The sequence below is a fragment of the Phalacrocorax aristotelis genome, chromosome 8 (assembly GCF_949628215.1).
Source record: "Phalacrocorax aristotelis chromosome 8, bGulAri2.1, whole genome shotgun sequence".
NCBI classification, from domain to species: Eukaryota; Metazoa; Chordata; class Aves; order Suliformes; family Phalacrocoracidae; genus Phalacrocorax; species Phalacrocorax aristotelis.
Genome location: NC_134283.1, coordinates 25404439 through 25524412, shown reverse-complemented (window position 1 = coordinate 25524412; position 119974 = coordinate 25404439). Strand labels below are relative to the sequence as shown.

General features: G+C 43.6%; 3 protein-coding genes and 1 long non-coding RNA gene across 7 annotated transcripts; 2 read left to right on the top strand and 2 right to left on the bottom strand.

The window, feature by feature from the left end:
- Positions 1-30378: 30378 nt before the first annotated feature.
- On the bottom strand, positions 30379-60738 carry LOC142061267 (uncharacterized). 4 transcript variants are annotated; one of them, XR_012662087.1, is made up of 7 exons: positions 60543-60738; positions 60128-60264; positions 56876-56943; positions 46935-50864; positions 32440-38140; positions 31838-31903; positions 30379-30762 (listed from the first exon to the last, which is right to left on the bottom strand). It is a non-coding gene; the product is annotated as an uncharacterized LOC142061267 (long non-coding RNA). The 4 variants fall into 4 exon arrangements; XR_012662088.1 differs by lacking the exon at positions 60543-60738 and having other exon boundaries at positions 32440-36082; positions 37889-38140; positions 60128-60436; XR_012662089.1 differs by lacking the exon at positions 60543-60738 and having other exon boundaries at positions 46935-48110; positions 49097-50864; positions 60128-60436.
- A 16924-nt stretch (positions 60739-77662) lies between these two features.
- PTTG1 (PTTG1 regulator of sister chromatid separation, securin) lies at positions 77663-81693 on the bottom strand. The gene is made up of 6 exons (XM_075102099.1): positions 81541-81693; positions 80652-80763; positions 80160-80338; positions 79193-79286; positions 78207-78356; positions 77663-77818 (listed from the first exon to the last, which is right to left on the bottom strand). Exons 1-6 carry the CDS (start codon positions 81670-81672, stop codon positions 77739-77741), a joined length of 747 nt encoding a protein of 248 aa, XP_074958200.1. The 5' UTR covers positions 81673-81693; the 3' UTR covers positions 77663-77738.
- A 64-nt stretch (positions 81694-81757) lies between these two features.
- On the top strand, positions 81758-94423 carry SLU7 (spliceosome associated SLU7). The gene is made up of 16 exons (XM_075102098.1): positions 81758-81894; positions 82497-82673; positions 83306-83459; positions 83737-83817; positions 84382-84546; positions 86064-86129; positions 87709-87756; positions 88211-88342; positions 88610-88707; positions 90130-90197; positions 90395-90534; positions 91228-91389; positions 91921-92025; positions 92201-92275; positions 92534-92638; positions 93629-94423. Exons 1-16 carry the CDS (start codon positions 81773-81775, stop codon positions 93806-93808), a joined length of 1878 nt encoding a protein of 625 aa, XP_074958199.1. The 5' UTR covers positions 81758-81772; the 3' UTR covers positions 93809-94423.
- A 7936-nt stretch (positions 94424-102359) lies between these two features.
- Positions 102360-112855, top strand: C1QTNF2 (C1q and TNF related 2). The gene is made up of 3 exons (XM_075102096.1): positions 102360-102799; positions 109120-109368; positions 110678-112855. Exons 2-3 carry the CDS (start codon positions 109128-109130, stop codon positions 111289-111291), a joined length of 855 nt encoding a protein of 284 aa, XP_074958197.1. The 5' UTR covers positions 102360-102799; positions 109120-109127; the 3' UTR covers positions 111292-112855.
- Positions 112856-119974: the final 7119 nt, after the last annotated feature.

Genomic DNA, 119974 nt, shown 5'->3' with positions numbered 1-119974 from the left:
TACATCAGGGGATGAAAGAAGTGGAAGACAGTCCATCTTTAAGTAGCTTCTAGGCTGTAACCAAAAATAGTTACATCAGTTAAAAGAAAGAAAGAATCCAAATTTGCATGGCTGCCTTAAATAATTCTAAAGCTAGACCTACAACCTGTTAATTCTGTTGTGTGGTAGATCATAACAAAATGGTCCAATAGATTCTTTTACCTGGAGAGTTTGCAAAATAGAGGAAAAGCATCCCTGATCCTTGAGGAGAGAGATTAAACAACCAGAAACACAAAGCAGCATCAGGCAGGACCTGGCCTCTGCATCCCAGCTGGGTCTGCACCTTTATAAAGCTCTCCCCTGATCGCCCTCCTCCTGGGTGACAATGCTACCATCCCTTCTCCAGAGCAGGTGCTGCCATAGTTCAGGACCTATATCCACTGCTAAACAGTGTGATCTTTTCTGTGCTCCTGGGTAAGCAGTGATCATGAACCATCTCATGTTAAAAAGATGGTGAACAGGAATTTCCCTTTGATCATGAGGTAAATTAGCTAAGATTATCAATCCCTTTGGGAAGTAGGATCTAGAGTTTAAAAACATTATTTGTTTCCAGTGAAAGTAAGCTTACAGTAAGAAAGCAAGCCCACCAATGAATTTATTTACAAGAGGGGAAGTGTGTTTACTAAATGGGTAATTCAGAACTAACTGGATTTTCAAGATAGCTTTCTTTTTAATTTCAAGACATATGGTCATTTCAAGAATATGGTCAAGATACATGTTCCATTAGTTCCAATGTGAATGCTTTACAACAGAACAGGGGTCTCACTTTTTAATGTATCTTCTGGTGATATTCAATATTTCATACATTTGGACTATAAAACACTGAAATTAATGTTTTTTGTGAAATTACTGGAATCTTTTTATTTTGATCTATGATATTATTATAATAATGGTACTGCATATGCATATGCTATACAGAGCTATACCTACATAGCAAACGGAAGGTGGCATCTCATACAGAGGTGAACAGGAGCTGACTTACCAGGTCTGTTGGCTGAGTAACAGATGCAATCCTGGGCTGCTTGCACTGGTCAGAGAAGAGCAATCCTTCATGTTCTCAATAGGAACAAATTGATTGGGATTTTTTTAAAATACAAGGTGCGGGAAATGCATACACACATCTACATTTTGTTCGTGTCTGTCTTCACACAGCACAGTGGAGATGTGGTCTTTGGGAGTTATAGCTGTCTATCTGTTATCTGTTATAGATCTGTTATATCTGCTTGATATCAGCAATAACTGTTCAGTCTAAACTCCAGAATTATTCAGTTGGGATAAAGGGAGGAATTCAGTTTGTTCTCTTTTCTTATATATCTCAGAAATACAAAACTAGGTTTTAAACTATGTAGATAGGTGCGCATCATGCTCCAACACAGAAACCACTTTTCCCAAGGATGAATTGCATATATGTTGCCACTTCGTTGGCTGATGCTGCGATGTTTAATTCATTTGTTTGATTGCATTTTGAGGTGGTGTGCGAGTACAGAGCTATTTGCTTTAGGGGTAAGGTGACTGCAGGCAGGATGTAGCATGATTAGGTACTTGTAAGCAGAACTGATGAGTAAAAATATAAACGTGGAGACAAGAGACTCTTGAAGATAATCATCACAGAAGGTGGGATTTAGAGAGCTGACCAAATAACACTGAAGATCTATAAAGTACTTTTGACATTGCCAGTGATTGGAACTTGCTGCAATTGTCAGTACACGAGACAACTGTGAACAGAACTTGCTGCCTAGGTTTTTAACACCTGATTATTCTCAGATACATAAACAAGACTGAGATTGAATGGAGTCTGAATCATTATTTTTCCAAAAATATCACAGCAGCAGCCATCCACCATCCCCACTGCAGCTACTGAAGTACACTCCCACCTCTAGACATACTTTGCAGGTTTCTTTCCATATTAGTGCCCAAAGAACTTGTGTGGCTGTTGTGTTTTTCAGCAGGAGAACAGGCTCTATAAATGACCATCACTATAACTGAAAGGTCAAGTCTTGACTTCACAGAAACCAGGTCATTAGCTGCTGCTTTGTTATTGCCATGGGTTCAAAGCTGAATCGAAATCTTTATAGGACTGGGGAGGGGGAGCAGTTTAACACATCATTGAGGCCAACCATGGGGGCTATTTCTCTGCACAGTTTATTGCCCTCATCATGCACGTGGCACAACAGCCACAGATAATCTCTTCATCTGCTTCAGACAACCCCAACAAGAAACTTGTCAGAGCTCTTGGTTATGCTTTCAGTTGTTCCAATCTTGTTCTCCATTTCACCTGCAGTCCCTGTAAGAGTTTGAAGCCAGCCAGAATGCAAAGCTGGGCTCTGAAGTTGAATGGAGGGCTTTAATAGCTGCTATGCTTGTGGTACCATGGGCTATTCCCATGGGTCAGCAGATACTTTAGTCTTCCTGGGCATCATACTTTGCATGAGATAGTGGACATCCAAAGAACCTCAAATGGAAAGAAAGTATTATTCCCAAACACTGAAAAATATTTAAAATAAGTAGCAAATATATTAGAAGATTACTCCAAACACAGCTGGGGCCTTCCTTTTTTATGCTGGTATTCCTCCCTGTTTTGCTAACATTATTCCGTTTAACCCCAAACAGATCCTCTAGGGAACTCCTATACATTTATTGGGTTTATTCAAATAAGGACAAACATAAATCAGTAGGCTGCAGGCAGGTCAGTAGAGCTTATTATAAATCAGCTGGATTCAGCTGAAATTTTATTAGAGCCTATCTGTTCTGTTAATACTTTAATTCTAAAGATTTTTGCTAGGAAGAAAAAACATCTATATATGCTCAATCTGAATGGTTCCTCTTTCACAATGGTTAGGCAGGTTGTGGCCAGCAATGTCATGGTCTAAATCAAGATTTGAAGAGGCGAGCAGGTTCTTCATTCTGTTACTGTGTATACAGGATAGAGCAGGAGGTGGCCTAGTAAGTACCAAGACCGGGAGTGCACTGTAATCATGAAGGAAGAACATGAACATGTCCAAGACCTTCTGAAGATTTCCAAACAAAATTCTTAAACTACTTTCAAGCAGTGTTCAGATGTCACTCAGGGCTTCAAATGTCTATCTAGCATGTTTTGAGTAAAATGAGTAAAGTATGCATCCATGTATGTTCTCAGTTAAGTGTGGAGGACTGTGAAGAATGGCTCCACACTTGTAGTAGGCTAAAACGATTTTGCTTTTAATCTTGTTTTGAGAGGAAGTAATGCTGTAAAGATTCAAATACAATTTCTCAAAAATTTTGAATGTATATAAATTATGGGAATCTGTTCTTAAGATCCTTTGCTCCTTTTCATAATCTTCAATTTCACAGTAAGCAGGGAATATAGTCCAGAGACATCAAAGAGCCAGAACTGTGCTTGCAGCTATTAGTTCTCAGATAAAAAAAAAAAAAGAATTTACAGCCCAAAGAAATCTAACTCTCCAGCACCTTTCAATAAAGGAGTCCAAGCACACACCAAATAAATATTTTAAATCCCAATACTGATTTGGAAGGCCTCTTATTTAAAAGAAATATTCTGGCACCACATGTGCATTTGACTTGCATTCATTTAAAATTTATACTGAACTGCAGTTTCTTGAGATTACTCCACATAACTGGTTATTTGTGATATATCATAGTTTCACAGAAATGTAAGACGGTAGAGCATCTCAAGAGACAATATGGTCCCTTTGCAGTAAGAAGTTACAGACAATCTACATCAACTATAAAAGAAAAAAAAAAACAAACCTGCAAGAAATGAGATTAGCACTACAGTGGGGCTTGCTTGAAAAGACCCTGCTTACTGGACTTTTGAAGATTCATCTACTATCCATCACTGAAATAAAACTTTTCTTCTACTGTATAGAAATGTATCACAATAATGGTATGGATCTAGAGCAAGCTCATATGCTGTGATAAATGACAAGACTTCCATGGTGTTCAAAGCATTATCAGAATCCATTTCATACCTCATCTGTTATTATAAGCATAAAATGTGCAAATGTTCTCCACTGCTGTAAATGTCAGCATGCTGGGGGCAAATGCTTTGATTTTCTATCAGCAAATAATCTTAAATTATATAGTGTTTAATCACGCTTAGTGAGAGTGATGAACTTTAAAGAACAAGTTTCTTTCAAACCACTCCATCTTCAGTTCTCCTGGAAATGGACATCATCATTTATAAAACCCTGAAGATAACACCCCAGCCTCGCAGCTTCATGGTGATTCAAGGCTGATGGTAGAGCACTAAAATACAAAACCATTTAGACATCAACATTATTTTGATTGAGGCAATCAGGTATTTAAGCATAGAATTTGAAAGTTAACTTTGAAAATCAGAACCCTCATATAAAATAATTCCAACATCTTTTGGGACAGTGAAGTTATTTGCATTTATAGCAGAGTCTACGTTACCTGGTATGACACAACCTCAAAACTGTTAATTCCTAAATAAAGTAGTTGCATTTACCAGGCCAGATTGTACGTGGTTGGAAGGTAGGAGTGCTCCGCTGGAGTAACTGGAGGTCTGTGGCTTTGTATGTGTGGAGCATCTCACCTACACTCGCCTCCTGCTCTTTCGGAAAGGAAAGGTGCAGTTAAAGGTGTGGGTGTAATACATAGAGGGCACTTTTACAGGGGGTAAGAGAATATAAATCTTCAAATCCCAAAGACATAGTGAAAGGTAATAGCGCTAGTATCTTAGCAACCAGAGAAATTAAAAGACAAGCTGTAAAGGGAAATCAGCTACAGCCCATCTTTAGGATGAGAGCTGTAGGATCTCTCTCTGTTTTATATTTATTGTGTGTTTCTGAAACTGGGTTTTTAATCACAGTGCCTGGAAATAGATTATTGTTTTGTTGGAGGGCTTCGTCATTTTTGGTTTCTGCTGAGGGGAGATACATTTTTTACATTTGGATCAGTAATCACTAATTTATTAAAGCAATTTCATTAGCACATACTAGACTTGAAGGGCAGGCTGGAAGCAGCAGTAGAATTCTCTTGTGAAAGAAGGGGTGGAGGGAGCGCCCCGCCACCTGCTGGGGCCAATGGCAAAGCCGCCGCTGTGTTCAATGGCACGGAGAGGTCCTGTGTATACTAAGAAACAGGAAAGTCTTTGATATTTTCACTTTTTTCTAATTAAATTGGCTCCAGTCACTACCCTGCAGTCTACATTTTCTGGATTTCTGTGTCACCCCCAGTATATGGAAATTAATAATTTTCTTCTAAATCAACTGAAATAGAAACATATATTTCATAGCAGTCATGTGGTTTATGGCAAAAGTGTTATCACTATGCAGAATTAATATGAGATCTGTCCACTTTCAAAACATCACCTTTCCATACAATGCTTTTGGTATAAAAATGCAGAAATCTTGAAGCAAAATAGAATTTGCAGAGTTAGTCAAATACTAAGATAATAGCTATATATAAATGTCAGTACATTAAAGCTTCGTATTCACTTTGTTGCTCTTTTATTGTAAGAGTTTCAGCACCTATTGCTTGCTATATTTCCTATCATCATTAACCTTCATGATAATAGCCACAAACATCAAAAGTTTAAAAACTATTTTGTTGAAAGTATGTCCTTAGATATGCTGTATTTGTCACATATACTAATGTTTTATTCTCATACTGGGAAATTACAATCACCTTAAAAAAAGCAGAAAATAGGTTAAGGTGCAAATTAGTTGTGTTGATAAAAAGCAGATAGAGTAAACGGTTTATGGGAATCTGTTTTGCAATTTATTTAGATATGCTGTTCAATAATAAATGAAAATACTTTTAAAGGTTGATAAGGGATAGGAGATTATTCAGAATCCCCTATATGCTCACATTCAAGAAATATTTTGTCTGCTTAATACTGTTCATCTAGCTCTAATCAATTGTTTGTCGGCGTTGAAAAGACTGTTTCAGCTCACAAAAGGCAACCAGAATTTATTACGAAAGTACTGTTATTAGTTTGTGTATAGTTCTTTCTTTGTTAAGCCACTAATAGTTCAACTCTGCTAAATAATCAGATATTTGGGAAGTGGAAAGTGAACAATTTGCCTGTATTTCTGAAAATGAAACTATACATAAGTGGTTTTAAACAACTTTCAGTAAGACTTAAGTTCTATGTATTGAAACTCTACCTGTCACCAATAGAAAGATCTTATAGGTCTTGTTACTTACTGAACATCCATCCCTCTCCAGGCCTTTTGGGGCCTTTTGTTTTGTTACCTGACTTGGAGCTTACTCAAGGGCATTTTTTAATTAGTATCTTGAGGTTAAGAAGTCACTTGCTGGCTACTCAGGCTTTCCTGAACCAGGCCCTAGGGGTGGTCTTCCCTCAGTGCAGAGGTCCCAGGGTCAGAAAGATCAGGTGCCAGTAACAAAATGGCTAATGCTAAAACAGAGAGAAACTAGACTTTGGGAAGTGTGTGGTTTTCCAGACCTAACTGTGCAACAGATCGTTTAATAGTTTCTCCCTCTGCAACAGCATTCTTAAACAAGAACAAAATACCTAATACCCTAACGCAACCAGGGTTGCCAGCTGACATCCCCAAAGTGGGGTCTGGCTGTGGGCAGCTCTCGTATAGGAAAATAAACTGCTGCTTCAGGGTTCATCAGTTGCTGGTGCCACTCCGTAAAGCTGACAGAGGTAAATACCTTCCAGAAACTGGGGAGCAGTCTCTCTGTGGTTGCTCTCCTAGTCCGTAAGTGGAAATAATAATCTTTTGCCCTATCTGGTACAAGTGTTACGAGAATAAGCATGCTTTAGGTCATCAGTGGCTGGGATGCTGTCAGAAGTGGGGGAGTTGGAAGAGAGGAGGAAATGTTGGTGCCATATGTAGAGAGAACCCAGATCAGATTCATCAGGAGAAATCCCTGCTATTGTACAGTGGTTCCTTGCAACCTTACAGGAACTAACAGCAATTATTTCAAAGAGATATCTGAACAGATTCATGAAGTGCAAGTTTTAAGCTTTATTAATTTCAATAGTTAACACCTCAGAAAATAAATCGCAATTAGCCTCTTGTGCAAGTACAAATATTTATCATTACTACTTTGTGTCCTGCCAGTCTACCAGCTGATATCCATGGCATTCAAATTCCTTTAAGTCTTGCCAGTCAATATTAATGCGACACTAAATACTCAGATTACACCTGTCCACTAGAGTAAATTGACTAGTTTATTGTCTTCACAGTCTTTTGAAGAGTGATAAGCACCAGCTTTGAACAAATTCCTGGAGAAGTTTTCTTGATTATAGCCTTTGAATCTTTTCTGGGAGGTGGCTGACAGCTGTCCTTTCTGGTTTGGAAACAATCAAATTAGACTGCTAACAGATGATGCTAGCCAGAGAAAAAGCTATGCGATGCAATAGCTGGTGATGTCTCGATCCCTTTATTTGAAATGTAAGGCAAAGATTGGCAGGAGAAATTAGTAGGAGAGATAATGCTGTGATAATACCTGGAGACCCCTTAAAAGCAGAGGGTTTGCTGCTCAGTATTACGTGAGATGTTCCTAATATAGAAGACAAAATTTTCATTTGAAATAATTCTCCTGAGTTTCCACTTAAGGCAACAGCAAGTAAGCAAGGGGCATAATTCAAACTAGTGTGATCTGGCACTCCTGCAGATGCTTCTCTCTCTTCCAGGGAATCTGTGAAGAGTCCTATTTTTCAGGTATGAAGTAATGAGCATTTGGGGTGGCAACCTCAGCCCTGTCATGAAAGGTACTAAAGGTCTTTTTCTTCTGGAATCGGCTGTGAAAGGAGATGTCCATTAATTGAGGGTTTGAATTGTAAAATAATGAGAAATATTTCCTGTCCTTTTTAGTACTGTCCAGGTGCCTTATTTTTTTCCCCAGCAAGAATGACTTCCTGAAGGTTTCTGCTGCGCCCACAAACACAGATTTTTTTTTCCGTGCTCGTCTATGCTGGGAACAATCCCACGCTTTCCAGAAAGGGAATTCTCATCAGGCAGCTGGATGGGCAGCAGCAGTGTTACAAAGGGTTTCGCCTTGGCCAGAAGCTAGGTGCTTTTATTTTTGTGTGTGTGTATATATATATATGTAACATCTATATATTTATATAATGAATGGATAGAAGAAAAAAGGCTGCATAAGGAGGTTTGATAACCCCAAATAAATGTCAGATAAGCCATGCTGAGCCCACAGCACAGTTTCTCTGGACTCACACTCAGCTACAACCTTCTCCATGAGCACTGAGAGAGCCCTGCTGCTTCCCAAGCCAGGGCCTGCCAGAGGGGAGGGAAAACAAGGTAGGAACTTCAAAGGTGACCTTGCAGTGGCCATAAACAAGGGATCCTTGTTTGTGAATGTAGGTGTTCTCAGAGGGAAAGATGCTACCAAGTTTTGCACCTTGCTCTAAATTTTTACAGATTTCTCTTTCTGGGTCACTGTTGCTTGCACCGATGCAGTCCAACTTTATATAAGCTTTGTGAAATGAGCTCTCTCCTCATGAATTTTTCACTTGCAACCCCCATCCATTTCTTTTCCTTTGCCTTCTGTTTCTTCTGCTTGGATGTTTTCCTTCTGCTTCTTATTTCTGAAGGAGATATCTAGACATGAAAAGCAAGAATAGAACAGAGATGAGCTAATTAGCAGCTGCTTTAAACTATAGTTTACCCTGCACAGGAACACATCTTGAATCAACACCAATTTGGATCACAAAAAATGTTGGTAGAGAGAACAAGGCCAAAGCCTTGAAAGCCCATTGACAGCCCCTTTTCAAACTCACAATTTTGCTGCACAGGAGCCCCACTGAGAGACATTTCCCAGCTCCATAGGTTCCTGCTTGCAGGAAAATTGTTAGAAAAACATTTCTCACCAATTCCATGTAAGTGGAAATACCCTGTGAACACTCTAAGTCAATGTAGCATCGTTACTATTTCAAAACAGGGAGGAAAGAAATCAGGAAATGTTTTAAGAAAAAAAAGAAGAGAAGGAAGACAATTATGTAAAAAAAATAAAAGGGTGTTTGCTGTTTTTATCCTCTTTGTCTGCCATAAAGCTCTAATATTAGCTTATTATGTTTCCAGCTACTGGGAAGGAGCCAGAAAAAAAAAATGCTTGTTCTGATTAAGGATCTGTATTGTCAGAACTGACTCCTGTGTCCTGGGTTCACAAGCACATCCGTACACACGTATGTCCCTGGTTTGGATGCAGGACTTTGGCTCCACTGTACGCGTGGGTTTTCAACTAGGCTTCATGAGTGTGAAGGAGTGGTACACAGACAACGCATTCTTCAGATCAGTTGTACTCCGTTTCAGAGCAGGCAGGAAAACAAGAAATAAGCTACATCTTTGATAAATGCAATTACAGGTTAGAAGTTGTGAAAATGTTTTTTTTTCTGGATCAGTCTATGAATATTGTTGCTTATGCAAATACATGGCTTTGCTCTGATTTCCATGAAAGCAACATGGAAAGATTTGCATTGACTTTATGAACTAGTTTAGTTATGAGCTAAATCATAACTGATGAAAAGTGTAATTTGAGCATGTTTGCAGCTCATAACAAGCCTACAACGATATGCAAAAAAAAAAAAAGAAAGCCTTTATCAAAATGAAAGCAGGATGTTTGGTTGAAGTCAGTGCATCAACATTAGGAGCTCTCATTTGTTCATCAGACTGAGGTATGACAGTGTCACCTAGCAACTTTTGAAAGGCATTCATATTTGACTGTGCTGAACTCTATAGAAAAACCTATAAATAAATTAATTTACAAATTAGTACTTTTTGTGAGTGTCAAAGGCATCACATTTACATTAAAAAATTAACACTATACATGTGGAAAGGAACCAAAATATCATTTCCATCCTGGCAGTTAAGCAGTGGGAGGTTTTAAACTGAGTAATCATGAAATATTGTAACCCTGGGAAGCAAGGTTGTGCATTTCCAATATCCCTGCTTTGAAATATATATACATGCATACCCATAAGATTTTTAGATATATATATATATATGTATGCAGGTATCTATGTATGTTATTTTAGATAAATTCCATGGTTTTCCAGATACTTAGGTTAACAAAGGAGAAAGATTAATCCATTAAGTTTTGCCCATACTCTTTAATACCTCCTAATACATACAATTCCTTATTCTTCAGTAAGTTCGTAGCCTCCCCTGCCCTGTCAGCCCACCTGAAGATTGAGGCAGGGAGCACCATGGTGGTCTGTAGTGTTAAAATTCAATAACATCCTCTTGACTGACTGCTGCCAGAGCTGCCTGGATGGAGCAGATAATTCTCTGTATATGGAAGAGCTTAGCCAAAATTAACAGGTGTGAAGATCAGCAAAACTTAGGCTGATTTTGGCTGCTGGATCAGCTGTGGTGGGGATCATGTCAACCAGCCAGTCTCTTTGGTCTCTGAATTAAAATTAGGAAAAGACAGAATTAATAAACGGTAAATTAGGCCTAATAATTTGTAAGGGGGAGTCTTGAGTAGTCCAACATCAGAGGGGCAGGGTCTAGGCTCTCCGCTGCACAGCTGACAAGATGAAGTGTCCTTTGCGGTGATTTTCTAGGTTGGGTTTGAATTATTAAAATCTTTCACAGAAATAAAAAAATTTAGACAGGGAACTTTCCTAAGAATTATCAGACATGTAATGCCTGAGTGCATTTGCTAAAAGTAATGGAAAGAGAAGTTGCAAATACTCTAGAAAAAGAGACAAGGAGGCACATATTGCATTGAATTGTCTGGCTATTTGTGATATTTTCTCTTTACCTACATGGCCTCTGTGGGTGAATTAGTTGGTCCCTGCATGTGCACTCACCATTGCAGTTACTGGTTGTCTCAGTTTACGCTTCCACCCACTCATTGCCCTCCAGGTCACGCAAAGGGACTTCAACAAGGTGGGGGAAAGAGCAGGTGCTAATGGGATCCGCCTGCAGGCTTGTCTGAACAGGCTAATCCAAAATAAGTCTAAGCAGCCTAACAGTGCTTTAAATGAAATCTGACCCTGGAAAAGAGGAATCAGTTTGTGTTTGAAAAAATAAAAAGTTTAATAGCAGCAAGACTGGAAAAAAACATTTTACAGGGATTCATTAATGGCTGTGTTACAAAACCTGCCCTTTCTGCTTTCCTCCTGTGACCCTTGGGCTTAACCTGTGTTGAAACTGAGAATCGGCAGCCAGGCTGGATACCTGGCTGTTTGAATGCAAAACAGCTCCTCTGGGCTCAGCAGGACCTGTCATTTCTGCCCTTTGTAGGCACAAGCGAGACTTTTGCTGCTTTTTTTTTTTTTTTTTTTTTTTTTGCCATAAATGCATCCCCAGGTTGATAGAGGGGCAAACGACTCCCATGTGCTCCCTTCCTTGGCGTGGTGCTGGTTAGCCAATGGACAGGGGGAAGGTTAGCCAGGCAGGGCAGCCCAATGCCTACCTACATACCAAAAGCCAGACAAGCACCAGCTTTATTTCTGTTAGATTAATTCCTTGATCCTTAAGGATACCTTATTTGTGCATCTAAGGGTCAGGCAGGTATCACTGGCTATTTGGGCACCAACCAACTTCTTTTCTGTGCATGGATAAACACAGTTCCCAGTCACACATGGTTTTTCCTTCCTGCCCAAGTATAAGAGGAAAAGGCTCCCAATTTCCTGGACAAAGCTGCCAGTGGTGACAGCCAGAAAATCTGGCCCTGAAGGACACAGGACAAATCATATTAAAATAACATAGTGAGACTTTCTTCTGCTTCTGGGAGGACTCTGGTTTCTTCAGCCTCCAAAAGAACCGATGGCAGCTGGATGACCTAAAAGCCTGGCTGGCAGTCAGGCAGCCTTTGGTGCTTACTGACCCAGGACAAACAGATGTTTTGTAAAACATCATTGGCACAGCCAGTCCTCTTTCAGCAACCTGAAATAAATGTCAAATTTTGTGATTTCTGCTCCAGCCTTTGGAGGTTGATGGCACTGGGCTCATACTGCTCATGCAGGGAGGAGACCATCTCGCCCATGCCCCACTCTGCACGGCCCCAGGGAGCCTCAGGATCAGAAGAGAAAGGAGCAAGAAAAAGAAAGGACAGACTGAAGAGCCGATTCCTCAGCAGGAGAACAACATGCTGTGTTTTACGGCGTAGTCGTGGGATGTGGTACTCTGATGTGCCCCAGTAGGTAAGCATGGGCTGTGTTGAATGCAGCTGGGAGAGCAAGCTCAAGCTCGCAGCAGGACTTCTTCAGAGCAAGCTGCCTCTGACAGCAGCTTGAGGAATCACAAAAGAAGTCACTGGCTGCTCATGCCCAGGCTCACTGTGCAGGAGTAACGTGGCTTTACACACACATGTAAACCCCCCAGGCTGCTCCGCGGTTCCTCCCTTCCGCAGGAAGGGCTGGCAGGATCAGGCTTGTAGGGCAGCAGATTTTACTCCCAGATTCACTCAACAAACTTAATTGAGGATACGGACTATTCCATGAGTGTTATATCAGTTTCATTTCTGTCTTCGTCAGTCTTTCTTACCTCAGCTGAGTGTTGAGCAGAGCTGAGACACCAAGTTCAGCACAGAGCTGCAGGTTTGCAGGGCATGCTGGCGTGCGGGCGCTCCTGCGTGCCAGGCCTGCAAAGGGGGGTAAAGGTGGCAGTGTCTATGGCTGTCTCATACAAGAAAAAAGCACTGTTGCTAACACAGTGGTTAAATATGATTTTTTTTTTCACCTAAGGAAAATATATTATGTGCCACAAGGACTGACACCGACGTATACACACCTATTTATGCTGCAAAGTTCCCATAGCTTCACAAAACAAAAATTTTATTGAGCAGTTTTTCTCTTCATTGCCTATATAACAAACATATATAAAGATTGATGGTAATTAAAAACTATCTAATTCTGGCATTGCTACTCCACAGGCTAGGATGAAACCAAACCAGATCAGAGAGGCAGTTCATGCTCACCATGATGCTTTCTCTCTCCCTGTTCTGTCCTCAGCTCCCTTCCAGACGCAGGATATTCTTCATTAGAGAGAATGAGCAACTCATTTTGTCCTAAAGTCAGCGAGCAATGCAGATTGCAGTGCAAAGAACTGAACAGCAAAAGCCTTGCTGCCTCAAAACAGAGTGCAATAAAGGGTGAAGTTCCCCAGAGGTGTTGAGGTTTTTCTGTTATCTTTTTGTGCTCTCTGTAGGCTGGAGCAGCCTGGGACGGAGCAGAGGGCACCAGAACAAAGTGGTTTGCGGCAGCCAGTAACAGAGAGCTCCCCTTGGGATGGCCAAGAGCACAACATGGGATCCAACAAAAGAAACAGTGAAAAGCACTGTTTGTTTGATTTTTTTTTTCTGACTAATTAATCACTGGGGGAATCTATCTGTATGGCATTTGATCTGGCTTTCCAGAGTTTTCTGTGCCACCTCCTATCTGTAATAGAGAGTATCTCTTCCCTGCGGTTTTTCTTAAGTAAGCTTTCCCTTTCTCTTCACCCCTCCTTTCACTGACAAAATAAAATAGTCTTCTACTTTTTTTATCACTACATTTCTCCACAGCTACTGGAGAAAAGTGACGTTGAAGCAAAGCTGTAACTCCAATGGAAGTTTTGATTTCTTCATCAAAGGGAGGCTCCGATTCAGGAAACAAATGGCTTCATTTTGGAGGAAAAGAGTTTGATTTGTTTTATAAATACTTCACAACCCATAGGCTGATGAGGTGATGACTTTCAGTTTAATATTTTCTCTCAAGGTTGTGTCATAGCACCAGGTGATTTCATCTCATCAACAGAAGAGGCAAGCGTGCAGAGACATTACAGAATTGATAAAATCATCGCTGGTGGGTGGGAAATCAGGGGGAACACCCTGAAATACACCTACCTGACTGCACAGTGAGGTACCTCTGTGAGCTGACGTGCACCAGCTGTGTGGTGGGAATGGAGGTGGCTGGAAGGCAAAGAAAGCCTGACCTGCCTTTGTCACCAGGCGTTGTGTGCACAACAGCAACAGAAAATCAGTTTCTGTTCTAAATGCCTACAAACTCTTTCTATTAATCAAATCAATGCAAATTATGTAATTCAGATGACTGGCAGCTGTAATGGGCTGTATGAAGATACTCTGCCAGCTTAAGCAGAATTGGGAACACAATGAACTCTCAGAGCTGGAGAAACATCTCACAGCTGAGGTTAAAAGCACAGGGAGCTGACAAATCCCCATTGAGTACCTCTGGACTAACAGTGGTGGGGTGGTTAACGGGTCTTTACAAAGAAGCCTTGCTATTGATGCGTCTCCATTTCTGCTCCCTCAAAGCAGGGCTGTACTTGTAGCCATCTAGTGGCTCACATCAATTCATGATCCCTGATAAAGTTGGCTGCAGTGGTGAAAAAGGCTACTCCCTTGCACGCCAGATAAATCCATCACCTGAAATTAAGCATATGTGGTCTGGAGGGTCCTGCCTGCAAGCTTACTCACAGTGTGTCTGCTAACATGCTGACATTGCATTTCCATCCAGAGTTACAGATAGAATCATCATAGAATCATTAAGGTTGGAAAAGGCCTCTACGATCATCAAGTCCAACCGTCAACCCAACACCACAGTGTCTCCTAAACCATGACCTGAATCAGGCATCAGATTGCGCGCTGGAGTTGCAGTCAGGTAACACAGCGGTGGAGGAGAGTCCCCGGTGAAAATCCCCAGAGAAGGAGTTTCTCCTCGCAGCTATTCCTGCTCTTACATACACTCCTGTCTGATTCCTCTCTGGGCAAAGGCACACACGCTGATTTAAGCTGCCAATGACGACAATCAAGGTCATCCTTTGACTTTTATTTGAAATGGGCTATGTGCGCTTTAGGCTATTTATAACCCACACAGAGGTATTCCTCTGCTTAATCAGTCTCCTGAGGGTGAGTCACACTGCGGATGGGTCAAGCTTCTACCAGGCACCGAGGAAGAGCAGCTACTCTGGCTCCCATGTCTCTCCACCTCGCTGCCCATGCACCTTGAGGCATAGGCGTAAAGGTCTTCTGGAAGCACTGCACCTCCCAGGCAGGAGCAACCACCACCAGGGTTTAATACCAGGACAGATGGAGGTGGAGATGGCTGTTTAAGGCATTGGCTGAGGTGGGAGATGAGGCAGGCAGGACTGAATGCAACACCAGCTCAAAAGAAAGGTGAATACAGCTGTATGCTGTAAGCAATCCTTTTGTCCTTGCAGAGAGGACTCCCACTGTGTTCTGCATTTGGTAACTTCTGGGGATGGAAAACTGTGGGAAAACAGTATTTTATGCCAGAGAGTAATTGCTTCTTTAGCCACTGTCCTCACCATGTACCATGAAGTGCAGAGATGAAGTCTGTTCCCTGGGCCACTCAGGGCAGTGACTGTGATCCCCTGAAGTCTTGTTTTACTCAAATCTTTTTGACTCAAGGACCATCCAAGGGGTGCGTCTTCAATTCTAGCATCCCAATATTGAGTTCAAGTGAAATGTCAGCCTGTATTTTACAGACCTCATACACGATGCAAGGACACACAGCACAGTTTCCCAGGGGCTGTGTAACGGAATAAGAGAAACACTTTAAAGGCAATAAATTATATTGAGTTCTCGTACTCCAAATTAGATTAGCATTTTCATGTTGTTTAATTAGTTAGTTGCAGGGGGGTTTGTACACCAGTTTATAATGTTGAGAAAGTGTATTTTATGGCACTGCACATACTACAAACAACAAATAGTGAAATGTAGATGTTGCCACTAATTGCAATATTTTAATTGAAGAGGAAAACACTCTGCTTAGCTTTTCATTAGGTTTATTACAAGCAGACAGAAAAATAAAAATGTACTTTTAAGTAAATCCCATCTGCAATATATTTCTATACCATGCCCAAAATATAGATATATTTCTACATCTAGTGCAGAATACTTCTGCAGGCCGCTATGCTCCTGCATTACTTTCTTTACGGTGGAAATCCTCTCGGTACAGTGAAGGTAACTGTACCTTCACTGGCAATGGTTGTATTGCAGAGTGGTTCTGACATGAAGCTGCCCCCAGCCTGTTTCAATCGACCTCTCAGGCCTGTTTCGGGCTAGAGGTGCTCTTGGCCTGACAGCGGGAGTGCTCAGCAAATGTCTGCCTGTATGCCCCGTCTGTATGTCACTCGGCACTCTTGGACAAGCAGTGAGACTGGCACACTGTGGGCTGCAGACAGAACTATATAATGACTTGCTGAACCATGCACATGCAAGTTCTATCATTATCTGAGTGGCGTGAAAGCAGTAAACACTGCAGGAAGCAAGCCAAAAACACCCATTGCCTCTTTACAGCTAGCGTCTCAACATGCTGCACAACCAGGGATTTTCTTCCTTTTGTGAAAAAAAAAAAGATAAGTCCAAGTGAAATAACCCCTATGACTAGCTAATATACTTTTTCTGTCCCCATTTGGTGTTTCCAAAGTACAAAAGATGCCACTGTAAATGCCTAACGCCTGAGGAATTAGGCCACATTTGTCACTGTTTACTGATGTATAATTTGCATATACAAGTTTACTTCCAGCAGCAGGGTTACAACAAATGTAAAGTAAGAGGCTTAGTTTGGTGTCAGACCGTTGTGAGAGTTATTTATGCCCTGGGACCAGCGGCTGGCAGACGGGCATCACTGTTGGGAGGAGGACGAGCCAGCTCCCAGGCACTCCTGGCATCATGTCTTCTCATTAACAGAAGCCTTTAAGCTCAGCCCAAGGGCAGAAAATCAGGACATGCTGCATTCGTGACAGCTGAACCACCCCTCACTCGAAGAGGGTGGCACCTTCCCCCTTTCACTGAGGCAGTTTAAGCCTCTCAGAAACATCTAGTCAAAAAGATGTTGCTGCAGTACAACCCGCAGCAGCTTTTCTGCTCTAATGAGATTCCCCACCTCGCCCTCACCAACTAGTCAAGCAGGCACTGACACCTTCCTCTCCGGTTTAATGTGAGTGGTACTTATCAAAAGGAAAAGTGCTGCAAAGGAGCCTCCTCAACTCCACACCCCACCCCCACCCCCCCATTTGCAACGCAACAGGAAATCAAAAATTAATAAAATTACCCATCACTGCTTTTTTTAGTGGGGAATTTTAAATCTTAACTCTCGTATCCACTATTCCTTCCAGACCGAGTTTAAAACACGCCCAAAGGCTAAAGCCATGCCTGAAGCCACCTTCAGGTGGTGACAGACTGATGGGCTCCATGTTCCTGCACATGAACGTCAGGCACTATGGGGAAGGGAGGCGTGTGGCTGTCATCATCTCCTCTTATTGCAGTTGTACTATTGGTTCATTTCTAAATCAAGCAGAATCAAAACCTGGAAATTTAGGAAAAAAAAAGTTTATTTCGTCTTTTGCTTTCTTTTCTCCTTAGTTTTTGTTCTTAGGGAAGGAGATGGGGAATGGGAGGAAATTAGTTTGTTGTACTTGCACATAGAGTAAACCATTTTAATTTGCTTTAACCAGCTGCCTCTGAAATCTTGGGGGTGGTTGCAATGCTTGGGAGCACTGAGCTTTCACTCAGCACGGCAGAGGCACATGTGGACATTTCTCCTCCCCTGGTTCCCCCACCTCCAAGACATGGGCAGCCACATGCCAAGCCCAAGCACCCCAACTAGTCCCAGTGCCAGCACGAGGTCCCGCGTGTGGAGCCACGAGCTCCGCTGGCGAGCTCTGGTGTGGGCACGCGGGGACCCAGCCTTCAGCGCCACTCACCCAGTACCAGCTTCTCCTGGAGGTCAGCCCTCCCAAATTGCCACGCAGCAACCTGCACACAAAATAATTAGCTTACGGATACTTTCTTTTTTCTTTTTAAGAAATCTCATAGTATTCTAGGTAGCCCTACTTGTCTCGAATTATTAATTTTGCTCCAGTTAAACGAAAGCTGATAAAACAGAAACTGCTGTAAGACCCAGAAAAAAATTAGGTTATGTAACCTCTTTTTTATTTATTTAGCAGAATATCAAAGTTGTTTCTTATCATTCTTCAGGTACATTGTGCTCAGGAATAAATTAAACTGTCTATTCAACAAAAAGGAGACCTGCTTTTTCTACTGCTAATTTTCTCTCTCTTTCTCAATTCTCAGTCTATTATTAGGGAAAAAAATAACAAGCTTAGCTGAAGCCAGAGGAGCCCTTCCAGCTTTGCGCAGTCACACCATGCCATTACTTCACGTAATCCAAGTGGTCCATCTATTGGTCTGTGACCGATATGACAAGCACCAAAGTCAAAAGTACAATGATGTTTTTCTTTACATAATTACTTGCTGATGTTGACAAACGGAGTGACAGCTGTGCCCTTTTTAGGGCAAGATTTGTGCAGAAATCAAAGTCATGTAAATAATTTCCCTGGGTGTGGTTTTTTTTCCCCTCTCCTGCTCCTTGCTGCTCTGCACCCAGAGCCCCGGCTGTGTGCCGAGCTCCTGGGGAGCAGCCGCGCTGGCGGGAGCTGCAGATGGGCCCCGCTCTCCTGGGTGCCAGATCCTGCTCCCGACGGTTTCTGCCATGCCTTGAATTGCTTCCACTGCGAAGATGATTGGGTTGAGGTTTTTTTTAATAAATTGTGATGGGAAGAGCAGACAGAGACCTCTACACCCCAAAACTGAGAGGGGGCAAGGAAGGAGGACAAGGGGGAGGGTAGCTGGAGCGAGAGAGATACCTCTTGCAAAATACAGTGGGGCTTTAGGTTTTATGGGTTACGGCCCCTTCCAGATTTACCTTCTCCAGCACCGAGCTTGGCCGGCACAGCAAGGTGAGCAGCATCCAGCAACCTCTGGCTGTCATTTGCAGGCAAATCTTGGTGCTCCCATGGGGCTGGGTCTCTGCTGGAAGCATCTGGCAAGGCAAAACAGATACTGTCGGGGAGTGGGGTTTGGGGTTCAGGCAAGAGGTCACCTGGGGCCACAGGCTGAGCAGTCTGCCCTCCCTTCTCCGCTTCCCCTGGTCCCACCACACCCCTGAGCCACTGGTGGCTGGTGCATAAGAACACTGTCAGTTCCCCACCACACGTGACAAGCATAAAAGTACAAAAAAACCCTAAGAAAAAAGACCTCTGCTCCTTAAAGAGTTCATGGGAAGCAGGGCAGGGGTTCCAGAAACCATGCTGCTATTCTGGGGGTGGCAGTGGCATGGGCAAAGGTGACTTGCTCAAGATCACCAACCCAACAGTCACTGGTGGTTGCAGCCACTACAAATTTAATGTAATGTCTACCTCTTCTGGAGTCATTTTACTGCTCCATTTTACCCAGAGGGCGACAGTGTCTTGAGCCACCTACACAGGCATGAGGAGGAGCCAGGCGCTCCTTAGGGGCAGGTTGCTGGGTCATACGGTTTCCTAAGCACACAAGGATGGTGATGCCCACGGTTTTGGCTAACACCAAAGAGCACAGCAAAGCAAGTCAATCAGAGAAGGAAAGGGCAGCAGGGTGTATGGGCACGTGTGGGTGTATGGGCACGTGTGCGTGCATGTACACATATGGGAGGGTTGTGAATCATCTCCCTGTGCGTGCTGTGAAGGGCAGGTCTATCCCATGATCAATATCAATCCTTTCTTTTTTTTTTTTTTTTTTACAAATGGCAACAAAACTGTGAACACAGGTAAGTAGGTCTATCCCATGACATTGCACTGCACTGCAAATATGCAAGTGCTAAAATAACTAAGAAGAACCTGACCCAGCAAATAGATGAGCAATTCCTGAAAGGCACCAAGGTTCAGCTCCTGTGCTAATGCATTAATTGTCTATGTTAATCTCAATTAGGCACAAAAATCTATACTTATTAAAATTGTCAGCTTTCTATTTTATGTGTGTAAGGACAAGAAAGCAGCCAAGTAAATGTGTGAGAGACACTGCTGAGGGAAAGCACAAAGTACACGGGGACAAAAGACTTTTTGTCTCTTTTTTTTTATTATTTTAAAAAGGCTAGCGTGGCATCAGGGCTCCTGAGTATGACAAGAACCTTTCTGCCATTGCGTGCCATCATGCTAGTCAAGAAACACCAGAGATAAGGTGCCATGCAGGTCTCACCAACCTGCCACCTCCAGGTCATCGTTCCAACAGTAAGCTGGAGGAAAGGTGATGTCTAATGGTGAGAGCAGGGGAATGAAGAGAAACTGAAGCAGGGAGGGGGGACCTGGAGCACAAGGCAGGTGGCAAAAATAAGGCCAAATTGCTAAGGAAGGAAAGGAGGCATGGGAGAAGCCTGTTGTTCCTCAGCCCGAGCTAAATGATACCAGGAAATTTTACCCAGTGTATAGCAATGAAATGTTAGAGGTCAGAAACATTTTATCTATGTGTCTGTAGGTGTTTACGTGTGCTTTGGTGCATCAATGCAGCTGGAACTGGCGCTAACAGGTAGTGATTTGTTTCATCTTATTTTCACTATGACTTTCTTGTCCTACTTCTTCTGCTTCACACCTGCTGGTCTGAAAATGGCAGTTCACCAGTGCAGATTTCACCATCAGCTTTGGTAGTTATCACGTTTGTGCTTATATAAAGGCTATAAAAGACTTCAGTTCTGTTTAAATCAAAAATAAGATCAATCCTTTCTTTTCTTTTCTTTTTTTTTTTACAAATGGCAACAAAGCTGTGAACACAGGTAGGAAAATAATTGATGCATTCTAAGAAACTGTCAGGTGTGAAAAATGTTGACAGCTCAACAACCCTATTAATGCTAGGAGAAGGTGTTAGACAGCAGATTTATGTAGCAGCACCAACACAGCATAAGATATATATGACTGAAATTAAGACAACAAAATTCTGTGCAACTACTCCACAGTTTTTCCTTCTAGAAGCAGCGCTGCAACACATGATCTGAAACCCAGCAGCTGATGGGGGATATGCAGGAGGTCCACCTAGACAGAGACCCTCATCAGTAATAAGTACCCCCTGGGCATTCCCACAGTGCTATCGGGACCACAGCTGCAGGAGGCAATAAAAAGGCAGAGCTATCTTTTTGCCCTTCCTCCACATCTCTGTTGCTAGCTCATTTGCCCAGGAAGTAGATGAGATAGAGGTTTAAATTTTTTCCGCAATTCAGGAGCTTCCCATCTCCTGCTTTAGGCACTCTGTCCTGCCCAGAGGCTAGTCTAGGTGCCCACAACACTGAAGGGAGAGTCAGTGCCTTTCTCCCCTGTTACCAGCCATGCATATGGTTGGCCAGGTCCATACCCTCCCTTTGCATCATCCCAAAGACAGGTGGGTCCCTGTAGCCATGCTCTTTTGTGAAGCTGACCGGGAATACTCCCAAAAAATCTGGTCCTATTTGTTTTCCAGTATTTGTAACCAGTCTTGAAGAGCTGAGGGCACTTTTCAAAGACTAGCTATGCTATTTTGGTGCCCCCACAGGAGTTGGTTTCAGTGATTTCCTCTTTCCCTCTCACCACCCCTCAACACTGTGCAGTGTCCTGCCCTGAGCAGGTCCAGGAAAAAGACCCCCTTTTTCCATTCAGCTGTGGGTAAGTCCACTGAAGGGTATCTGCCGTGTTTGTCTTTGAAAAGACCACAACAGACCATTGTTCAAAGCACCTTGACAAAAAACCAAATGTTTCTATAATAGCCTGAGTTTTTTTGTCTTAATCAAAACCAAAACAAAACCCCTGAAATGCATCAATTTCCCATTAGAACTGGAAATGCTCTGACATCCTACAATATTGCCTTTGCATTTCACTGTTCTGCTGGCATTTCAGAAGTTTCAAATGAAAAATTAGCTTTCAAAAAGTAGGATCTTCTTGATTAGAAAAACTTGTTGAAACTGTAATGGAAAGATCAGAACAACTTCATTAGTCTTCATTAAATAAAATAAATGTTTTTTCTATTCCCTTCACATACAATCATATATTACAACTATTAATATTGCAGAGATGTTTCTTTTGTCCCAGAATTTAATGTATAAAGCTGCAAACTTCCTTGCATGAAAAACAACTTACGAACACTAGAATGATGTGCAGTTCATCTTTTTTACATTCATTAATTTTCTGTAAATAGAACACAGTCACTTTGCATTGTTTGCGCTAATGGAAAGCTCAGAGCAGTTTACCCTGTTACTACTTATCATTTATTTGGGTGATAATTTTAAAAAGCTTTTAAATTAAAATGATAAAGATGGTTGGGGGAAAGATATAGCCTTTCAGAATGATTCAAGTATGATAGATTATCCCAGCAAAAAATATAGTTCTCATTTAAGAGACATGCCAGGGCTGGCTGCACATCTCAAGCAATTTTTCAAGCCCCCCACCTCGTGTTAGGCATCTTGCCCAAAGCCATTTTGGAGCATAATTGCACCAGCCTCCTACTCATTCCCCCCGCCAGGGGCTCAGCCTCATCCAACCAGTCCCTGGGCACCTGCCAACACGCCAGGGTGGCTTTACCCTGGTGCCTGGGCTGTGACAAGCGACCCACCGCGACTCTGCTCCGCGGCTTGGGGTGACCGGCAGCCGCCACCAGTGAGGGGCTGGTGACACTTATGACTGAACCCACCATAGCCTTCGGCCTCACCAGGTCCCCGGCCACTGCTCAGAGCAGGAATCAGGGCAGTAGGAGTTGCAAAAGGTATAGCTCCTGGCATATTTGTTCCCGTATTTGCACCCCCTGTGCACACTGTCCAATACGCATGTTCTCATCGTGAAAAATATACCCATATTTGTGATGGGGACACTCTAACCAACATACTTGAGGGAAGGAGGGACCCCTGGTCCCTTGGCTGGCACCATTCTGTAGCACTCAACCAGACAGACACCTTCCAACCCTAGATTTAATACCTTTCCCCCCCTAGATTTTATAATTATGAAACAACAAATAATACTTTTGAAATTCAAGATCTAGTTCCATTCCCATTGGTCCTTGGAGCCCTCCACCCCCTGAACCAACGCAGCAGAGCAAGCCAGGCAGGGTGCCCACACTGCCCTGAGCCAGGGAGAGGACACTGCCAGTGGGGGCTGTAGTGCTGGGTGTCACCCAGCAATCTTGGGGTTTGCGCCAGGCTGTTAAAAGGAGACAATCAGCTTCACAGTGAGCTGTGCCCTTGAGTAAAGTCAGCCTGGAGAAAGTAAGTGACTGCCTCTGGTAGCTGAATAATGATGGTCCATTATAAGGCAGAAGGTGTGGTCAGCATTCCTGACCCCAGCAGCTTTCCAGGTACTCTCTCCTGGTGTTGTGGAGCTAACATGTAGCTGAGGGAGCTCACTGATTATACCCAAAATACCTCTGTTCCCACTATCAGCCTTATGAGCTCACCAAGTCTCCCAGCTCTGCACCCTGTTTGCATCAGGTGTCCGTGGGAGATTTTCAGCCATGCAGTGCTGGCAACATAAAAGCAATTGTAACACAGGCTGTGTGAGTGCCCTTCTGGGGAATTGCTCCTCAGCTGAGGTTTACAGAAATTAAAAAAACAAAAGAGACGTATCAGCCCAGGCACTTTTTGAAGAGGGAAGGTTGCTTAAACTACTGGAAGTAGTGATGGAATGAGTCAGTTCAGCACACGGCAAGGCAGGGGAGCATGTTTTGCCATGGGCAGGAGCAAAGCTGTACAGGTTGGTCTAACCTAGATTAGAAATACTTTTGTTTGTTTGTTTGTTTGGAGATGAGTGTGACAGACAGTAGCAGGTTTGGCATGTTGACTCCTACTAGCATCTCCCTCTGTTCCTACAAGGGCTTCAGTTGCCCGCCAGAGCAATTTGGGGTGGGTAGGAAAACCTGGCCAGCTCTGGGGAATGATTTAATTTCCCCTCACTAATCTGGTTAGGGGCCCTGAGACAAGGAGGATGAGCAAAAGCAGGAACAACTAGAATAGTTGCCCATCGAGGCAGCTTACCTGTTTCTGCTGACTTTGGAAGGAGCCTAAAAGCCTGGTTGTTTAACTTAGACACAGAATATGGGGGTCTAAAAAATATAAATAAAAAGCAGCCAATATTCCTATTCTCCAAGACCTCCCCATGTATATACATCAGAAACCAAGCTGCCTGTGTTAGCACATCCTTGCTACTAGAGTCAAATCAGGTGCCTTCACTCAAGATGCAGAAGTGAGGACCCCTGCCAGCCCTCTTCAGACTTGCAGCCTCCTCACCTGAGGCTGATGGAGCAGAACTGCAGTGTACGGATGGCCACACACAGAGGAAAGTAAGTCCAAAACATCATTGCATTTAATTTGGATCTTATGCCTCTCTCAGTATACTTTACTTATTCATTTTTCCAAGCATTTCCTGCCCATTAACAGGGACACCTTGCTCTGATAAAGCCAGCCAGATCACTCATCTAAATTTATGTCAGCTATCCATCAGCATTTGTTATCTTATTTCCATGCTTATATTATTGTTGCAGCTTAGCCTGGCAATTACTTACTAACCAAAAAAAAAAACCAATTCCAGCAGACAACCCAAACAAGTCTCATTTAACAAAATATCTTCTGTTTTCCTTTTTTGCCCACTAATACATGCAAGACTGCTGTAATTTCCTCTGGGTAATAGGATTGTTCTGACTAAGCTTCTCAGGCCTGTATTTCCCTGCTTGCATTTTTGCAAAATTTAATAATAAACATTTTTTTAAAATATTAATCCAGACAGTAGCGTGTTCCCTTTTCATCTCTAGATGCTGGAAGAAGAGGTAGGCCTTTGCTAATCTGAAACAAGTAACACCAAACAGCGCACAGGCAGCTGAGGAAGATTCTTTATACTTACATTAGCTTCCAAAGACATGGGTCATTGCAGCATCTGGATGCTGAGAATGCCTCCATGCATCGTGTAACCAGGGAGGCACCACTGTAAACTGTAAAAACCTACAGTAAATTTACCATACAGCCATTTTGCAAACCATTATTCTGTGAGCTGGGCAGAGAGAGAGAAATGGGTTGCTATGCCTCTTTTTTTTCAGAAAACACCACACTGCCCTCAGAGTAAGGACAAGTCAGAGTTCAGTATCCAATATTTCTAAATCCAACCCCTTTTACTCCTCATTTCAGCAGATTTAATAGTGTACTTCCTTAGAAAAAAATGAAGAAGATACTTCCCAGGTGAGATAGTTAAGAAAGAATCAAATATTATTTGGTATTGGTTGTAAATTGAGCACTTAGGAGTGGGTTTTCCTTTCAGTATCAGATTTGGGGAATGCCATATGGCATATAAAGTGATTAAGGCTCTAAAGTGTACACTTAAGGCCCACCCATATGAAGTTCTTGAGAATTTTGCAATGAATGGGAGAATAGGGCCTTTCATAATATAAGTAGACTATATCATGCACCGTGATAAGCTCCACAGCAAAAAAGCTGCCCAGGCATTTGCACCCCTTGGAGCCCTGAAGCCCTCTGAAGCGCAAAGGGCGCCGTCTCCTGCCCGCGCAGGCAGAGTGGGGGGACGATGTGGTGCAGGCAGAGCCGGGGGACGATGCACAGATAGCCAAACACTCTGAGTTAAGCAGTGCGATCTCCCCAGCACCCACCTTCTGCAGCCTGACAGCCTCCCAGCATGACTGTTTGCTTTATACACAGAGCGTTTGTCATTCTGGTTTTATGCTTTTTAAAATTTAGTGCGAACGACTTCATTCCAGGAGCTCCGCTCTCACACAGTCATGTCCTGATTGCTTTCTTTTCATAGGCAGCTTACAAATTCCTGAAAATAAGGAATTTTAATGGGAATGCTGATTCAGCCTGAACTTTGCTGTACCAGGACAGAGCGCATTGAAAAGATAACATAAAAGGACTTTACAAACTCCATCTCTGTATGCCTGATGATTTTCTCTAGGGAACAACCTGGCACGTTATCTGACAATACCCATCCAGAGAAGCTTTTGGTTTGCCTGTGTGCTGTGCATGCTAATGAGGTCTGGAATAAACAATCCATGCAGCAAAGTGATGTATTATTTATGCATCATCACATCCATCTATATAGAAAATTTGCCCTAAATTAAAAAAGCAGGTATCAGTATTGCCTACGTGCTGGCTCCTGGGGAGAAACTTGAGGGAAGAAGGGAAAATTTCAGTAATAAGGGCTCTTTTCCTCCTATCGATGTAAACAAACAGCTTGTGCCACTGGAGCAATGTTTATGTTAGTAAATACCCTGAGGTGTTTCACAAAATCAATCCACAGAAAAAAAAATTGCCGAAGATAATAAAAATTCAGCAACTCTTCAACTCAAGCCCAGGCCTTGCTGCATGTTTGGGGCTGGGGTGAGGACAGCAATGGGTCAACTCTTTTAATTTTTCAGAGCACAGCTCATGAAACCATATCCTCCGAGCCCTGAACACCACACTGGTTACAGCTTGGTTCAATCAAATTCAAGGACAGGAGAAATTGCAGGAGGGAAAGCAAGTGGAATTGGCTGCAAGCTGCAAGAATACGTGTTTAGAGAGAACTTCTGCAGCAGAGTGAACTGGGAGGGGACCACTCATACAGAAACCAAATGACTTGGCAGGTAATTTTCCATCCTCCTCCTGTGGTTGCTTATTCTCATTGCAGCACAGCCAGGCCAGGGCATGGCAGCCTGGGAGGAAATGTCATCCCCGGCTCTGCCACCTCGAGCAGCCTCGTGCCTTGCAGTGGCTGTGTTATAGAGGACAGAATTATGATTTCACTGTAAAACCAAGCAGGGTAAAACCTTGCTTCAGTATAAGACCAGGCAGTGAATAAAGCAAGGGGATGTCTGTGATGATGGTAATTTGTGAGGCTATTATGCACCTCAGCCACCTGGTCTAGTAAAAGCAAGCAAAGGAGTCGGCTACCCTTAATTTTAGCATGCAGAAAAATCCAGGCTTTGCTATAATTTTCACCTAAAGCTCACAGCATTCCTGCAGCAGTGACATACTGTTCTTACTCCACCATCTTTCTTGTCCCCTCCCTTCTGAGCATTCAGGGCTATAGGCACGCTGGTTCCCAAGGGATGGGACTGAGCTCTAATCACTCTGTAGCTCAGTCAAACACAAATCTCTATATTTTCCTCTAGCTGCTCTTTAACTTTCCTGCCTGCTTCAAAAATCACAGTAAAGTCAAACCTCCACAGTGCAGAAAGGTTGGGCAAGTCATCAATGGCTACGAATGACCCTGAGATCACTCTGACCTGAAGCTGCTGCTGGGTGCCCATATTTCATGATGCTCATGGTGCCAGAAAGAGCCATGAAAATCCTAACACTCCATCCCCCAAGTCCAAACAGCTCTGCAATCCCACAGACTCTTTAAACATTGGGCTTACCGCTAGTGATGTCCATGAAACTTCCTGAGCAGGTGGTCTATATATGGTATAAAACTCAGGTTAGATATTCCTGGGGGTCTGATGCAACAAACACCTGTGCCACTGGAAAGAGTTGGAAGAGAGCAGAGTGGTATGAAACAGCACTGAAGAGACTAAGTCTCCTCTGACCAAGAGGTGCCGGTGCCTCTGGAGAGCCAGCTTGGACAACTGCACCCATTTTTGCTTGGTGCACTTCCAACTCTGTAAATCTCTGAAGGTTTCTGATCACATCCATCCTTATGAGGTTTTCAGTTAGGACATGACAAAAGGCAAGGCTGGTGCTGTTTCCAGTGGTGTTCGAAACCCCATGAGAACTCATGCCCACCAGAACTCTCTTCTTACCAAACCTGGTCAGAAAACATATACTGGAGAAGAAGGGGGGTGGGGGTGAAGGTGTTGCGTTAAGGAGAAATGATCAAAACTTTCTTTTCAAACCTCAAACATGTTTTTTGTACCAGTTATGAAGATTGAAGCTGGCTTTTGTTCTATTGATTGAAAAAGGGAATGATGGGTGAAACTCGGTGGAAAGGACAGGAGTTTTTTACAGAGGTGCTCAGGTATGATTGATTCATATCACTGAGATTTAGAAGGCTAAAGAAAACCCATACAAAGGATAGGGAGGGTTTTTCAGATCTCAGACACCATCAAGGCCACAAATGCACTACTGCTTTTTGAACATGAAAAACCCACACATTGTAAGGAGCCTTTGGACTCCAGCATTTTTAGCTGAACTACTTCTACTATAGATTTTAGGTGTCCCCTTGCATTATCTGTCCCTCATTTCATCATCCTTTTCACTATAAGTTAAGAAACATAAGAAGTGGGAGACTCACAGCTTAGTATCCTGCTACTCGCTGCTCTTTGTAACATCTTCTGGGTATATTTATTCATTTAGAAAGAAACATAAAGAGACTTTTGATAGTCAGGAAAATCTAGAAAACATTCCCTGCAGTTACACAGTCCTGATCCTTAGGCCAGGTTTGTGCCAAGGACTGACCAGTTCCTGACATTCTATCAGTGTACTGGTTTGGGCTGGGATAGAGTTAATTTTATCCACAGTAGCTAGTATGGGGCTGTGTTTTGGATTTGTGCTGGAAACAGTGGTGATAACCCAGGGATGTCTTCGTTCCTGATGAGCAGGGCTTACACAGAGCCAAGGCCTTTCCTGCCCCTCACCTCACCCCACCCGCAAGGGGCTGGGGGGCACAAGGGGTTGGGAGGGGACACAGCCAGGACAGCTGATCCCAACTGACCCAAGGGGTGTCCCACACCACATGGCGTCACGCTCAGCATATAGAGCTGGGGAAGAAGGAGGAAGGGATGGACTTTGGGAGTGATGGCGTTTGTCTTCCCAAGTCACTGTAATGCGTGATGGAGCCCTGCTTTCCTGGAGATGGCTGAACACCTGCCTGCCCGTGGGAAGGACTGAATGAATTCCTTGTCTTGCTTTGCTTGCGTACACAGCTTCTGCTTAACCTATTAGGCTGTCTTTGTCTCAGCCCATGAGTTTTCTCACTTTTACTCTTCTGATTCTCTCCCCCATCCCATTGGTGGGGGGAGTGAGTGAGCAGCTGGGTAGGGCTGAGTTGCCCCTGGGGTTAATCCACAACAATCAGCAATCAGATATGAGTCCTAACGAGATCCAGATCCCGATCACCAGATCCAATTTTAAATTCAAATGTCCCGCAGGCTCACACCTTTACTTTTACTTTTCTTATGTGAGTGCCTTTCACTTTTGACCTAGTGTATATATCAATAAACCAGAGTTTTTCTTGGGTAGTCATTTCCCCAGCACCCTGCTAGACTATTGTACCCACCTACATCAGCAACTGGTCCAGCAAAATCCACACTGCAGCACTGCGGCTGAGTGCCAGCAAAAGCAGACTTTGGCCCCCAGTGTTTGTTGATCAGCTATAGCAGGGCTGTGCAAAGGCTGCCTTTTCTTTTGGTAAATTTTTGCAACTAGTCAAGTTTTAGGACCAGTTTGATTTTCTGCAGGTCTGCTATTTGGCTGGTCTTCCTGCCCCTCCCTTTGCCCCCTGAAGTTTTGTGCTAAAACGAGTCATACTGGGAAGCAAAAATGTTTCATAACAAGTTTGCCTAGGACTGGATTCACAAATGACTTACACAGACAGTTCAAAAGCTATTTGTCCCTAAAATCCAGTAATTAAACCCAGTTTACAGTAAGGTGCAATTCTTGGACAAGTGAGATTAGCTGGCCTAGCTATTAGGCTGTAATCTGAAAACTGTGTTCTAGGAAAGCTGAATGATGTTTCCACAGGAGTAATTTCTAGTGGTGACTCTTAAGTTTACCATGGCTGATCATACTGATTTCTCACAGGATTCAATGCCTCCACCACTGAGGATCCCAAAGCATTTCCCTGTTTTTTCTAAGGGGATAATAATAGCAGAACCCACTGGCCAACAAGCAATGCCAAGGTCAGTGGCTTGCTACTTTTGATCCTCTCTCCAAACCAGCTCCCCTCAGATGATTGCTAACTTCCCCATTGCTCACTTTCTTTAAACTACATCCCTCAACATCAATAAAAAATCCTTGACATACGAATGTGATAAAGCTAATGACTCCAGCAAATGCCTGAGAATATGTTGATTTCCTCAGCCTCTAATAATAAAATTAAAACCTACAAGGGTTTCATCCTTTCCAGCACATTTAGACTGTATTTCTTTTCCCATTACCTTGGCTAAGATACAAGGTGGATGATATTTAATTCAGTTAATAAGAAATCAAAAGGGGGTTGTTTTCCTGCTGCTGGCAGTCTGGGAACCACTGCAGCCCCGTGGGGAGAGCTTTCCTCTTTCTGCATCTCTGGAGAAATGCCCATGCCACAGACCCTCTGGCAGCCTCTGCTCTCCCTTTCCCAACCCTGCAGCACTGCAGGAGCTTTTTGGGGGGTACAGCCCCTTTGCAGGTAGGCAGCACACACCTGAAAAGGAATCACAGCATTCCCCAAAATCTTCTGGAGAATCTAGGGAGGGGAAGCACCTGCACAGACCCCAGAGGGATGCTCGCCTCCCTGTTCCCCAAGGATACCCGTCAGCCTGCCCATGTGCTTGCAGCCACTGTCAGCATCCCCCAGGAGCTCAGATCTTTCACTTCAATACTCACTTGCAGTATCTACCAGCTCTGACTATTTAAAGCAATCAGAGATTTACATCAGGAGATTTAAATATAGAAGTAATTTTGTGTAAACTCTTGCCTTTATTGCAGCTCGGAAAGGAGAAGGGAGGGAAAAGCCTTTCTTTTTTTAGACTTGGCAGGAAACAAGCAGTTAAATAAGTGAATACTATAAAATGAAAATATTAAAGTGATTACAAATATGAAAGGAGTGAATACCAAATTGAAACAGCCGTTTAATCAAGATAAAGTACAGAAATCCAGCAATTGGCCTCTTTCCATGATGCTGTAGGGCTGCGCAAAGGAGGCAGCTTACTGTAGCATTACCAATCTCAGTTGCTCGCTGCTGACTGCCGATACCCCAAAGTCTTCCAACCTTTGCAGCTTTTCACATGCAAAATCCCTTCCTTATGGATCACTCTTGATGTAAAGTGGCTTTAATTATTCAAGAACTGAAATAAAGATGAAAAAGTAATTGCATTTTAATTGCTCTAATAATGGCAGGAAGCTGCACTGTGACTTAAAGACTGTAAGGTGAAGATTAAGACTGTTTAAGATGCCTTTCCTTCAAACACTGCTTCTTTGTATTTTGTGCCAGTCCTCCCTCTTTCCCTCACCCCATTACCAGTCACACTGGGTTTATTCTTAAACTCCTGAGATGGTTTGGTCTGTTAGACAGCAGTATCTACAAATTGCAGCTCTTTACCATAAGCATTTTTTAGGTTGAGGGATTTCCTTGCAATGTGCCAATACCAGACTTCTCAGGTTGAGATATTTGCTTACCCCAAGCATCTACAGTCTAGGCAATAACAGCCCTTTGGAGATGGGTGATAGCAGTGGGAGATGGCAGCGATGAAGTTATATGGTGGGGAAATTATTGTTTAAGGGGCAGCTCCTGCTGCCTGACAGACAGCATGCCTCTGGAAGCCCCTGCCAGGAGGAAGCTTGTGTTGTTTTCCCGTTATGCAATCAGCACAAAAAAAGCCCAGGATTTTGGAATGGGAAGGGAGGGCATTAAATACGGTTTGTTTTCTCCTCGCTGTACGTTATGCTAAAGCGTAGGTGGGAACAAATCCCTTCAGCCAGCCACAGCAGTGGGAAGCAACCTCACCAGACAGCTTTTGGCAAGGAAGATTCAAGGCTTGACTGAAGATTAACAGCACTTTGGAAATTAGTGTGAAAGGTATTGCTCAATACCCATGTATCACCTCTGAATGTCTCGGTTATCACAAAGACATTTTCTCCTTCTGCATGAGGAAGCTTTCTGGTTTTGTTGCCATCTCTGTCACAACAGGAGCTTTAATTCCTCACACCAGCTTCCCACCGCAGGCCAGAGGGCTCTCTCCTACACACAGTTCCTCCTGTGACTGCACCACCCAGCACTATCCAGTCAGACAGAATAAGCTCAGGAAAGGAAAAGACGTGGGTGGAATATAGAGTGAGGCTACTGACTTGGCGTGCCAGGCACGGGCTGGAGTCAGCTCCAGATGTGAGCTGAACAATAACGAAAACCTTACACTTTCTCACCTTTTAGAGTACATGGAGAGATGTCCAAACAATTGCTTTCAGTGAATGATTTCAGGCAGTCATTACCTTCACAGAGAGAGAATAACACACATAAATCACCGGCGAGTCCATTGTGAGCAGAAAAAGGTTATCAAAACAATTTTTAAGAAACAATCTAATGTATGGGGGGAAGCGAACTTCATTCTCTGCCCCTCTCCCTCTCCCTCTTGCTATTCCTATTCTTTCTTTCAATGCTTATGATGCTCATTACAAGTTTGGTACTGATGGAGGTTACGCAGCATTTTCATATGCAGTCCAAAGAGAAGCCTTGGGGCTAGAAAGATGTTATTATTGGGGTAGTTTATTTTTGCTGGAAGAATCATTAATTCAAATTGCAAATCAAAATAGAAGCAAATTCCTCTAGTTATTAATTAACTAATTGTTCATTTAAATTGAAGTGAAAATATTGGCTGTGCCTCAGCAGGCCCCTCCTCTGTGAGTATTAGACTGCTGCGGGTTGGACAGACCCAGTTCCCACCAGGAGCAAAGCAAGAAGAGAACAGTAAATCCTTTCCAGTCCCCCCAGGTGTCCAGCAGACTTATGACCCTGGTGGTGCTCTTACCTGCACGGGCTGAGCCAAATCCTCAGTGCAAAACTCAACGTGAGGAACAGCACAACAGGTTGCTGTGGGATGAGATGAAGCTTACTGAGAAAAGATTTTGCTAAGTTAAAAGCAAGAGTAAAGTAAATACTATAGACATTCTTCAGCCCTGTGTAATGGGAATACCACCATAGGAAAGGCTGAACTGCAATTTGCATTCAAAAGTAGGAAGAAATTACTCTAGTTCGCATTTCAGTGAATGAAATTCATCTAATGAATTAGCATATGTTGCTGTGAGACAATTTCCAGTGCCAGAGGAAACCAAATTTTGGGCATATATCTTTAAAAATAAAATATTTTGGGTTTTTTTCAGAAATACTCTCAGGTTTTCCTTCTTTAAAACATTGCCTCTCTTCCTCACACACCATCAGGTAGTCCTGCCCAGGGAAACCCCCAGATTCCTGTTGCAATATGGAAATTTTGTGCAGCCTCTTAACTTCTTTCTGAGCAGGGGTAAGACCGATGAAGCTGTTTGTGGGCATGTCAACAGGAATGTGCAGTTGCCCTGAGGAAAGGGGCTGGTGGGCCAGGCCAGGAGGAGAAGGGGCAGCAGCTATGCAGGGGGAGCTGAAGCCCACCATGAGCAGAGGGGTTGACTGCCACATCCAGAAATGCCACCATGCTTGTCCCCAGGACGCCTGGTGCCCCTGCAAGGCAGTGATGCTTTATGCATAAAGCATTCCGTAATGCTATTTATCTGGTGTACCTCCAAACTCCTCAGTAAGGAGCCAACCAGCACAGCGCCCTGGCAGCATGGGATGCTGTGAGGTGCTCCACACTGTGACGACCCAAAGCTGGTCCCTCTCTCCTACCCTGCTGCAGCTTCATGTTCTGCTCCTTGCAGCATAATTTTGGGACACTTGGCAGGGTTTGAATCCCACTACTAATTGGATACATCAGACCTGAATATAGCACTCAATAGACCAGAGGAAATAGGGGGGATGGTTCCAATGGCCACATGATCTCGAAAGCCCAATCCATGTCAGTGCTTCTATGTCAGATTTAGCACCCCCACAAGAAACACCTCTGCCACTGATTTAAATATGTTTTGATCACAGGCAAGATTTCCCCCTCTGCATACAGCTTAGACCCTACGGCTGACTAGAGCAACTCTGCTGGGCTGCAAAGATAAAGGTAAAACATGGCCATGTGCTGTGAGAGCCCCTGAAGTATTCTTCCTAATGCCCTTAAATGACAAATCACCTCTAGAAATTGCAACATTTTCAGGGTCACCTCAAAAAGGGGTGCTGGCATGATCCGGCACAGCTGCAAAACTGGATTTAGTCTCACAAAAACAAGCTTTCGCCCAAGGTACTTGTGCTTCCTGCTCCTTCTTCAAATACAAATAAAATAAATACCTTATCATTACCATTAAAAATTCAGCACCGGTATAGTTTAGGCCATCAAACCTATTATGAGCAAAGTGCTAACATATTTTAAAGTAATGAACCGAGCACAGTATCTAACAGCGCAGCCATTGCATTGTTCTTGGCAAGTGTGGTAGAAGGATGAAATTATATTTGTGACAAGGGACATCACTCGATTTGAATATCAGCTCTATTAAACAGAAAATAGCGAGTGCATCAGCTCTACAACACCTCTGATAGCATGCTGAGGAAAGTATTTGGTAGGGTCAGTAGGTAAAAACTGAGCAGAATAATCCTCCTCATTGCTGCCTTCACAGGAAGCTCCAGAAGTAATATGCATTTACAGGGAAATTTAACAGAGGCTATGGAGATTTATTCCGTGAGAGTTTTCCTTTCTTCCATGGTAGCTGTTTGGGTTTTCTTTTCAGTTTCAGATTATGAAAATGATTATTCAGAGGGGGAAATAGCATCATGCAGATGCCACTGTGCAAACAGTAACTTTTGGAGGAGTAAAACATTATCATCAGAAAACGTGGCAATTTGATTTACAAGTGAGCAGACGGGAAAATGTGACAGCGAGAATAAAGACTAGCTCTCACGGGGTGAAGCCACCTGTAGCGTTGACATGGGCTGATTGTGCAGCCACTGCAGAGCCTCCTGCTGCACTCAGCGGCCTGTGTGCAGTCTCTGCCATTTGCAGAGGATGCAGTGGTCTGTAGCAGGGTAACCACACCAGATATGAAGTTAGCCCCAGTTTCCCCTTGGCTAAAGCTTCCTGCAGGCTATACAAAGCCTGCTCTGCTAAAGGATAGTTCAAAAGGCTGTATGTACACCAACATGCCCTAAATTCAGCTCGACCATCTTAAGAGACAATTATGTCTCTTTCTAGAGTCTTCTTCACCTCATCAGGTTTCCACTTCTAAGGCAGGGACCCTTTGAAACCCGGTTCCAATCTCAGCCTCTGCTGGCAACCCTACTGTAGAGTTCCCACAATGGCCTAAGGCCATATTATAACCAGTCCACAGACAATTTCAGTGAAGGCATAGGGGGCAATGGTTTTACAGAGAGCATCAACAAACTGCCAGTGGCCTCATTAAGGAGGGGGCACCTCAGTCCCCAGATGCACAGGGAGCAGCACATGGGCCATTATCAAAACCTGGGACACAGCACAGGCTGCTGCTGCGGGGCTTGCAGTTGGATGAGCCTCACTGCCCTGGAAAAGGAAGAGGCAGAGAGCAGGGAGGTTAATTAGTTCATACTTTTAATTATTTTGCATTCCTAATAGATGCTACAGATATAGTCCTGGAGTCTCGCTTATTGACAAGGTAAATTTATTACATGTCAAACGGGCAGGATATGCTTTCCCAGCCAGCTATGCCCACGTGCGCACAGAGTTACCACGAACTGTGTCTAACTAGGAGAAGGTACTTCAGCCTCCAAGGTTCATCCTCTCCTTTTCAGACTGACCATTAATCCAGTCTCAGACAGGCCGCTTTACACTGGACCATGATGTGCTCTATGTGTGCTTCCTTGCCTGTGTGTGTGCACTGTTGGGGTTTCTTTTTATGGCTGGAAGCAGTCATGTCTGGGTCTGACACCTTTTCTTCCTTTCTGCTCCCTCTTTGCAAAGGAGGGAAGGAGTTGTTCACCGACTGTGGTGACTTGGCCTCAGGCAGAAATGCTGGCGGGCAGGAGCTGATCCCGACCTGATTCCAAGTATGCCCCCAGGTCCTGCCAGCATCCCCCTTCCCACACTGCGCTGCCAATGCCAGTGCTGCTCCTGCCACTGTGAGACCGCAGCTCCACAGTTTTGGCCCTGATTGCCATCCTCCCAAAGCACAAGCACTTGCTTAGTTTAGAGCATGAGAGACATTCAACTGAACATAAAGCGATGCACATAAATCTGAAATTAATCCTTTCAACAAATGCCTGCAGGAACAAGCTTCTGCTTGACAGTCAGCAGGGCCTGAGGAGGCAGTCTCTGACACCCCTGACACTGTCACACACCCCCATCAGAGTTGTACCACAAAAGAACAGAGTTTATCCCCAGAAGTTAGCAGTCACCACACCAAAATGTCTCCCACGTTTCCCAGTGGCCAAGGGATCATGGTTTCTTGCAGGTTAGCCAGTGGTGCCCTGGATCTGTATTTTAGCACCAGGCAGCTGCCCCCTTCACATCATTGAGGGAGGTTAGAAATCCAACGTCAAGTGAAGAATGGTATTTCTGTTTCTTCTTGCTGTGTGAGGGGAAAGGGGAAGAGAAAGAAGAGGTGAGAGAATCAGACCTGAATGTTTCCAACAATAATTAATGGCAAATCTCGGCGGCACACACAGAGGGCTCTGTGGCATCCATACAGAGGGCCTTGTTTGAGCCAGAAAGCTGGCCTCCAAGACTGTTGCATCAGCTGGGGATATTGATGTGATTAACAATTATTTGATTTGGAAATCAATGCGAAGGAGATGGTTTGCTTGCTTTGTCCAATTTAGTCCATGAAATACTGGCTTCAATACAGGGAGAATTTCAGCCGAAGAAGGAAGGGAATTTTGAGGATGGGTGGAATGGGGTGTGTTTGTTATTTTGTCAGACATTCGTCTGGATTCTAGCTGGTAAAAACTTGAGCATTCAATCAAATGTTTTATGTGTGTCTATAATAATCCGAACAAAGGAACAGCTGACAGCTCACGATCATTTAAAGATAGAGCAATTTCTATTTAGCAATCTTGTGGCTGCATTTTCTGTATCTACGTGCAAGGCTTCCTAATTGTTATGTGGGTTTTGTTGCAGTTTGGCTGCAAATGAAACACTATGAATTTACAGGAAACCCAACACAAACACTAAGTCTTCAAGAGGAATATTGAGAAGCCATTTTCCTGAGTGGCAGAGCAAAGAGGCTGCATACGCACAGCTATTAAAGGTTGCCAGGTATAAACTGTTGGGCTTATATTCTAACCTTAGAAGGAGTAATAATTCATCACAGATAATTTGTATTAGAAAAGAGAGAAGCATTTTTTAAACTTTTGTCACATTAAATTGTCTCTTCCACTTTAGCTCCAGGGAGCTGCTTCCACCAATAACTCCTGGGAGTGCTGCAAGAATCCCTGGGTGAAATTTTTGTGGTGTGTGCTGGGAAACAAACTAGTAAGTAATTGATAAATGGTCTCTCCTAACATGAATATGTTTTTGAAATATGTGAAAAGTTCAGCGATGAAATCACGGACTCCATCTGAGGGTCTCATTCTGCCACATTAATTTTTCTGAGTAGCCACTTGCTCCACAGCAACTGCTGTAAAATCAACACAAGGAAGAGCAGTAAATGACACACCAGAGCTGAAAGCTTGTCATCTTACTATTGCCCTTGAGAAAACTATCCTCCTTAAAATCAGGAGCTTTGTCAGTTATGGTGTAATTATTTCATCACTCACTGTGGGAAACTGAGGTTTTGTCCCCCCCTGCCATCCCACAGATTACTCAGATTCCCACGAAATGCTTGGTCTCTTCTCCACTTAGTTACTTTGGAGCTGCAAGAGTCTCCCTGGCTTGAGCCAATATTAGATGTCCAACACTCAGTCAGTTTCTGAGCAAGGAAAGGTGATGAAATAAAACAGCCCGACAGCCCTGCCTTCTGCGCTGGTCCTTCCCCAGCCCGCCAGCAGCACAGGCTGGGAGAGCTGAAGGACGTGGGCTGTACCAGGCAACTCTTTTTACAGCAGGCAGAGTTGGCTGCTGATTCCCTTCCTCCCTCACAGCTTCCAAGGCAGTGCCTCTCCTTGGGTACAAATGGTGGTGATGGAGGCTGTTTGCTCTGCCGCTGGAGGCTGTGTGAGTTCTGCTGGGCAGGGCACTGAGAACTGGCTTACTCAGCGGTGCAGAAAGAAGCAGGACTGCCTGTGGGGCTTTACTGGAGTCACCAATACCTTGGATACCCTCTGCTCACAAATATCCTGGGTTTGACCTTATCCCCTTGCCATCCTTAGGACCAGCTTCTCCATAGTAGCTGTTTTCCTTAAAGACTAAAACTTCAGCCTCCTCAGAAAGTCCTCACCTTTCTGATCCAGTCTTGACCCGCTGGGACCAAAGTACAACCCTTTGACACAGGAAATCACGTCTGCAATGTTACCACCACAATTTTGGCATGTCCGTGCAGGCCTGGGCTCCTTTGACAGAGGAGTCCCACCAGCTGAAGATACTTCAGTGCCTTGAAGTAATGAACTTCAGTGCCTTGAAGACCGCCGCAGATCTACTTTCTGTGCCAGGACACGTTTCCCCTTCAAACAGCTCAGGAAAGTTGAAATAGCTACAGACCAAAGGAAGTGCCAAAATAACAGCTTATAGAAGAAGCTCTGCTGCTTAGAACAGATTAACACATTTTACATACAAAAGCACAGAACAGAAACATCAAGTTACTCTATATTTAAATATTGGGCAATACCAACATAATCCAAAGAAACGCAGGAGAACAATCTTGCAGTGGAAAATGCCATCAGCAGTGAGGCTGAGCCCAGACTGCAGTGGTTAGCAAGCTAAAATTATTACAGCAGTTTGGGCTGTGATCACCTCAGACCTTAGAGGTTTCTCACTAACCTTTTTTCTACAACTAAATTCCTCCCACTGTAGACAATTTGAGTAGTGATTCAATTCACTGCAGTCTCCTCTGTGAGTCATTACTGAAGCAACTCTTAAACAAAGGTTAAGCATTTTAAACAAATGGCTCTACCTTTCGAGGTGGGATGCAAACCCCAGTTGGTCCCAACTAGACACTCAGACAAAGGGGACTTCAATTCTCAGCAGTGAGGTCAGTCTACATCCACTGATGCATTTTTATTTCAGCAATTCAGAGCTATCCTTCAGTATCATTGTGCAACTTTTCAGTGAGGGTCCTTATCTCTCTGTCTTATATTTGTAATATTTATTCACACAAAACAGACCTAGCTGATTTGGACAGCGGCCATAGCTTTCCAGATCCAAAACACACCCCTACCATTAATTAATTGGAGTAATTCTGCAGTACTGGCAGCAGAGACAGCTATACTCTCTCTCCTGTGCATGGAGAAGGAACATTTTTGGTGCTTCTGCGCATTGTGGAAAGGCGACTCTACCCACGGGAGGGCAGTGCCGGGTGCATTGTTTCTATTTCTGTAATACGCTCGCCTAGCAAAGCACCTCAAGAGCTGCCTCTTCCTCTTTTATTTCACCAGTGTGGATGGAGAGCGGCAGACGCACAGTCCCAGCCCTCACAGCACTCCATAACTCCATTGTGACAGGGTCTTTCAGCCTCTGCATCCAACCTGAGCCAGCTAAAAGCTTTCTTTTGCCACATTACTGCCCCCAAAAATCTGCACCCCTAAGGATGCTCCGCACTGGGTCTGGGCTCAGATTACAGCCCTGGAGGCAATCAGCTCTGCAGCTCGGTATTAAGCTCAGCAGCTATCTAGGAGTCTACACAGGCCCAGCTGCACTTAATTCCAACACCATTTGAAGATAATACCACCTCTGCCTGTAACGCAATAGCTGAGCGATAACCAAACTTTGTGTGTGTGTGAGATAAACACTATGCAGGCTCTTGGCTTGCCTATTAAGGTGTTTGCCCTGTTGTTCTTACCGACACCAGCACTGCTGACAAAAAGCAAGCAATGCATTTTAATAAATCTGGAGAGCTCTGTTTGGTTTCCCAAGTAGCTCTGCAGACAGCTTGAAGAAAGGAAGCTACACATTCCTGTAAACCAGGCTTCTTCGGGGAAGGGGAAGGAGAAGCAGCAAATGTTTCTGAGATTCACATGAGTGATCGTCTGTGCAAACAGACAATCCCTGAAGCAAAGGCAACCGCAGAGCTATTTTGATTAAACAAGCCTGGGATCACTGAATTTCTTCTCATGCTGAGTCCAGGAAAGGAATGGGACGAATTCCCAGTGCCAGGCAGTGGAAGTAATGGTTTTGAGACCACCCCTTTACTGACTTTACCCCTCATTCCACTACCACCTGTAAATTCTTTGCTAAAACTAATTCTCTTAAAGCAAAACACTTTCTCTTTCGTAATCCCTACCTATAGAATCAAACAGCAAAGGTTCATTCTCTGTTCCCCCCCCAAACCGCCTGGAGAGACACTCAGTGACCTGTTGCCCCAGATGCCCAACCTCCAGTTTGCACCCTTTTCCCTTCCCTTAACCAAGAGCCTTATTTTTCTGAAAACTAGGGCTGCATCGACGGGCATCCCGACCCAGACTACACGGGGTTTGCCATAGCACCCGGGTTTGCCGGTGCAGTGCGGGATGGTGCAGTGCAGCGGGTCGCGGTGTGGCGTGGTGCAGAGGGGTCCGGGGGAAAGCGGGGCCATGCGGAGGGGTGCGGTGCGGAGGGGTGCGGGGTGGAGGGATGCGGCGGCATGCGGGGCAGAGGGGTGCAGAGGGGTTCGGATAGGTGTGGGGCAGAGTGGAGGGGTGCGGGAGGGTGCGAAGGGGTGGGGGGTGATGCGGTATGGAGGGGCGCGGAGGTATGCGGAGCGGCGCGGTGCCCCCGGCCCCGGCCGGGCTCCGGGAGCCGCTGCGCTCTGCGGCCGCCGCACGGCGGGCTTTGCTGCTCCGTCCCTGCCCCGGAGGCGCGGAGCCGCCCCGGCGCCGCCCCGCGGAGCCGCCAGCGGGCGGAACGCCCCGCGGTGCGGGCCCCGGGAGCCCCGCGCCCCGGGAGCCCCGCGCCCCGGGAGCCCCGCGCCCCGGGAGCCCCGGCGGCGGGAAGGCTGCGGGGCCGCCGCTGCTGCCCAGCCAGGCGGCGGGAGGCAGAGCTCGGGAGGCTCCTGTAAACATTTGGTCCGCTCAAACAAATATGCACGTTTTTGCAGTTTCTCAGCCAATTTCGAGGAGTCTGCGTCAGAGGACTAGGCTTTATCGCAAGATTTCTTGTGATAGACCCCCTCAAAAGGCGTCTACGCCACAGGGTTTTATTTAACCACAAGTTCAGAGCACTTCCCCCTGCCCCAAGGGTGCGAGCTGCAAGATTAAGGGGAAGGAGAGAAAACCCTGAAGGAAAGTAAAATCAAAGAGTAGAACGGTGAGGCCAGAGCTTGCCCTGTGTCTAGCCAGGATGAAGTAAAGAAACTTTAAACACTGAGAAAATTACGGAGACTAATTTCAAAGTTACGGACCCACCAGATTTAGCTGGAGAGCTCCTATGAAATGATGGAGACTAGAGGGCCTTAAAACCCTTAATCTATTAAATTAGAGAAGGACTAGATAGGTTGGAAACATCACACTGTATCTGAATAAAGGAAGCCGGATGGGTGACAGGCAAATTTTAAAAGCCTCTTCTAAATCACAGAATGGTAGGGGTTGGAAGGGACCTCTGGAGATCATCTCATCTTGTATGTTTTTTTCAACATAAGATATCCCACAAGAGGTTCTCCTGGCAGCTCCACCAGCCATTGGTGCAACAGGTCGGAGCAATGCCAGCAGCCACGAGCCACTCCAGCAGCAGCGGCACAACCCAGTGAGTGCTGGGGAGGTGCAGTGATTCAGTGTTTCCTTCAGTTTTTGAAAACAGCTTTCAGAAGTGCTAGCTCATGTGTTTAATTGGTTAATTCCTTCAAGTTGTGAGCTGTTGTTAGAATTCGTTTCCATGTTTTGAGGAGCGGGGGAAAAAAGCCTCCTCCTTTTTTGAAGTGGGAAACTACAGAACAAGACAAACATTGTTGGTTCCTTTCCAAATTGCATTTTTCATACCAGTGTAGTTTTGCAGCTAAAAGCACTGAATTGCTGAAAAGAGTTAGATCTATCTACATCTTCTCATCATAAAAAGTGACTGAGAAAATTCCCATTAAAATTAAATCTCAGCAAAGGTGGATTGCCAGATGCAAGTTAACTTACACAGCGTAGATGTCCTACAGAAGCAAATTTTCCCAGCATCGTTCCCTGTCTTTGGCCTTCTAATTGTGTTCACTTTCTCCAACTGCAGAAAGAAGCCAATTTGACTTTAAAACAAACCAACAAAACAGAAGAACATAACAAGGTACTCTGTGGCTTCTAACATAACCTCTTGGCTGCCTCTATGCAAACTGAAGATAATATTTTTTTCTTAAGTCAGAAAGATTTGGCTCACGGTACGACTGCCTCAGTACAACATCCCGAAGTAGACAGTTTTAATGCTGTTTCAGTCCAGTAGTTTGGCGCTGGTCCTGCCGTACGGCTGGCAAGGCAGCGAAGCCCTGTGTGTGCGTGCTGCATGTGGCACTTTCCAAAAAGGTAGAGCAGCTTTAATCCTCGGGCCTGAGCAAGTTATTCTCTGCGTAAGATCCAGTGGAAGAGAGGACGGACATGACTGGATGACATCTCTGCGGCTCTGTACCCCCAGCCTCTTCCATGCTGCGCTGGTTTATAAAAGACCTCGCTGGTACTTTGCAAAGGACAGGCACACCTCAACTCACCTCGTGCCTGCACATTTGCCGCTGTGACAAAGGCATGCAGAGCTGGACGAATCCTGTGATATGTGGTTGTACTGTGATAGGGAATTTTTACAACAAAACTGCTGAAGCCTAGATCCAGCCCTGAACCCAAGCCCTGCATCTCATCGGTGTCTATTAATGCCTCTCAGCACATTGCATGGTCTAGACTAGAGGATTCCTTAAGATCCCACTCAGTCTTATTTTCTTTGATCCTTCTAATTTCTTATTGAACCAGAAAATTCCCATTCTAATAGGGATATGATTCCAGCGCCTTTGTCAGCTTTTCCAATCTCTGTTAGAGCTTCATAACCCTGAATAAGGTGTAGCTGGTTTAGCACAGTCAATGGGCTGCAAAGTTTCATCATTTAATTGAATCTCTTTTGCAGTAGCACAGTTCCCCTTCTACAGCCCTGCCTAATAGTCATGTATTCTGTGTCCTGCCTGGTCTGATCACAGCAACAGATGTGGCATGTGGATTAGGCACTGGATGTCCATTGTGCAGGGAGGAGGGTGGAGACAATGTCAGCGATTCGAAATGCAGAATGGGAGGGCTAGGGGGTGTTGAATGTTTCACATGCTTCGCATGTTTTCTCTTAGATGTATTGTGACAAAGGTGATCAGTTCAACTCTTTTTTTCTACAGATTAGAATAAAGAAACTCAAAAATCCTCTTTGGATACCTTGATAACACCTCCTCAGCTGGCTCATTATAACCTATTGCAAGGTATTTCACTGTATGGGTCAGGAATAACCCTTGGTACAGACAAAAGTTGGCAGTGCCCAGTTTTGTGCTAGCTAAGGAATGTGCCTGTCCACACCTCAGGCATCTTCCAGTGCAAACCAGTAGCTCCAAACCTGCCCAGGAAAAAAAAACAAAAAAAAAAACAAAAAAAAAATAAAACAAAAAAAAAAAAACCAAAAAAAAACAGCTAGAGGCAGCTAGAGGTCAAAAACCCCATCACTAGGAGCAAAGTTCCCCACCTCAGTGCTGGGAGCTTCCTAGCAAAAAGCCCTTGCTGTTACAGCTGTAATTACATAAATCCCTTCGATGTGTTTGTGTCAAAACCATTGACCAAGAGACAGTATTAATTAGACCTAATCCACACTTCGGAGGCACCAGAACATATCATCACGACTCGAGGGGGTTTAGGGCAGCAGAGTGTATGTCTCAGCAAGGCTTCCTTAATTTTATCCTCATGATTTTGAAGGTGTGAATTCATAGAGAGAAAGAAGAGGGAAGCAAACAAAAGAAAAATAGCAGCTTTGCAAATTTAACCCTTCTGAGGTGCAGTGAGCACACAGAGTTGTCTGTGAGGTTAAAACCTACTGTGACTGTACCTAGACAAACTGAGTATTCCCTGAAAGTTGTGCCTTTGAGAAGAAACACTGAGATATCATGGAGGTACTAAATAATCTAACTGCAAACACATCTATTTGCTTGTCTTGGAGCAGGCAGACATCTGGCAACTGCATGGGCAAAGGGCTAGATAAACCACCTGGGTTATTTACTGTAGGAAGGCAAAGGCTGAGATCCCTGGCAATGCTCCAGCCCCGAGAGCCTGATCCCAACACAACTGGATGCCCTGTACCTCCACCGTGCTGCTACAAAACCAGCTGTCTGCTGGAGAGAGCAGGAGGCCAGGCACAGGCAGAAGGAGCAGGCATTTGGAGGGTGCCCCAGGTCTTAGGCTCTGAAGAGTTAAAGCAACCAGGGGAAACTTAAACAAAAACAATAAAAAAAAAAAAAAAAAAAAAAAAAAAAAAAAAAGATCTAAGCAGCAGCTCTCACAACAAAAATGCAGCTCCAAAATTAATGAGATTTTGATAACCCCCCCCTTTAAAAATTGAATATTTCCATTTTAAAATGTACAAATACTAAAATCTTCATAAATATCCTACTAAGAAACTCCTGCTGCTGTTTTAGAGTTTCAATTGAAATACAGTGCATGAAGGTTGCCATAGCTACAAGCAAATTTTTAAATAACTTTTTCATCACAGCAGCTGCAGCATCACACAGAAACGAAGGTGAAGTGGGGAAGCTGGAAGGAGTCCGACCAACTTCAAGCTCCCAATCAAGTGACTCTGAGATTTTCACAAACACAGCTTAGAAACTTTTAATGCACTTTCTGCTTTTTAAAGGAAATACTGCCCTTTGGTTTTGGCAGCACCCCAGCAAATGCTGTCAGTTCTGTATGAGATCTCAGTCAAGAGAAGAGCTTTGTTTTCATGCTGGAAAAGATAAAAATTTCCACTGCTGAGCCCCTTCCATGGTGCAAGTGCCTGGGCACTGAAGGACGTGCTGTGGCCTCAGGTCTGCTCTGAAGGGCTTTCTGTGTGAACCGGTGGATTGGCAGCAATGTGCCTAACCATGCCACAAGAGCCACAGATTTCTTTACCCAGGAAAAGCTCTTCCTTGCCTGAGCTTGCACAGAAGAACATGGAAAGGAGGAAATGCAAAAAACAAGTGGAGCTGTAAAATGTTAGCAGGAGGCTTTTGAAGCTGTGATTTAGGTGGTCCTGCCCCCGATGGTGTTTGGCGATTCGTGGGCATCAGGAGGCGTTTTCCTCTCCTGTAAGATCGCTCCCTGGCAGGAACAGGCTGAGCAACAGCACAAGCAGAAAATGGACAATTCTATGCTGTGGGCATCTGTTCAGAGGAGGGCTAGGGTATGGGTAGCACTGACAGCCTCCTTTATACTCAAGCCTTTCAACCAGTGATATTAACTATGGCAAAATTCCTAGAAAACTTCAAATAGATTCATTTTGTGTCCTCAGCCAAGTATGTCCCTGTGTCCCAGTCTATCAAATGAGAATAAATAAAGAATAAAATTTCTCACAGGAAAACCAAGAGATTTAACTCCAGCACAATAGTAATTGAATTGCTATCTATAGAAAGTGGAAACGCTTGGCTGGGTTCAGGTTTTTTTTCTAAACAAAAAATTAATGATCATTATTTAATACTTTATTATGAATCTGAAAGAATCATCCCAGTGATTATTATTTTTGTACAAATTGGTTCATTTATCTGTGACCTGCTTCTAAGAGGTACCTCCACAGCCCAGTGGAAGTGCTGCCTGGTGCTTCGGCGGCAACACATGAAGGCTGGTGGTGCTCTGCCATCACCTGTACAACAGTGGCGTTTACAGGCAAGCAACAGATATTAAGCCACCCAGACAAATCTTCTGGGCAATGTATTCTTATTTCAAATCTGATTTTAAAATTTCCTTCACATCTTGAAATGGAACAGCTTCCTGTCGCAATGACTCTATGTTTGTTTGTTCCAAAAATCAATATTCTTTTCAACAGGCAGTAGATAAAATTTTTGCGGGGTAAAAGAGAGAGGAAAACAAAGAGGGGGAAAGTCAGAGAAAACCTTCAAAAAATAGAAAAATGAAATTTTAAAAAATCCTTTCTTGGCATAGTCTTCTAACAAATTACATTCTTTGACTAATTCCAAGTATCCAAGGAAGTGTTCAAGGCCAGGCTGAATGCGGCTTTGAGCAATCTGGTCTAGTGGAAGGTGCCCCTGCCCGTGGCAGGGGGTTGGAACTAGATGATCTTTAGTGTCCGTTCCAACCCAAACCACTCTATGATTCTATGATCCATAAGTGCTGAGGTGGTGTAAGTCCTATGTTTAGCACAGAAAAGATTTTTTAAAAAAAGTTTAAAAGTCCCTCCTTTTAGAAACTAGATACTTAATGGCAGCCAGAAACCTCTCAGAGAGATAACAGCACAGCCTGCTGCAGCTGGCTTTGCCCAACGCTCCCCTCCAGGTCAGCAGTGAGTGGTCAGAAAATGGAAAATAAGGATGAGTACCAGAAAGATAACCTAGCAAATGTCTTTTGTAACAACTTTAACTTAATGTGAATTTTAGAAGAGTCTCTTTGCCAGTGCAAAAGTAGGCTAGTACAGTAGAGAGAAGGAGGGATGACAGTGAACAGAGATTTCTATGCTTGAGTGCATGTACCCTGTCAAAGGGCCAGACCTTCCAGGATATCTTTAGGTACCAGCTTTTCTGATGTAGAGTTTTTTTAAAGGAAAGAAACAGAAGATTGAAAAAAGCACAACCTGCTGTATGGTTGGGCTGCCAGAAGAACAGATTGTGAGTCACTGAAAACTAGTGACCTTAGTCAGCATATTGCAACTCCATAGCTTTTAAGCCCTGCTGTTTCTTTCCCAAGGCAGATGAGAGGCTTGTCAAAGCTGTAGCTTCCATATATACACATGCACAGTCACGCTCACATTAAAGTGCTATTTCTCTCAACTGTGCAGACATCAGGATTACTGAACCTGGCATAAACTCATCATTTTCCTGGAAGTAAAAAAGGTTGCTAGCCAAAGAGATGAGCTACAGTCGGCAACAGCTATCTTGTCTTGGGGTACCAAAGGGCAGCAGCGCAGAGCCATCGCTAGAGGAGTGTGCAATGCTCAGCCACTCATTTGAAAAGGCCTGAGATCATTTGCTGAGAATAAACGCCTCTCTGCAGCCTGCGCTAACACCTCTCATCAGCATTCACTGGACAAGGCACAGTATAAAGAAGAAATGCAGAGGCTTAAAGAGATGATGATGGATGGGAGGCAGCAAAAGGGAGCAGTGCTTAATGCCACAGGGCACTTTTCTCACCTTACCTGCAATGCAAAACATGCAAACACCTACAGACCTGTTACTGCTGCAGCAGCTCCTCTCTCTCTGTCTGCCTCTGTCTGATCCCCTCTCTATGTTGCTTCACCATTTGCTTCCATTCTGCTTTTGAAGTAGTGCACAAGCCCCTCCAGCACTCATGAGGTTTGTTTTTTTCCCACCAGATTCAAGCACTATCTTGAAGCAGGGAGAAAACAGTCCTGGGGGATGAGCTAGGAAAAAAAAAAAAAAAAGGAAAGAGAAAGGAAAACAAAAAATTAAATTCCACAATACACAGGGGAGAAAAGCCAAAAAACCACAAGGGAGCTGCCCTGAGAGAGGCAGGGAGGGATCAAGGACCAAGTGGTGGGGACAGAACATCAGCCAAGGGAAGGGGAGGCAGTAAACCTCACAAAGAGCAGCTGTGAGTGACAGTGGGGCATGCTCATATCAGAAGAAGGAGGGTGTAGGTGTTTGTCCTCATTTGTTTGTTGTGAATAGTAAGCAGAAATCCACAAGTGAAGAGTAACAAGCGTGCAACAGAGTTCAGGGCTGCTTCTCCATTTTAAGTGTTTGGACTCTCAGTTTATTCATCTGCAAAATGTGTGTATAGCCTTGCTGGTCTGCCAGAGCTGTGCCGGGGGATTCAGTCCATTGATTTATTCAGAACAAAATAGAGTAAGATCTGTGAATAAGCACCAGGAGATGGCATAGATCAGCTTGAAAAAGATATAAAAGTGGTATATCTTTTTAACAGATGCTTTACTTGCCCAAAATCAAGTTTCAAATCTACAGCAGCACAAACAAATACAGCTGAATTCACCTGAACAATTCTGCCGAGAGGAAAAAAAATACAATGAAAGATCAGTATTTCACTCCAAAATGAAACATTTAGAGGACCAGATTAGAGAGATCAGTTTTGTAAGTCAAGGGACAGGAGACAATGAGAAAACCCTTCAGAAGAGATGATGTCATCAGAGTTGTGATGCTTTCACTTCCGGTGCTTGTGCACAAAGCTGGTGAATTCAGTAAGGACTTGTATCAGTTAATAACATATAACATGTCGTACATCTGACAGAACGTCAGGAAATCAGTCACTGAGTCGCTTCACCTTCGGCACCGTGGCACCGCATTACCTCGGTGTGCTGAGAGACATGTATCCCCGTGCAGGTTGGCTGGGGTGTGAGCTGCAGGCTGGGGCATCCTGAGGGCTGCCCTGGTTACAGTGAAGTAGAACACATGTGTACTGTGAGGCAGCATAATTAGACAGAGAGAAGGTACATTGGTTTGAAACCGCATGTGAAAAATACTTTCTATTCTTCTGGAAAGACACAGCACTGTCAGTAGGACAGTCTGGGACATGAAAACTTATCTGGTTTGAAGATCCCAAAAATACCCAAAAAGAAGATGCCTTGTCAGCCAGGGCCAGCAAGGTTCGAAAGTAACTACAGTAGCCTGTAGCAAAGGAAGAACACACTGAATGGCCAGTCACTGTGGGGCTGAAAGGCAGGCTTGCTTCTGCTTTCAAAATAGCTAATAATTTCAATCTGTTCTCTCTGACCCAGCAGCAATTGTAGAGCATAGAAAACACCTGGGCAGCTCTGAGAGAAAAAAACAAACTCTGGGAACAGCTTTCCTTCACCATTTTTCACATGAACAGATATGATCAGAACATATACTTGCTCAGGACAGACATACCAACTCCTTTTTCATTACACATGGGCTGTGCGGCTGTTTTCCTACGTGCAGGCCCATCATTCATGGAGAGCTGATGCTCAAGAGCTAGACAGAAGTTTCACGACTTTCACCTAGACACAGGCAGTCCGTGCCACTGGGGGAGGTTCAGCACCATAGAGACATAGCTACCGATTATTCGGTAGCGATATCCCATTTGCAGTTCACCAAAGGTGGCGATCTGGTATGGGAATTTGTAGGGAGTGAGGAATCACACTCTGGGGGTACACATGCGCGGCTTTGGCCCGCCATGGGAACCCCCTCACCCTTCCTGCAAGTACGATCGCAGGTGCAAGCTATTGTCAGAGTAACAACAGCCCTGCATCTGTTCCCTCACTTACACGATGGTGACTTGTTCGCCCCTCCATGTTTTTAACTACTTAAGCTTAATTTGAGGTAACAACAATAGTGCTATAATTAGTTCACGACTCACTGTAGACTTTTGAGGGAAAAAAAAGCATTACTTACACCACATTTTGAGGACTGCCCTGAGAGAGATGGGACTGCAAAGACCTCTGTACCAAAGATCATCTCAATTTAATCAGTGGCCGTGTGTGGTTACCACCATACACACATGGTCTTCACTGCTGCAGCACTGCCTGGAGGCTGGGCTTCATAGTGAAGGAAGTCGATGAAGATTTGCACCTTCAGCCATCTAATATCCACCACGCCGCCTGCATTAGACATCCTGTAAAACTGCTCTGTCTCTCTCTCTTCTTTTGCAGATTTTGCTAACTCTGACATCACCTCTTTCTGACAGGGATGATAGACAAAATGAAAGTAATGAAACTTCAATACTGTCCTTTGCTTTGTGTGTTTCTCCCTCTTGTTTAATGGATATTCCAGCAGCAGGAGCTGGTGGAAGTGGTGAGCTCTTCCAAGAACTATAATTTCTAGACTGGTGAGCACAATACATTTTAGAAAGCCACAAAAACTCTTCAAACCTGAGAATACAAATTTATATGAAAAGCACATCAGTATGAAGGTACGTCTGTATCCACAGGCAACAGTGATTATATCTGATTATTTTTAGTGTAAATACATTTTCAGAATAAAAGGCTCATGACAGTTTTAAGCTACTTAGCTGAACACGCTGCTCTTGCACCTGTGGGATTTTAATATTTCTATGCTTTTAAGAGCATTGCACCACAGGGATAAGATCAGTGCGTGATTCCCTTTACTGAGTTGGAAAAATGCAATTTAGGAAGGTGTTATTATTGCAAGAAAGAGGTGGAAAGCTCATTGGTAATGATAATTCTTTACATGCTTCAAGACCAAATATTATGTTCCTGATGCCTGAACAAAAAATTTGAACATAGATCCTCCAAGAAGAAAAACATCAGCCTGTGACTGGAATGAATCCCCCTATAAGGGGATGCTTGTGCTGCCGAGCCTTCGAACAGCACACAGATTGCCATTGCTGATTACACTATAGAAGCTCCCTAATCCAAACACTCTGGGAGCACATTACCATCTTCAGGAAAGCAAATCTGTGTTTATGTAAGGGTGCTGGTGGCTGGTGCAAATGCATATTCTCTACAGTCACGACTGAGATTTTGTTTTTTCTGAAAATGAGTATTTGGCATAAGACAAAGCGAAATAAACCGTAACTGTATAGCAGCGGTACCAAGCAGAGGAGGTTACAGCGGATTATCAGTCGGCAAACTTGGCGTTCAGGCCAGGGAGGCCCAGGGTTTCATTGGTCTAGTGCAGCTCACCACAGCTGCCGTTAGGAGCACTGCACCACTTTGCAATATTTGGGGACCGTTGTTCAATCAACATCTCAGGGATTTATATGTAACCTTGATAAAACCAAGAGGAAAGAACAGACTGAATTAAACAGTGAGCAGCAACACGGAGCCTATCAGATAAGAAAAGATTCAATCACTATATAGCTATTTAACATGAGAAAGCCTGGCCTTTGCCGTGAAACCTCCCTGCTAAAATGATTCACATCAGTTATTCTTTCTGTCCTCCTTGCTGCTATCACCATCCAGAAGACACAGCGAATGATCAAGTTCTTCTTTGATCTCCTGTGTGTGTGAAGACGGAAATATCCAAGCTGAAGAACTGAGCCCCATGGGTCTGACAGCAGATTCAATTACAACCCATGGAATTCAGTTCTCAAAGCTGAGAATACATTCATCATGCAACATTCATTTTAAGGCTGTCCTGATGCACAGTGGTATCTCATACTCCTGCTTGCTCTCTCCAGTGCCTGGCCTTCTTCCAGGTGCTGTAAAACACAAGAGTGAAACCTTCACTGCAGCCAAAGCAACTCTACCCAGGCTGTAGGTCAGCTGCAGAATAATGGCTCAAGGACATATATATATTGCAAAATATGCTATTTTATATTTTCTGTTGGCACCAGAAGTGGCTGCACGCATAGACAGAGTGTGCCCTAACACGCAGCAGAATTCTTAGTAATAAAAAATGAAATTTATAGAGGAGGAGTATAACAGTATCACATTTTGCACTTTTGTGGAAGCCTCTGACAATTTCAGAGAGGTACATTATAAATTTCCTTCCCTTTTTTTTTTCAATATGACGACACAGACTCAGAGGTGAAATCTTCCAGAGTCACACAGCAATCTTTATTAACAAAATAATCCATCCAGAAGCTCAAAAAAAGAAATCTGGCACTGGTGCAGCCCTTCAGAGTTGTCCGAGTCTGGGTGACAAAAAGGCAAGCAGAAGCCTTCAGCAGTATAGCTGCACTGTTGTGCCCTGGCACAGCTTTGTCTGACGTGACAGCCTCATCCCAGTGTGACAATCTCACCCAAAGGCAGGAATTTTGGACTACAGAGAAATATTGTTCAAACACACTGAAGATCAAAGCTGACATCTCAGAGAGGAAACATCTCATCACATCTGACAAAGCTAAAAGAGGTCACAAGTTTCATTAAACTTCATACCCCAAACCTGGAATTTTTGAGAAAAATAGATTGGATAAGATGTTGAATGATATATTCACCTGGCAATTAGATGTTATGTCTGCATAGCACCATGTATAAACAGTGCTGGTTTAGTTATCACAAAAAATAATTTCAGATTTATTTGGAACATTTTATACATATTTCTTTATGTTCCAGTGAGATGAAGCATCACAAAAAATCCCTTTGGGTTCAATGAAAATAAATATTTGGTCTGTAATAAAAAATTTGGAGGTCAAAGGGATTTCAGATTAAATGTTTTAGCCTTAAAAACTAAATTTAGGTTAGTTTACTTAACAGAATGATTCAAAGAATGATTTTGTTTTAGTATTGCTTTTCTTAAATTACAAATAAGTATAATTTTTTTAAGTAAAGTTGTTGAGTGAAAATTAAAAAGCATAAAGGAGTTTCCAGCTTTTCTCTGAGAAAGTAGTTTGGGTCAAAGCTGCAAAATACTTCCAATTTTTTCACTAGATAAAGCCCAACTCATTCCAACCAAAAGTTTGCCCAGTCCTGGCAGGAATTGAAAGCTCCCCCAGTAAAGCTCACCAGTCAAGCTGAAGACAGGGGTACCGGTGACTGTGCAGCCAGCACTGCGTGGATGTGAAAACCTTATTCTTTGTACAGCTTGTCCTGAAGCAATTGCTATCTGGTTTTCTAAATCATGTAATTTAACTAGGAACCCACCCTTAAATTTATCTCTAAAACCTTCATCTGAAATGAATGACAAATGCCGGAGAAAATTGCAGTGAATGATTCTTGATAACACCCAGTGCCACTTTTCAGCTAAATTAGTGACACACGCAGCCAAATCAGCAGCGGCTCAGCGCAGAGCGCGTTGTCTGGCAGGATATCAAGCAGCTCCGCTGCTGCGGTATCCAACAGCGTGCCCATGCCTTTATGGCTGTAATTGCTTTCTTAGGCTGTTGAGCTAGTCATCCAAACAACAGAAATTAAAAATATGCTTCTTTAACTATTTCTCTTGCTGGGAGGGAAACCTCTGAACAAACATTTTTGCAAAGTAGCTGTCTGGTGGTACCCAAGGCCAAGTTCTGTCCCACCCATCTGTCACTTGACTCTGTGAGACTTCTATTACAGGAAAGAAAAAACAAATTAACAAAAGTCACTTCTTAAGGTCCTCAAATAATACACAACTGTATCTGCAACTCTGAAATAAGATCCCACAGCAATAAATCTTGCTTGTCTAATTTTTTCTGATCAGAAATACTGGAGTATTGCTGCTAAGATGATCATGGTTGACATTAAGCAAGCCATTTGCCAGCAGCCTGGCCCTTCTGCAGTAATCACTCTTCGAATCTCAAGCAGGAAAGAAAAATCAAACAATCATCAAGGAAAACATGATATGGTAAAACAGAGAAAGGGTCAGAAAGAACAAAGGATGGAAGTGCCCACTCCTTGGGACATTCCGCTCACCTGTGTTAAGTGCATGGCATTTCTATAGAGTACCTGGGACTAGCTGGCAGTACCTGGATACCAGCATGGTCAGATGTGCAGCTGGGGACACCTAATTTTGGCACTCGTTAGCATTGCACAATCGGGCACACTAATGAAAGGGGAAAATATTAAATCCCCCTCCACAAAACACAGTAAATGGACCTGCAGTAGCTCTAAGGTAGCTAGCTACCCAGGCCAGATGGGCAGGTTAGGGTGCAGTGTGGGGTGCTCCCCAGCCCCAGGCTGATGGGAAGCTAAACCCACCTCTCCCTCTTCCTTGGTGAGCACCTGCAGAGCTGCCACCTTCCAGGGAGATGAGCATGGAGAGCAGACATCCCCGAGACAGGGACACAGATGGATATGCTTTAAGTTTACTATCTCGGACTTGGGAACCTACAGCACCCCCTAGGGCAGGCAGCTCTGCTCCCTCCCAAAGCCCTGGGATGGACCTGTCCCAAAGGTCTCCCCAGGGAGGAGAGCACAGCTGAGTCTCTACCAGCACAGCCAGTGTTTTAGTGAAATCCCTAAAGGGCAGGAATGGACTGGTACATCCTCATAATTCCACAGTCATTTTCAAGGTAAGTTGGCTTCAGTGGATTTTTTACTAAATAGGAGAAAAGGTCAAACTCTCTCTCAGTTTGCCTGCTGAATTTAATATCATTATAGTGCATTACTTCCTTCTGGTCTTAAAAAACCATGATGCCAGTTTCAGCCGCATTCTGCTTTGACCCTTTATCAACTTCACGTGTGCCATCCTCTCTCCTTTCAGTGTCATTCCCGAAGTGTCCCCCTCCCTCTGAGAACACATTTATTCAAGGATTAAATTCATGCATTTGCAAACAAGAAGACAGCCCATAAAATTATATTGTTCTTCCTTTGCAAGAGCAGGGAGGAGGTGAGTCTTTTCAACAGGCCATAAATCTACTTTTTGAAGAAACATTATTTTTTCCTATTCCACCAAGGTCACTTAGTACCTCATAGCTTGGAGAACTTATTACACCAGCATTAACTATTCCTACAGGACAGACACTTAATAGGCAATCATCATATAAAGATTTACTGTTACAACAAAAGGCAAACCTTTTCAGAGCGACTAAGTAATGTTAAGTGCCTGAAGACTATTCTTCCATAAGTTTCCTTTTGAATTAAATATGTTTTAAAAGGAAAAGAACATAAAGATCCTAAAGTCATCAAGTTAATGGAATGTGTAAATTCTCTGCATTTTCCTTATCATCCCCTACTCTTTGCTCTATGTTGCCATTACTACCTTTCTTCTTAATACAACATCTACGTTTGTCTGAACATACAACCAAAGAGTGAGATTTTAATGCTTCTTAACCAGTCAATGATCTGCAGCTTCACATGATATCCAGATACTATTCAAATGAGCTCATCATGGGTGGTAATTAATTAGCACCGATGGGGAACTTGAAATAAAATATGTATATGGTCACATTTCATTAGGAGCATAATGTATCTTCTTCACCCTTACTTAGTTAAATACATTTTCCCCACAGCTAGTGGAAAAATACATATCTCTCAGCTATAGTAACATCTGGTTAGTTGAAACAAGAAGGCAAACTGGAAGACGAAGTCATTCTAGAGATCTTGAGATTAAAAAAAATCCAAAAACTCACAGCCAGAAAGGACCACAGTGACACCAGAGGCAGCCATACACTCAAACTCAGCAGAAGCTCTCAGGTTAAGACTGGCCGGCTGTGTCGCAGGGTGTGAGAGCTGAGGGTTTCAGAAGCGGGGCCGTGGGCTGCATGCTCTGAGAACTTGCCGAGCAGATCTCACCCATCCCCTGTGACAGCACTGCCAGGTGCAGCTGCAGACCGGCCCTGCACCACCTGTGCGTTTGCTGGTAAGGCACTGGGCAGCGAGGAACTTCTGCTCAGTGTGATGAACCCAGACCTCAACATTTAAAACTCAGACCATCAACCATCAACCTTTAAAACCATTACTTGACCTTTCTGGTCTTTTCCATTTAAAAATCCCCATTTCTTTGACTTTCCCGCATTTCTTGAACTGTTCCGCAGAGGAAGTGTCCCCACATACGGCAGCCGGGCCAGCTACTTGCCCTGTCCCCCTTGCTTTCCACCGTAATTGAAATTTCTCCCCCGACTCACTCCTCTATAGGAGCTGCATGGCATGCTGGGCCTGCCTTGTCCTCACTCAGGGTTACACCACGCCACACCAAAAACAGTCAAGCCCTCTACAGATCAGGTCTTATCGCACTCCTACCCACAGCAGAACAGCTCTTCTCATGAATTAAGGAGAAGCAAGGAATTCTTGACACCATTGCTTAGGTACAAGGCAAGCACTGCCAATCTCTTAACACACCTTAAATATTGTTAAACCCTTTCACTAAAGCTAGTATGCATGTTTACAGGCAAAGAGTGCTCAAAGCTATTAATCTTTCTGTACTCTATAAAAATCATGTTCACCACTGAAAAATCCAAGACCAAAGTTTAAGTGCAAGCTTAAAGAAAAAGCAACCCAAGCTTTGCTCTTGAGCTAAACTGCCCGTCTTCAACAGTCCACATCAGCCATAGATACCTCAGGGCTAAGCACACCCTGCTCCAAGTCACTACATCAGTGATGACTATCAGCAATGTCAGACAAGGAACTGCCTGTAGGTATTTCCTCTCCTAAACCCTTCAAGATGTCAAATGCATCACGTCCGTAGAGCCTTCAGCCTAGCAGCTACACAACAGACAATCTCATTGTCCGTCCCCCCCCCAAAAAAAGTATTTTTTAAAAAAAAGTGGAATGGTGAAATTGTATTTGGAAACAAAAAAAAAAAATCACATCTCATGATGAATCCGTATCAGCCCAAGCACGTATGTTGGGCCTGGCAGAAGCAAGTGCATTTGTTCCCAATATGCTTTGTGAAACTCCCAGTTATTTCCTGGATGCGTTTTTAGTTTTCAGTGGGAGTTATATTTCTACTGCCAATGTCTATGTCACGAATAACAAACATTCAATTTCCTCTCCTGTAGAATTATTCCACTCTGCTTATCTGGAGGTTCAATTCTGTTCTCTCCATTTTAATCACATTTTCCAACAACACAGTACTTTGTGCAACAGGCAGTTTTCCTTCATGAAATGTAAAAATGGTTGCATATTCCATTTCATTTTTTGACCTAAAACTTACTGATGGTTTTTGCTTTTTTTCACTAACTTAAAGAAAATACATACCAGGCATAAATCTCTAGGAAAAAAATATATTTACACCCAGTCGGCCATCTATATACATAGCAGCTGGTTAAAAGCATAATACGGAAAATTGCATAATGAAGAAGTTATTTCATATTTTTTAAAAGTTCCGGCCATCAACAACAACAATAAAGACTTCTAATACTAAGCATTATTGTTAGTAATCTCTACAGCATATCCTTACAGTATAGTTACAATATAATATAGTTTCAGTTATACTCAGAGTGAGCCATAATATGTCACAGCCCTGCAGACAATTTCAGCAAGTTTTTATATGGAAAAATACAAGCATTTATGGGCTCCATAATTTTTTTAATACATATTCCCAGATGACAGGATGAAATGCAGTGTAGAGGAATGTAAACAGTCTAAAACACATATTTTGCACGTTGACACAACTGCAGTAGCAGCTGTATTAACAGTGCCCAGGTGTTGTAAGAAACAGGAGGGATGGCTGGAAAGCCAGTTTTCAGCATGCTACTAAGGGTAATGAGAACTGAGAAGTTAAAAGCCCTTGCAACTCTGTGAAACTCCATCTCTCTCTCTCCTTTATAATTTCAGCAACAAATTTTTACTTTAAATGAACAAGAATTTTCATGCCAGCTGACTAATAATGAGGATGAAGTAAAAGGCCTACCTCTTCGATATCTGATCAGCGTCCCCACGGCAGGTGCTGGAGGTGACACGCACGTGCTGTCTCCCAGCCTGTGAAAAGGCAGGCAGGGTGGTAAGATCAACTGTTCATCTGTATCAATTCCTGGTAAATATAGTGGAACGAGGTGAGCTCAGAATGACTGGTCAATTCGTATCTTTCAGATGTGATCTAAACACCCAAAAATATAGGAAAAGGGGAAAAAGTAAACAGGAAGGAGTAGATGGGAATTTCTTGTTCCCTTCCAATTTCCACATTTTCAATAATTCAAAAGAACTGGCAATGTTTCCGCTGCTGGAAGTACACAGACATTTACAGTATTTGTCACTGCATAACTGCTATACTATATATCACTAACACAACAGTTAGGCTCTGTATAAGCAGTTAAAAACCAAACAGGCAAACATCAATTAATCACCTTTTTGTAATCCTCCCATTATTTAAAAAAAAGAATGGGATGATCACAAAGCAAGGAGTTTATTTGGAAAAGCACATTGTAATAAATAACTATAATGTTAGTAATCCATTAGAAGCCAGAGGTTTGGTTTGGATTTTTTTTTTCTTCAACCAGGTTCAATATGTAAATCCTTGAAATATAAAAGATTGCTGTCTTTATATTTTATATTGTAACTATATTGTACTTATTGAAAATAAAGTAGTCTGTGAACAGCAAGCAAACTTTCAATACAACCATGGACTGTTTCAGTATTAATTCACTGAAATAAACCAGTGTAATATTAGAATAATGAAACAGCTCAAGGTCTGTGGAAACTGGCCGTAGTTAATTTAGACAAAGGTATATGACGGTTAATAGAGTAGTTTGAGAGCAATCGATTGTAACCCAGTTAAGGCACCCTAACCACTGCAAGCTATTTAGACAACATTACTCAGCCTGTGGGCTGTGGACCACTGCTGTCAGGCACCAGAAACCGGTCCATGAACAATCTCATTTAGAAGATAAAAAAATGCACGTCTATCCCCACACTCTTGGCAGAAAAGCACGAGTGCTGGCAGGCAGAGTTGGGAGCCAGTTTCTGGATGCTGCCAGAGACTGCCTGCAGGTGCAGACGGCTCCTTTTTGGGCATGTGGAATGGTCCAAGAATTTTGTTTCAAACGGGCTCCATTAGAAAAGGCTGAGAAATGCTGACACAGCCAGCCTGCGGGGACCTGATGCTGCCTTCCTCTGGGATACACTCGCCTTCGGTTCAGGATTTTAACCTTGTTTCCCCTGAGCTCACCGGATCTGATTTTGAAGAAAATAATTTTAGGTGTTACTTAGACTCAACATAATGACATCTAGAATATTTAGTCAAGTATGTTGACTACAACTAATGATTACAGTGAAGAGTAAAGACAGTCTTTGATGCATGCACAAACTTTTAACAGAAGATTGCCAGAGTTGCCAGTAGGGACTCGGATATCCAGTATCCACCAAAGGATTAAATGCAGCTTTGAATCATTTTATTCAGACTTGTCCTTAACAAATCCTCCCAGGAAGGTCACAGGTAGCCATCGACATATTTGAAACCTCTTTCTTGCAAAAGGGTCCCCATTGCAACCTCAGGCCCTTGTCCTGCCGTCATGGCAATCCTCAAACCCCAACTACCCCCGGGAGCTCCAGGCCTTGTTATCCAACAACACAACTGTGGATCCCTGTCCCCAAAGCAAGCTGAGATGGAGTATGGATACCTGAAATGCTGCAGAAGAGAGAGTAGCTGAAGCTCATGACATTAGGGAATTGGTTCAAAAATCACATACAGAATCTATTTCAATAATAAAAATTTACTTTTCTCCTTTCTTTTTTAATTATGGGAAAAGGTGGATAATGTATTTAATTGGACCAACACAAAGACATAAAAGTATACATTTTTATCATCAAAATAATTCACATTGTTACCACCATTCCTCACAGAAAATAAAAATAATGGTTTGCACCAAAGCTGTGGCAATTAGCACTTTTCCCATCCACTAGCCAAGCATAAGAAAAATAAGGCAAAAGAAAAGCATCATTTAGCTGAACCTGGAATGATTTTTTTTTTTAATTATTTTCTGAAGACAAAATACATTCATTTTAGGTACATTACAAGGTATTTTTTGGCCTAAAACAAAAAAAAATTCTTTCTTCTTTGCTATTATTATTGCATGAGGGCAATTAAGAAAAAGAAAACAGTATTTTTAAAGAAAAAAATAAGGTTTAATTCTGAAAATGTTACAATATTTTTACTTTTTGATTATTTACCTGATACTATTTGTTGCACTCAGTTGAGCAGTCTAAACAATTTCAGTTCGTTCAAAACTGCATTTTTCAGCAAGCAAACTATTCCGAAAAAGTAGACAGTAACTGCCTGTCTCTAATCAGCTTAATAGATGGAAGGATGGGAGCTGCCTTATCCTGCAGGCTCCAGAAGCCCATCTCTGCACCTCTCCAACCCAACGAGGAATTTGTTGGCAATTCCACCACGGAAAATTGTGGCACTTCCTCCATCCGTTTTTTCCGTACTGTAAAACAAACTTCTGGATGCCCGGATAAGCTCAGAGCACAAAGAGGAAAAAAGCCATAAATCACCTTCAAAAAAGTAAAGGATCAATGTGAAAGAAAACCAGGTATAGGCAGTCAAACCCCTCAGCTGCAATCAAACATTGTACTTTCAAAATCAGCAGCATTTGATGGGGAGAAAGAAAAAAAGTACATATATCAACTAACTCACATCCTCTCCCTGATTAAATAGTTGTTATTTACGTGGGTTAAGATACATCTTTAAAAGCAAAAATGAATACACGTAAATCATAATGCAAAGAAAAAATGAATGCACATAACGCTACCAACACCCCTTGTTTCTGAATTGCCATTGGATTCAGAATAAAGTCATAACAGCACTGGAAGGACAACAGCAAAAAAATCGCTGCCCAGTGAAGAGAAGCATTAGAAAATGTGCAGCTTCCCTGATACAACAGTATTTAAAAGTCATTCTAAATTTCTCATCGCTTTTGCATAGATATAACTCAAAATGACTTTAAACACTTGATCTTGATTCTGCTGCTGTTTACAAAGCATAAACCTATCAAAGCTGACAGAATTACTCTGGTTTAAAGCTGGAGGAATTGAGGAAGAATTTGGCATTTTGATTCAATCTTTAATGTGCAATTTACCTTTCACGTATACAAAGCATACTGGCTTTCAGGCAGAAAATAAGCATGTAATAAATCAGCTTACATTGTTTTCAGCTCTTACTCACAGTGGAATCCCCAAAATTCATTTTATTTTATCTTTTTTCCACTCTTCAGCTTTTTCTCTTTCATTTTCTTTCCTCCTCTTCAATCACCACAGGTTTGCATTTCTCATTTTCTATTTTACATCACTCCGCTTTGTTCTCTACAATGGAAAGACAGACAGACAGACAGCAGGGAGAGAGGTACAGCCAGTCCAAGGTAACAATCTCGGACACCCACATTCTGGAGGATCTGTTTCTCTCTCAAAAACATTTTAACTTTATAAAGGGAAGGGAATCAAAACTCATTTGCATACGGGTTCATTCCATCTCTTCAGCTCACATGTTTATAGCTCTGGAAAGTCCCTTTCTGATTCCCTGGTTGATAAAGAGCCAGGAAAGTAATGCAACAGCGGGGAGAGGTGAGAACTGTTTTGCTGACCTTGCAAGTGGGGCTTAAATGAAGCGCTCCATCCGCCTTGCTCGGAGGACCCAACTGGGGGATTTGGATGCTTTTTATCCTTTAGATTTCAAGGCTCAGACCATGCACTTAGAGCTAAAGACTCAAGTCAGAGAAACCCCCACTCTTGCGCAGGAGGAAGCTCTGGTCAGGCGCTCGATACTTCAGCTTCCTGTCTGTACACTCCGCGGTCTAATCTGGGGAAATCCTGAAAACATTATCAGATGCCTGATAAGCTCTTTAGCTTTCAAGTACATAGTGATTCAGTTTCGGTCAAAACCTCATTTGAATACAGTTTTAAAATCTAAATAAAAAGCGAGACCCTAATGGTAGTCTATCATCGCTGGTATCCAAAATAACGTGACTGATGTTTAAAACTGGCATAAACAAATCTACTTTTCCATACCTGCATCAGGATGCTCAGTGTCTGTAATCTGAATTTATTAAAAAGGAGTGGAATTATGTGTCTGGTTAATTAAATGCCTCTATTTATCCACAAATAAATAACGCAGCAGAAGCAACAGCACGGATTGCTTACTCCATCCCAACGTTGCTCACCACTGACTTGAGGCAGATTGTTTCTGAGAGATGGGGATAGCTTGAAACTCTGGTGCCCACTCATCCCACAGGTTTCTCTGGCGAAGCTGGCAAGTCTGGCAATCCTTGTTTTGTTCAACCTAGACACTCATTTACCAGGCATTAGACAGATGTTTCCAAACCCATTTCACAGCTATTCATCACAGGCTAACAGCAGGGTCTGCTCTTTGATCTGTGGATTTAGCCCTGGAAGAGTAAATCTCCACCACTGCAGTCTAACCCCAACATTTTCCAGTTCAGATGGGTACCAAATCGGGATTTGCCCACACAAAATCACTCCCACTCCACTGGTCTCCTTCATCTCATTCAGGCCAGGGAGCTTTTCTAGGATACATGCCAGGAGGTTCTCCTTCACACACAACTGCTGAAGATGTTGGAGAAACTCACTCCATGTACAAATCTGGAAGCAACTGGGAACGTTTTCCCAGGTATTGCAGGTCTGCAAGCAGTAAGGGCTTAATCTGCTGTCCACTCCCAGAGCATAAAACGTATCAAATGCTTTTCATGAGAGCTCTGATGTTTTCTGCTGCACTCACCCTAAGGTTTACCACAGAAACAAGCCCTTGTATGGACCAGCTACTTTGAAGAAGAGGAAAATTGGAAAGATATTTATTGTTAATAACCACATTCCTCTGAGTCAGTCAAAAGGCTCGGGTTGTCCATACTCGGGGCAAAAGTATGAACCATCTTTCATTGCATCCCAAGATCTAGTTTACAGATCTCCAACTAAGCTAATACACAAGATATATTTCACAAGAACAGAGGTTCAGATGCAAAACTGAACACATCATTTTAATACCCATGTTAAACTATATAACAAGAGTAATAAAGAGATGCTGCCGTGGGTCAAGTTTGGGCACGGAGGAGCAAAGACCCTAGTGAGACTTATCAGTAGGGATGCTTAAATGAATTTGCCTCACTCATTGCACAGGAGGAGAGGAACATTCATATTTCAGGCTGGGATTCAGCTGTATTTGCAGCGCTCACTGGTACAACTTTCAAAATGCATCATCGCTCCAGCCCCAGGTTTAAAAACCTCTTTGTAAAAGACACTGAACTAAATTAATCTGTACCCTGCTGACCTTGCTTGGTCATCCTTGCTAGTTCTTTAAGTAGAGATTATTCAAGTTTCCTGGGTTCCAAAAGGCAGGTTTCATTATGTGCATGTGCCACAGCTGGGTAACCTAAAGCAGAAAGTAACTAAACACAACCCCAGTCCCGTGGTGAGAGAATCCCATTTTTCAGTCCTCAGCACATCTTCCAAGCAAAAACAGAAAAGTGTTCAGTAAAGGCTAAACATTTACACAGGCCTTTAGAAAGGAAAGATGACAGGACAGGTTCTCCACTTTGCTTTGTGAAACAAAAGCAAAGACCAAAGTGGGAAAAAAAAAGAAAGCTTGTACACAGTGACTGATAAGGGAAGTGACAGACAATATACTGTGCACTGCTCTTGACAGCTGACATCAGTCAGGATGGTTACTATCATCTTAGCATCTCATCTGGAAAGTTTTGACTAACTGAATTTGGTTTTTGACAGGAAGTCTAGATCTTACCCTAATTCAGTGGCTGGAATTTCTTGAGGCCATATTATGCTGGGCCAAACAAGGTAATTCTACAGCCCTGAGTGCAGCACTCTCAGACACACAATGCATGGTCATGCAGTGCTTTCTAAAGGCATTAAATCACAGCCCAGGTGCCAGTAGGTAGCTCCAGCTTCTCTGCTTTACTTATTGCTGTTCACTGTATTCGGTACAAATATAAAGGGCTGGCTTCCTTCTCTCACTGGGAGGAAGGTCCTCCCAGAAGGGAGGATCTCTCCCAAGCTAGTTAAAAATCTTTACAGCAGTACAAAACATGCAGGCATCAGAGATAAATCAGGTCCTATATATAAAATGTCTTTCACAAAAATATAGTCTTCAGAAAACACAGCAGACATAGTTACTTCCTGCATGATTTCATAAATCTTCCATCATGCTTACAGTATTTCTTTGTGAGACAACACCATGAGTTACAAATTCCAAGAGAAGCTGGAGCTTGAGCCCATTGAAAATGTGGCAAAAGCCACATTACTTTTGAAGAAACTGCAATTTCTCCCTCAATACTGTTAAAAGCAAACTTTCACTTGGATTCCTTTGAGAGATGAGCTCTGTGGGTCTTTTTCTACGATAGAGCCTTATTTAAAAAAAAAAAAAAAGTAATTTTCTACTTCTGTGCATCCAGTTGTCAGGTTTCTTTAAGCTGAATTGACTTACAAATTTTATGAGGTCTCCTACTGATTTCTGTCTCATTGCTTTAATATCCAATACAACTGATTCAAGAGATTAGGCTGACAGAGAAACCTAGGAAATTCTTTATAAATCATCCGCCTTTCAGAGACCACTTTGCACATTTACAAAGGCTACGGTCATATCACAAGCCAGGTGGGATTTGATTAGCCAATTCTTATTTTGCACTGTGATAGAGGTATAAATTAGGACACAGTGCTCCCACCTCTTATGCAAGAAGTGAAGAGCTGTGTCAGGCGTGCTTGGGTAGCAGCGTTGAGAGGGGATGGTAAACAGCCTTTCTGTGTACTCCTGGTGACCTGCGCAGCCTCCAAAAGCCATAGAGCTCTGCTCGTGGACAGGGCTCACAAAAGAAGGAGGAATGTGCCAAGACAGGACTGCTGCAGCTACCATCCATGACATGTTTTTCTAAACTGGGAAGCATTCCCAGTAGGAAATGCCTGCAGAGGTTCATACAGAGGCATTAACCTTCCCCCCAGAGTCTGTTTGTGTACGTGAGAGCATGTACATGCACATAGTTCCTATCCTAAAGGAAGAATTTTGCTCCGTAGTTACGCAGAGTGCTTGGATGTTACCAGAACAGCCCGCAACCCCTGGAGCTTTGCTCAGGGTACTGCAGGGTACTGCACAACAGCCAGATTACAGTCCTCGTGTCTTAAACCCTGCCGGAGTTATTCTACTCAGGTTTATGATTCTCTTGATTATTTTGCTGTGATAGGCTTTCACATCTGTGAAAGCAAGACTGTGAGAGCCAGCACAATGCAGTCAGACCCCACACAAACTACCGTGCACCCACAGATCTGCCGCTGCACCTCAGCGCTGGCCTGCAGCACCTCTGCTGCCTCGATCCTGCCTGAAAGCTGCCACCTGCCATAAGCCCTGGCCTTGCGTGCACCCTGCACTTGTGACAAGCAGCTCTCACTAAGATGAATGCACCATTTCAATTGATAAAAAACAAAATCTACTGCTGCCCTATCAGCCAGCTTGTGTGAAAAGAAATGATGCAAAGCAGTATCAGGCAGCACAGTACCAGTTCTGTAACAAGCTTCATAGATGGCTTCGCTGGATGCTCTGCAGTCAGAAGTTAAAGAAAACAGGAAGGTTTCAAATGTGTTACGAGGGCAGGAAGTGAGTCAGCCCTGAGCAGGAGGGACAGTAAACAGCAACCCCTTCCACTGCAGACACCCAGCCACAGGACATGGACACGGACGTCCAGAACTGGAGAGAGTGAACCTGAGAGCAGAGAGCACCAGCAGGGCAGGAACAGAGAGGAAAGGGGATCATTCCTTCTTCACCAACCACAGCCCAATGGAGAGAAGATTTTCTCCCTGCAGAGGACTGTCTTCTAAGCAGCTGTCCTTCTCCTTGTAGAAGCAGCCTAACCACCAAACCACCAGCTCATCCTCTCCCTGGCCAGGTACACCGAAGCCTCTTGCACAATTCTGCTCAGAAGGAGTGGCCGAGAAGAGCCCTCCAGAATAACTCGGCTGGGATCGGGATTTCAAGTCCCCTTGAGCATCTTGAAATTTGAACACTGGCCTCTCATGCACTCAGATGAGTACTGTGCTATTGGAAATAGAAATACCAACACCTCCTCCCTCAGTTGCCATCCTATTCTGCCTGCATCCTACATGAGAAGAAATTGCTCTGAAAATGCTGTCACATCAGCCTCCACGGAACAAGGAGGCCAAGGAACATCTTAGCAAGGCTTAGGCATAAATGAGACTCTAGCTGCTTGCCTAGAAACAGATGCTTATCAGAGAATTCACGTGGAGTAAACAGAGGAGCCATAAGCCGTCAGTGCTACTGCAGCTCAGCAGCATTATGGCAGAAGTTCTGAGGATCTGCACTTTGGGGATAGGTACAATACAGGCCAGGTCCTTTTGTAGGTGTACCTCCAGGCACACAAATTAGATCTAAAAATAGAACCTGGGTTCTGAAGTCACACAGGCAGCTTTAAAAATTATACTCTAGATATTTGACGGTATTACCCATCACACAACGTTGCATTCCCAATTGCAGTACCAGAAAATAACACTCAGCCCCTCAGCCTGGAAAGTCACACAAGCACAGAGACCCTCGACTGGTAACAAATACCCACCACCCTTTGCAGGCTCCTAAATAGGGCAAAACAGTTAAAGAATAAGCTGTTCCACAGGTAGTGCCTTAGGTTCCTAATATGTTGGCCTCTGTTTCAAGCATACCACCGAAGCTATTAGGAAGACAAATAATTTTTTGCTCTCTGTATTAATCGGAAAAATAGAATGCTGGTTCCAACTGAAAAAAAAAAGAAAAATCTGGAGGACAGACAGAACTGTCTGAGTGCCGGCACTAGCAAAGGTCCTTGCTCCTTTGCTTCTTCTGAGAATACTCTATAAAGCAGCAAACCACTGCAGCAACAGACTTAAGAGTCACAGCATGGTCACATACACCAGGTTGGGGAACTAGGACACAACTGAAGTAGAATATGACCTTCCTCGAGGCAATTAGATTGCAATGCAAAGCATTTCCAGATCCTTCCTAGTTTCAAAAGAAACTCAGAATAAGGCGTGGGAAGATGGGCACAGAAGAACAAAACACTTCAAAGGAAGATTTACTAACACTGAAAGAAGCTGTTGAGAACTTCTTATCTGAAAAAAAAGGCTGGGGCAAGACTGGGTGGAAGGTAAAAAGCAAAATCCAGTGCCTGGTTGCAACTTGCAAGTTTTGAACATCTTCCAGTGGAATAATTATTCTTAGAAAATTGCTGTGCTGTTGGAAGCAATTTCCCACAGGAATGCTTCCATTTTCATTTTGATTTTCTTTTTTTTTCTCTCACACAGGCTTTGATAGGTCAGCACACTTGTGGAACCAGGGGACATTGCATTTGCAAAAAAAAGTTTCATTCCTAAGTTTTAGAGTAAGATTTTGTAAGTCAGTTTTGGAATTAGAAGTCTTGCTTTCATAGAATGGGAAACTTTAAATGACAATTTAAAATACCTAAAAAGAATTTATAAGCTCCTTCGCAAAATCCAGGAGATGAAACATAATAGGTTCTACTCCAAACAAAGGATCATGCAGCTGCTAAAAACAGCTCTCAATGGTTGTGTATTTTTTAAGAAGGAAGGCAATAGGCAAGGACCAGGCAATACCTAAACAGCCTTAGGAAGAAAATGGTATAGACAAAGCTTTCAAAGTGAATAGAGGTTCAGAGCAAAGAACCCATCACTCACTGTTTGCTGCTGGATATGTTTAGATGAACAGAACTTGGTACATTTCCTGAAAATAAATAGAATCCCTCAAAGAATCACAACTTACTTCTCATGCCTGGAGTTTCCACAAACAGCAGGTTGCAGAGAACCCCAAGCCTGGCTAATCAGATTTTTAAAAGGAGGTTGCTACCATGCAGTGCAAAACCCTCTGAACAGGGTTTCCCAGGTTCTGGCAACATCTTTTATTTGATTAAGGAACAAGATGATAGATTAGCTAAACATGGTGTTAGTTTATTGATCCCTGAAGCTGGAATGGTTTTGCTCACCTGACTTACAGAAAACTGAAGCCAAACAACAACCGATTGAAGCTTGGTTTTGTTGGTTTAGTTTGGTTTTTTTCTCTCGTTCCAAAACTGAGTCATAGAGACTTTGCAGAACGTGTACTGGAATAACAGCCAAAGAAAATATTCCTGTTGAGGAAACAGTTCTGCTGAAGGCTGATATCCCCTGATGGGGACATCCCAGCACAGAGGGTGTTTGTGCTTGCTGAGTTCTGCCACACACCACAGCCCGTCCCTCTCGAGCAGAATGATTTACTGGTGCACGGAGCAGCTGTTTTATCACCACCCTGCAGAAGTGCTTGCTGCTGCTCTCCAGACCCCACCAGGGACCTGTTCACAAGGACTTCTCACACCTGCCCAAGCTGCTTCGGAAGGAAGGCTGGCCACATTATTCACCCCACGGGCTGGAGAACCCTATATTGCTCTGGAGAGCAGCAAGGGCCTGCAGGGCCCTGTGGTTGCAATTTCCCTGCAACAGTCCCATGGACATCCCTCGCTGCAGGGACAGGCACATGTTGCACTGGTGTCTCTGTGGATAGCTGGGAGTTTACCAGAGAAGGAATAACAGGGCTTGGACTTCATGTCCCCAGGAACTCTGCTCACTCTCCCCTGTGCTCCTGCTGAGGCACAGCTCATCTTCTCTCCATCTTCCGAGGTGCATGCTCATTCTGCAGCTGGAAAACAACACTGTGGGAAATGTGAACATTTCCAGGGATTTTTTTCTTAAACCCACTAGTATCCAGTATGCCAGCTGGCTATTTATGGAAGATTAACAGCAGCATCTTGCTTGGGTGTCAGAAGAAATTTGAGGAGCAGCAGTGGAGAGAAAAGTGACAGAGAAATAGTAAAAGGCACTCTCCAGTGTTGCACAGCAATCACACTGTCACAGTTCACAAGAAAATACCATTGTCTGCGTTTTGAAGAAAGAGTCAACCTGTGCTCTTCGGGAAGAAAAGTGTGTATGTTTCAGAATCAAGGAGAATTCTCCTTCATATTGGGATCCATGTCACACACACAGAGTGCTGTGGCCATAGAAAGAAATGGCAACAGGAAACACAGGGACCCCTGCTGAGGGCTGTGGCTGCACGGCTGGCAAAGTGCATGGAGCAGCAATGTATGCAGAGGCCATGACGCGCTGCCCCTGCCCTGCCTCTCTCAGCACTGGTCCCTACACTGCAGCTGCATCCCACAGTGGGGCTGGGGGCCCGTGTAGCAAGGGGATTTTAGGAAAAGCTAGTTTCTGCCCTCCTTTTCCTGCTCTCCAACAGCAGGCCCTCCCTCTACTGGCTCAGCTTGCAGGGAACAGCTGGCTGACAGCCAGGAAAACCCTGGCTGCCAAAAGCCTCATCCTCCCCACATCCCCACCTGCTCATCCCTGGGCTTGCTACAGGGATGCCACTTCCCATCCCCAGCTCCTTTAGCTCCCTTTACCCCTCCTCACACAAAGAGCTGTCAGTCATGTCCTTACCCCTCCCCTCTTGTATTTTCACAGCACCCACACTGAAGCCCCTCAGATGCCATTACTGAGGTCTCTGGATCCTTCCACAGCTGTTCTGTATGATCAGTGACAGTGATAACACCCTCTCTCACCACTGAAATGTTATCCTCAGGTAACCCAAATCATATCGTCTGCCTTTTGTCCTCATCCTTCAAAGCTCCCATCCTACCCTTTCCATTTTTACTCAGGGTTGGGCTCTGCTGTCCACTGGGCACTCATTCGCATGGCAACACAGCAAGTTCAACACCTCACCAAACAGCAAACACCCTGCCGGTGACTCCGGCATCAATGCGTTTATTCATGACATTATAGGAATTATGAACAATTATCTTGGCAATATGTACAAACATGTCCATATTTAAATTCTTATTACCTCCTCTATTCACAGATGAAGCCTGGACTTACACAACACTGAGCTCAGGATCATCACTGCAACAAGAAGGGCCCGGCTTTCCCCACGGGCAGCAGTCTGGCAGGAAGGGTCTTTCCTCCTCCTTCATGCCACCCCAGCAAAAGGCCACCCATGCAGAAGGGACGAGGTCGGTCTCTCCTGCCAGCATCAGGAGCTCCCACCTCATGGCTGTGGTGAGGACAGCCCAGTTCTCCCAGTTCCACCTCCCCAGTCTGGCCACTTCTCAGGTATGGCGAGGGGCTGCGTGTGCCAGTCGTAGCACAGCCCTTCACGTTGGTGTGGTGACATCCAGTTCTGCCTCCACTCATGAAGATCACCCCATGGGCTGTCCTGCCATACATGCAGTACCAAACCTGAGAATTTTAATCAATTTGCAAGCCACGGCAGGCAACAGGGGAAAAGGCACTGGGAAAACATCAGCTCCCACCAGTACTGCTTAGCCTCACTCGCTCTGCAGTGAGCAGCAGTTTGATTTTTGAGATCTACTACTTTTGCTACTTTGTGAAGGCCAGGGCTAAAGGTAGAGTTCCCAAGGCAGTGCTACAGCACAATTCAGAAGAATTCAAAATCCCACACAAGTGCAACACACCTCACAGGTACTGATAGTGCTAAGGCTGCAGTCCCAGAAGAAATACCCTGGAGCCACACTGCCGCTGGTGCAGCCCCCCAGCTTCTCCCAGCTCCATGCAGTATCAGGATGCCTCAGCCAGGAACTGTGATAAGGCAGGTGCTGCCTGGCACACAGGCTCTCCCTAGAGAGCTGGCAGCTGCCTCTCTGCCAGCACTAACCATCGGGCAAAAAGGCCAGGCAGTGCAGGCTCCACAGCAAGGGAGAAGAGCCAGGGCACTGTGGTGTGTAAGCCATGAGGCTCAACAGGTCTAGAGCAAGGCAAAAAGGAGCTTGGATGTGTCCACATAAACTGCATTTATACCCCCTCCTGACTGCAGCACTTTTAAAATTCCTGACTGTTTTTACTCAGTGCTGCCTGACAGTTTTGCTCACAGAATTTTTGTCTGAATTAGGAAAGAGCAGAAGATGCAGGATCCAGTCTCCAGGAAACACTGGAGCAGATGTCACAGGGTTATTGAGCACTCACATGAAGGTAGGGCTGAGCTGAGGCTGCAGTGCTGTAAAAGGCTGGATTTACAGTATGCACCCCAAGGGTCATTTTAAATCATGCTGTTGGTTTACCTGTGGACTGCTGGGCAGAGGAAATGAGGTTACACTTACCTTCAGAGCTGCCCCAACAATGCTTTTTTTTTTTTTTTCTGCAGGACCTGTTCTCAAGTTGGAAATATACTCTTTCCACTAAGAAAGGCCATCTGACAGTTCAGCTCCAAAAAAAGATGTTTTCACCAAGGACGCTCATGGTTCATTGTGAAAGTGAAACTGAATGCCTGAACGTAAAAGGTTCTCTCCTAAATGTTTAAATGGCTCAGAAAACTATCTGTTTATCAGGGATTTTCCCTAAGAGTTATTTTGGGATTAAATATTTTCCTCAGGAAGCTACCACAGTTCTGAGCTGAAGCATGAGTGCCATCTAAACTGGGCACTGCTGCCAGAACATGTCTCAGTGGTAGGAAAATGTAATAGAGGTTTTTCTCAGGTCAGAAATGAGTGTTTTCTGGGACATTCTTTGGCTGTTTTAAGATCTATGAAGCTTACTGTGAGGGTTTTGGCTGGGATAGAGTTAATTTTATCCACAGTAGCTAGTATGGGGCTGTGTTTTGGATCTGTGCTGGAAACAGTGTTGATAACCCAGGGATGTCTTCATTCCTGCTGAGCAGGGCTTACACAAAGCCAAGGCCTTTCATGCCCCTCACCTCACCCCACCCGCAAGGGGCTGGGGGGCACAAGGGGTTGGAAGGGGACATAACCAGGACCAGCTGACCCCAACTGACCCAAGGAGTGTCCCACACCACATGGTGTCACGCTCAGCATATAGAGCTGGGGAGGAAGGGAGGGACGTTTGGAGTGATGGCGTTTGTCTTCCCAAGTCACCGTTACACATGATGGAGCCCTACCTGCCCATGGGAAGGACTGAATGAATTCCTTGTCTTGCTTTGCTTGCGTACACAGCTTCTGCTTAACCTATTAGGCTGTCTTTATCTCAGCCCATGAGTTTTCTCACTTTTACTCTTCTGATTCTCTCCCCCATCCCATTGGTGGGGGGAGTGAGTGAGTGGGGGGAGGGAGTCAGCTGGGTAGGGCTGAGTTGCCAGCTGAGGTCAAACAACAGGTTCTTTTCAGCACCCAACACAGGGCTTGAAGCATTCAAGATAATGACAGATTTGTTGGGAATGTGCCAGATCAAATTTATAGTTATTGCTGTTTAGCTATTAATCAGCAGACTTCTGTGCTTGCCATGGGGCTCGCTTGCCATACTGTATATCAAAATCTAGTGCTTGTTAGCAGCTGCTTTTTGCTTTCACTACTTGCTGTACTGCTGTCCTGCTTATCTTACTGTGCTGTGCCTGGGAACATTTTGATAACAGCAAGGCCATGTGCCTGGGCTGGCAGACAGCCAGGGCATCGCTGATGTTTCTGTGCTGCTGTACTAGACAGGCTGAAACTCCAGTGTGAATTTGAGTCGCAGGGACTGTGACCTGTGGATGAGTCCACATGGGAGCAGAACACCCTGAAGCATCTGTGGCCATGCATAAGTCCACACCAAAGCAGGTACATCTTGAAACATCTGTGGCCATGGTTATGTCTGCTGCAGCAGGTATAGCTCTGAAGGAATTGTGGCATGAGGACAAGTCCACACTGGAGAAGGTACACCTCAGTGTCTGTGACAGCTGTGGATAATTCTATGCTGCAGCAGGTCCACCTTGAAGCACCAGTGCCTGTGCATGAGGTTGTGTTGGAGCATCTCAAAGCCTGTGGCCATGGTTAAGCCCACAATGGAGGTACTCCCCTGGAAGGACTGCAGCCATGGGTAAGAACATGTTGGAGGAGGTTTACTTCTGAAGAGACTGTGGCTGTGGGTAAGGCCACACTGGAGCTAGAAGTTGAATTTGAGATACAAGAGAAATACAAAAATATGTCTCCGCAGACTTGTCTATCACCCTGCATCGTTCTGGCTAGTCTTTGAATCTCCAGTGTTCCATGGATAAAAAGCTTTCCTTCCTCTTTTTCAAATCCCTTTGTGTATAGCTACACCAATCATTCTGCCATCTCAAAGGCAGCATCTCTAATTCTGCTTTAAGTAAATGAAAAATTACACAAGAAAAAATCTCCATCACCGAAACAGTACTTTCATCTTAGTCGATCTTAGAGGTCCTCAGCAACTCTTTAGGTAAGTTTAGCATCTCAGTGATATCCTTGCAGACTGGATCTTAGACCTTTTTCAGGGCTATGTCATTACTAGTCATGATGAGATCAAAGTCTGATCCTATTCCTGGTTTAAGCTTTTCCAAAGATAGTATTTGGGATGGGTTCAGGTTACTTCAGACAGTGATATCAAACAGAGGACATACCTGATGTATGCCCTTAAGCAAATAATTTAGATCTGCAGGAAAAATACTGCCTTGGAACAGTTTTTAAAGCAAATATGTATTATAGTCTCCAAGCTCTCCCCTCTTATATAGTCTTTACATGTTCTACCTGTGCGTAATCATCTCTGTTTTGTCCCTTGACTAATAGAAAGGGAAATCAATTCTACTGGAACCTCTAGCAATTCACTTAAACTGGCTATGTAATACAGAGGTACTTACAAGGTGCTTTTACCCATTGGCTACATATTTTGAGTAAAAGTGCTCAAAGGAAGTCCAGCCTGAGCCACTGAAGACCTCCAAAGGCTCCACCCTCCACACAGCTTATGGAAATAATTTGGCTACAAAAAACCAAACAGTATCTAGAGCTAGAAGTATGCTTTCAGCTCCGTGAACCTCCCTCAGAGATTACCTCACCTGTTAGAAAAGCATAACACACACCAGTAAGTTGTTTGCACACTCCTTTTTTCCTCCTGGCATTCTTCATAATCTGACTGCAAGAAAATACACATTAGGACCCTTTTAAACTTTACCTTCTAATTTTGTAGCTCATTCAGGCACAATGGGCCCACCATGCTTTTAACTTCTCCCAAACTGCAGTTAGAAGTAAATTTATCAATTATGCTTTTCTCATATGCTTTGCAAAATTATATGCAAACATGCTTGCACAGTCAGATCCCAACACCAGTTACTAAACATATACAGTTTATGGAAACAATATATTAACTTCATTATAGATACATTGATCTGATCAGTGTCCACATCTCTTGGAGCACAGTGAGTACCACTTTGGGGCTAAAGGGACATTATTGCATTTCTGTACAGTAGTTTGCAAACACTAATAAAACTACAGTGCAACTACAAGTTACCAGATTCATGGCATTGCTAAGCCTAGAGAGACCAATTGCCTTCAGCTTCTCATTTTTGTTCTTTTTAAAAAAAGATAAAAATGCCCTTGGCTTATACACTATTCCCTGTAGTCACAGGGTAAAGGCACACTGAATTCCTTGGTGCTGACTCTTATCCTCCTTTTCACGTTAATGAAGCAATGAAACCCATTACAGATGCCTGCGCTGTGCGTGAGGTACCAAAGGCAAACATCATCACGCTAGAGCTGTCAGGTTGCAGGAGTGAGAAGCTGTAAGACTTGCTGTTACCATGGTGCCACCCGCTGCCAGAACATTACAAATAGGATGAATTATCTGATGTGCACTGGGTAATTTTACTCAGCCTGCTAAGAGATTATTTTTATATGAATCTCCAGGTTCTCCTTATAGAAATTCAGGTAAGGAATTGAAAAGATTCTCATAGCCAGAACTGTCTGTGAGCCTATCTGTCAAAGAAGATGCTTTACAGAGTGATAACCCACTAAAAAAGTACCTGCTCTGTGTACTTGGGTACAATCCAGACTTCCCAATCACAGTACACAGTTACACTGACCGCTTAAGTCTCGTTCAAACTGAGAACAAGCTGCCAAGCATTTGTTTTTGTCACAGCCATACATTTAAAATCCCAAATATCTCAGATCTTTGCAGGAAGCGTAAACTAATCAAGCAAGGAAACCAAAACGTTACAAACAGTTTTAAACAGGATTTTTGTTGTGCTGCATAGTGCTCAGACACTGTTTTGAACTCAAGCTGCATCTATTCCTGACAATACCCCAACAGAAAATAGAACTTTATACTTATAAAAAGCAGCATAAGTTATATCAACATTAAAACAGTAAGGAAGTTGATTGTTCAGTCACCAGCAGAAGTCAGTGTTTAACACCTAACTGAAACAGCATGAACCAGCGTGATATTCCCAGCAACCAGGCTCCCTGCATCTCAGGAAGCCAGCACTTCACGGGCTGACACCAGCTAGTTTTGCAGCTCTGATGCTAAGACAGTTGAAATTTTCTGACTAGCAGACTGTGCTTTTGTGACTGATCTCCTCAAGCGACAGCAAACAGGAAGCTCAATCCACAGACTGAGTCTCACAGCTTTGTTCTTGTGCAAGTCACAGGAACAGGTATTTCCCTTTAACCCCAGCCAGCTGAGTTGGAACATACATGAAATAGGGAAAATAAAAGCCAGCTGAAGCAAATGGATCTTTCTGACAAACATTTATAAAGTAAAGCTTTGTAGAAGTAAAAACTTGGACCTCCATTAACCAGAAATCCTAATGAGACCAAAAGCCCCAGAAGATTTACACTACCATAGGAAACAAGATTATCCCCAGTCACCTAAAATTTGGTGCTGAGAATTAACATCAAACCAAAACTGGTATGAACTTCATTCATCTGCTAGAGAGACTTCTTAACTCTGGGTTTTGTCATAGATGTTTGAAATTGGACATTAGCATTTATTTTTAATCTTTTAAGCCAAAAAGGATCATGGCCAACATTATAAAAAGCTAATCAATCTTTAGAATAATATTTAGTAATATTAGTTAGCTGTGGTAGTAGTATAAAGCAAGCTTTTTGCATTGTGTTGATGAAATCATATTTATCCCCTATACACAAGACTCTAGCAACACTCCTGTTTTGGCTCAGAGACAGCCTACATGACAAAATGTACCTTTTTGATCTCAACTATTTACAGATAGTCTTGAAAACCTTGCCTGCTTCTTTCTTTGACTGTGTTTCTTGCCAGCAGCTCTAAAAGACAGTATTTGTAGAAAATCAGGTGAAACACCAAAAAAAGGATCCTACAGAAAATGCTCCTCTGCAGCCAAAACACTTTTCACGTAGTTTTACAAAAAAAAAAGTGGGTGTGGGTGACAGAAAGGACACAAAACCTATGACTTTTTCCTAGACTCTGAAGGGATTTAATAATTTAAGTAAAATAAGATTACATGAGTGTGAATTCATTTAGTTTATTCTAGCATTACCACCTTATGGTCTATACTGCACCAGCATTCATTCTTGTGCAGACAGACGAGCAATATTCCCAAACCTGACTCACACTGTACTTTCTACTCACCTGTTCCACTGTCCCTACAAGTAACAAGTTTTGTGGCTTCAAGATCAAAGTCTATCAGTACCAAGAAGCCTATCTGAACCATTTAATTATCACTTTACAAACATTATACAAATGCTTGTCCATTTTGGTATGAAATCCTGAAACTGGCAAGCACATTTGAGATGTTTTGACATGTGTGCATGTATATATACATGTGGACATGGCACAAAAAGTTTCTTTCTGGAAGTTCACATAATAGATCTGGATACTTGATCACAGTGATTATTTCAAATCAACAAAAAAGATTTTACCATGATAAACATCCATAACACATACGAAGCACTAGGTCTCTCTCCAGACAAGATGTCTGTCTGTACATACAAAGAGTTACAACCTACATTTGTGTTGATGTAGTGTCATATCATATGGTATCTTATACCATGTTATCTGGTGCTTTGCATTCCAATGACTGTTTTTACCTGTGTGGCTGCATAACAAGCAGCCACATGATGGCACTGTGTAACCAGTTTCTGTGCCTTAGTTACAGGCATTTTTCTGTAAAATTGGGCTTGGACTGTCTTCTCACAGCTCATTTGAATCAGTAAAGACAAAGAGTCAAAGGAAGATGCATTTTGTCCCTTTCTTTTATAGCCACTACTGCTTAACTCCTGTGCCTGGTGGATTATACCCATCAAACTTCAGTCTCAGCTGAGATGACCAAGTTATTTCATAATCAAAAACTATTAAAATGCAATTAAGGATCTGCCAAAACCTGAAATCTCTACACAAATTAAGAATTTGCTGTTTAGTCTGATGTTCCTTTGAATTGTTTGAATTTTCAAACCAGAGACAAAAACCAAGATAAAGACTAGCTATTGTATAATTCATTTCAATTTTTATAGTTTGGCTGATACCCTGACAACTTTGAGGAAGAAACAGAATGAATGCCTATTTTCACTTCATTGGATGTCTGATAATGCAGAAACAGCAAATTTCTAGTCCTAACAGACTGAAGGTCAGAATTTGCAAAAGGACGATTCCCAAAAGGTCAATCTACCTCTTGATGAGTGAAAAGCATTAAAGAAACAAAACGTGTCTTGAGGAAACATCCCAAACTAGGAAACAGTGAAAATGGGTATTCTCTGCTCATGCTGTTACCCTCTTCAAGACTTCATTACTTACATCATCACAGCAAGACAAAAGCATTCCCTTCAGCACCTGCAAATCAGACCACCTACTGGAAAACACAAGGGCTCCTTTGCCACCTGCATTTTTAGGCTTCCTAGAAACAGCACAAAAGGAGTATGGTTGTACATTCACATCTCGTCTTCACCTGACATCAGGCTGCATCTGTGGTACATCTCCGAGAAGCAGAACTGTGGGATGCTGCACTGACCTACACCAAGTTAACCCCATCCCTTAGCTACAGCATCTTCATCTTTCAGTCAACCTGCAATCAAAGCATATTTCTTGTACTCCAGACACTGCTGTAAATGTGAGCTGAAAAGCTGGTCTTGCCTCTGCTTGCGGTTACGTAGTGCCATAGCGTACTAAGGCTAAATCTGGCATGGCAGTTCTTCCTGTTCAGAGTTCACATGGATCACAGAAGCACAGAAAGCCCTTCTACCTTACTATATGACCAGAGTACAAGCACAGCATCATGATTCATATTAAAGATGAGCTAAAAGCTGAAGGCAGCTCAGACTGCTGTAATCTGACTAGATCAGTGTACTGCCCAGGAACTATAAAAACAGTTTAACTTAAGTGAAAGCTGACCACCTCTACAACTGACTTGTCTTATGCAATGAGGAACAGGAGTTGAGGCCATTACAATGCAAGACAAGATTATCGAACCTGTGTGCTTGTGACTTGAAGGATGGCATTCCACCAGGCTTTCCTCACAGAGGACGGACAATACCCAGCAGTGAGAGCCACATAATGCTGTGACAGTTAAAAGCAGCCATCTACAGCTGCATAAGAAGCCAACATATACCATCATAGACAACCACTGTGAAGAGCAAATAAGTTCAAGAAAGGAAAGATAACCAGAAGGGCCTTAGCTCTAGTACTTAATTTACACTAGTATACAGATTAGTTTTATCCATTAAACATGCAAGGGTTTAAAGTTTGATGAACAGTGAGATCAGAAGGGCCTCTTAACCCATCATAACCACAGTCTAATCAGCAGGTACTAACTCCTGGATATGCTTCACAACAGTGAATTATAGTCTTGCTTAGAAGCTTATCCAGGCTCTGTTTTAATTGCTTGTCAGATAGCCTCTTTTTCAAAGCGCTATTTTACAGCCTGCATCTTTGATCTACTGAAAATAGACAACTCTAGTATTATATAATTAGATTAGCCTTTATTAAAATACAGAACTATACGAAATTTGAGCTCAGAAGCTTCAGAAAATGCATTAAAAGTCATAATTTGGAGGTGGCATGTCAATGATCTCATCCAGGGTAGCAAGGAAGTCAGCAGTTGATTGTATCAAGTCTGAAAGTTAGAAATAGAGCAAATCAGTTTCTCATGAAACTCAGAATTTATACTCTCCAACATAAGCTAGCTCCCAGTGGATTAGCCTAAGCTCTTGAATGACTAAGGGAAATATTGTTTGATTGTACAAGCTAGTTCCACCTAACTGATCAGTTAGCAATACACTGCAAGAGGTTGCTCAGCAACATCACTTTGAGACCACTACCTGTAGTACTAGGGTTGACCAGTTAAATTCAGCTTGACTATACACCAAAAGCTGTTTGATATTAGTGTGCCATCCTGGTAATTATGACAGCAGTGGCAGTTCACCACTACAACCAGCTAGCTTCCCTCCCAAACCGTTAATGAGCACTATATGTACTGAAACTCATGCTAAGTTTCCACTTACTGGACTCCCATGAAATCTCTTCGATCTTCACAGGTGAAGGAACCATGTTCACACATCTGTCATATGTCTTTTCAAATACCATGAGGGGAACGCCACGCAAGTTGATATTGCTTACTTCATGCTCTTCAGGAAGATCAAAACTGTCAAAGTCTGTTTGAGAAAGACACACTGCAGTTTACCAACAGTGTACAGTAGCAGTAGCCTGGGAAGCTGCAAGTTGTCCTAGATTAAATGAAGTGGGAGCAGGTCCAAAACAACACAACCCAACAATCCCTCTTATGGGCTATTTATTTGCAGTTACACTTTAATTGCCCATAAATTCCCACACACTAACACTTATCAAAAGACTAGACTACATAACTGTTAATATAAAGCAGGAGCTAATATTAACTTCTTTCTGATCACTGTACTAAGTCAGCTTCATCAAGCACAGCATATATGTTTCACCAGCACTGAAGCAGTCTTTTTACACACTCACTTCCACATGAACTGGATGGCTTAAGGACACATGCTGAAGGACTGAGACAACGTAGCCCACTGCAGATATTTTAAGAACAGCTTGAGAAGTTCCCTATTCAACTATTATATCATACAGCAGTCTCTTCAGTTACAAATTACCATCTTGGCATACACTCTTGAGATAGCTCTACTCTTCAGTGCTGCATAAGTATTCCTTTGAATACTTGTCTACTGGTTGCCCTTTAACAAATTAAGGGGCTACAACATGGTTACCTGGAAATAGTTTCCTGCAATCATAATAATGGACTCAGACCACTATCTATCTGGGGCACAGCTACTGCAGTTAGAAATATGTAAATAAGAGAAAGAGGGCATTTTAGAAGTAGCAAGCCCCCTTACATTTAAGAAAGGACTCTACAGAAATACAACACTAGCTTCTTTGCCACAATAGCTCAGCCAAAGCCTTACAACAATGTAACTCATGAAAGCCTGATGGTTCATTTTAATAATTACACCAATTGTCTAACCTCGAGGATCAAAAGGAAACATATTTTCTATTTCTGGCCAGTCTTCTTCAGCAACTGCGTTACAGCTTTCCAATCCAGCAGTATTTTCAGTAACCTTAAAAGGAAAAAGTCACATTATTTGGGCTAATGTGGTTTCTTACTGTAGTAGTTTTGCACTGGCTTTCCTGTGCTATACAGGTCTCCAGACAAGAATGCAGTCCTCAGTTATGCCTAAATTCTTAATACCTTCAACACAAATAAGCCAGAGATGGGCAAATGCTTCAGTTGAGTTGGTATAGTGCAGTACTATATATGGTGGCAGCAAATCACTGTACGAGAACATTTAGGCTCATCATGTTAAACTCCTCACACTTAACATGTAAATAAGACATTAACTCAGACTCTTTTCTCTAGAGCCACTTCTTTGCCATTAGGTATGCCCCAAGCTGTTGTACTCCTTGTGCCTATGCAGGCACACTGGTTTTGGCTAGGATAGTTATTTTTCCTCCTAGTAGCTCATGTGATGCCATGTTTTGGATTTATGCTGGAAACAGTGTTGATAACCCAGGGATGTTTTTGTTCCTGCTGAGCAGGGCTTGCACAGAGCCAAGGCCTTTCCTGCCCCTCACTCCACACCACCCACGAGGGGCTGGGGGGACAGAAGGGGTTGGGAGAGGACACAGCCAGGACAACTGACCCCAATTGACCCATATGGCATCATGCTCAGCAATGAAAACTGGGTGGGAAGTTTGCCAGGGCTGCCATTGCTCAGGGACTGGCAAGGCATCAGTCTACTGGTAATAAGAAATCAGTTTTGGTTTACTTTGATATTTTTAATTATTGTCTTAATCTCAACCCATAAGTTTTCTCACTTTTACCTCTCCAGTTCTCTCCCTTATCCCACTGAGGGGGGCTTAGCTGCCTGCCAGGGTTAAGCAACAACAGGAGGTAAACAATGCTTTTCACTCCCCAAGTATGTTGTACTCACTTTGTTTGCAGCACAAGACTGATTTTTCTGTCTTATCTTTTCCATCTTGCTCGTGACTTCTTCAGTTCTATTCACATTTCCAAGAGCCTTTCTGACAGAGCGAGATGTGGCTGGAGATGTACTGACTTTTTTTTTAGGAAGTGGAGTGTTAACTTGTGTTCTTTCAGATAAGACTTTCGCTGGGAGGGGGCGGGGGAAGGAAAAAAGCAAGCTTTAGCACCATATAAACCCTAAAGTTTGCTTCAGTAAGTGCATGTGCTGGAAAACTAGTTGTCATAAAAATCACTGTTCACCATTTGCAAGTCAGGAACATCAACCCCATCTATGACAAACAAACAGTTATTTTAATTTTTTTTAGTAACTGGTAAGCTTAGCAGAATTAGATACATAGATATAAAAATAGAAAATTATTACTGCTCAAAACACTAAATAACAAAATACATTTATGCACTTCCCTTGATCCCCTGCTGGCTTAGAGCAGCATATACGCACAAGATCCTGTAGGGAATCTTAGCTGATTCTTAGTAGCACCAACTTCTCCATTCTCCTTATCAATAAAGATTAGCGTTGCCATCTTCAGGTTGATAGGACCACTGTGGAAAGTCTGTGAAAGAAAAAAGGGAATAATTCTTGTCATTTATTCCACCACAGAACACTGTAAACAAACCACATTAAAGACTACATACCTGCCATGTGCTGGTCCCTCAAGAAGGGAGAACAAACCCATACTTCACACAATTTCCTAGTAGTTTAGCTACAAACCCTTAAGCCTGACAGCATCTTTAATAGGTTCATAGTCCTAAAGGAGCTTGTATGCACTGGGGAAAGTAGCAAGATCTCACTAACAATCATACACAGAAAGATCTAATACCTTTGATTTGCTTTGTCACTTCTTTATAGTGTTTAATTGTTTCCTCAGTACAAGAGGAGATTACATCTCCTAATTTAGCAATCCAGTCCTTAGCTCAGCTGGTAGCACCTCAGCAGCCAAAAGGCATGCCAGTTATTTTACCAGCAGAGCCACCTTTTCACCAGAAAAGGTATTAGAGGACATCCTACATAAATAGATCAGTACTGCTTTTCAGCCCCATCTGAGACGAGAGCCCTCCCTTGCACCGTTAAGCGCAGGCAGCTCCCACCTGGAGCTTGCCACTGCCATCGCAGAAGCGGGCCAGTAATTCCTCCTTCAAGAGGACGCTGGGGAAAAACCGCTTCGAACTGGCATAGCTTGAAGTCAGAGAGAACCCCACAGCCGTAGATCCCCACGCTTTCCCTATTTGAGCCGCCCTCCGCTCACAGATTCAGAGGCCCCCGCACCCGGCTCGGCCCATGGCCCCAGCGGCCCTCCCGCCCGGCCACGCGTGCCCAGCCGGGAGCTCACCTCGGGAACCGCCGGGAGCTCCGACCGCACGAGAGGGCAGCTAAGGGAGGGTAGCCGAACCAGAACCACCTCGCCTGAAAAAGACCCACCACAGTACCTCAACCGCCGGCACGTTTTAAACCGTCTCCGCATCGCCCATTGGCCGTTTCGACCAACGCTCGCAGCCGATTGGCTCAGCGGCGCCGCTTCCGCCCCGCCTCGCCCGCCCCCCGCGGCTCCACACCGCGTTGCGATGGTGACTGCGTGGCACCGCCCCTGGCTGTGCGAGGTTCCTGGTGGGGCGGGCCTCTGGGCGGGGCCGCGGTGCATTGTGGGGCGGCGGCGGCGGCTGTGGCGGCGACGGCGGCCTGGCCGGTACCGGGGCGGCGGCGATACGGGGAGCCGGGTGGGAGCGGGGCGACGCTTGGGCTTGGGCGGGCGCGGAGCAGCCGTCTGGGGCTTAGAGGGGGTACCCGCCCCCACGCGGGCCGGGCCCAGGCCCTGGCGGGGCGCTGCAGCCTCGCCTCCGGGATACGGGAAGGCCCCGGCCTGTGCGTCGTGCGGGGCTCGGAGGGGGCCTTGCGGCAGCTCCGGCCTGTCCGCCGGTCCCCCCCGCCTGTGGGAGCCCGGGGACTGACAGCTCCCCCGCGGAAGCGGGGCCGAGCCCCCGGCCCCCCGCGCGGGCGGGGAGGCCCGACGGTGCCGTCACGACACGGTGACGGTGTCGTGGAGCTGCGGGCAGCACCGCTGCTCTTCCCTGTCGCGCGGCTTGGAGAAGAGAACTTTCGATAAGACAGGGTTTGGTTCTTTTCCCACACCAGCAGTTATTTCTGTGAAAAGACACACGTCAAGAGCGTGTAATACAGCGTTACTGATTTAACTTAATGATACAAAACCATGTTGAAGAACTGTGCTGTCAAATGGTGTTGATCTGTGAGGCTTTTTATCTTTTTTTTTTTTCCTAATTTCTGTTACAGAGGAAAAACCACAATGGCATCAGGGACAGTAATGAACACCACTTCTGCGGGAGGATCCAATGATGTGAACCTGGAGGAACCGAAGAAGATGACAAGGGAAGACTGGAGAAAAAAGAAGGAATTAGAAGAACAAAGGAAACTAGGAAATGCACCTGCTGAGGTGGATGAAGAAGGAAAGTAAGTTTTTGTTCTAAGGCTACTGGTTAAAAATGTCTTTTTTCTGGTTGTGATTGCACAATAATCGCAGGGGTAATGTGCGATTTCTACGTGATTCATTGTAGAATTAAACGGTTGAACTTTGTGAATTTGCTTGTGTAACATTCTAGTCATCCTCAGAAAACAGATGTTTTCCAAAAAAATGTAGGTTCAGTGTTTAGCTACTGTGATCTCCTGATGGTGCTGCTAAAAAGTCCAATCTGTGCAGCTGCTTACAAGTGGTGCTTTAAAAGCAACTAAAACGTAGTTCTGGGGAACTTTACTGCATACCGTTTCCATTCCCGCTCTCTTGCTTCTACAAGGCTCATTGTTTCTGAGAAGATAAATGTTACTATTTTTGTGCTCAGTAATGTTGCATAGAATAAGGTATTTGATTTGGAGTCAGGATTTTAGATGAATTAAATGGTGACAAAATTTCAATGAAAGTTTGCATTTATCTGGTTAAATTAGAGCTTATTTTGCAACGCACTGCAACAACATTATTTTGTTATCACTTCTAAAGAACTGAATTTAACGTGAGAGTTGTTTGTTTTGCTAAGTTGTTGTGGTATTTTTCCCTATGCCATGTATTTATTATACAACGTCTTTTACAGAGATATCAATCCTCATATTCCTCAGTACATATCCTCAGTACCATGGTACATAGATCCTTCTAAAAGACCTACACTAAAGCATCAGAGACCTCAGCCAGAGAAGCAGAAACAGTATAGTTCCTCTGGAGAATGGTACAAACGAGGAGTTCAGGAGGTATGCAAAATATTTTTGTCATAAAATAAAGATCAGGTTTGCTTTTGCGAGGAGATGAGAAAAGAAGCATTGACTCCCTATAAAGACATAACTCTGGTTCCATGTTTTTGAGAGGCAAAGGAGCTGGGAATTCTTACTCAGCGGGCAAGTCAGTGTTTGGTAATAATCAAAGTATGTGTTCTGGTTTTAGGTGTATCAAAAAATTAATTAGTTGTTGGGAACACGCATATGAATCTTGCACAAGTTTGTACAACGCTCTTTTTTTGTTGTTGTTTAGCATGCTGTAGCAACTAGATATCGTAAAGGAGCTTGCGAGAACTGTGGGGCATTGACACACAAAAAGAAAGACTGCATGGAGGTAAACTTGACTTTTGTTGGAGTTTTAATGGTTTTGAAAACAACGTGAGTTCCAATCTTAGTGAAAAATAGCTATAGATAAAGCTGTTTTACAAAAGGTCACAAGTATTGAAAGGTGGCTTGAAAATTTCTAAAGAAATTGTTATGTAGGAAAAATGAAAGGAAAAAATGCTGCTATTCAGGGTTTTGCTCATCAATTCTGTTTGTGATAACTGCTGTAATAATAGGTGAAAATGTTTAGCTCTTCATGTTAATTTGCTTTAATTCAAGTGCTGCTGTGCCTGTCTTTCTGTTTCATGTCAGCTAGAAGGCATCCCCAGAAGCTGTGGTTTAATTGCTCTCTTAATTGTGGAAAATAGAGTTAGAAATTGATGGGGGTTGGAGTCAGTTGCGCCACTTTAAAATACAGAAGTGAACTACTTGTGTTTATTTACAATTGACAGGCTTTTAGTGCTGAATTTAACTGGCTTTAGAAGAGCTTGACTGATGCTGTTTTTAAAGGGATATCTGAGTGAGTAACATATTTTAGTTTAATGGACTGATCCAACCATTTTTTTCCTTTCAGAGACCCAGGAAAGTTGGAGCAAAATACACAGGCATGAATATTGCACCAGATGAACATGTGCAGCCTCAACTGATGTTTGATTATGATGGAAAGAGAGACCGTTGGAATGGTTATAACCCAGAAGAGCACATGAAGATTGTAGAGGAATATTCCAAGGTTGATTTGGTACGTAGGTCTGCAATTTACTGGGGAAAGCTTCAGCATTTGGCTTGGCTGGGAGGAGGAATGTTTATGTGCACTGTTAATGTTAGAGTTTGTGCTGTATTCGTCATGCAAAAGCGAGGTGGATTCTGTGTTTGATAGTAATCTTCGTTTAAACTGAAAATTCAGATAAAACTGGCAACTGAGTATAGGTCTGCGCAACAAATTAAGCATCTCTCCAGATTGTTTACTTTTTAATAGACAACCTTAGAATTTATTACCCAAGATGCAGGTAGAATTGCTGGCAAGAAAGGAATTTATTATCTGGCTGTATTAAAGCTCATAAGTGTATCTATTTTGTAAACTAATTCATGTTATTTTACTTATGAATCATTTTTGTTAGCATGATGGAGCAGCGAACTATTTGTACGTGTCTCTGTGCAGATCAGCACCTTGCTGTTGCAGTTAACTTTCTATCTGTATGCACCAAATTCATGTGGATGCTATTAACTTTTGGGGGGCGGGGGGGGCGGAAAAGAGTTCACTACCTTGGCTGGATGTTAGGCCAGTTCCAAACAGTAGTTAGGTGCCTAACCAACTCCCTTCAGTGCTGGGTGCTCAATATTTTCCTATAGTGCATAGGAAATCTAGTGCTAAATGTGATCTAATCAGCATGTATAAATGTCTCATGCGAGTGTTTAAAGGCAGAGCCAGATTCTTCTCAGTAGTATCTAGTGACAGGATAAGAAGCATTGGGCACAAATTGAAATACAAGAAGTTCTTTTTAAACATGAGAAGAGAGGGTTCTCCTGTAAGGGTGATCAAACAGTGGAACAGCGTGGCTGGTAAGGCTGGGGAGTCTCCATTCTTGCAGTAATCAAAACCTGCATAGGCACAGTCCTGCACAGCCTGTTGTAGGCAAGTCTGCTTTGAGCAGGAGGATTGTCCTTGGTGGTCTCCAGAGGTACCTCCAGCATCAACTGTTCTGTGGTTCTGTGAGGTCAAACACATATAAATATGCACTATAAGCTACTTTAGAATTTCACTTTAGATGCCAGACTTGGGTGCTTTCTGGGTCAAACATAAATGCTTGCAGCATCGGTCATGAAGTACCTTAAGCACTGATGTTCCTAAGTCGATTATGAGGACACAATAACAAAACTTGTTTGTTCTTAAACAATATTGAACTAAAATAAGCTCTCTCTTTCTTAAATTAGGATGCACATAGTAATGGTATAGCTTCATAAGCTCTAGTAAACGTTTTATTTAACAGTGTAATATAAAATAGTAAAATGGCTAGTGTATATGTAGCTTCCTTTTCTTGAAGCTCAAAAAACAATATGGTAAAGCACAGGAGTAGAGGAGAGAAGCTCTAGGCTGCTGATTTTTTACAAGCACCCAGAGAATTGAAACCTCATATTTAAGTTATTACTTAAATACATTTTAAATGATAGCAGTCACGAGAGATGCTTATGGTAAGTATTACTACCACTTACTATTAAAAAGAAATATTAAAACAAATGCATTTTCACAACATGCAGGCCAAACGTACGCTGAAAGCCCAGAAGCTTCAGGAAGAGTTAGCATCAGGAAAGCTGGAGCAAGTGGTAAGTAAACTAAACCCTAATTTATTTTTGTTTAGGCTGAATAAAAATGCCACAGGTTACTTCTTCTCTCTGATGCTTTTATTCTCTGTGTAGGGTCTGCTATTTTTTTATGCCCCTCAGTAATTTAAAGATTTTCCTAGCACCAGCATATCTTGTGTCACATTCAAGAATTTGAAGCTGCTTCTTTCAAATGAGAGTGGCTTTGTTTTCCCCTTGTGAGCAGAAATTTTGTGTGATTATTTTTCTTGCTAAAACTAATGACATGGATTTTTTGGTCAGAAAAACTTGTTTTCCATGTAGTAGTTTTGTTTATGTACTGAAGTGTTATTTTATATTTCAAGATTATTATGTCTGAGTAATGTTGAGATAATGACTATTACGTGGCTGTGGATTGTTTTAGTAATGCTTAGTATAAATTTTAATAGGAAGGTATTTTCTCTATCTTAGAACCAAACTTCTTTCCTCTTCAGTTGTTGCTATGACTATTTGCAGTGTCTCTGGTTATTTGAAGGCTGAACATATGTATTTCCCTCTGGCATGTAACTGCAGAGTTTGCATCTTCCACTAACTTCTACAAGCTCCTCTTGGAAAATTCTAATTTTAAAATGCGTTTCTGATAATATTCCAAGTTTATAAAATGGGGAAAAAGTAGAGACTACTGCTGGTCAGAACGTAGGGGTATTTTAGTCAATATGGTAAGAAACAAAACACTAAGCAAGAGTGCGTACAACTGGGCCTCCGTTTTCCAGAGGTTGTCACGTTGCATTTTGTCACTAGGTGGCAGAGTGAACTTAATCTGTAACCCAGCATAAACTGCGACGTTCTGACCTTCCCGATAGAAAAGATTCTTTCTCTTTTTGATGCCTGTTTTCACAACAAGGCAAAGTTGTTGGTTTCATATACTTAGTCCGTACAAAATGGAGCTAAGAAAAGTATGTTTTAAACATAAGAACTGTCTCTGGTGGAGGGGACTGAGACTGATCCCACTTTGCATTTGCATAGTCAGTGCTGGCCAATTTGCTGGTCAGTCTTCCAGGACTCACCATTGTTTCCATCTTTACTGCTGCAAGTATTCTCAAGTTAGAGGCTAAGCAGGTTAAAAAAATAAATTCTGGATATGTTTCTCCAGATTAAATTATGGCTTCTGATTCATGCTCTGTATTTCTGTCAGTCCTAACTAAATACTTGCATATGCATATCTTATTTTTTTTTAAGCTTTTAGAGTTGAATTTTGGTTATATTAGATAGGAAATATTCTAGTTAAACCATTAGTCTCTAAAGGCATAGCAAGCTCTAAAAAAACAGTGACAGTTCTAGAATTTGCTCTTCTTGCAAAGGCTTGGAAATTTAGTTGGGAATACTGTGAAAAGATCTCCAACATGCATCTGTAATAGAGACACTTATAAACTCTTTCCCAGAACATTCAAAATATAGCAGTCTTTGTGCATTCTGTGCCACAGGTAAATTGTATTTTACATCCAGCATCAAAGCTCTGCGTTGATTGCTCTTTATCTCCCTGCCATCTTTCCTCTCTCCACTATCTTGTCTTCTCTGCTGATGTGCTCTTTGTTTGCTGCAGAACTCCCCAAGACACCAGTGGGGAGAAGAGGAACCAAATTCACAGACAGTAAGATGATTACCCACTGCATCACACCACGGGCAGAAAAAAGGGCCTGTAGTTAGTGGAACAGTGAAACAAGGGTGGCATAAGGGTTTCAATGTTGGGTTCCTGCCACTGGCTGCCTATTCTTTTGGACAGAGGTTGCCAGGTTTCATAGAGGGGTTTTTGGTTTTAACTCCTGTGTGTTGTCAAACCTTAGAGATGTAAGCAAATAACTAGTTTTTAATATATGGTGTATTTTGCCCAAGATAACTTCTCTTAATATCATCACAGTTAATGTTTTTGTAACTGTTTCCACATGAGGAAGTGGAAATCCTCTAACAAGAGTATTTCTGAAACCTGTTGAATGTTAGGTTTTTTTACTGTTGGAATTTTTAATGAAACTACTAAAAAGAGATTCTTATACTTGTCTCTAGAGCTAATGTCCTCTTTTATTTAGATGTTTCCCATCTCTTCTCAGGAAAGAGATCATAACAGTGAAGATGAAGATGAAGATAAATATGCAGATGACATTGATATGCCTGGGCAGAACTTTGACTCTAAAAGACGTATCACAGTTCGAAACTTACGTATTCGGGAAGATATTGCAAAAGTGAGTAAAGAATTCTTTGCAGAGGTTCTTTTGGATTCATGAGAGTTAATTTCAGAAAATTGTACGCTCAGTTATTAATGAGTTTGCATATGGGTCTTGGAGTTTGGAGGTTAAGGTCTGTTCCTACTCATGTTATGACCTTGTCACAGTCATCCTTTTACACAGATACACCTTTTTAAAATGTCTAAGCTCGGGGATACAGTAGTAACTTCAGTTCTTTTAAAATCATAAATACCTAGTATCTTATATGCTGTTTTCTTTCCCTAGTACCTGAGGAATCTAGATCCAAACTCTGCTTATTATGATCCCAAAACAAGAGCAATGAGGGAGAACCCATATGCCAATACAGGCAAGAATCCAGATGAGTAAGTTAAAACAGGGTCATGCTTGTGTATCCAACAAAACTCTGTTAAAAATGAGATTAATCGTTTTGTATTTTCTTTTACCTGTATGTTCTTTTACTAATTAATCTCTAGTCAGCTATGGATAGAAGTAGTAGTAATCATGGAAAAAATGTTTTATTTAGCAGCACTCTTTGTTTTAGTATATAGAGTGGTGTTTTTGTAATACTGGCCCTAAATCTTCAGGGATATGTGGACCACAGGGATATGTGTAATGTGTAATGTACAAGGATTAGAACACTCTACTGTATCTAGAGGTGACACCGATGAATAGTAATGACGTTTATGTAAAGTATTTCAGTAACCAAATCTTAAACTTCATCCCGTGTTCGTTTGGAGGTGTTCAACACTGGACACTAGCATGGAGTATCCATGGTACCTAACTCAATGCCTGAATTAGGAGCAAAAGCTCCTCACATATTAATGGAGTCTGCATGGAAAAGGTCTGAAAGCTTTGGCATTGTCTAGATAGACAACTTAATTAAAGAATGCCATAGGCTGACTTTTGGCGGCGCATAAGGCTGTCTCACTTAAAACCCGAGTCAAGCACTTGAGCTGTGACCCTGCCATGACCTGTGTAGTGCTGTGGACATACAGAGCAGACAGGCTGTGAGCAGAAACATTTATTTAGAGTACAGTAATCGGATTAGCTCACTGCCTGAAATAGAGTGGCAATGGCTAAATGCTAGCAAATAATGCTCTTTCCACCTCTCCTTGCCCCCAGCTAGAATAATGCCAGTCCGTTCTTTTTTTGAAGATGCAGATGCTTTCACTTTCCTCCAGACCCATAATTTGACCTTTGTTGAATCTGTTGTTTCTACTACAGCATTGCAGACTGTAAATTTTTTAGAGTGGGAGATGAAAAGCCTGGAAAATTGGATTGTTAACATTATTTGATTGTCAACCTGCGTTTTGTGTACTCATTGTGAATCTCTTCAAGGGGTGTGCAAAAGGTAACTGAGAGCTGTTGCCAGGCTTTAACCCAGTAAAATACGCTTGGTCTGGGCGCGAAGAGAGATTCACAAAAAGCTGTAAATCGCTATGCTAGAGTATCACCTACTATTCATACATATTTATCGTGCAATTAGGTCCATGCTTGACTCATGGCACTTGGTTTCCCAGACAAAGCTATAGGTGTCTGTCATAAGATGTTTGCATATAAACATAGGCATCATGTATTCTGAGTTGCTGTCTCATACTTTCATGACTCTATGCAAAGCCTAGACTTTCATTTCACATATTGAGTTGTATGCTCCCTCCTCTCCCTCCATTCTTAACTCCCAGGGCACAAAGGAGAATTTTTTTTTCCTGTTGGTGTACTGTGGTTTTATTTAAGAGGAAATCATGTTATTTGTATGCTAAGGATCTTATTGTTCTTTTCTGCAGAGTTGGTTATGCAGGTGACAACTTTGTTCGCTACACTGGAGATACCATTTCAATGGCACAGACTCAGCGTAAGTGGGCTTGGGTTTGGTTTGGTTTTTTTTAAGGAAATGGTCTTAAAGACTTAAGTTAACAATGCTTCTTTCTTGTAAAAGAGAAATGAATCTTTTTAGATTGAGGCTTTCTTTTGAATTACTACAGAATTAAAGATGGTAATTTGAATGTCAGTTTTAGAATAAATATTGAGTGAAACCTCTTGTGTACGCAGTGTTTGCTTGGGAGGCTTATGACAAAGGCTCTGAAGTTCATCTTCAAGCAGACCCTACAAAATTAGAGCTACTTTATAAATCCTTCAAAGTGAAAAAGGAAGATTTCAAGGCACAGCAGAAAGAAAGCATCCTAGAGAAGGTAATATACGTTTGGTTTTATTTAATAAGAATTCTGTTGAATCTGAAGTCTGGGTCTTGGGGAACAAATAAGATTACTAATGCTATGTGAAAATGTATCAGCTGTTCTCAGCATCTTAGATTTAGAAAAAGATTTTTATGTCTATACACAGTATCGCATCAATTGGATTCATTATGTTTTTTAATATAGGAACCTTTGAAGATCTGCTGGCATTTCTTTGGATTATTGGGAGCTCTTCCCTTAGCTGTCAGAATTTCTCCAGTGAAAAATCTGACAGCAGTGTGTAGGAGGAGTGGGGATTTAGATTTTTTTTTTAAATAATACAAGTGGTTGAAAAATTCTTTTGCTGTTTAAAAGTGGTATCTTTTGTAAAATACCCAAGTAACTGTCTCCCAAAATTATTTTTAAATTTTTCTTTTCTCTTAAATGTGAAAATCAGAATTTTTGGACTCTAGTTTTGTGTGCAATCTTCTAGATAAATAGCCGTCTTGTATTTTGCTACTGGTTTCTTGGACAACTGATAAAGAACAAAATAACCCATTTAGGTTCTAGCCTTGTCAACGTTCAAGTTCGGACGTGGACAGGAAGTACTGCTCTGGTTATACTGGAACTTTTGGGGAAATGTATGCTTAACTACATAAAAAAGTGGGTTTCTTGCAAAATTATTATATGTCATTTATATATGTATTTTAGTATGGAGGACAAGAACACCTAGATGCCCCGCCAGCTGAACTGCTGTTAGCTCAAACAGAAGATTACGTGGAGTACTCTAGACATGGAACAGTCATCAAAGGACAAGAGAAAGCTATTGCTTGCTCTAAATATGAAGAGGATGTAAAGATCAACAACCATACAGTAAGCCTTAGCTTATGTAAAAATTATTAAAAATGTATATTTCTTCCCATTGGAAGGGAATGAGGCATGGTAGGGTACAGTACAACATGACACAGCAGATAAATTTCTCCTGTCTCAAAACTCTGTCATCTCCTGACACTCCCTTTTCTACTAAGGAGGAATGTCAAGTTGTCGTGGTTGCATTGTGAATGGGAGGCATTGCGGTGGCAATCTTAAACTGAAGGGGAAGTCATTGTGTTTCTCTTTGACTTTGAATATGAGTTGACCACATCCTGTTGCTTTTCTTTTTTTTGAAACTGTACCTGTAAAGTTGCAAAAGTATTTCTCATAACTTTCCCTTCTGGACAATAGAATCATAGAATCATTAAGGTTGGAAAAGGCCTCTAAGATCATCAGATCCAACCGTCAAGCAATCCAACCAGACTGTTTGACTAATTTACTTACTAGGATATAACCTCAAGAAAAAATTGCAGCCTGCCTCTTACGGGAGTATCATTGTGGACATAACTGCTATGGTGTTTTCTTTTGCAGTGCATTTGGGGTTCATATTGGAAGGATGGCAAGTGGGGTTACAAATGCTGCCACTCGTTTGTCAAGTACTCATACTGTACAGGAGAAGCTGGGAAAGAAATTGCTGTAAGTATTGTCTTATTTAGTCACTTGGAAAGAGCTAAAAAACATTCATCTTCCCACCTAAGTTTTAGACTGTTTTGGTTTTGGCGGTTTGTGGTTTTTTGGTTTTTTTTTTTTTGTCCTTGCCCTTGCAACTGTGCCTAGTAAATGGGTATCCTTCCTCTTGTCTTTTGTACAGAATGCTGAAGCAAGCTTACTGGAAGAGCAACCCAGGGAGGAAGAACACATAACAAAACCCAAAACACTGATGGAGGTAGGTTGTTTCCCTTTCTCGGGAAGGCATATATTTTTCCTCAGCGTTTTAAGAGATGGAAAGATACGCGTAACTACAAAATTATGTAAGTCATGATGAGTCTGAAAATTATTAGACTGCATTATTAGATCATTAACATCTCCACTGAGAACTAAGCTCTCAAATAGCATTAATAGACGCTTGGGATTTAATGGCTTGAAGATTAGTAATGTTTGCACAAGTTGAATCTTTAACAGTAGCCGGTTTTCCACTTTACAGATCCACCAAGAGAAACAGAAAGAGAAGAAAAAGAAGAAGCACAAGAAGAGCTCAAATTCAGATAGTGAGGGTGAAGAGAAAAAGAAGCAAGAAAAACTTAAAAAGGTACATTATACTCTTCAGTGGTTTTGTGGCAAAAAGATCTTGAAATACGTTTTACAGCAACGTCAGTTTTGTGAAGCCTGTAATGCAGTATTCTGTGGGATGTTCTTTGATGCTAATTTTGAGCTAAAGCAAATTTAAAATGCTGTTAGATGTTCTAAATTACATTCCCTTTTTCTAAGGTAAACATGCAATAAATACTTCGTTTTGGAAGGCTTAGTTTAGAAGACTTAGAATGCTTCCTTTCTAGGCACCCATTACAGCTGTAGATCTATAGAAGACATTGCAGAATACAATTATTTGGGTATTGACGAAGGATGGAGAGATCAAAGGCACTGCCAAAGCTTAACTTAGCCCTTTTTATCCCAGACTTGGGCCCAGACTGATAGCTGATGCAATAAATCCATCCACCAAGCCATCTACTGACTGCTGCTGAGCAGCTCTTCCACAAGCATGGCAGCCTGCCTCTGGATATTCAGAGTGTGAAACTAATGTTGAACTATGGTTAATCAAAGCATTGTACAAATGCAGCTTCTTTTCAGTAGCAAGAAGGAGCAACAGTAGTAGTTTGAGGAATTGGATAACATGTATTTCAAAAAACCTTGGGGGAAAAAAAAAAACAAACCAACAAACAAACCCAAACCCCTAAGATGACATGCTTGCTTATCTGCTTTTGTACTTGCTGGGTCATGATTACATTTTACGTAAAGCCAAGGAGTTTCTTACTTTATTTGGATAATTGGAAAGAGATTAAAGTATCTTGTTTGCTAAATATCATATTACCATCATTTTATGTTAAACACTAAAAAACGAGCATGAAATGAAGTGTGCTGGAGGTGGGCCAGGCAGATGTGTACCACTTATTCCAACATTCTGCCTGCTGCTTGTTCATTATACTAGAATCTAATGCAAACTTTTGTTGTTTTTTATTGCTTAACTTTCATTGTGGGTTGTTTGTTTGGGTTTTTTTTTTTTTCTTTGCTTTCATTTCAGGCACTAAATGCAGAAGAGGCTCGTCTTCTCCACGTTAAAGAAATCATGCAGTTAGATGAGAGGAAGAGACCGTACAACAGCCTATATGAAACCAGGGAGCCAACAGAAGAGGAAATGGAAGCCTACAGAATGAAACGTCAGAGACCTGATGATCCCATGGCCTCTTTTCTTGGACAGTAGTAATGGTGAAAATTATTCCAATACACAAGACTTTTTTTCATACCTGTTTCCAACTTTATAGACACTTGCTTACCTTCCACATGTCTTAATAATTGCCAGACATAGCAGAGACCTTTTTTGCACCAAAGAAGTTGGTGAAAACTTCTTTCAACAGATATAAACTGTACAATACTTACAGCAATTTTATACATGTGTGTGTATATACATATACAGTCACAAATATATATATACAGACACACATGTGTATATATAAAATTCTATGTATATATAGAACATGTACGCCTACTCTGTAAATTCTTTATTGGGAAAGATCTGATGCTGGCTGGGATTCTAGGTTTGTTTTGGCCAGCTGATGTATCCACAGAATCATGATACACTCAGTAAAACTGACTACTCAAATGGTCAGCAGGTGTCACAACACAGAACAACAATTGTTGGAAAAAAAATTTCATACAGCTACTGAAGCCTCCTGTTTGTAAAGAGAGTTGCCTGTCACATGGCTTTAAAGGGAGAAATATCTTCTTTGTTGACAACTTTGTAGTAAGTATTTTGGAAATGTAAAGATTGTTTGCTTTGTACAGTTTTGGTTAAATTAATATAAAGATCTTAAATGCTGTCCAGCCTTTTTAATTAAGAGGGTAGAAGCTGACTGTAGAGCATTTAAATTCTAATTTTGTTTCTGCAGATGTGAACATAGAAATTTCAGCTGCAAAGATGTGAGTTCTTTGGTTTTCTGTTTGGTAACAGTATTCATCTTACCCTTCTAACTTCCAGAGTCCTGTTACATGGTGTAATTCTAAGTGTCAGGCTCTAATACCTTGTGATAATGTGAAGCAACATCTGCTTTGTGTTTGGCAATATCAGTTCCTTAAAGTGGGAGTTTTCCCCTAATAGATACTCCCCTTTTAATAGATATTAAAAGCTGAAGAAATGGGTGAAAAACTTCACAGCATGACTTTAGAGTTGGAAGCCTTGAGAATTATTTCTATTATGGCTTAAACTGTCTTATTAAACATGGCTCTTATAACTGCATTTAATGTGGTTATATTAATGGTAGGACAATGAAGACTCTGTAATCTTGGCTTTTCCTCTTAAAATTAGGAACCTGATTACAGTTTCCACCTTGTAAAAAATGAAGGAAGTTAAAGTTACTGGAAGAAAATGAAACAGTAGGTTACACCTGTAACATGCTGTACCTGTAATTTCCACCTGTAAAGCTGGTTTCCTCCAAATCTGCTTCCCCTTTATTTTTGTTACAGAAATACTAATTCTGAATGCAGACTTTATTTTATAAGATTTATAAATCTGACTGTGGACTTTTATTTATAAAATTTGATTTTAAAATCCTCCTAGCACTTGCAAAAAAATGTAACCAACTAGTGAGATCAAAGATCGGGGGTAGAATTGTTAATATAACCAAGTATCAGGAAGGAAAAGCTTTAAAGAGTAAAAATCACCTTTTGCAGAAATTGCTTTTATGTTTTCACAAATTATGTGGATTTAGACAGTTGGAGGGGGAAAAATATTAGGGATATAGTTTTCATTCCGCTTATACTAGTGACTCATGTTCTAGATTTCCACATCAGCTCGCCTCTTGACCTTTCTAGGTTATGGATAATTTCAAGGGAAAACTGCTCTTCTCCAGAAGCAATTACATACCATAAACATACATTCAAGTGTCATGTGTGTGATTTCACAGCCACTTTGAGGATTGAGTCTTTTAATTCAGCATACAGAAATGCTAATAATGGGAATCCCGCATTAGCCAGCAAGGTAGTTCTGTATTAAAACTGTGTGTGATATTCTCACTGATGATCAGGATTTTAGGTTGAGCATTTACTGTGGTCCAGAGATCCTCTGGTATGACCTGAACACAAACTGTCCCTGGGTGACTTTTCTGAATTAGCTGAACTGTAAACTATGATTCTTCTCAGGGCTGTAACACCTAGTGTTCTGGCCAGCATACCTCCAGCTGCAGAGGTACCGACTGCTGATGTCTTGGTCAGTGCCAAGTTCAGTTTGGGGGATGATGAGGTGTCAGAATGGTCCTTGAGCTATTTAGATACCTTTCTAAAAGTAGCTAGAGACTTGATTCTTTATAAAGGAGGCAATTTAGACATAACACTGAAAAGAGCAATTTAGAATGAAGAACAAATAATTCACCAGTCTAGGCAGCCTGTAAAGTTCAGATTTAAACTCTTGTTTAGTGAGTATTTTTCTTATATTCAAGAGAAAAATGGGGAGAGAATTAAGGGTACGTGTTTTTTAGAAGCCAATATAACGTGCTCTCAGTGCTACAGAGAGAGATGTTTATTACAAGTGAACTCACTGAATTCCACCTTAAGCACGCTCATGTGGATGGATTTTCTTTTCCATACCTGAAGACAGGACTGCAGCTTACTTTCCGCATGCCCTGTCTCGCTCTGCTGAGAAAGTGCCGATGGGGAAGATGGACCAGTTTCCTCTGGTGAAGCAGAAAGGCAGCTCCAGGGAAAAAAGCAATTAGTAGTGGTTTATTCAAAATGCAGTTCCTTGAGCTTGTGAATGATGCAGAGTAGATCTTGTCTGGATCAGTCTCAACAGTTAAAGGACAAATAAAGCTTAAAACATGTTGTCCTATTTATATCATAAAGGTTAAATGTTAAAGAACATTGTGGATCTGATCATGAGGATTAATTTTCCTCCATCTGCTTCCCCTCGGATTTGGCATGCAATATGACTGTGCATATCCAAAGACTGCTTCCTACTGCACAAGAAGAATTTTTCCTTTCTAAAATGCGTTTGAAACAAGTTTATAGGCTAGCTTGGACAAAAATGAACGTGCAGTGAAAGTGAGCATACTCCAGCTGAAGTTGAGAATTGTTTCTTGCACACACCAAGACAGAGCAAGGCGAGAGGAAATTCCTTAGCCCTGTAACAGACTAGTCAAATTCTCAAATCATAATGCAAGACAGACCCTCCCAGCACAGTCAGGGCAGCTTTCGCTGAATCTTGCCCTTGGCAAAGCTGAAAAATTATTTTCTCCCTTCTCAGCAATGACTTTGCCTCATTTTTCATCCTGTTGCAGATGGGTTTTCTGAGGCATACTGAGTCTGCAAAGCGTGCGCTAGCCGGCTGAGTCGAAGAAGTTTGCATTTTTAAAACATGTAGATTAAAACATTCCCCTTTATTTTTTTTTTTTTTGTTGAGAAGTTTAGCGTTCTGTGTTATCTTTCAAGGCATGCCAGAAGGTAGTTCTTTTACTGTCTCCACATTTCTTTGTAATTGGATCTTTATGGCGTTCTTGAGTGGGTTAATGAGAGAGATGCACTGTTCGACATAAGCCTAATTGGTTTAGGCTGTTGAGATCAGAAAAAAGCAGGGATGATAACAACTAGTTAAGGATGAAACAGAGTTCAACTTTCAGGAAAAAGTAAAAACAGAAGAGGCAGGATTTTCTGTGCTCACTAGTGCCTGGTGCAACCCAATAACTGCACTTTCCCATACTGCTTTTGGGTCTAACTTTACTCTGTTCAGGCCAAAACACCATGGTCTGAACCATGTCCAGGCAACTCCTCACTGTTCTGATAGCACTCCCGTTTGCATTCATTTTGCTGGATGCAACAAAGAAGGAGACAGAAATATCATTCTAACTTAAACTAGTTATTTTATGTGAGACAAATTTGTTCACATCTCTTAGGTGACACAACCAGAAACCCACCGGGGTAGTAGATAGTGATGATTTTTTGCTTCTGCAGAACATATTTCAGACCTTGGTGGAACGGAGAAAAAAAATCCACTTTGCCTAAGAAAACCTTGCTCAGCGGACGGATTAACAAACCCAACATTTCTAAGCTACAAAGTCTTAAAAGTAAGTTCAGTAGTTTCAAAGCATTTTAGAAACGGCCTCCACCCAGCCACTCGTCCGCGCTGCGTTTGGATCTAAGCGCAGTCCTTGGCCCGTTGCTCTATAACCTCGCCCCACATCTCTTAAGAGCGGGACGTTTTTTCAGACGCATTTACTTCTGTAGCACATTTGCACAATTATTTGTTCCTGATTTTTAACATAAAGCTAACAACTACAAATTTGGCTCCAACACCACCTCACAGCAGAGTTTTAACCTGTTGCTGCTCTTTACCCACAAGCTGCTCTGAGGCATGCTAGCAGTGCATCGGGGAGGCGGGTGCTGGAGCGCGAGGCCTGAGGCTGAAGTTGCCTGCTGTAGTGCCCTGTTAGCAAGGCGGCTGTCACAGCGGCATGGGTGAAGGAGGAGTTCCCTCGCGATCACACCGCTCCTGGCTCTGCTCCCCTCTGCTGGGAAGGGGTTATGCCATCAGCTGCAGGGCTGCATCAGACCTGGGCCGAAGGAAGAAAACGGTGCCTTCAGCTGGCTTCTGGTTTTGCTTGGCTGTCCCTTCTTGCTTTAACAAGTCTAATGCTGGGCATGTGCAGAACCAAAAGCACTGGGCTGCAGGTTTTAACACCAGCGAGGCAGCACAGCCCCGCAGTATATTCTGCCGGTACACTAATATTTTCTCAGTATTTTAGGAATAGCTAAAAGACCATTTTTAGCGAATTATCAATTCTCTGAGAAAAGAAAAGCCAGCTCTAGTGCAAAATTCTCTGCTTGGAAAGTGGCAGTAGGAGAGGGGATTTTACCTGTAGCTATCGCTGTCTGCACAGGCTGTCACTGCTTGCACGCAATGGAAGTAGTTTTTCACTCGTAGTTTTTCACAGGGGCCGCTGCTTTGCCCTGAGGGATAGCAGCACTGGACCATGACAGGGAAGTGACATCGGTTGCTGGCTTGCCTGGCTTTGGCAAACGCTGCCCATCTCCCCAGGTACTGGGACCACTGCTGCTGCTACAGACTCCAGAAATGGGGCTGGAGTTCTTGTATTTTGGGAAATACAGGCATTTTCAGAAGAGTCTTTTCTTGTCTAACTATGTTATTAGATACCTAGGCAGGAGCCAATTGTAGCAAGTCAAAAAGATTGCTGAATATCACCTTGAATTAGGAGGTGCATGAGACAAAAGAAAAATCCCCAACCTTAACATGTCTTCTGTGCTTGCAGTGGCTCAGTGGTGCTTGGGCTGGCTTCCACTTCCCTCTTCCTAAAATAAGCTGTATTTATTTTTATCTTAATGGGTTAGGACTGCAGTTCCTAAGCAGAGCTAATGGTCTCGAGGGCATCCTTTAAATTTAAACAGAGATTTGACTCATTTTTATGGGGGCTTTTGGAGAGGGACAATCACTCTCTAAAGACTGCTCGCAGACTTCCAAACTGCTTTAAGGCAGGGTAATAACAATTACTCAACTCACCAGTCCACACTAAGCCAGGAGGCCTGTTGGGTAGAAAAATGCTTTTTCCATCCCATTAGTATCTCCCAAAAAAAACCCCAGAGCACCTACACTCGTTTTTGAAGAGAGGTACACTTCCATTGCCATTGCCCAGTGCGATGAGAAGGCTGTATTTTCATCTGCCTCCAGCCTCTGGGTGAACTGCAGCTATTTTGGCATTTGCTGAGTCATTTTATTTGGTTACAAAGTCGTTGCTGCAGGGTTGGTATCCATAACAGTAAAACACCATAGCACTCAGAAAGCAAATGGGAAAATCCTTCCTCAGTGAGACGCAGTCCTGTCCTGCCATCCTGGGGTGGGAGCTGGCAGTCACTCACCTTTAGGCACTCGTGTTTGCACATGCATGGGAGATAGCGGAACTACACTTGCACTTCTTACTCGGGAGGTACTGGGTGATGCACCTTCCCTTGCCACACAAGCCGTGCGTTCCCCCAACAAGCTTTGTCTAAAGGATATGAAGCCACAGCACGTTGGGGGACCAGTACCCAGCCCGGGCGAGGCAGCACCTCCTGGGATGGCACGGGAACTACAAGGGCCAGCATGGGCAGGACAGCTTTGCTGTGGAAGAGGAACCACCGCAGCAGGCCCCAGCAGCCCATCCACGGTGGGGACCTGTACCCCCCGTCCTACACATATCCCATGGGGGTCTGCCGAGGTGGACGTCAGCCCAAGCCGGCTCCCCACACTGCAGCAATGAGCCACCTTCCCCATAATCAATGGTGAAAATCACGTCAGACACAGCAGGAGGCTTTTGCTAAAAAGCAGCACAGATGGGACATGATCCCTTGTAACGGTTCCCTGCAATGTCTAGCTGAAAAAAATGAACTGAGAACTGAGTCTCAGGGCTGCTCTGTTTCACTGTGAATGGGCAGTTTATTTGTTTAACAAAGTGTGCTGCCAAACATGTTCCCCAGCAGAGCTGTCTGGGACCCTGGGTGAGCTCCACTCAGTGTTGCAGCAGAGACATATTTTCCATCTGCCTGGCAGGAGCTTCCCAGCACTGACTCTCCTCATGCTTCCAAACTAGGTCAGGCTCTTACTGCCTTCAACACACCATGGATCCGGGCACAAAATCACCAGTAACTGCAGCTTCCCCAATCACACCTTGAATTGCCTGTCAGGACTGCTGTTTTCAAGCATCATTTCATCCCTTGCCCATTTCATACCCATTCCAAAGCCCCGGTGCCTCAGCACTGCGGCCATGGGGCATATTCAGGCTAAGCATAAGGGCTTTTTCTTCTCACCACCTTTAGTGTCTGAGGAAACAACTTGTGGCTTCCCAGGCCAACCCGACAGGCACCCTCACAAAGCCCATGGGAAGTTTTCATCTGGTTTCATAGGAAACCTGAGGCAGGACTCGTGCATGTGCCTTGAGCCTTTTGGCTGGCTCCAGCCCCACATCTGGGCAGGAGAGGCTGTCCAAGAGAACTGGGCTCCAACAGACTTTATGGAAAGAGGCAAAAAGTGAGGATTCATATTCGACTGATTACCAGAGCTGCCCCAGGGGAGAGCAGCTCTCCGAGCCTGTGTCTGGGGGTGTGCCCACCTGCACTCACCCCAATGTTTGATGGTTGCACTTGATGGTCTTAGAGGTCTTTTCCAACCTAATGATTCTATGATTCTATACATGGGGGCAGTGGGGTGCAGGCAGCTCCCCACAGACATGCCATAGCTCTGCAGCCATATGGCAGCTTTTCTAAAACAGCCCCTATCCCATTGAAATTTAAGGTGATTGCATGGGTTTGGGGAGGGGGATTGTTCTCCTGGAGATTGCTCAGTGGCAGGGAACATCAGGAAGTGGGGACACTGGCTCTGAAGGAGCTCCGTGGGACCATCAAAACAGCACGAAAACAGCCCTGTGCTTCCTTGGCCAAACATTCCCACCCCTCCCAGGAGCAGCTGAACTGATTACAGCTCACAAAGCAAACTGTATACATATTTCATTTTTACATTTTCCATTCCCACCACGTTCCAACAGCAAGTGCAGGGGAAAGCATAAAAAAAACCCCACAACAGCTCCGATAAGGATGAAGTCTGGCAGAGTAAGGAATACTGCCAGCATACTCCCAATGAGCAGATAATCTGCACTGAACAGAAAATATTTGCTGGCTGGAGAGCAACAGGGCAGGATCTGGAGCTGTGCCACTGAGCACACACCTGTCCCAGGCCCCATGCAGGATCCTGACCAGGGCAGAGCAGGAACCATGCACCCACAACCAGGAGCCACAGGCTGCAGCCAGGAGGACCCACGACCCACTCTGCATGGGTGATGATGGCCCCAGGGCTATTGTTGCCCTCCCGGCAGGGTGGAGGGTCCCCCATAACCTTCCATGCTGCCAGCCCAGGCACCCGTGGGGCCAGGCTCTATGCATAGGTCATCTCACAGCTCCTGTTTAGACTCTGCCCATTGCTCCCTTAAAAAGACGATTCTGGTTCATACCAACCCCAGCAGCATCACAGAGCATCCCGCAAAGTGGGGAGGGAGGGAGGGAGGGAGGGAGGGAGCGAGGGAGGGAGCGAGGGAAGGGGTGGGCAGGAGGGGAGTGGGGTCAGGAAACTCTTGAACCTCCCATTTTATTCATCTCTCTGCATCTCACAGGTGCTGTCAGGGAAGGACTGTCAATTTTGAGAGTCTAAGGCATTTGCAAATTCTGTGTTTAATGGGCTGGGATAAGCCAGGATGTCACCACTGCTCAGAGCTGTAACACCATGACTTGCTGCCTCAGAGAAACAAGGGACAGGGATTTACTGCGACTCAACACTTCTGGGTTGGCAGAGCTAAAGCTGAACTCCAGCTTCAGCCACTGCTTCTGGTGTAACTGCTTTACCTTAAGCAATTGCTAAGGGGTTTGTAATTACTTTGCAAGCTTAAAACAAAATCCCAACCCTTTCCAAATACAGAAGCGTTCCTGCCCTGCCATCCCTATGGTGTTTTGTCTCACACATCCACTTGAAGCAGCGCTGAGGTACATGCAGTTTCCTCTCAAAATTCACATTTGCAAAGCCGCTGCTTCAGGATGATGTCCTTTAATTCAAGCCTGGAGAGATCAGCCATTACCTGTTTGTCTAAATTGTTTTAGAAGCGAGTTTCCACTCTTAGGACAAGATTTGCTTCCCTTGCTAAATGCTCCAGAATCAAGTGTTAAAGTTGTTCCCTAGTTTGATCTGTGTTGCTGTCTGCTTACAAATTCTGCTTGCACAGGCAGCAGCTACAGCAGAGAGGGGCAGAATCAGTCAGAAACGACCCGGGCAACTCCTGAGCCTTTCATACAAGACTACAAGGGAGAAAGAGAAAGGGAAAAGCTCCCCAATCATCAAGAGCTTTCCAGCCATATGTGCGTAAAATTTTCTTCCCATGCCACGTGACAAAGGAAGAGGAGCAGACCCATTACACAATAATAAAAATATGCCTTTGGCAACGTTGAGCCAAAACCTGGAGCTGCTGCGGGAAGCTAGCAATCCGCACAAACAGGAGTAAAACACTAACAAAAAGAAAGACTGAAGTCAATATTGCACACCCCTCAGAAGGATGCTGTTGTGGCAGGACGGGGCTTCAGCTTTGCGCGTGACAGCGATCTGCAGCAAAACATCTGCTTAAAATTGTGTAGGTTTCCAGTGCCTGTCAAGATCTCCCTGAAGAGACCAGTCGTGGTAAGTAGATTCACTTTTCCTTTTTTTTTTTCCCTCTCTCCTCTTAACCTTTACTTCAAAAACTTACCAAATAAGGTCTAAATCATTGAGCACTCATGTTTCCAATGCCTGCACAGGAATCCATAAAGGCAACAGTCACCAGTTAAAAGAAATACCCCAGGAAGAAAACGCCCCTCTGACTTTTGCTGGGAGCACCCACCTCATACGGCCAAAACCACAGCCTCTCCCTTCGCCCTGGTACCAATTGGTAGCTTCGGTAATGGGCCATTAGCTCCGGGCTAGGAAAGGATTGCCACAGGTATCCCTGGCTGCCTAAAGCTGAGATGGTGATGCAGGTTCAGGCACAGAAAATGCATCACTCTCCTTTACCTCCTTTGACATTGCTTTTTGCAATAGCAGATAACAGATCAAACCCATATCTGGTATAACTACTTCACTGGCTTATATCAGAAATTAAATACATTCATTTCAGCTGCTGTAACTGGCGGCACACCTTTTTTTATCTAAATCAGCCTGCGCACTCAAGGGCTCCTTGTGCTTCCACCCCGGCGATGCCACAGGGCAACCACCAGAGCTGAGAATTGGGCTCACAGGGATAATGATTGTTCTGAAGACTAATTAAGATACCTTGAGGTACACTGGGAAAATGTGAAGCAGTAAGATAGCTGTATTGTTTAAGCAAGCCTTGTGTATTAAGGAAACAGAGTAGAAAGTCACAGTTGTTTGTTTGCTGCTGGGTCCCCTCTCAGGCTATCAGACCATCCTGCTTCTGCCTCCCTCTGAGCAGCAATTCCCCCCAGACTCTCTCCGCTTCTCTCCCCTGCTGCACTTTTCATCCCTGTGGGCAAGAACAGGCCACCACCCCATGGCACAGGGTGGCGTCCCTGGCCAAAAATCACTGTCTGGCCACTGCCCATGCCACCAAACTGCCCCACCCCTGGCAAACCCTCAGGGATTTTCCTTCTGTTGCAATTTCAGCCCAGCTGCCCTGTAAGCACCAGAAAGTATAAGTGATCCTTTTCGCCTGGGGCTCACTCTTACAGGCAAAATCTTTTCTTACAGGAACACCTTTTTAATGCACATAGATCTGTAGAGTTGGTCTAGTTTTGTAACTGTGAAGTGGCTCAGGAAGCTGACCTGCAGCAGGGCTGGGATGAGGGTGGTCGCACAGGGGCTTCCAGGAGCCACATGGAGCAGCGATGTTGTGGCAGTCAAAGCTATAGGGGAGACATGGCAAGAGATGCATCCCCCCCAAGTTCCTGCCTGCAAGGCCCCTCTGGCAGCAGCAAGTCCATCCCACGCTGCAGCAGCCAGCAGAAATGGGAGCTGCAGGTCAGCTCTGAGTCCTGCAAGGAGCCCTGTGGGGCCACAGTTCCTAGGGATAGAGGCTCTTGGGTGACAGGGCTATGCGCTGTAGCTCCAGTGACAAGTAGTGTGTACAGAAAAGCTATTAGAGAGCGTGGGCTTGCAGTTCCCCTGCACAGATGCACCATGTGCCACAGAAGCTCATGGGATGCTCAGGTTTCAGTGTGGAGGGGTCGGGTTCAAATCCTGCTGAGCATACAAGTGTCTGCTTCAAACGGGCTGGTTAGGGCAGCTGGGGAGATGGGCAGCCCACCCGCTGCTGGAATTTCACAGTCCTGAGGAAAGCTAAGCCCCCGTCTCCCTTCCCCAGCCACTGCAGCAGGGACAGCGGGGCACGGGGCAGCCTCTGCCAAGGGCCCGAGCTCCAGCAGGAAGAGAAGGACCCACTGAACAACAAGAGATGACAACAAAACATCCTAAAACAGAAAAGGGGTGTCATGTAAAGGCCATGCGGCAGAGTCAGAACATCCCTTTTCAGACATATGCTTGTTTTGAGTCATTCGTTACATTTTATTACAAAATTACAGTGAAGGTTCCTAAACGTGGCTCGTTAGGAAGAGAGAAGTAAATGTTCGGCTCTGCATGTACCACACTTGCAAATCAGAGAGCTTCTGCCTTTGTTGCTTTATTTGCCCTGAGTGATTTTCTATAAAGGTGAACTCCAGACCTAAAATTCAGGAGTGAACATTTTCCAAAACTGTCCCCTTCCTGGTTTGCTTCCTGACAAGTATTCCCCAAAATTACTCAGTGGGAATCCATAGCACAGTTTTACAGACTACATTGATCCCATTGATTCAGCTGAAGGACACAGGGAATCGTTGTGTCAAACCCACCTGTCTGAGCCTCATCCTTCCACCTCAGAGCAGACACGTGCAGCATGTTTTGGAGCCTCTCTCCTCTCTCTCTGGGTGGAGGTTTGACCAGCTATGATCGGAGCATGAAGTCTCAGCCAGAACTTACCTAGTGTCTGGGAGCTCAAAGGGTCTTTTCTCCAGGACCCTTTATCCCAGAGCAACTCAGTGCTGCCCTTGTCCATCACATGCCCACCACAAGCTGCATCATCTCCCAAGCCCAAGGGTTTGGTCTTCTTCAACCAAGCACCCTAGAAAGCACCATTGCTGCTAAATATTTCAGAAGACATCATTTCAGAGTGATTCAATGGATGGGATATTCTTAAGTATTGGGAAGAAAAGCATTTCTGTGTGCATGAGATCTTGCCCACCACCAACAGGCTGTCACCAAGGGAGAGGCACTCTACCCGTGAAGGGCCGGAGCACCTCTGCTCTGGCCCAAGCTTGGCACAAAAATGCTTTATAACCTCGAAGCTAGTCCAGGTGCTGCCCCAGGGCAGAAGCTGGGGCATGGCAGCCCTAAGGCCTGGCAGCTATGCCTATGTTGTGGACACCTGAAATAGCTTAAGTGAAGCTAGTCCACTTTCTTTTCCCGTGCTGAAATCAGTGCCCGACACTGGTGTGCTCTCCTTGGGTGCTGAGGATCTGAACATTTGCATTTCAGTGGCAGGCACAAACTGCAGCCACCACCCTGTCCCCACGCTTGGTCAGATGACAGAGGATCTCCTCTCCTCCCTAAGCAGACCTCCACCACCAGTCAGATCTCGTGACCCCCTGGGCACAGGGCACGCTCCCACGCAACAGGCATTGGCCATGGCCAAAGGTCTCCAAAACCCTATTAATAAAGACATTAATTAAAGTGTCATTAGAAATGTAAGACTTCAGCATGGCCAAAACCAAGCTCGAAACCGAGCTGTATGGCCTCCAGTGCCAGGCCTGCTGCCTGTACTGCGGAGAGGAAAGATGCTGATCTGTTTCCAATTTGCTTTTTTGGAGCTCATCATGTGTTCTACATAGAGGAGCAATTTTCCTTTTAAGGTGGAACAGCATGAGGTTTGTTTTCTTTCAAAGAGGTTTCTTTAAGAGGTTATTTATAGATCCTCTTGTAAATGTGACTGCGCTTTGCATCCCACACACACTGCTGTGATGTAGGATGAAATGTTCTTGTGGAGTCATTAATTAACACTGACTTGGGAGCTGCACCAGAGCGTGGCTCTTCCCTGTCTATCCAAGTATTGATACTACAAACCTCCCAGCCACTTTTTATCCCGTCAGGTCAACTCCCTGGGACATCTGAAGGCAATAGAAGTAGTTATGGTAACATACTCTAAGAGAAGGAGCTGCCCTCCTGCCCTGTGCTCCCTCTTGCCTGTTACTTCTCTACATGAAGCCGTCCCAGCTTTTTTCCAGGTTATGCTCCAGCAATGACATTTTCCCTTGTCACAACTTGTTAGTGTCATCCACCTCCAGACGCCTCTCACTTCTGCCCTATTTGAGGTGGTTACTGGGAAGCAGGGGTGTAGCTTTCCTTGGGATCTCCCCAATCCACAGGCATTTGAACATTTTGTTTCCTTTTCCGTGAACTGAGAAGCTTTTATTCAACTGTCCACACTATTACTGGTTGGTGATTTCCATCTCACAGGCCATTAAACTGACACCTTTCACCAGCAGCAAACAAACTTAGGTATAAGAAAAGCAAAAGAGAGCTGAAGAACAAAATGTCTTAGCAGCCGAATCCAGCCCGGATATCTGTTTTGCATTTCCCACTCCTCTGCATGTTCTTAATTATACATATCGCAGAACTGGGGGGCTCCCACTCAGCATTAATATGTAGCATATTGCCTGCTGGATTTGGGGCATGTAATATGCATTTCCACCCCCTTCAGGAGCTGATACTAGGGTGAGAGCGCTAAGGCCAACATGAAAATTATACAGTATTTTAAGCATCTTATTTCCAGTGCAGGAGTTAAACATAACACTGTGGATATGCTAAAGCCTCCGCTATTTAACTTAATGCCAAGCAGGACCTTGCCTGACCAAAAGGCCTCAAAAGATTGAAAGGTCTGGGATATCTCAGCTCATCTTCTACTGCATCTGTGTTTAACTACAGATTTGCTTCAGCACCAAATCTTGAAGAAATATGTGACAGGCAGCTTCCTTACTTTTCATTCCTCGCTTATATTCTGTATTTTGTTAGCAGGACTTTGGGATGCAATAAGAAAACCCATGCAAATGGATGATTCTTGTAAAATATTTAACCCCTTACCATCAGGGGTAGCTGTAGGGAGGGAAAAGACTGAATTTTATAGGAGTCTTTTCCATCAAATAAAAGTGTACACCTCTTAGCCCAGGGACAGAAGTTGTATCAGAGTGACATGCAGCTAATTCCCTAAAAACAAACAAACAAACAAAAATCCTTTGGCTTTAACTTGATCTCTCCTAATCAAAGAGCTACCAAGCAAACAGTGAACCAGCTGCAGATTTGTATGGGGCAGTTTTAGGATTTGTGTCTCATTTCTCCAAGGGCTACTCCAGCTACAGGAGCTGAAAGAAAGAAATTGGGGCAGGGGATGCCTTTCATCCCCCCACCAGCTTGTTCCCATATTCATACAACTGGAAAAGGGCCTGATTCCATCAGCGTCTCTCCTCAGCCCATGGTCAGTGCCCACTAGGGAGCACCAGCTCTGCCAGGGAACTGGTAGCCATGGCCACAACCTCTCACCAGCAGAGCAAAGGGAGGAGAAACTCCTCAGCCCAGGCATGGGGAGGCTGCCTGTTCTGGGGAGGGGATGGAGGAGGGCCTTTACCCATGAGTAGTGAGAAACTGATACCATAGAGGAAATTATCTTTTTTTACTATATCTGTAACCACATGCAGAACCCAAATTCTACTTCAAGTGCTTCTAATCCCCCGAGTCTTGGGTGGGTCACACATGGAGATGGGCTTTTGTAAATCAGCCTGATTTTGAGCATCTTCTCTAAGCTGCTGATGCATCTGAGCATTCAGGCACAGTGGAGTTACCCGGGAGCTGCACATAGAGCACGGCTATTTGCAAACAGCTCTATGCACAGACATCCAGAGGGGTATTTTACTGTACAATAACTGCTCTGTATCATTAGCAGGTTCATGGGAATAGCTTTATTCCAGAAATTATTTCCTATCTCTATGTCCCCATCCATGAGCAGAGTGAGACAAGCCCAGGAGGCTCAGCCTCCCCATATGCATGAAGGCAGAGCCTGGGATGCTCCAAAATATCCCTTGGCATTTGATGTACTTAAAGCAATGGCTTACTTTCCAGAGCCAGGAGACAAACAGCTGGGGTTTTAACAGTTACCTTCCTTCCCAAGGTTAACGTTAGTAACAAACATAAAGACTGAGCTACTACCCCTACAGAGAAGGGTAGGTCAGCATGGCAAGGGGTTAGAAAACCATTGGTGAAGGCTGCAGTGGGGCCAGTCATAGCTGCGGGGGCGGCTGCACCCCAACACTGAGCCAGAGACTTGGTGGGTGATTCGGCTGCAGGGTGTGCAATGCCATGCAGCCAAGCTGTGATGAGGAACAGGATGGTCTCCACTAGTGAAGAGGCTCAACTCATACTGTCAGGCAAAAGACAGTAAGGACTGCCTTGGCCCAAAGCCTCCGCAAGCCCCTCTTCTGAATTCAGCCCTGCTTCACACAATGGGTTTTGCAACCCAGCCACAGAGCAGGTGTTACTGGGGAAGGTCACACCAAAACCCCTTCTCCTTCCTCCACTCTGCTAGCCCCGAGTGGCTGCTTTCTGCACCCCTCTGCCATTGCTACTTGTGTTTCGGGGGAAAGGAGGCCCAGGGCAAAAATACAAAACAAGGGACGGCCACAGATATGGATTTAGAGAAGAGCAAGTTTGAAAAAAAAATTGGTCAGACTTGGAAAACTCCATAAGCCAAATCCTTGAATTCACGTCACACTGAAACAAACAGCTCTCCCACTCTGCCAAAAAAAGCCCAGTTATCTCCCATTTTCATGCAAGTCTCTACAACTCACTGTCCTGGTGGAAGGGACGCAGCCGTTCCCACACATGCTGGCTATCATACATAACAGCCACGTCCCATCTCCTTTTTACAGGCTGTGCCATGATCTCTGCTGTCCTCCTCCTCTGGACTGTGCCCTGTGTGGCAAACCACATCCTCGGGGGCTTTGCCAAGGGAGTGCTGCAGGAAGGTCCCCAGCTGGCATGTAGCCTGCCAGGACCCCCTGGGCCACCCGGCCCCCCCGGTGCCCCTGGGGCTCCAGGAACAGTCGGCAGGATGGGCTTCCCAGGGAAAGATGGCAAGGATGGCAAGGATGGGGATAAAGGCGAGCATGGTGATGAAGGTAAGAGAAAAGCGCTTATTAACACAACAAGGGTAAAATGTAAAAGCAGTAGTGCGATGATCCAGTTAACAGCAACCTGTCGCCCCAGATCTGAGCCCCAGGACAGGCAACATATCATAGGAAACTCTTCTAGAAATTTCCACTCTCCTGCCTCCAACATCTCACACTTGTCAGCCTCTGCCAGGGGGTTCAGACTTGCATTATTGCCGGTAGCTTCTTAATGCTGTATGCAGTTCCTACTGGCTTCCTTTTGTTACAAAGTGAGATTTGCTCTGCTCTGATATATGCTCTCTAAATGAAACAGTGATGGTCTCTGAAGAAGTCAGGTGAAAAAATTAAGTACTTGCTCCCTGGAGCGCTCTAGCTGGGTGAGAGGCACTGCTCTGGCTGTGCTCAATCTACATCAAAGCAAACAACAACCCTTCTTTAATCCTGAGGTGGGGCTCTCCTTTAGACCCAGCCTTACAGTCAGTAAGCATCAGGACCAGCTACAGTGAGAAAACAGTCATTTCCTATTGCCACACTAGAGTGCACTCCTGATTCAGCCTAACACAAGCATGCCAAAGCTGCATCTTATGCTCTTATCCCGCCCCCAAAACAGGGAACGTGGACAATATGTTTCCACCCACAGCTGCACTTAAATCTAGTCTTGCTACAGCAGGTCAAGAAACAGGGTACAAATCCCCGTGAATTTTTCTTACATCAGACACTACTGCAATCTGCACTAATCAGCAGCTTCAGCATCACTGTGGCAGCCCAACTTGTTTCCCATCTCAAGGCAATCCCTGCACCGAGTACCTTCTGGTTCATCCCCCAGCTAGGCTGGGCTTTTTACTACACTTAGAATTTTTTTATTTTTTTTAAACAACAGTTTCATGTTAAATGTAAAAAGTAAAAAACAAAAAGGAACAGGAGATTAAAAGTACTCCATCTGCTCAAAGCTAGGTTCCCAAAGCTTCACAAACTTGTCCTACTCCTGAAAACCCCAAACATTTAAAGCTTGTTCTTGGCTAGCTTTACAGTTAATTACTCCTTTTTCTCAAGTGAGCCAGATAACTGAACCAGCCTTTTGGTCCTTAAAAAGGACAGACCATCCTGTCGCTGAGTCCCACTGTTATCACACCAACTACCTACCTAATGTGGTTAGTCAGTCCTGACAGACGTCCAGCCCCAGGTGGTATTTGATCAGGATTCTCACTAGCAAGGTTTTCCTCCTAAATGAAAATATACTGCTGCTACAATACAAACCCTTTCCACTTGCCAGGTCATCTCTTTGTCCGAAAAGTTTACAAGGTTATTTATCTTCTAGGTCCACAAGGCAGAACAGGAAACCCCGGCAAGCCAGGACCAAAGGGGAAAGCAGGAGCTATTGGCAAGGCAGGCCCACGAGGGCCCAAGGGTTTAAAAGGTAATCCTGGAAAAAACGGTGCACCAGGAAAGAAAGGGCCCAAAGGGAGCAAGGGTGAGACCGGGATGCCAGGACCCTGCACCTGTAATGCCAACAAAGCCAAATCTGCATTCTCCGTGGCAGTCTCAAAGAGCTACCCAAGGGAAAGGCTGCCCATCAAATTTGACAGGATCCTGATGAATGAGGGAGGACATTACAATGTTTCCAGTGGGAAATTTATATGCAGCATCCCAGGTATTTACTACTTCACTTATGATATCACTTTGGCAAACAAACATTTGGCCATTGGCTTGGTCCACAATGGGCAGTACCGGATCAAGACTTTTGATGCCAACACTGGGAACCATGATGTTGCCTCTGGATCAACCATCCTTTCCCTGAAGCAGGAGGATGAGGTATGGCTGCAGATCTTTTACTCGGAACAAAATGGGCTCTTTTATGATCCCTACTGGACAGACAGCTTATTTACTGGCTTTCTGATATATCCTGATCAAGATTACCTCAATGAAATATAGGATGAGAAACTAGTCTGTGGGAAAAAACAGGAAATGCATGAGACCTCAGACCAGCAAAGGGTAGCCTGTACATGGACATGTGTGGGATTATCATACGATTCCACATTTTTGGCACTAACAGCCTTTATCAGCTATTTCAACATTTACTTGATGTCAGCAACTAGACCACAGGGTACCAGGACTCACCTTTAAGCAGCCTCATGAATCTCTCAATCTCGAAGCCACCCATTACGTTTTCCATTATTATTCCAACACACCATGGACATGTAACTCAAATATTGGTGCAGAGTGCTTTATTATATTGTTATTATAAAGCATGGAGACCAACAACCATTTCCTGAAAGCTGAGCTCATAAGTGCCATTGATGCTGGAGATTGTACCACTGTGCCTCCTCCCTCTACATCCCATAACATAATAGTAATAATCCTTGTTAATACAGTTACACTTTACCAGCTACTTAAGAGTCAGGAAATTGTCAGCTAAAGTTATAAAAGTAAAAGTAGCTTTCAGCCTCTTCAAAGAAGTACTAATAAGCAAAGGCATCCCGCCTAAATAGGAAGCGACATGAAAGGGAGAGCTCATTTTTAAGGTTACTGGTGAGGCTCCTTGTAAGACACAAGCTGTTGCACTGAGCACCACTGGTGTTTCTCAGGTTTCAGCCTCAATATGCTGGCGCTGGAGCCCTGCATCTGGTTTCAGACAAGCATTGGTAAACTGTGACCAGAGCCTAAACTGGATTCCACAACCCAAATACCTGTAGGCCTCCGAGCCACAGTGGAGGATAAACTTTGCAGATCTCAACTTTGCAGAGAAGTCTCAACTGTCAAAGACAGCATGAACCTTCACTCCAGAAACAGATTCATTAATAATCACCTTCCTTCATCCGTGCCAGCTTTCGCTGGAAGAAGATACATGTGGTGCTGTGGAGATCCTCCTCAAGGGCTTAACGCTACAGCTAGACCCTATCTTACTGCTGCTTTCCTTTTTTGATGTTGTAAATCAAATATTACAGATGTGCCAAAAATCGATACTTTGGTTCTAAGCTGAAGGGAAAAAAAACCAGAAATGTCAAAAGCTGAACTTTTGCTCAGCTGAGCTTTTTGCTTTTGCTAAGCTTAGCAATTTTTTTCCTCCTCTGTATCAGCTAATACTGGGACATGCTCCAAAATAGCTTTATAGCAGAACTCTGCTCTGGTAATAGTGAGCAGCCACTCAGTCTGGCTGCCTTGCCCCAGGCTGTCCAACACCCCTGTAGCAGAGTCCCCTCTCTCTCTGTAGCCAGAGAGAGAGAGTCTCTTCCTCGCTATCAGAGGCACCATCTTAGCTTCCAGTCATATTTCTCTTCTTCATCACTTGGTGAAAACTCTCATGAACTCCCAGCTCCTCTAATCCTCATATTTGGGCACTGAAGGGATATCCCATAAGAAAAAAAGGGTTGGGTTTTTTTTAAATCTTACTTCTTCAAGTCAAAATATTTGCATGATTTTCATGAACTACAGGAATTATGTTATATCTTACAAGAATCTTCAAATACATTTGATAAAATAAAGCTGAACAAAAGTACTGCTGCAATAGTCTTAGTATTTATAAAAGTGGTTTCACAGAAGGTATTTCAAAGCTGTGTTACAGATTCCACAGACACTGTTGAGTTTAGCAATGGATTTTGTAGGGGCTGGTGCCACAGGAGTATTTCACCCCTCCCAGCCCAGCAAGCTGGGAAGCGCACAGAGTTTTCTGTGCAAGAAAACCTTCAAGGTAGAAGAACAGGATCTGTTCCCCGAAGCTGTTCGCCTAGATGGCAGGTGTCCTTTCCCTGACAGTGGTTGCTCAGATAATACATTTCTCTTTCCAAAGCTCCCTCATTTAGGGGGTCCTGGGGTGCATTTGCAGGCAGCTTCCCAAAGGCAGCAGCAGTTCAAGAGCTGCATTTCTCCCTCAGTGCCCAGCCCCACGCTCCCACCATGAGAGCCCAGGAGCCCCGCAGGGGCAAGAACCACTTTTTGGCTGGGCTGAGTTGCACAGAGGTCTCTACCCCGACACAGGTTCCCCAGCAACTGTACATGTTAGGGGCAGCTCAAGGGAGGTGGTGGGACACGTGGGAGGATGTTGCCTCTCCACAACAGCACCCAAAAGGGAAATTACATAGTATAGCTTTAATTAATCCAGTAGCCCACTACTGCTAAAGACAAAGACAAAACTTCCCTCCTCAGTTCTTTCCCCCTGACTCTGTGCATTACCCATTCCCAAAAGTGGGTATTTTCAGGGTGATGGGTTTTTATCCCATTTTTATTGTTTGGGTATTATTTGTAGTCAAGTTAGTTCTCCACTTTATTATTTTTATGAGCTGAACCCACTTGGCACCAGGCAGGTACCAGAGCTGAGAGGGGATGGGAGAGCACCACAGGGAATAAGCCTCAGAAGAGGAGGGTGGAGGTGAAGCAGCCATGAGCAATTAGATCGGCTCAGCCACTCCCATCTTCCCTCATCATCTCCAGAGAAGGCCCCAGCAGGGACTGTTTCCTCCCAGTGTCAGCCTTCTCAGGGGCACATGAGCTGGTTTCCCCAGATGAGAAACAAGGGAAGTTATTAACTGTCTGGCAAAGCATCCTTTTTATTCTAGTGAAAGGGAAAACCTACAAATGAGTCTTTTAAGTTTGGAATATCAAAATGCAAATTATAAAGGGAACCACCGACCCCCACTGAACGCGCAGTGTGGTAGTGCTTGCTTTCAGCCAGGGGCTACAAGGACCTTCCCACAGGAGTGGCACAGGACCACGGGCTCCAGCCTGCTCCCATCCACCCTTGGGACCTGCCCCAGCCACCCCACCAGGTCACAGTGCTGCCCTCTGCGCTGCACAGCTCAAACCTCAGCCATGGGCATCTGCTGCCATCCAGGACTCGAAGCAATGGAAAACACAAATTAATAAAATATAGCAGGCAAGAGGGAGAGGAACAGCTTCTACAGATTGTTTAACCTCCACTGGGCTGAAGCCATTTAAAGATACCACGTATCATAAGTATTTCTGAGAAAGAGGCATGAGCATTTGAAATGATGCATGCGGGTTCCTCTTGCACAGGTTCCTCTGAAAAGGATTAATTTCCTCTTATGATGCCTTAAGAGCAACTTGCATGCTGAACAAAATGTCTCCACTCAACTCAATCCTGCAGAAGGAATCATGTCAAGCAGATGTGGACTCCCCTCCTCCTACCTCACCAGGAGAGGAGGGAGGGATGGGCAGCTGGCAAGATACAAGTGTGTCTGGGTCACTACAGGGCCAATTGTGGAAATATTAAAAATGGGGGAAAACCCCACACAAAACTCAAAATGACTGGGTCAGGCTTTGGAGAATTTAAAACAAACAAACCAACCCCCCCACCCCCCCCAAAAAAAACAAAACCAAAAAACAAAACCCAACATATTCTGGCTGCTCCTGCATCTTCAGGCTGCATTTTGGTTTGTGCTGCCATTGCCTTTCAGCCAAGCAGTTATTTACTTTGTTTTTAAACTGAGATTTACATAAAGTGTCTTTATGCCAGAAACAGAATGTTTCTGGAAAACCACCAGATAAAGAGCTCTGGTTTTCCCAGCCAAGCTGTCTCAAGAGAGCACCACTCCCATGCAGGCTGCTCACCCCAGCCCAGGCAGCTGCCTGCACCTCTGGCACGGTGGGAGAAGAGCTGGGAATAGTGGTAGCTGAGCAAGCACATGGGCAGGTGACATCAGGGAGGCAGGAGGAATGTCCTGACTGAATGGGATGCCATCCATATCTGCCACCCTCATGCAAGATGTGTTACACCGCAGCATCCTCCTTCACCACAAGTCTCAGAGCTGCCCTTTGCACCATGTTTTGGCATAAGCAAGTCCCTCCTGCACATCCAGCATGCCAGGGTAGGGAGGCAGGGAAAGGCAGGAGCACCCACCTTCAGTGTTCGCTTAACAACAGAGAAAAGGCTCAGCTGGTTCAGCTTGTAGCTCTTCAGAGACCAGCATGAACCTGACTGTGAACACACAGGCCTGCCTGGGTCCCCTCCAAGGGTTTCCTCCACCACAGGAGCTTGCCTTCACTCCCACATCCACCCCTAATGCCATGCAGCAGCACACTCCCAGCTCAGCTGTGAAGCTGAACTGTGATTTCACACTGAGCACCCTGTGCTAACATCAGCAGGGTGGGAAGCACACAGCACTGGATGAGCCCAAGGACAACTCCTCCTGCCTGGTTCTGCTTGTGACCCCTTAAGTCAGCTTCCCAAAGCCCTTTTCCTCCCCTTCAGGGCTGGTAAACCAGGACCTCTACGTTGGGGGTTTTGAGGTGGGTTTTTTGTTTGTTTGATTTTTAAACCCATACATTTCAATGCTAACAATGAAAAAAAAACATGAAAAATATTTTCACTGTGGAAAATTAACATTAACCATGGACTCAAGGTACATGGAGTGTCTGGAAAGTAATGATGTGTGTCACAGCTGGAAACAAAGGGAAGGTGCCAGAGCAAGGCATCACCTCCCCTGTGCAGCCCTGGCCATGTGTTGCTGAGCCTCAGCACTTGCTGTCTGGGCAGATTAATGCCTTCAAGTCTTGATTGTGTCTTCCTTCTGGGGAGCTAAGGAGGATCCAGGTGCATTTAGAAGTCACCCTGGTTTGCCCTGCTCCCCAGGTGAGCCCACCCTCAGTTACACCAGTTGGCACTCAGCACCCCAATGCTAAAAAAAAGAAGAAGAAAAAAAAGGGAGGGGGGAAGTATCTTTTTTCTGTTTTTCCAGATTTTGTCAATTCTGCCCCACTAAGTAGCGCCATGTCAATAAAGACTATGTTATGGCAGGTCCATGGTAACATTACACAGCCACAGCCCTGGGGGCCACAAGGCTGCTGGCACCTCTCTGCACCGTCCCTGCTGTCCCGGCTCCTGCAGGCATAGCGCTACTCCTGGCCCCTTCCCATTGCCAAGGACCATTTCTGCACTTGAAACAAGCTAGGTCCAACAGTAGAAACTGCAGAGGACAACACAAGCCCATGACCTGCAGGTCCCCATGCCCCACTCCCCCTGTAACAGCCTTGTCATTCCTCCCTGCACTTTTCAGGGACTGTGTGCAGGAGAGGTTGTGTCCTCTGGGTACTTGATGGGCAGGTTGAGAAGCAAAAGACCTCTATGAGTAAGAGTATATTCACAGAGATTTGATTTCCACATAAATCACTGGCTGAGAGGAGGAATAAGGAAATGAGTACTCAGATGATGAAGGAGCGGGGATGAGGAGATGGTGTGCTTGAAGGGGAAATTCAAGGGGGCTGGCTTGTGCATCGTGCCAGTTGCAGGCACGAAGATCAGATATTCCAGGCTGCTGGGCAGCAACAGTCCCACCAGCCTCCCCCAGGGCCTCTCAGTGCCCCAAGGCAAGGCACAAGCATCCCAATTCAACCCACTGAGCATCAGCAGAAATCTGGGAATTGCAACCATTTAAAAGCTTTCAAATACAACAGGGTCTTCAAGCTACATAGAAGCGCAACAGTATTTTCCTCAGACTCTAGAGCACTACCTGTAATGGTGTTCTTCCCTTGCACTGTCACAGGTTTAGTCTCACACGGATAGACACCCAACAGCAGCTTGCTGGATTAAAGCCCTTCATACCAGCTGGGCTTAATAATTACAGCTCCTAAGGGCAGTCCTAATCCCATAACATTGTCTTTAAAAGAAAAAAAAAATAATAAAGTTATTCATAGCTTGCTTCTACCAAGAGCAGAGGAAAGCAGGTTGCAGCTCTCCGAACCCCCGAGCTCCACATAGAAAGGGGCAGCCAGCTCTCATCTCTGCCCACTGCAAGGGCACAGAGCTCCCATACCTCTCATCACTTTACTAATGGTTCTGTGTTAAACCCAATCCAGCTAAGTCAGTGAAGTGAGGGCACCGCTCCACACATCTTACAGGATCTTCCCCTGTGTGGTTTTTTTTTTTTGCTGGATCAGGCCCTCACTGCTCAGCCCCACTGGTGCTGGCTTGTCCTAGGAGCAGGGCAAGCCAGTTTTGGGCACAACTCCACAAATCACATCACCCTAGTTTAACACTGCTGAAGGAAGAGGCCCTGCTTACCTCTTGCTGTCTGGGGCTGTGCCTTCTCACTGCTTGCTTTGTACTGGCTTCAGATCCTTCCACAAACCAATATCACTCCCTAAAATCACAGAAAACTAAACTGGTAGAAAAACTAGGTTCAGTAAGGTATATCATATAACAAAAAAGCATGAGGAGTGACAGAGGAAGCACACAGACAGGGCAGTAGAAGGTATAGATAGACACAGAGAGCCAGATTTGATAAAGCCCATCTTTCTCATCAGCAGGAAACTATTACACTGTGTAAAAGCACTCAAATTGGCTTAAATTAGCACTCAAGCTGTTGCTAAGGCAGTCTAGCTTTGGGATCCTGGTGAAATAGGAGGCACCTAGGTAGTACCAAGCTGGGCTGCTCACCTGGGGCGGGGGAGCCCTGAGGGGATGCTTGGCCCTTGCAGGTACCAGGTGGTCCCTGTTTGCACTGGCCTCCTTGCTCCTCTCCTCCTCCAGCAGCAGGTGAGGTTGAGGGGTAAAGAAGCAGTTTCTTGATGCCTTCCTGACACACAGCCTCCCTGGTGTGAGCAGATGCTGCCCGTGCTATACCTGAAACTTGACTAAGAAGTCAACTTTTTCCACCTGGGCTCAACCAGGAGTGGCCCAGCTCCTTGCTGATACAGGTACAGCCTCCCCTGGCACTAGGTGCCATCTCTTTATCACCATACCCCCACTGCATTTCTTCTCCAGCTGAACCCTTTGGGCTGGCAATAACATACATGTTGCTTGAGCTGCTTTTTGGTCACTTTGTGGTTGGCATCCTTAGTTATTTTCAGCTAGCTTTAGTTGCCTGAAAGCAGTTTTATTGCCCCAGTACTTGGAATGGTAGCACTAGTGCTAAAGATGTTAACTTGCTTAGTTAAGCTGCTTTTTAAGGGAAAACCCCCTCGACATTAACAATTTCATTGACTTACAAACTCAACTTACATCAGTGAAGTTTTACTGTGCTTTACCCAACCATGACTTGCTAATGATAAAAGAGTAACCAAAAACCTCTCAAAGTTAATATAAACTCTATGCAAACCTAATTTGGGAATCCCCATGGTATTTTACTTTTATCTCTCTCAGTCTGTTTTTTAAAACACTTGAAAAATAAATCAACACAGTTCTGTTACAGCTAAAGCCTATATTTTAAGTCAAACTTTGCCCATTATGAGGACTTGAATGATCCCATTTGGATGGAAAATGATGTACTGTAGCTGCAATCCATTTTTACAAGATCAGCAAGTTAATGATAAGGCCTGTGGGTTGTTCGTTTGACTATCAGACATAACAGTACTGATTCCCTGGGTATGTACATGGCCTTGCTGGCACTCCCTCCTTCAAAATAAAGCAATTCTAAGGTTCAAGGCTATGTCTGAGCTCTTATCAGGTTCAGAATTGCTGCTCTTCCTAATTTGTTACTGTGAATATTTTATGATATCAAAGACAGTGTTGGCTGAGGTTTTTTTAAAACAGGGCAGTGAATCTGAGCCCTACTAACAGCCCTGCTACAGAAAGGAGAACCTTATTCATTGTTACTTTCCATTTTTAATATCAATGTAGTTACTGAGGGAAACTTTTGATAACTCGTGCTTCATTTATTTTCAAATGGAACAAGTGAAATACATGGACTGTATTCTGGAAAAATAAAATTGTTTGTCTGCAAAATTAAAACCAACATTACATGCAACAGTTTTCTATTTTGCACAGAATCTCAAGATTTTATAAAATAATTGAGATTTTAAAAATAGAAGAGTTTTAGATCAATAGATGCTATGGACATAAGTTTCTGAAAATCTGTATCACCCTCATTATTGAAACTACTTCAAAGAACTGATACTCTTTCTTTCAAATAACACTATTGGCTTGATTTACACTGTAAAAAATAGAGAATTATCTTGATATGTATATAAAAACTGTTATAGAAAATGTATATATTATCATATGAGCCATGAACAGGCTACTTGTAAAGAAATTCTCAAATTTGTCATTCGACAAAATCCTTAAGCACGTGCTCAGTTTTAAGCAAAAAGATGAGCTAGTTCTTCCTTTACCTTAATTTAAGACACCTAAGTACCTTGTTTAAGGGATAACGTGATGTACTTAAAACAGGTGAAAATTGTTTCCAAGTGATGGACACTTGGTGGCAGCTTTTATCTGTAGGCTTAATAGCTGTCGCCACTTAACTTCACTGCTTCTATTTTAGCGCAGGGGACAAGCCAGCAAACATGGACTATAAACAACTGGGGCATGTTTTCCCCAGAAGATTTGGTCAACAACTTCCTTTGATCACAAAAATATTTTCCCAGAAACACTAAAATCAACACAAATATTTATTTTGACTGAAGCAGGCAGATTATTTTTGTTCCTTTCCTTTAGGAAACCAACCGAGGAACAAACATTTTGTGAGGTTCTTTTGCGAATCCAAGTGCATATGACAGGCAATTTTTAAAAAAAACCACACCCCACCTATTTCTAAAAATAAGGTTTAGTTCTTTAAATGGAAAAGTTGTTACTAGGCCTGATAAACTTTCTCATTAAAATTCTTCATTCTTAATGGATCAACAGTGTGATTTGGATATAAACCAGGTTGCATGGTGATTTCTT

Bases quoted from the DNA above. Each gene is read 5' to 3' on its own strand.
- PTTG1 (XM_075102099.1), bottom strand. From the start codon at position 81,672: ATGCGGAGACGGTTTAAAACGTGCCGGCGGTTGAGGTACTGTGGTGGG. The intron at 79,287-80,159 runs GTGAGTACAACA...TTTCCTTTTAAG, and splicing joins AGTCTTGTGCTGCAAACAAA to GTTACTGAAAATACTGCTGG. The intron at 77,819-78,206 runs GTAAGTGGAAAC...TCTAACTTTCAG, and splicing joins AGAGATTTCATGGGAGTCCA to ACTTGATACAATCAACTGCT.
- C1QTNF2 (XM_075102096.1), top strand. From the start codon at position 109,128: ATGATCTCTGCTGTCCTCCTCCTCTGGACTGTGCCCTGTGTGGCAAAC. The intron at 109,369-110,677 runs GTAAGAGAAAAG...TTTATCTTCTAG, and splicing joins AGGCGAGCATGGTGATGAAG to GTCCACAAGGCAGAACAGGA.
- SLU7 (XM_075102098.1), top strand. From the start codon at position 81,773: ATGGTGACTGCGTGGCACCGCCCCTGGCTGTGCGAGGTTCCTGGTGGG. The intron at 88,343-88,609 runs GTGAGTAAAGAA...TTCTTTCCCTAG, and splicing joins TTCGGGAAGATATTGCAAAA to TACCTGAGGAATCTAGATCC. The intron at 90,198-90,394 runs GTAAGTGGGCTT...TTGTGTACGCAG, and splicing joins TTCAATGGCACAGACTCAGC to TGTTTGCTTGGGAGGCTTAT.